General features: G+C 43.9%; 4 protein-coding genes across 6 annotated transcripts; 3 read left to right on the top strand and 1 right to left on the bottom strand.

Annotated features, from left to right (window-relative positions):
* Positions 1 to 21,119: 21,119 nt before the first annotated feature.
* LOC110487989 (tubulointerstitial nephritis antigen-like) lies at positions 21,120 to 84,877 on the top strand. 2 transcript variants are annotated; one of them, XM_036971734.2, is made up of 12 exons: positions 21,120 to 21,572; positions 29,379 to 29,689; positions 37,929 to 37,995; positions 52,184 to 52,276; positions 54,055 to 54,169; positions 58,476 to 58,602; positions 60,550 to 60,700; positions 60,878 to 61,064; positions 65,452 to 65,497; positions 72,910 to 73,033; positions 79,248 to 79,293; positions 79,410 to 84,877. In XM_036971734.2, exons 1-12 carry the CDS (start codon positions 21,466 to 21,468, stop codon positions 79,566 to 79,568), a joined length of 1,533 nt encoding a protein of 510 aa, XP_036827629.1. In that variant the 5' UTR covers positions 21,120 to 21,465; the 3' UTR covers positions 79,569 to 84,877. The 2 variants fall into 2 exon arrangements, with proteins under 2 accessions (XP_036827629.1, XP_036827630.1); XM_036971735.2 differs by having other exon boundaries at positions 21,194 to 21,572; positions 29,384 to 29,689.
* Positions 84,878 to 87,983: 3,106 nt separating this feature from the next.
* On the bottom strand, positions 87,984 to 92,147 carry LOC110487988 (lens fiber membrane intrinsic protein). Its single transcript, XM_021559923.3, has 5 exons — positions 90,653 to 92,147; positions 89,693 to 89,907; positions 89,091 to 89,240; positions 88,842 to 88,976; positions 87,984 to 88,513 (listed from the first exon to the last, which is right to left on the bottom strand). The coding sequence occupies exons 2-5, from the start codon at positions 89,865 to 89,867 to the stop codon at positions 88,449 to 88,451; spliced, it is 525 nt and encodes a 174-aa protein (XP_021415598.1). The 5' UTR covers positions 89,868 to 89,907; positions 90,653 to 92,147; the 3' UTR covers positions 87,984 to 88,448.
* On the top strand, positions 89,789 to 105,771 carry LOC110487987 (ubiquilin-4). Of its 2 annotated transcripts, none has more exons than XM_090227603.1 (11): positions 89,789 to 89,929; positions 94,114 to 94,265; positions 94,624 to 94,778; positions 94,942 to 95,204; positions 98,193 to 98,351; positions 98,539 to 98,764; positions 100,414 to 100,553; positions 102,990 to 103,073; positions 103,249 to 103,364; positions 103,637 to 103,838; positions 103,934 to 105,771. In XM_090227603.1, exons 1-11 carry the CDS (start codon positions 89,912 to 89,914, stop codon positions 104,084 to 104,086), a joined length of 1,668 nt encoding a protein of 555 aa, XP_090083729.1. In that variant the 5' UTR covers positions 89,789 to 89,911; the 3' UTR covers positions 104,087 to 105,771. The 2 variants fall into 2 exon arrangements, with proteins under 2 accessions (XP_090083729.1, XP_036826758.2); XM_036970863.2 differs by lacking the exon at positions 89,789 to 89,929 and adding an exon at positions 92,539 to 93,065.
* A 7,368-nt stretch (positions 105,772 to 113,139) lies between these two features.
* On the top strand, positions 113,140 to 116,307 carry LOC110487986 (ras-related protein Rab-25). The gene is made up of 5 exons (XM_021559920.3): positions 113,140 to 113,490; positions 114,422 to 114,617; positions 115,038 to 115,231; positions 115,577 to 115,657; positions 115,819 to 116,307. The coding sequence occupies exons 1-5, from the start codon at positions 113,457 to 113,459 to the stop codon at positions 115,944 to 115,946; spliced, it is 633 nt and encodes a 210-aa protein (XP_021415595.1). The 5' UTR covers positions 113,140 to 113,456; the 3' UTR covers positions 115,947 to 116,307.
* The last annotated feature ends 21,716 nt before the right edge of the window (positions 116,308 to 138,023 follow it).

The following is a 138,023-nucleotide window of genomic DNA, read 5'->3' as shown; positions in this document are numbered from 1 at the left end:
GACATGGTTAATCCAGTCAAACGATAAAGCAGCATATCTTCTAAGTCCAGCCCAGCTCTCACTTCATTCAGTTTTGTTTAAGGTCTCTTCATCACTTTGTCCGTCCTATTAACCATACCCCCACATTCTTGGAAGACATATAATAACCTAAAGGTAATGACACAAATGGATGTTTTTGCACTTTGAGCCCAGACCAGATTGTCTCTAGTTACAGTGGAGCGCTACAATACATAGTAGTTTAGCTACAGGTGTTATTCTCATATTGTTTTCATTGTCTGGTTGATTTGAGGTCATTTCCTGATTCCTGCTTGTTACCTATTGGGGATAGGGTGGCAGGAAAGGGTGCATGTGCGATGATGTAATTGCTGCGGAATGCAGGGAGTTGGAATGCTAAAGGCATTGTGACTTCAGCTGTGGCAAACCACAACGTGGCAAACCACAATGTAAGGCTTGTCGATGGAACGCTCTCTCGCTCTCCATTTCTCTCTGTCTCCCTCACTCTGTTTCTCAATGCTTTTCTCTCTCTGTCTCTCTGTTTCTCTCGAGCTCTCTCACTGACCACGTTTACATGCGCACAGTATTCTGGATAGATAATGTTAACTCCTGCAGAATTAGGCATTTTTTCTCGGAACAGGGGCGGAGAAATGGTATTTCTTTCTTTCAGCATCTCTTATGAAAATGCATGTGTTATCTTTGACATGCAAGCAGACAGTATTTCAACCACATAAAATATGCACCCAAGATTTTGGGCTCCAGAGTGGCGCAGCAGTCTAAGGCACAGCCTCTCAGTGCTAGAGGTGTCACTACAGACCTGGTTCAATTCCAGGCTGTATCACAACCGTCCATAATTGGGAGTCCCATAGGGCAGAGTACAATTGGCCCAGCGTCGTCCGGGTTAGTGCTTGGCCGTGGTAGGCCGTCATTGTAAATAAGAATTGGTTCTTAACTGACTTACCTAGTTAAATAAAGGTTAAATAAACTGGGAGGCTTTATCAGAATCATTTTCTCAGCTATTAATTTCCTCAAAACCAGCCAAACTGATGACATTTGGACATTTTGCACAGGACCTGTCTTTACACTGTTTTGAAGTTATTGCGTTTTTCTCCCAGGTCCCTGAACTAAACAGACAACTTTACAAGTGTTAACCAGATTACTAATGCATTAATTCTATCAACGTAAGACATTATTCTGGTGAGTTCTACTTTATTTAGTTATAAAGGAGAGAAGCTGCATAACAGAGTGGCTTACCAAATGTCAGAAATTATCATATGGCCAACCAAATGTCAGAAATTATAATATGGACTATCAAATGTCAGAAATTATAAGCAAAACGTTGTCTAAATTAGGGGTGAAAGTAACCAGTAGCCTATATGGTCCAGTATGGAGTAACAGCAACATAAATTATGGTGGATGGAACTGCACAGGTAGCTTACTTTTTGAAGTGATTTGTTTGACAATCAGATGAAAACATCATCACACAACACCCATGATATGCTAAACTGAACCTGCGCAGACTGGTAAAACAACAGTAGCCTGAATGGGATAAGATGTTTACATGCCACAGTAACCCGTCTAAGATCAGCATATCTCATAACCGGGATACAAGCCTTTTCAGGTAATTGTGAATGGGATATGATGTTTATGCGTCAACTCAAAATCAGAATACTTGAGTATCCCAAATAATAATGGCATATTGGTGTGCATGTAAAGGTGGTCACTGACTGCACAATATGATATTGTATGAACATTGAGTGTCCACTAGAGAGCAGTCTTTCCCAACCCTGTGAGACACTGAATGACATTGCATTGGCAGATTGAGGCAATGAGAGACTCAGTCAGTGGCCCTGTTCACGATACCAAATTCTAAATGTTTTCAAAACGTTTGGCAATGTACACCACAACCATTGTGCAACGTTTTTGTGCACATTTTTGAATACATTTAACAAATATTCACCTGGGATGCAGAGTAATCCCCCCAAAATGAGTGAGTATATCTGTCATATTTGCAACGGGGTGGGGGGGAACTAGCCGAGGGGTAATAACACCCTCACAGGTGTCAAAGCTAGGAATTCCTTCCGCAGGCTTTTCCTGGTGTCAGCAAGTTGTCCAAAGCAAGTGTCTGGGGCTTAAACATCTTTCTCTGAGCCCTCAGCACTATCCCGGAGTGTTCTGATATGAGGGTAAGAGGCATGATTGGTGACATGGTATTTTATTTACCAGATGGTCAACCACACTACTTTGTGGTGGCCCCAGGGTATGCATGTCAGGGTAGTTAAGCAGGTATGGACATAGATGAGGTAACATGTTTAGTTAATAATGGACCCACTGGGCACAGACCTCAAACAATGTTGATTCAACCAATGTGTGCCCAGTGGGGTGCTGTGTTCTACTTTGATGCCTAGGTTGAGCTAGACTGACGAGTCCATGGATATTTTGTGGAAGAGAGCCTTGAGGTAAACGAATGACCACAGCTACAATTCCCCCAATCTGGAAGTCAAGCTTTATGAATGGGATTAGGTGTGTAGGTGTGCCTGGTTCTGTTTAGACAGATGAGTGCTATTGTCTGCAAGGTACCGGCCAAGAGGGAAGCTTAAGAAGGCAGCTATTGATTGCGTCTCTCATCCTAAATGACATTACTTGCTACGGTGCAGTGTTGATACTCGCAGTGTTCCCATTTCCCAAATGTCAATCACCTCATTGGATTATGCCTCACTTGGCTCCAGTTTTTAACAACAGTTAACAACACTGCTCCTGCAGGTCTTTTAGGCACTCTCTAAGTGGCACAGACAGTTCTAGAGAAGTGTTCCTCAATCCTGGTCTTGGGGACACATGATGTGCACTAATACACCAGATTCAACTAATGATTTTATCATCAAGCCTTGGGTAAGTTGAACTAGGGCTGGAACCAAAGCCTGCACACCCAGATGGTCTCCACAACCAGAATAAATTACATTGTTGTAGATGGTGAAAAACCTGGGGTTGGGCTATGTCATTGGCTCATCATTAGGGACCTTTTTACTTGAAGAAACCTTTCCTTATGATGTCATCATTACTCTGTATTGATATTACATTCTGAAACCTTTCCTTATGATGTCATCATTACTCTGTATTGATATTACATTCTGAAACCTTTCCTTATGATGTCATCATTACTCTGTATTGATATTACATTCTGAAACCTTTCCTTATGATGTCATCAATACTCTGTATTGATATTACATTCTGAAACCTTTCCTTATGATGTCATAACCTTTTTAGCACCTTTTGTGTTGATCCAGAAAAATTAAAACCAGATGTGTTTTATGTTGTAAGTGTGCTATGCAATTGTGTGCATGTGGTGTTTGTGCTCACAATTCCTCAGTGCAGTTTTTTTTTTTACTTTGGCGTGTGATGATTAAAACCCACCAATGCCACCACTATTAGGGAACATCAGGAGGGACGTTATGTCTTTCTCTTGGCTCGCTCCCCTCTTTTGGTTTTCTCTCCTTGAGATAAGAGTGTCTGAAGAATCCCGGGAATTCTAGACAGAGGGACCATGCAGGAACACGCCTGAGTAGGAATCAAGAATAGCATTGGGGAGAGGTGGGACGGGTGGAGCTGCACAGGTAAGACTGAACATTTGGACTCCCTTTATTGTGTGTTAACAGTGGGACGGAACAAAAGTCTGCACACCTTCCACTGGTCTACTGAGTCTGAGACATGAGGTATCCTCATTGCTGTACTGACCAGACCTCAATGCCACTTCTTAGTTTTCTACCCATTGATAAGTTCAAACGTATCAATGGGAAGAATAGCAGGTGCTGTTGCTGAGTATTGATGGCCTCTGCAGCGATCAATGGTATTGACAGGGAGGACCTTTTAAAGGGAGTTTCAGGGGTGAGATGACTGGTGGGCCGTGGAGATTAATGAGTAGAGATGACTGGTGGGCCGTGGAGATTCATGAGTAGAGATGACTGGTGGGCCGTGGAGATTCATGAGTAGAGATGACTGGTGGGCCGTGGAGATTCATGAGTAGAGATGACTGGTGGGCCGTGGAGATTCATGAGTAGAGATGACTGGTGGGCCAGGGGGTTTCAGGAGTAGACATGACTGGTGGGCCGTGGAGATTCATGAGTAGAGATGACTGGTGGGCCGTGGAGATTCATGAGTAGAGATGACTGGTGGGCCGTGGAGATTCAGGAGTAGAGATGACTGGTGGGCCGTGGAGATTCATGAGTAGAGATGACTGGTGGGCCGTGGAGATTCATGAGTAGAGATGACTGGTGGGCCGTGGAGATTCATGAGTAGACATGACTGGTGGGCCGTGGAGATTCATGAGTAGAGATGACTGGTGGGCCGTGGAGATTCATGAGTAGAGATGACTGGTGGGCCAGGGAGATTCATGAGTAGAGATGACTGGTGGGCCGTGGAGATTCATGAGTAGAGATGACTGGTGGGCCGTGGAGATTCATGAGTAGAGATGACTGGTGGGCCGTGGAGATTCATGAGTAGAGATGACTGGTGGGCCAGGGAGATTCATGAGTAGAGATGACTGGTGGGCCAGGGGGTTTCAGGAGTAGAGATGACTGGTGGGCCGTGGAGATTCATGAGTAGAGATGACTGGTGGGCCAGGGGGTTTCAGGAGTAGCGATGACTGGTGGGCCGTGGAGATTCATGAGTAGAGATGACTGGTGGGCCAGGGGGTTTCAGGAGTAGAGATGACTGGTGGGCCAGGGAGTTTCAGGAGTAGAGATGACTGGTGGGCCAGGGAGTTTCAGGAGTAGAGATGACTGGTGGGCCAGGGAGTTTCAGGAGTAGAGATGACTGGTGGGCTGTGGAGTTTCAGGAGTAGAGATGACTGTTGGGCCAGGGGGTTTCAGGAGTAGAGATGACTGGTGGGCCGTGGAGATTCATGAGTAGACATGACTGGTGGGCCGTGGAGATTCATGAGTAGACATGACTGGTGGGCCAGGGGGTTTCAGGAGTAGAGATGACTGGTGGGCCGTGGAGATTCATGAGTAGAGATGACTGGTGGGCCAGGGGGTTTCAGGAGTAGAGATGACTGGTGGGCCGTGGAGATTCATGAGTAGACATGACTGGTGGGCCGTGGAGATTCATGAGTAGAGATGACTGGTGGGCCAGGGGGTTTCAGGAGTAGAGATGACTGGTGGGCCAGGGAGTTTCAGGAGTAGAGATGACTGGTGGGCCAGGGAGTTTCAGGAGGAGAGATGAGCCACCACATTCCACTGTTGTTGCCTTAATGCAAATGTAGTTAGACATATCCTCTCTACATTGGGAATTTGAAGATGAGGGAGGCCTACAATATTTGGGGGGATTAGGGGGATGATTATGGTTTAGCCGGGGTGCCGACATGAAGCTAGGGTAATGGGTTGGGCTATGGCTGACCCGTATGTTCAACCCTAACCCTAACCTTGTCCTTAATCCTAATCCCTAAACCTCAACCCTTTCCATAGCCTTATAATCAACCCTAACCCTAATCCTGGTTTATCATACTACTATCATACTTTTCTCTTTGGAAGTATAAGGTCCTGTAGCTCGGCTCCTCCTGCATCTTCATTTGACCCAAGGTGTAGGATCCCGCCTACAGGTAGCTCCGATTTAACCATTGCCAAGTGGAAAGCCACTTTGCGCTAGCGGAGTGATTGGTTAGATGTGTATATGTACAGTGCCTTGCGAAAGTATTCGGCCCCCTTGAACTTTGCGACCTTTTGCCACATTTCAGGCTTCAAACATAAAGATATAAAACTGTATTTTTTTTGTGAAGAATCAACAACAAGTGGGACACAATCATGAAGTGGAATGACATTTATTGGATATTTCAAACTTTTTTAACAAATCAAAAACTGAAAAATTGGGCGTGCAAAATTATTCAGCCCCCTTAAGTTAATACTTTGTAGCGCCACCTTTTGCTGCGATTACAGCTGTAAGTCGCTTGGGGTATGTCTCTATCAGTTTTGCACATCGAGAGACTGAAATTTTTTCCCATTCCTCCTTGCAAAACAGATCGAGCTCAGTGAGGTTGGATGGAGAGCATTTGTGAACAGCAGTTTTCAGTTCTTTCCACAGATTCTCGATTGGATTACGGTCTGGACTTTGACTTGGCCATTCTAACACCTGGATATGCTTATTTTTGAACCATTCCATTGTAGATTTTGCTTTATGTTTTGGATCATTGTTTTGTTGGAAGACAAATCTCCGTCCCAGTCTCAGGTCTTTTGCAGACTCCATCAGGTTTTCTTCCAGAATGGTCCTGTATTTGGCTCCATCCATCTTCCCATCAATTTTAACCATCTTCCCTGTCCCTGCTGAAGAAAAGCAGGCCCAAACCATGATGCTGCCACCACCATGTTTGACAGTGGGGATGGTGTGTTCAGCTGTGTTGCTTTTACGCCAAACATAACGTTTTACATTGTTGCCAAAAAGTCAATTTTGGTTTCATCTGACCAGAGCACTTTCTTCCACATGTTTGGTGTGTCTCCCAGGTGGCTTGTGGCAAACTTTAAACAACACTTTTTATGGATATCTTTAAGAAATGGCTTTCTTCTTGCCACTCTTCCATAAAGTCCAGATTTGTGCAATATACGACTGATTGTTGTCCTATGGACAGAGTCTCGCACCTCAGCTGTAGATCTCTGCAGTTCATCCAGAGTGATCATGGGCCTCTTGGCTGCATCTCTGATCAGAGTTCTCCTTTTATGAGCTGAAAGTTTAGAGGGACGGCCAGGTCTTGGTAGATTTGCAGTGGTCTGATACTCCTTCCATTTCAATATTATCGCTTGCACAGTGCTCCTTGGGATGTTTAAAGCTTGGGAAATCTTTTTGTATCCAAATCCGGCTTTAAACTTCTTCACAACAGTATCTCGGACCTGCCTGGTGAGTTCCTTGTTCTTCATGATGCTCTCTGCACTTTTGACGGACCTCTGAGACTATCACAGTGCAGGTGCATTTATACGGATACTTGATTACACAGGTGGATTGTATTTATCATCATTAGTCATTTAGGTCAACATTGGATCATTCAGAGATCCTCACTGAACTTCTGGAGAGAGTTTGCAGCACTGAAAGTAAAGGGGCTGAATAATTTTGCACGCCCAATTTTTCAGTTTTTGATTTGTTAAAAAAGATTGAAATATCCAATAAATGTTGTTCCACTTCATGATTGTGTCCCACTTGTTGTTGATTCTTCACAAAAAAATACAGTTTTATATCTTTATGTTTGAAGCCTGAAATGTGGCAAAAGGTCGCAAAGTTCAAGGGGGCCGAATACTTTCGCAAGGCACTGTACTTTTTGGGCTATGTATCTAAATATGTGGTCATTGTGTATGAGTGAATGTATGGCACAGCGTGCCCATGTCACTTGTTTTTCCCTGCAGCTACTTGCCTACTAATAGAGGACCACAATGGAAACAAGTCAGACGTCTTGTGTGTATAATCCTCAGCAATTTTGGTACATGTATTGGTTGCCTGGTGTGGCTTCTTTATGTATTTCAAATCAAACTCTAGTCCACACCACAGTTTAATCTCTGTCAAATGTGTGGAGGAGGAGGAAGGACATCCTCTTGCAAGGCCCAGTAGGCTGTGGTTCTCATCTAAACAGGTAGGAGAATGGGACCTTGACAGAAGAGTCATGAATTTTATTCTAAACCATGAATCTGCTTTTTTTAAGACTGTTATTCAAGATTCAGCCATTTGTTAGCAAAATGTTTTGAGGATTTAATATGTAATATATTTTAAATGTATTTCAAAGAGTGATTATAGACTGAATTTTAAAACATCTCATTTTCAACTTGTGTTAATGCCTCTAGTTCCTATTGAACTTCATTATGCGAAGACTACTGAACACAGGCTTACAGGCCTTTTAGCCTCTCAGTGACTTATTAAACCCCTGTTATACAGCCCCATCTCTTCTCAGTCACTCATTAAACCCCTTTTATCAAGAACACCTCACACTACTTTTCAGGAACATTCTGTTTGGAGCTAGTCCCCATGGCAACCTGACATGGAACATGGCAGTGGATGTTCCACAATCAAACATATTCAGCCCCAGCCTGCCAGAGTTCCTGACTGTGACACTGCTGGCCTGAAAACAAGGAATGTAGTCTACAGAGCACAACTCCAGCTGCCACCTCTTGAACCCAAATTGGAGGGGGGGAGGGGAGCGGAACACAACTCATGGACTGAACCAAGGGATCTAAGATGGGGGAAACACCTCTTGTGGATTGAACCAAGGGGTCTAAGATGGGGGTAATAAAACATCCTCAAATGACCCACTGCTTAGGAACACAAACACTAAAGAATAGTAAAGTGGTGGGTCATCAAATTCTTGGAGGAGAGAGTGTTTGTTGTCTTCTTTATTTTAACAATAAAACATATTTTGCATCTTCAAAGTAGTAGGCATGTTGTGTAAATTAAATGATACAACACCCCCCCAAAAATCTATTTTAATTCCAGGTTGTAAGGCAACGTATAGGAAAAATGCAGAGGAGGTGAATACTTTTCCAAGCCACTGTGTTGGTAAAAGGTGCCTTAGCACAAATACTGTAGCAATGTTTACGCAGTGTATTTTACTTACAATATTCATCCCGTGCCCACACACTTTTAATTCTGAAAAGTGAAAGTATACTTGTGAGGATGGTCGCCCTAGTAGTAGTTGTAGGTTTTTATACAGTACCCAAGACCAATCCATGAGTTCATTTGACCAATGGAAAAGAGCTACTGCGTAATTACTGCAATGTGGGTTTGATTGAATTAAGCCCTAAGTTATTATCCAATCTTTCCTGAGATGAAATGTAAAGTCCTCAGTCAGCAGCATCAGGCATCATAAGTTCTCAGTCAGCAGCCTCAGCCATCATAAAGTTGTCTGTCAGCAGTGTCAGGCATCATCAAGTCCTCAGTCAGCAGCCTCAAACATCATCAAGTCCTCAGTCAGCAGCCTCAAACATCATCAAGTCCTCAGTCAGCAGCCTCAAACATCATAAAGTCCTCAGTCAGCAGTGTCAGGCATCATCAAGTCCTCAGTCAGCAGCCTCAAACATCATCAAGTCCTCAGTCAGCAGCCTCAAACATCATCAAGTTCTCAGTCAGCAGCCTCAGACATATTAGAAACACTAAGATGATGATGAAAGTGCAAAGCTGGCCTCCTGAGTGGCCCAGCGGTCTAAGGAGCTGCATTGCAGTAGTCGTCTGGGTTAGGGGAGGGTTTGGCCGGGGGGCTTTCCTCCTTCGACATATTGATGCGGCTAGCTGTCAGAGGTGTTAAGAAGCAGCGAGGCTTGGTGGGTCATGTTTTGGAGGACGCATGACTCGACCTTCGCCTCTCCAGAGCCCGTTGGGGAGTTGCAGCGATGAGACACGATCGCAACTACCAATTTGGATATCACGAAATTGGGGAGGAAAAAGGGGGTAAAATCAAAAAAAAGAAAGTGAAAAGCTTGACTTTCTGATTTTTACTCATAATATTTAACTTACTTAGCCTGAGAATTTGAGACATTTTACATCACACAGTGGTGCAAGGTAAGTAACAGCCTGTGAGTTATTCAGCCTTCATGACAACATATCTGAGAAAGATTTACAAGATTGAGACATGAGGATGCTCTCAGGAGTCTAGTGGAGTGGCGCTGGATGTTTTGGGCTCCAGTGAGGGGAGGGAGGATGAGTAGATGACAGGTATTGAGCGATGGTGTGACAGACCATCAAGGCTGGGTCAGTCCCTATGGGGGTGGAGGAGTGGATGGAGGGAGGAGAGGTCTGGTGTGAGCCACCTGAGACCCACTCAACACTCATCCAAAGATGAAAGGATGACATCCTTAGGGGACAGGGTGGGTGAAGGAGGAGGAAGGAGGGGAAGGAGACTGTCTTCTTCCTTCCCTGTAGACACACTGAATCACCAGAACATACATGTATCTGGCCACTCCTCTTCTGTCATCATAAGAGTTCATTTTTGTCCCTTTCCCTCTTAAAGTTAAAACATCCCTTCTCTCCCCAAAAGGGACCAACCATCTGTCTTGGAGACTCAATGTTGTGAATTGAATTAAATTTGATTCATGTAGCTCTTTTCCCACATTCAAAGCACTGTACATTACATTAGTGTCCGCAGAAAACGTAGACCGTGTAGTTTGTATTCACTTTGGTTATTGTGGCTGAGTATTATGTTGTTGTGTAATTGCAATATTGCCAACCCCCAAGGCAGTAAGTGCTCTCCCGCTCACAGCGTCAACAAACCATTACCACACACACACATACAGCATCAACCAGTGGTGTAAAGTACTTAAGTAAAAATACTTTAGTAGATTTGTTTTCCTTTACTTTACTATTAATATTTATGACTACTTTTACTCCACTACATTCCTAAAGAAAATAATGTACTTTCTACTCAATACCCAAAAGTACTCGTTACATTTTGAATGCTTAGCAGGACAGGAAAATGGTCTAATTCCCACTCTTAAAGAGAAATTCCTGTTCATCCCTACTGCATCTTATCTGGCGGACTCACTAAACACAAATGCTTATTTGTAAATGATGTCTGAGCGTTGGAGTGTGTCCCTGGCTCTCCGTAAATTAAAAAAAACAAAAAAATCGTGCCGTTTGCTTATAAGGAATTTGAAATTATTTTTACTTTCACTTTTGATACTTATATTTTAACAATTCCATTTACTTTTGATACTTAAGTATATTTACATGTCAAACCAAATAATGTTTTACTTATACTCAAGTAGGATTTTACTGGGTGACTTGGGTAGTTTTTCCACCACTGGCATCAACAAAGCGTATTACAACAAAATGAAGGAGCTGCCTGCCATAGAGACTAAGTGTAATCAGAGACTTGACGACTGAGTGCTGTGATCAAAGATGAAGGGAATATCAAATGAGCAGCAGGTCTCTACACGCCAGACAATATATTTTCTGGTACTATAAGTCTGTATTGTACTGCTCTCACAAAACATAGGACAGGAAAATACTTTTAAACACACACAGAATGAACGAGTTCATCTCTAGCACCTATCCATTAACAGTGCTATAAGGGAAATTCAGAGTGAAAAGATGGAAAGCCTTTATATTTAGTTTGGTCACATTCTACCTTCAACAACTGATGGTTGACTGGTCTTCCAGTCACACTGGTTGAAACGTTTGGACATGTCAAAATGTAGGGATGCTGCTGTTATTGAAGTCTTGTTTGGTACGTTAGAACTATGTTCAGTGTTGCATGAGTTACTCTATACAGACAAAGAAATCTGCTTGAATGGGTCTGATTGGTATGGGAGGGAGAGGTTGGTGTAGCAGGGCAGGTGGTGTGTGTGTGTGTGTGTGTGTGTGTGTGTGGACTCCTCCCATTCCCCGTTCAGAGATGGGTGAAAGGAGAGTATGAGTCTGCTTGCACTTATATGGCCAATAGAGTCAGACAGACCCAAACATACCTTGAGGGAGTGAGTGTACAGGGCCTGTCTGCCATTGCAGTGTTGGGACAATAAACTGTCATCTTTGTTGTTATACAGTAATTACTATCTAATTCACAAGTCATATTTTTAAAGTCCCTTTAAACATATGCCAAGATAGTGTCACATTGAATCCTATAGACAGATACAGCTTAACAAGGGACATTTTCTCTTTGGCAAAGCAGAGGCAGATTCACACTCACCACTTTGCTACCTCCTCTGTCAGCAAGAAACCAATCTGTGGTTCCTCAATCAATGGAAATAATATGTCAGACATATGAGACATGTGAGAGAGGCAACGGTGACAGAGGATTGTTCTGAGAGTTTGCTGAATGTTCTGTGATCTTGTCAGGGTTAGTAGGCTTGAATGAAAGAAATCAGTAAAAGTACTGGTTTTAAACTATTAAGTTGTTCCTCCGTCTTCTGACATGTAAGAGGAAAGAGAGGAGAGCCGTGAAGTAAATATCTAACACATGTCCTATACAGCACACCTGACACCTTCACTATCTCCGACACCCTCACTATCTGCCCTTCACATGGAGACAGAGTGATAGAGGTGTTTTGTCTATGGCTCTACATCAGCCTGCTATCAAAGCAAGGTGTGATTTAATGGATAAGAAGGAGGGAGACTGAGAGATAAAAAGAGAGCGAGTTCATGTTCCTGGCATTATAAATTATGCACCAGAGGAATGGAGTGCACTATATAGAGAATATGGTGCCATTTGGGACATATAGTCTGTGCTCAAGGACTCCGACTAACCGCACAAACCGGGCTCCAGAGTGGCACAGCGGCTAAGGCACTACATCTCAGTGCTAGAGGCGTCACTACAGACCCTGGTTCGATTCCAGGCTACATCACAACCGGCCGTAATTGGGAGTCCCATAGGGTGGTGCACAATTGGCCCTGCGTCATCTGGGTTAGGGTTTGGCCGGAGTAGGCCATCATTGTAAATAAGAATTTGTTATTAACTGACTTGCCTAGTTAAATGAAGGTAAATAAAAATAAATGAATAAAACTGTACGATTAGTGATGTAAATTGAGTATATAGTATGCTTATTGGTCATAGTATGGATATGCCAAAATGTCCCAGATGTCGTACTACATTTGCCAAAATAGGAAGTATACAAGCAGTGGACACTATTTCCGTGCTTTTAGGGCCCATAATGCAATTCTTCCGAAAACGGGCGTGGCTTCACATTGTTTTCAGATTTAAAGAAAATTGAGGAAAATATGCAGAGCGGATACAAATTCATTGCTTTAACTAATTATGACAAATGTTACGAAAATGCTGAGCAATGTAATAAAGTAATGACTTTTCAAACAAGTTACCTTACACATTATGTTGGCTGACAATCCTTACGAACCACATCATTACAGCAGTATGTACCGGTATGCTAGCTAGGTATTTTAGCTAAAATGTTAGATTAAATGGCACTGAAGGATAGGGCTGCCGTGCTTCTAGCTCTTAGGAAACTTTGCAATACTTTGTTTTTTTAATGTGTTATTTCTTACATTATTAGCCCAGCAAATGTTTTGTGTTATTACATTCAGCCGGGAAAAACTTTTGGATATCAGAGCGGCGGTAACTCACCAGCATTACCAGCATTATGACCAGGAATGTGACTTTCCAGAATCGGCTCCTTTGTTCGTACCCCCCAGGGCAATTGAACTGATTCCAGAGGCTGTTCCAAAACACTGCCGGCGGAAAAGAGGTACTCCGAGTGGACTTTTAGTCCGACTCAGGATGCGTGCACACCACTTCCAAGTATATTACTCGCTAATGTTCAGTCTCTGGATAATAAAGTTGCCTAGCTCAGGGAGAGGGTTTCTTTCCAGAGAGACATCATGGATTGTAACATACTCTGTTGCTTGGAAACATGGCTCTCTAGGGATATACTGTCTGTGGCCATGCAGCCAGTTGAGTTCTCAGTTCATTGCGCAGACAGGAATAAATGTCTCTTCAGGAAGAAGGGCGGGGGTGTATGTTTCATGATTAACTACTCATGGTGTGATTGTGATAACATACAGGAAGTCAAGTTATTTTGTTCACCTGACCTAGAATACCTCACAATCAAATGCCGACCGTATTACCTCCCAAGAGAATTCTCTTTGGTTATTGCCACAGCTGTGTATATTCCTCCTCAAGCCGATGCCACGGGGGCCCTCAAAGAACTTCACTGGACTTTATACAACCTGGAAACCACATATTCCGAGGCAGCATTTATTGTAACTGGGGATTTTAACAAAGCAAATTTGAGAAAAACGTTACTGAAGTTCCATCAACACATTGACTGTAGTACACGCGCTGCTAAAACACTTGACCACTGCTACTCCAACTTCTGGGATGCCCACAAAAACCTTTCCCGCCAACCCTTCGGCAAATCTAATCACTACTCCATTATGCTCCTCCCTTTCTATAGGCAGAAACTCAAACAGGAAGTACCCGCACTAAAGACTATTCAACGCTGGTCTGACAAATCAGAATCCATGCTTCAAGATTGTTTCAATCACACAGACTGGGATATGCTCTGGGTAGCTTCCGAGAACAACATAAACTCAGTCACCATATCAGTGTATTTGTCTATCAGGAAGTGCATAGGAGATGTTGTACCCTCTGTGACTATTAAAACCTACCCTAACCAGAAACCATGGATAGATGGCGGCATCACATTTAACCATGGCAAGGTGACTGGGAATATGGTTGAATTCAAATAGTGTAGTTATTCCCTCCATAAGGCAACAAACAGGCAAAACGTCAGTATAATTTCAAAGTGGAGTTGCAATTCAACGGCTCAGACATGAGACGTATGTCACAGGGTCTACAGACAATCACGGACTACAAAGGGAAACCAGCCATGTCCGGACAAGCTAAACACCTTCTTCGCCTGCTTTGAGGAGAACACAGTGCTACCGATGCAGCCCGCTACCAAGGACTGTGGGCTCTCCTTCGCCGTGGCTGACGTGAGTAAGACATTTAAGCGTGTTAACCATTGCAAGGCTGCCAGCCCAGACGGCATCCCTAGCCGTGTCCTCAGAGCATGCGCAAACCATCTTGCTGGAGTGTTTATGGACATATTCAATCTCTCCCTATCCCAGGCTGTTGTCCCCACATGATCAAGATGTCCACCATTGTTCCTGTACCCAATATACAGTGCCTTGCGAAAGTATTCGGCCCCCTTGAACTTTGCGACCTTTTGCCACATTTCAGGCTTCAAACATAAAGATATAAAACTGTATTTTTTTTGTGAAGAATCAACAACAAGTGGGGCACAATCATGAAGTGGAACGACATTTATTGGATATTTCAAACTTTTTTAACAAATTAAAAACTGAAAAATTGGGCGTGCAAAATTATTCAGCCCCCTTAAGTTAATACTTTGTAGCGCCACCTTTTGCTGCGATTACAGCTGTAAGTCGCTTGGGGTATGTCTCTATCAGTTTTGCACATCGAGAGACTGACATTTTTTCCCATTCCTCCTTGCAAAACAGCTCGAGCTCAGTGAGGTTGGATGGAGAGCATTTGTGAACAGCAGTTTTCAGTTCTTTCCACAGATTCTCGATTGGATTCAGGTCTGGACTTTGACTTGGCCATTCTAACACCTGGATATGTTTATTTTTGAACCATTCCATTGTAGATTTTGCTTTATGTTTTGGATCATTGTCTTGTTGGAAGACAAATCTCCGTCCCAGTCTCAGGTCTTTTGCAGACTCCATCAGGTTTTCTTCCAGAATGGTCCTGTATTTGGCTCCATCCATCTTCCCATCAATGTTAACCATCTTCCCTGTCCCTGCTGAAGAAAAACAGGCCCAAACCATGATGCTGCCACCACCATGTTTGACAGTGGTGATGGTGTGTTCAGCTGTGTTGCTTTTACGCCAAACATAACGTTTTGCATTGTTGCCAAAAAGTTCAGTTTTGTTTTCATCTGACCAGAGCACCTTCTTCCACATGTTTGGTGTGTCTCCCAGGTGGCTTGTGGCAAACTTTAAACAACACTTTTTATGGATATCTTTAAGAAATGGCTTTCTTCTTGCCACTCTTCCATAAAGGCCAGATTTGTGCAATATACGACTGATTGTTGTCCTATGGACAGAGTCTCCCACCTCAGCTGTAGATCTCTGCAGTTCATCCAGAGTGATCATGGGCCTCTTGGCTGCATCTCTGATCAGTCTTCTCCTTGTATGAGCTGAAAGTTTAGAGGGACGGCCAGGTCTTGGTAGATTTGCAGTGGTCTGATACTCCTTCCATTTCAATATTATCGCTTGCACAGTGCTCCTTGGGATGTTTAAAGCTTGGGAAATCTTTTTGTATCCAAATCCGGCTTTAAACTTCTTCACAACAGTATCTCGGACCTGCCTGGTGTGTTCCTTGTTCTTCATGATGCTCTCTGCGCTTTTATCGGACCTCTGAGACTATCACAGTTCAGGTGCATTTATACGGAGACTTGATTACACACAGGTGGATTGTATTTATCCTCATTAGTCATTTAGGTTAACATTGGATCATTCAGAGATCCTCACTGAACTTCTGGAGAGAGTTTGCTGCACTGAAAGTAAAGGGGCTGAATAATTTTGCACGCACAATTTTTCAGTTTTTGATTTGTTAAAGTTTGAAATATCCAATAAATGTCGTTCCACTTCATGATTGTGTCCCACTTGTTGTTGATTCTTCACAAAAAAATACAGTTTTATATCTTTATGTTTGAAGCCTGAAATGTGGCAAAAGGTCGCAAAGTTCAAGGGGGCCGAATACTTTCGCAAGGCACTGTATATACATACACCTGTTCTGAAAGGCCCCAGAGTCTGCAAAACCACTAAGCAAGGGGCACCACCAAGCAAGCGACACCATGAAGACCAAGGAGCTCTCCAAACAGGTCAGGGACAAAGTTGTGGAGAAGTACAGATCAGGGTTGGGTTATAAAAAAAATCAGAAACTTTGAACATCCCACGGAGCACCATTAAATCCATTATTAAAAAATGGAAAGAATATGGCACTACAACAAACCTGCCAAGAGAGGGCCACCCACCAAAACTCACAGACCAGGCAAGGAGGGCATTAATCAGAGGCAACAAGGAGACCAAATATAACCCCGAAGGAGCTGCAAAGCTCCACAGCGGAGATGAGAGTATCTGTCCATCGGACCACTATAAGTCGTACACTACGCAGAGCTGTGGCCAAAAAAAGCCATTGCTTAGAGAAAAAAATAAGCAAACATGTTTAGTGTTCGCCAAAAGGCATGTAGGAGACTCCCCAAACGTGGAAGATGGAACTCTGGTCAGATGAGACTAAAATTGAGCTTTTTGGCCATCAAGGAAAACGCAATGCCTGGTGCAAGTCATCTATGTCAAGTGTCACATTTTCAACCTGTTCAATGTGTCAGTCATCAGGGGACTAGTAAATTATCCATATATCATGAGTTTTGTTTCCAGTGAACACACAGCAGAGTCTCCATCTGGGATTTCTGATCTTGGTGCGTCGAGGCCTGGGAGGTTTACTGCTGTTGGGAGCCGCTCCCATCCCGGGGGAGAAATTACAAGGATTGTTTTTGTTCAGTCGCAGTGTTGTTGGGTTGTGTTCAGACTCAGAGTGACTACGGCCCACGCCGGCTCCCGTCAACTCGGACCTTCCAGTCAGATCCATATGCTGCCAGTAGATAAACAATGGAGTGTGTGTGTGTGTGTGTGTGTGTGTGTGTGTGTGTGTGTGTGTGTGTGTGTGTGTGTGTGTGTGTGTACAGTATGTATAGACCCTCTATTGTTGCCATGGCTCTAGTGGCCATGGTTCCACTTTACTTCTGCTCCTGAGGAGAACGGACAGTCTAATGTTGAGCATCTGGAGGGCCTGGCTCAGACCTGAGTCATTATAGAACAGGCCCAGCCTCTCAACACACACACACACACACACAAACGAAAGTCTTGTGAAACATATAGCTCCCTCTTTCACAACTCGTCTTGTTTGTACATTCAGTGATTCCTCCTCGGTTCCTCTGCTGACGCATATTTTGTGAATCCCACCAGTCGTGTGACTTCCTCCTCTGATTCAGGGGCCTAATTGGGGGGAGGTTATCGGAGGCCCCTTGGGACACACCCGGGCCCTCACATGTGGCTACAATCACTCTCCTTTACTGAAAGAATGTCACTACTGTATTGTACTACATGGATGACTCACTGTGACCCCATATTATAGAGAAATGTGAAGTGTGACTGGGTATGAATCAGTGTTCACTGGAAACAAAACTCATGATATCTGGATCATTTACTAGTCCCCTGATGACTGACACATTGAACAGGTTGAAAATGTGACACTTGACATAGATGACTTTGCGTTTTCCTTGATGGCCAAAAAGCTCAATTTTAGTCTCATCTGACCAGAGTTCCATCTTCCACGTTTGGGGAGTCTCCTACATGCCTTTTGGAGAACACCAAACGTGTTTGCTTATTTTTTTCTCTAAGCAATGGCTTTTTTTTGGCCACTCTTCCATAAAGCCCAGCTCTGTGGAATGTACGACTTATAGTGGTCCTATGGACAGATACTCCAATCTCCGCTGTAGAGCTTTGCAGCTCCTTCAGGGTTATATTTGGTCTCCTTGTTGCCTCTCTAATTAATGCCCTCCTTGCCTGGTCTGTGAGTTTTGGTGGGTGTCCCTCTCTTGGCAGGTTTATTGTAGTGCCATATTCTTTCCATTTTTTTATAATGGATTTAATGGTGTTCCGGGGGATGTTCAAAGTTTCGGCTATTTTTTTATAACCCAACCCTGATCTGTACTTCTCCACAACTTCATCCATGACCTGTTTGGAGAGCTCCTTGGTCTTCATGGTGTTGCTTACTTGGTGGTGCCCCTTGCTTAGTGGTTTTGCAGACTCTGGGGCCTTTCAGAACAGGTGTATATATACTGAGATCATGTGACACTTAGATTGCACACAGGTGGACGTTAATTAACTAATTTTGTGACTTCTGGAGGTAATTGGTTGCACCAGATCTTATTTAGGGGCTTCATAGCAAAGGGGGTGAATACATATGCAAGCACTACTTTCTTTTATTTTACATTTTGAAACAATTTTTTTCATTTCACTTCACCAATTTAAACAAAATAGTCTATGTCCATTACATGAAATCCAAATAAAAATAAATTTAAATTACAGGTTGTAATGCAACAAAATAGGAAAAACGCCAAGGGGAATGAATACTTTTGCAAGGCACTGTATCAGGCAGTGTACTGTTTATTTAGGAAAGTGGGCTGGGACATTCCTTGTGTTGAAATTGCAGTTTCAACATAAATGTTTTTTATTTTATCGGTTCACCTTTCTTTGAATTCAGTTTGTGGCACTGCCTCTAATGTGTGTTAGCAGTCTATCGGGGATAGCCCTCTCCCCCTGCTGTGTGTGGTATTGAGTGTGTCTTTAACAATACTTATTGGTTACACTAGGCGGCAACTACGGAAACATCTGTGTCTGGAGATCTCTTGCTCTCTGATCCTTTGTCACTTCCAATATATACTGTCTTCACTGACAGACCTCTGCTCCACCTATCTCAAGCTGGGGACAGATTTTGGATCAGTGATGTTTTGGGGTGACGAAGCTACCTAGGAACTACTATAGAGAAGAGATGAAAAGTAAACCATTTAGTGTCAGGACCCGGTTACGAACCCGGGTCGCCGGTGAGAGAAACAGTCACTTAGCAAACTGAGCCACGAATAGTCGGCAGAACCCAGAAGATGAGGCAGACACAGCAGTACTTGAGACAGTGTTTTAATAAAGTAAAAGGAAAGTTCTTCAGGCAAAATATAAATCCACAACGTCAAAAGTCATTCCAAGAGAACAAAGGTAATCCTCCAAGTCAAAAAGGTAAATCCACAAAGTGGTAGGTACAGCAGAAAAAAGCCTCAAAAGATAAAAAATAAATAAGAACAAAATCAGAGTACCACAAGAGAGTCCAACTGGAGCATCCGGTTTGAGATTCTTCGACCCGGGCCGATAGGTGAGGATAAACTGGAATCGATTGAAGAAAAGAGACCATCGAGCTTGTCTGGAGTTCAACCGCGTCGCCTGCTGGATATACTCCAGATTTTTGTGGTCCGTAAGCATTTGAAACGGGTGAGAAGCCCCCTCGAGCCAGTGTCTCCATTCCTTCAATGCCATCTTAACCGCTAGGAGTTCACGATCCCCCACATCGTAGTTCCTCTCGGCCGGGGTAAGCCAGTGTCAGAAGAAAGCGCAAGGGTGGAGCTTCTTGTCTTCACCCCTCTGAGACAGGACAGCTCCAACACCAACCTCTGATGCGTCTACCTCCACCACAAAAGGTTCATCCGCAGTCGGTAGTGTCAGGATGGGAGCAGAGAGGATGCGCTGCTTGAGTCCTTGGAAGGCCGTCTCAGCTTCTTTTCCCCACAAAAACCTTGCGTTGCCACCCTTGGTTAAAGCTGAGAGAGGGGCTGCCACCAAGCTGAAGTTCTTGATGAACTTGCTGTAAAAGTTTGTGAAGCCCAGGAAACGCTGAACTTCCTTAACGGACTTGGGGGTGGGCCAATCCGCTTCCGCCCCTACCTTCCTGGAGTCCATTTGGACTCGACCGGGTTCCACTACAAATCCCAGGAATTGTACTCTGGATGAATGGAATTCACATTTTTCCGGCTTACGTACAAATGGCTGTCTAGGAGGCGTTTGAGTACTTGTCTGATATGCTTTGTGTGTTCTTGAAGGGAGCTCGAAAAGATGAGGATATCATCCAAGTAAACAAACACGAATATGTTAAGCATATCCCTAAGCACATCGTTTATGAGCGCTTGGAACACAGCCGGGGCGTTGGTCAGGCCGAAGGGCAGCATTCGTAATGACCAGTAGGCGTGTTGAAAGCGGTCTTCCTCTCATCACTGGGTCTGATCCGCACAAGATGGTATGCGTTCCGCAGGTCAAGCTTAGTGAAGGCAACTGCTTCCTGGAGCAGCTCAAAGGCTGTGGCCATAAGGGGTAGCGGGTAGCGGTTACGGACGGTTATGGCATTGAGTCCCCGGTAGTCGATGCAAGGACGTAATCCACCGTCTTTTTTGGCCACAAAGAAAAACCCTGCTCCCGCCGGACAGGTGGATGGACGCATGAGGCCTGCTGCCAGAGCGTCCTTGATGTAGGTATCCATAGCAGCTCGTTCGGGAGGAGATAGGGAAAAGATCCGACCCCTGGGGGGGCAGGCCTCAAAAGATAATAAAAAAGAAATAAACAAGACCAAAAACAGAGTACCACAAGAGCGTCCAACTGGGGCAACAAATGTTCACAGCATCACTGGGGCTGGGTGCCAACATTCAAACACAGAGCAAAGAACTGAGGAAAACTAAGGGTTTAAATACAATCAAGAGAAACGAGGCACAGGTGCAAATAATAACTGGGAACAAGGGAAAACAAAAGGGTCAAAAAGCACAATGGGGGCATCTAGTGACCAAAACTGGAACAACCCTGGCCAAATCCTGACAGATAGTGGACATATTGTAAAGGTGTGTTCATGTTGCCTGGCTACCCAGACTCCTTGGCTGACCAAACGCTACACCATGCCTTTGGACATTAGTTTAGCGAACGACAGAGCAGCGGAATAATTTTGTAACAGTAATGCTACTGCTTTTACTGCAGCTGTGCTAACCATGGTACAGGTGAGTCTTTTCAAACCACCCTTTGTCAAGTTTTTCTAGTGGCCACTAGGGGGTAGCGAGGTGGTCACTGTGCCAAAGGGAAACAAGTGGATGACCCTGTGGTGATGTCACAAATTAAAAAAGCTTAATCACAGGGACAAAATAGAAAGAAAGAGCTAAATGGCAGTTGCTTTTGAAAATAACTGTTCTAGGTTTATTCAAGAGAGAGAGAAAATAAGGATTAGGCTAGGAGTCAGAAGGATAGGGCAGAGAGAGAGTGTGAAGGAGGGGGAGGGAGGAGTGGTTTGTTCATACTTAGTGGCTGTACAGTATATATAACTCAGTTGTTTAGCCTGACAGTGCAGTGAATGAGAAGAGAGTGAGGGAGAAAGGGAGACAGACTTTCTCTCTGTGTATGAATTACAGAGAAAGCAGCAGAAAATCATATAATCTTTTACAGGACTGGGTTTTTCTATTGGATTACAAACAAGAAGAGAGATTTTCACAGAATACACATACAAGGTAAAATGGATTACCTCTTTCCCTCTCTCTGAGCCAGATCAGACAGGTGCAGGATTCACATAATTATCTAAAAAATGTAACAAACATTTTGGAAGTAGGTTTGATGGTAAACAACTAAATAAATAAAGCTAGTTAGATTTCCTTGGCTATGCTAGTTTTGATATAATGTGATTGTAATTAGCATTTACTGTGACTAGTTTCAGTTATGTTCAGTCTTCCTAATCAGATTCTTAGGAAAGTTTGTTTTCAGAATTTGACCAGTTGTCTAGTTAAATAAAGGGTTAATAAAAAAAGATTAAAAAAACTAGGATTTAACCCACATATAATACTACAAAATTAGACTTGATATGTGGAAAATGTCTGAAAGTGTAGTGTACATCTTATGTATTCTAGATACTAAGATTATTGTTCATTTTGTCTTTGGACTGTGTCTCCTGTTTTAAACCAAGGGAGGTTTGTGTGACACCTGTAAAATAAATGGTTGCTTTGTTTAGTGTATCCTTGAGTTGAGAATAAAAGTAAACAGAACTCAAGGACTCCATGACACACTCTTAGAACTCTCTAGAAATACCTCACTCCATTGAAATGCTTTTAGACTGATACCGACTGTGAGTGATTGAGTTATCTAGTGGGTTGTGAAACAATGTTTCAAAGTTCAGCTGATCCTATTTGTCTATATGTGAAGAGAGGTGAGAGAGAAAAGAGAGTTGGTGTGTGTGTCTATGCGTGTGCGTGTGTGTGTGTGGGTGTGTTTGCTTGCGTGCATGTGTTTGTTTGTCTGGCTGTCTCAGCACAGGTGAATGATACTGCCCAGGTGAGATGAAACCAGGGTGTGTTGTGCTTGTTCAGTGTTCTACCCTCATGACTCCATACAATATGAGGCAGACAGGCAGCCGGCAATGGACTCTGGAAGTTGTTGAGCAGCTGGTTCTAGGGCACTGCATCCCTCTGATTTGCAGTCATTATGGGTTATAATAACTGTGGAATGTCTATAAGTTGGTTGTGCGATGAGGCTTTTCTGTTTTACTGTGCTGGAGGGATCAACAGCAAGGCTACAGCTGATAACAGTACTGTGCCATTCTGTATGTCTGAGGCGCTACCGTGGAACCAAAGCAAGGCTGACTACAGTACTGTGTCATTCTGTATGTCTGAGGCGCTACAATGGAACCAAAGCAAGGCTGACTACAGTACTGTGTTATTCTGTATGACTGAGGCGCTACCATGGAACCAAAGCAAGGCTGACTACAGTACTGTGTTATTCTGTATGTCTGAGGCGCTACCATGGAACCAAAGCAAGGCTGACTACAGTACTGTGTTATTCTGTATGTCTGAGGCGCTACCATGGAACCAAAGCAAGGCTGACTACAGTACTGTGTTATTCTGTATGTCTGAGGCGCTACCATGGAACCAAAGCAAGGCTGACTACAGTACTGTGTTATTCTGTATGTCTGAGGCGCTACCATGGAACCAAAGCAAGGCTGACTACAGTACTGTGTTATTCTGTATGTCTGAGGCGCTACCATGGAACCAAAGCAAGGCTGACTACAGTACTGTGTTATTCTGTATGTCTGAGGCGCTACCATGGAACCAAAGCAAGGCTGACTACAGTACTATGTTATTCTGTATGTCTGAGGCGCTACCATGGAACCAAAGCAAGGCTGACTACAGTACTGTGTTATTCTGTATGTCTGAGGCGCTACCATGGAACCAAAGCAAGGCTGACTACAGTACTGTGTTATTCTGTATGTCTGAGGCGCTACCATGGAACCAAAGCAAGGCTGACTACAGTACTGTGTTATTCTGTATGTCTGAGGCGCTACCATGGAACCAAAGCAAGGCTGACTACAGTACTGTGTTATTCTGTATGTCTGAGGCGCTACCATGGAACCAAAGCAAGGCTGACTACAGTACTGTGTTATTCTGTATGTCTGAGGCGCTACCATGGAACCAAAGCAAGGCTGACTACAGTACTGTGTTATTCTGTATGTCTGAGGCGCTACCATGGAACCAAAGCAAGGCTGACTACAGTACTCCTGTATGTGACATGACACCATTTGCCCTTAATAAGGTAATTCTGGTCACATGTCCATTTACAGTACATAGACTTGACCTGTGATTTGGTGATGGTGTGGATGGTGTTTAGTCATGGTGTTGATGGTGGGGTTAATGGTAGTTGGTGATGGTGTTTGGTCATGGTGTTGATGGTGGGGTTAATGGTAGTTGGTGATGGTATTGATGGTGGGGTTAATGGTAGTTGGTCATGGTATTGATGGTGGGGTTAATGGTAGTTGGTCATGATGTTGATGGTGGGGTAAATGGTAGTTGGTGATGGTGTTAATGGTAGTTGGTCATGGTGTTAATGGTAGTTGGTCATGGTATTGATGGTGGTGTTAATGGTAGTTGGTCATGGTATTGATGGTGGTGTTACTGGTAGTTGGTGATGGTGTTGATGCTGGTGTTAATGGTAGTTGGTGATGGTGTTTGGTCATGGTGTTGATGGTAGTGTTGATGATACAATCACACACAATAAGATGTGGCTAGGGGCCATTGTTTGTCCGTCCCATGGCTGTGCAGAGAGTGTGAGTTCACACACCAGCCAAAAAGGTGTGGTCAAGATTCTCTCCATGTCGGAGTGGCATTGACTAAAATACAATAATATAGAATACAGTATAAACATATGAAATGAGTAAAACAGTATATTCATAAACATTATTAAAGTGACCAGGGATTCTTTGTCTATGTACAGTGCCTTTGGAAAGTATTCCGACTCCTTGACTTTTTCCACATTTTGCACATAGAGCATTATTCTAAAATTGATCAATTAAATAAAAATCCTCATCAATCTACACACAATACTCCATAATGACAAAGCAAAAACATTTTTTTTAAACATTTTTGCAAATGTATTAAAAATACAAAACAGAAATACCTTATTTTAAAAGTAAATGGAATTGATAAAATGTACTTAAGTATCACAAGTAAAAGTATAAACCATTTCAAATTGCTTATATTAAACAAACCAGAAGGCCTGATTATTATATATAGTTTTATTGATGGATAGCCAGGGACACACTGCAACACTCAGACATAAATGACAAATGAAGCATTTGTGTTTAGTGAGTTCGCCAGATGAGAGGCAGTAGGGATGACCAGTGATGTTCTCTTGATAAGTGTGTGAATTGGACCATTTTCCTGTCAAAATGTAATGAGTCCTTTTGGGTGTTAGGGAAGTAAAAGTTGGCTAAAATATAAATAGTAAAGTACAGATACCACCAAAAACTACTTAAGTAGTATTTTTTACTTAAGTACTTTACACCACTGCTCATTAGTTACACCAGTGAAGGCAGATGTGCCTGGATTTGAAATGTATCATCTGTTGTTGTCTGCTTGATGTACAGCAGTGTCTCATTAGATTTAACAGAGAAATCATTAAGGTAATGAGATCCCAGAAATGTTCCATACGCACAAAAAACACTAATTTATTTACATCTCTGTCGGTGAGCATTTCTCCTTTGCCAAGATAATCCATCCACCTGAGAGGTGTGGCATATCAAGAAGCTGATTAAACAACATGATCATTACACAGGTGCACCTTGTGCTGCGGACAACAAAAGGCCACACTAAAATGTGCAGTTATGTCACAAAACACAATGCTACAAATATCTGAAGTTTTAAGGGAGTGTGCAATTGGCATGCTGACTGCAGGAATGTCCACCAGAGCTGTTGTCATAGAACTGAATGTTCATAGTACGCAAGTATGAACACCATGGGACCATGCAGCCGTCACATTGCTCAGGAAGGAGACGCGTTCTGTCTCCTAGAGATGAACGTATTTTGGTGAGAAAAGTGCTAGTCAATCCCAGAACAACAGGAAAAAGATCTTGTGAAGATGCTTGAGGAAATGGGTACAAAAGTATCTGTATCCACAGTAAATGAGTCCTATATTGACATAACCTGAAAGGCCACTCAGTAAGAAAGAAGCCACTGCTCCAAAACTGCCATAAAAAAATCCAGACTACGGTTTGCAACTGCACATGGGGACAAAGATTGTACTTTTTGGAGAAATGTCCTCTGGTCTGTTAAAACAAAAATAGAACTGTTTGGCCATAATGACCATCGTTATGTTTGGAGTAAAAAGGGGGCGGCTTGCAAGCCGAAGAACATCATCCCAACCGTAAATCACGGGGGTGGCAGCATCATGTTGTGGGGGTGCTTTGCTGCAGGAGGGACTGGTGCACTTCACAAAATAGATGGCTACATGATGAAGGAAAATTATGTGAATATATTGAAGCAACATCTCAAGACATTAGTCAGGAAGTTAAAGCTTGGTCGCAAATGGGTCTTCCAAATGGACAATGACCCTAAGTATACTTCCAAAGTTGTGGCAAAATGTCTTAAGGACAACAAAGTCAAAGTATTGGAGTGGCCATCACAAAGCCCCGACCTCAATCCTATAGAAAATCTGTGGGCAGAACTGAAAAAGTTTGTGCGAGCAAGGAGGCCTACAGACCTGACTCAGTTACACCAGCTCTGTCAGGAGGAATGGGCCAAAATTCACCCAACTTATTGTGGGAAGCTTGTGGAAGGCTACGTTTGACCCAAGTTAAACAATTTAAAGGCAATGCTACCAAATACTAATTGAGTGTATGGGAACGTTTGACCCCATGGAAATGTGATGAAATAAATAAAAGCTGAAATAAATCATTCTCTACTATTATTCTGACATTTCACATTCTTAAAATAAAGTGGTCATCCTAACTGACCTAAGACAGGGAATTTTTACTCTGATTAAATGTCAGGAATTGTGAAAAACTGAGTTTAAATGTATTTGGCTAAGGTGTATGTAAACTTCCGACTTCAACTGTATATATAGTACATGTGTAGAACAGGAAAGAGAGAGGCGTGGTCTGTAGGACAGGATAGAGAGGTGTGGTTTGTAGGACATGATAGAGAGAGGCTTGTTTGTAGGACAGGATAGAAAGAGGCCTGGTCTGTAGGACAGGATAGAGAGGGAGGCCTGGTTTGTAGGACAGGATAGAGAGAGGTGTGGTCTGTAGGACAGGGTAGAGAGAAAGGCGTGGTTTGTAGGACAAGATAGAGAGAGAGGCCTGGTTTGTAGGACAGGATAGAGAGATGTGTGGTTTGTAGGACAGGATAGAGAGAGAGGCCTGGTTTGTAGGACAGGATAGAGAGAGAGGCCTGGTCTGTAGGACAGGATAGAGAGGCGTGGTTTTTAGGACAGGCTAGAGAGAGAAAGAGGCATGCCCTTTGGGACATTTCCTGAAGATTGACAAATTAGCTCTGACAGACAGCAGGAAGTTTGTTTCCATGATGACGTGATGGCTTTATATTCTCATGTTGATGATAATTATGTCACAACCCCCCTTTTGGACTGAGCGGTGGTGGAATGTCCCTTTTTTAATAAACAGTGAAGTATTGCATTGAGTGCTATTTTAGTGTGGCCGCATCGAACAACGTATTATGCAAAGAGACCCCAGAGAGCCATATTTATAGCAGGCTTACAGGCTTTGTCCCAAATGTAACCCTATTCTCTACATAGTGCACTACTTTTGACCAGGGCTGCACCCTATTCCCTATAAAGTGTACTACTTCCTATGGTCCCTGGTCAAAAGTAGTGCACTTTATAGGGAAAAGGGTGTCATTTGGGACAATGACACAGTCTAGTAATGTCTCAGACCTGAAACCATTGAAATACAGTAACAGTATTGGGCAGTTCAATCTTTGCAGCTTTACCTTTCTCTTCATCATAGTGAAGTATAGATTTGCACGGTTCAAATTCAAATACAGTAGAACATTCTGTGAATGCTATAGAGTTCTTTGAAGAGTAGCGTGAGGATTTGTGGAGAGGTCCCTTAAAATCTTGACCTAACCTGTTAGATGTAAACGCCCCATCTGTTTTGGAGTATGTGTAACAGTATATTTTTAGACCGTCCCCTCGCCCATACCCGGGCGCGAACCAGGGACCTTCTGCACACATCAACAGTCACCCTCGAAGCATCGCTCCACAAAAGCCGCGGCCCTTGTAGAGCAAGGGGAACTACTACTTCAAGGTCTCAGAGCAAGTGACGTCACTGATTGAAACGCTATTTAGCGCCCACGCTAACTAAGCTAGCCGTTTCACATCCGTTACACTCACCCCCCTTTTGACCTTCCTCCTTTTTCCGCAGCAACCAGTAATCCTTGTATGAGCTGAAAGTTTAGAGGGACGGCCAGGTCTTGGTAGATTTGCAGTGGTCTGATACTCCTTCCATTTCAATATTATCGCTTGCACAGTGCTCCTTGGGATGTTTAAAGCTTGGGAAATCTTTTTGTATCCAAATCCGGCTTTAAACTTCTTCACAACAGTATATCGGACCTGCCTGGTGTGTTCCTTGTTCTTCATGATGCTCTCTGCGCTTTTAACGGACCTCTGAGACTATCACAGTACGGAGACTTGATTACACACAGGTGGATTGTATTTATCATCATTAGTAATTTAGGTCAACATTGGATCATTCAGAGATCCTCACTGAACTTCTGGAGAGAGTTTGCTGCACTGAAAGTAAAGGGGCTGAATAATTTTGCACGCCCAATTTTTCAGTTTTTGATTTGTTAAAAAAGTTTGAAATATCCAATAAATGTTGTTCCACTTCATGATTGTGTCCCACTTGTTGTTGATTCTTCACAAAAAAATACAGTTTTATATCTTTATGTTTGAAGCCTGAAATGTGGCAAAAGGTCGCAAAGTTCAAGGGGGCCGAATACTTTCGCAAGGCACTGTATCTCACTTGTTGATCTCTAAGCAGGACTAGGCCTGTCATCTTATTCAAATCAAATTTATTTATATAGCCCTTCGTACATCAGCTGATATCTCAAAGTGCTGTACAGAAACCCAGCCTAAAACCCCAAACAGCAAGCAATGCAGATGTAGAAGCACGGTGGCTAGGAAAAACTCCCTAGAAAGGCCAGAACCTAGGAAGAAACCTAGAGAGGAACCAGGCTATGAGGGGTGGCCAGTCCTCTTCTGGCTGTGCCGGTTGGAGATTATAACAGAACATGGCCAAGATGTTCAAATGTTCATAAATTACCAGCATGGTCAAATAATAATAATCACAGGCAGAACAGTTGAAACTGGAGCAGCAGCACGGCCAGGTGGACTGGGGACAGCAAGGAGTCATCATGCCAGGTAGTCCTGAGGCATGGTCCTAGGGCTCAGGTCCCCCGAGATAGAGAAAGAAAGAGAGAATTAGAGAGAGCATACATAAATTCACACAGGACACCGGATAAGACAGGAGAAGTACTCCAGATATAACAAACTGACCCTATCCCCCCGACACATAAACTACTGCAGCATAAATACTGGAGGCTGAGACAGGAGGGGTCAGGAGACACTCTGGCCCCATCCGATGACACCCCCGGACAGGGCCAAACAGGAAGGATATAACCCCACCCACTTTGCCAAAGCACAGCCCCCACACCACTAGAGGGATATCTTCAACCACCAGCTTACCATCCTGAGACAAGGCCGAGTATAGCCCACAAAGATCTCCGCCACGGCACAACCCAAGGGGGGGGGGCGCCAACCCAGACAGGAAGATCACATCAGTGACTCAACCCACTCAAGTGACGCACCCCTCCTAGGAATGGCATGAAAGAGCACCAGTAAGCCAGTGACTCAGCCCCTGTAATAGAATGAATCTATTAGGATTTTGACAAATGTCTGACCTGACACTCTATCAGTGTCTACATAATTTATGACCTGCTCATAGCATCCTAACAGATGTTCTTCTTTGTCCCTTCTGTCAGGGTAGAAATGAAGCTTCTAGCGGCCATAGCAGTGGTGCTCCTCCTGGTGGTGGCGGAGAGTATGGCGGCCAGAGGCACATCCAGGAGGACCAAGAGGGAGCTGATGAGCCCGCTGCACATGGGGGGAATCAGGGACCCGTTTGGGTCGTACTGCGAGCGGAGAGGGGGCTGCTGCCCGGGCCGGGATGACCAGTGTACGGTGCCCTACCTGGACACCATCTGTTACTGTGACCTGTTCTGTAACCGAACCATCTCAGACTGCTGCCCTGACTTCTGGGGCCACTGTCTGGGCATCTCACCCCCTTTCATTGGTAAGTGAGAGGGTGTGTGTGGGGAGGAGGGTGTGTGGCGGCGGGGGGGGGGTCGTATGGTGTGTGCGTGTGTGCCTGCCACTTAAGATTCAAACAGAAAGGCCCAGTACAGTGGAGACCTGTAGAGTAGCCAAAGTATACAGGTCCCACACTGAGTGTATGGGACTACTGAATGAATGGCAACTACCAACTGCTAATCCTACGCACAGGCAAAGTTATGTTTCAACTGTCACAGTACATTAGGTAGGAGGTCCCATTGGCCTGTGAAACCTTAGCACACTGTGGTAAAATATAATATTATTTGTCACATGCTTCACAAACAACAGGTGTAGTCTAACAGGGAAGTGCTTACGGACGCTTCCCAAAAATGCAGAAAGAAAAAAAGAGAAATCTTATTTTTCTATTAACTCAAAGAATAAATACACAATGAGTAACGACTTGGCTATATACATAGAGGACCAGTTACCTAGTCGATGTGCAGGGGTACGAGGTAATTTAGGTAGATGTGTACATATAGGTAGGGATAAAGTGACTAGTTAACAGGATAGAAAATAGACAGTAGCAGCAGTGTATGTGATGAGTCAAAAGAGATTAGTGGGATCACTTTCTCTGCTTTCACAGTATAAACATGCTTCACCTACACTATAACTCTGCTAGTCGTTGTGGAGGTGTAAAATGTTCTGCTGGCAGCAGGGCCCAACCTGAGAAGAGACCAGGAACAGTAGTCTTCTTATTAGTCTGAGACAGATGGAGGGGGAGGTCGGAGGTCAGGAGAAAGAATGCACACTATGCAGAGAGAGGGAGAGATAGGCGACGGGAACGGGACAGGAAGTAGGGACAGGTCGAGGTAGGTATGTGCTCGCTAGATGACAGGGAGGTTGCGTTTCCCAAAGAGAGACATAAACACACCTTAGCCTGTGGGAGACGGGGGAAAGAGAAAGGAGTGACACCTTCATTTCTCACTCTCTCTACCTCACTTGCTCTTTCCCATCTCTCAGCTCACCTTATCAGACAAACTGTAGGATAAATTCCAAAACCATTTCATTCAAATCATACACTCACCCCACTTTTGACCTCCTCCTTTTCCACAACAACCAGTGATCCGGGTCAACAGCATCAATGTAACAGTATAGCTTCCGCCCCTCTCCTCGCCCCAACCTGGGCTCGAATCAGGGACCTTCTGCACACATCAACAACAGCCTCCCACGAAGCATCGTTACCCATCGCGCCACAAAAGCTGCGGCTCTTGCAGAGCAAGGTTAACAACTACTTCAAGGTCTCAGAGTGAGTAACGTCACCGATTGAAACGCTATTAGCGTGCACCCCGCTAACTAGCTAGCCATTTCACATCGGTTACACTAGTTCCCACTCCACAGAACCATTAGCTCAAGTTAAGGGTTAGGTTTAGGGTTAGGTTCACCTCTCCTAGTTCCCACTACACAGAACCATTAGCTCAAGTTAAGGGTTAGGGTTAGGTCATCTCTCATAGATCGCACTCCACAGAACCATTAGCTCAAGTTAAGGGTTAGGGTTAGGTCATCTCTCATAGATCGCACTCCACAGAACCATTAGCTCAAGTTAAAGGGTTAGGGTTAGGTCATCTCTCATAGATCGCACTCCACAGAACCATTAGCTCAAGTTAAAGGGTTAGGGTTAGGTCATCTCTCATAGATCGCACTCCACAGAACCATTAGCTCAAGTTAAGGGTTAGGGTTAGGTTTAGGGTTAGGTTCACCTCTCCTAGTTCCCACTCCACAGAACCATTAGCTCAAGTTAAGGGTTAGGGTTAGGTTTAGGGTTAGGTTCACCTCTCCTAGTTCCCACTCCACAGAACCATTATGGAGTAGTGATGGAGTTAAGAAGAGTTTCTCGATACACTCGTGAGTTAATATACTGTAAGAAACATAATAAAGAAATCCCCATCAAAATCCATTCAGTTTAAGCTGGAGATAGCTGCGTCTCAATCGACCACATCTGCCGATGTCGGCCCACCGTATCTGCAGCTACGACTGTGTTTGTCAGACTATGAGACATCCCGAAAATGGTTATTCTCACGAAAACGTCTGTAGTGTCATGGGACTCGTCTGAAGTCGGTAACGCTGATGTGCCAAGTGTCTGTACTGTGGCGTCTGAAACCGTGTAGGCTACAAACCAATATGTTGCTCTACGTGCCCCGGGACTCGTCTGAAGGTAACCCATACAAACCAATGTGTTGCTCTACGTGCCCCGGGACTCGTCTGAAGGTAACCCATACAAACCAATATGTTGCTCTACGTGCCCCGGGACTCGTCTGAAGGTAACCCATACAAACCAATATGTTGCTCTACGTGCCCCGGGACTCGTCTGAAGGTAACCCATACAAACCAATATGTTGCTCTACGTGCCCCGGGACTCGTCTGAAGGTAACCCATACAAACCAATATGTTGCTCTACATGCCCCCGGGACTCGTCTGAAGGTAACCCATTCAAACCAATATGTTGCTCTACGTGCCCCGGGACTCGTCTGAAGGTAACCCATACAAACCAATATGTTGCTCTACGTGCCCCGGGACTCGTCTGAAGTTAACCCATACAAACCAATATGTTGCTCTACGTGCCCCGGGACTCGTCTGAAGGTAACCCATACAAACCAATGTGTTGCTCTACGTGCCCCGGGACTCGTCTGAAGGTAACCCATACAAACCAATATGTTGCTCTACGTGCCCCGGGACTCGTCTGAAGGTAACCCATACAAACCAATATGTTGCTCTACGTGCCCCGGGACTCGTCTGAAGGTAACCCATACAAACCAATATGTTGCTCTACGTGCCCCGGGACTCGTCTGAAGGTAACCCATACAAACCAATATGTTGCTCTACGTGCCCCGGGACTCGTCTGAAGGTAACCCATACAAACCAATATGTTGCTCTACGTGCCCCGGGACTCGTCTGAAGGTAACCCATACAATCCAATATGTTGCTCTACGTGCCCCGGGACTCGTCTGAAGGTAACCCATACAAACCAATATGTTGCTCTACGTGCCCCGGGACTCGTCTGAAGGTAACCCATACAAACCAATATGTTGCTCTACGTGCCCCGGGACTCGTCTGAAGGTAACCCATACAAACCAATATGTTGCTCTACGTGCCCCGGGACTCGTCTGAAGGTAACCCATACAAACCAATATGTTGCTCTACGTGCCCCGGGACTCGTCTGAAGGTAACCCATACAAACCAATATGTTGCTCTACGTGCCCCGGGACTCGTCTGAAGGTAACCCATACAAACCAATATGTTGCTCTACGTGCCCCGGGACTCGTCTGAAGGTAACCCATACAAACCAATATGTTGCTCTACGTGCCCCCGGGACTCGTCTGAAGGTAACCCATACAAACTAATATGTTGCTCTACGTGCCCCGGGACTCGTCTGAAGGTAACCCATACAAACCAATATGTTGCTCTACGTGCCCCGGGACTTGTCTGAAGGTAACCCATACAAACCAATATGTTGCTCTACGTGCCCCGGGACTCGTCTGAAAGTAACCCATACAAACCAATATGTTGCTCTACGTGCCCCGGGACTCGTCTGAAGGTAACCCATACAAACCAATATGTTGCTCTACGTGCCCCGGGACTCGTCTGAAGGTAACCCATACAAACCAATATGTTGCTCTACGTGCCCCGGGACTCGTCTGAAGGTAACCCATACAAACCAATATGTTGCTCTACGTGCCCCGGGACTCGTCTGAAGGTAACCCATACAAACCAATATGTTGCTCTACGTGCCCCGGGACTCGTCTGAAGGTAACCCATACAAACCAATATGTTGCTCTACGTGCCCCGGGACTCGTCTGAAGGTAACCCATACAAACCAATATGTTGCTCTACGTGCCCCGGGACTCGTCTGAAGGTAACCCATACAAACCAATATGTTGCTCTACGTGCCCCGGGACTCGTCTGAAGGTAACCCATACAAACCAATGTGTTGCTCTACGTGCCCCGGGACTCGTCTGAAGGTAACCCATACAAACCAATATGTTGCTCTATGTGCCCCGGGACTCGTCTGAAGGTAACCCATACAAACCAATATGTTGCTCTACGAGCCCCGGAACTTGTCAGAAGGTAACCCATACAAACCAATATGTTGCTCTACGTGCCCCGGGACTCGTCTGAAGGTAACCCATACAAATCAATGTGTTGCTCTACGTGCCCCGGGACTCATCTGAAGTTAACCCATACAAACCAATGTGTTGCTCTACGTGCCCCGGGACTCGTCTGAAGGTAACCCATACAAACCAATATGTTGCTCTACGTGCCCCGGGACTCGTCTGAAGGTAACCCATACAAATCAATGTGTTGCTCTACGTGCCCCGGGACTTGTCTGAAGGTAACCCATACAAACCAATATGTTGCTCTACGTGCCCCGGGACTCGTCTGAAGGTAACCCATACAAACCAATATGTTGCTCTACGTGCCCCGGGACTCGTCTGAAGGTAACCCATACAAATCAATGTGTTGCTCTACGTGCCCCGGGACTTGTCTGAAGGTAACCCATACAAACCAATATGTTGCTCTACGTGCCCCGGGACTCGTCTGAAGGTAACCCATACAAACCAATATGTTGCTCTACGTGCCCCGGGACTTGTCTGAAGGTAACCCATACAAACCAATATGTTGCTCTACGTGCCCCGGGACTCGTCTGAAGGTAACCCATACAAACCAATATGTTGCTCTACGTGCCCCGGGACTTGTCTGAAGGTAACCCATACAAATCAATGGAAGTATGGAGATCGTTTTGTGCCAACAAAAATAACGGGTTAAATATGTGTCCCAAAAAAATACAATATTTTCAGAGCTTTCTTATGTCTCCTAGATATAGGACAAACACTTCAAAACCTTTTGTTAACTCTCTCACTACACGTCACAGCCAGGGTCTTACTGTTAACTCTCTCACTACACGTCACAGTCAGGGTGTTACTGTTAACTCTCTCACTACACACCTCACAGCCAGGGTGTTACTGTTAACTCTCTCACTACACACCTCACAGCCAGGGTGTTACTGTTAACTCTCTCACTACACACCTCACAGCCAGGGTCTTACTGTTAACTCTCTCACTACACACCTCACAGCCAGGGTGTTACTGTTAACTCTCTCACTACACGTCACAGTCAGGGTGTTACTGTTAACTCTCTCACTACACACCTCACAGCCAGGATGTTACTGTTAACTCTCTCACTACACACCTCACAGCCAGGGTGTTACTGTTAACTCTCTCACTACACACCTCACAGCCAGGGTCTTACTGTTAACTCTCTCACTACACCCCTCACAGCCAGGGTGTTACTGTTAACTCTCTCACTACACACTCTGTGTGTGGTGTGTGTTTGTGGACACGTGGGTGCCTGCATGGCTGGTAGCTTGGGTGCTTTCCCTCTCCTGCTGGCGTTTGAGCACGCCCGTGTGTGCCCCTCATGCCTGCGTGCCTTTGTAGTCTGTGTGTCTGTGTGTGGAGTGTGTAGTGTCGTGTTAATGATCCATGGTATCACCATCTTAAAACAATTCCATATGTTAGCTCCCTGCCACCCCAACGGCTTAGACTTTTAGAGTTAATCAGACAGACAGACAGACAGACAGACAGACAGACAGACAGACAGACAGACAGACAGACAGACAGACAGACAGACAGACAGACAGCTGAAGGAGGAGTAGCTTCTGGAGTGTTACAGTGTTACTACCATAAATCACACAGCAGTCTCCTGCAGGGCCCAACACAGCGTTGGCTTCTGACCCTCCTCCTACACAAGGGGAGTGTTAGAGGGAAGAGGTCAGCAGAGATGGTGTAGATATCTGTCCCAGCCAGTCTAGGACTTCAACTGAACATTGGAATGACCCTGTAAACCTTTGAAAATGACAAAAGACATTGGAAAGGAAATAGTGCTGAGAAAACGTGGAAAAAAGGACCATGAGGATAATACATGGATTATACGTTTTGGATTCAAACTCCACGGAATGTCTAATCCTATACTGATGAGGTCTAGATGGAATTTAAATTGACCCCATCCTCGGAGGCCACACGGGTGTGTGTGGTTTTGTCTTTGCCCAGTGAGGGGTGGGATGTGTGAGGTAGAGTGGCGCCCCTGTCCCCTGGAACCCCCTGGAGGTGGCAGGGTTTTCATTAAGTGTGTGTATAATTAAGCTTGTTAAGGCATGATGAGGACCTGTTAGCCCTGGGACACAGAGGACAGAAGCCAACAGGACATTCCAACAGAAGATTAGTGCAGCTCAGGGTTCCCCAAACCCCACACACACTACTACACACCTCACAGCCAGGGTGTTACTGTTAACTCTCTCACTACACACCTCACAGCCAGGGTGTTACTGTTAACTCTCTCACTACACACCTCACAGCCAGGGTGTTACTGTTAACTCCCTCACTACACCTCACAGCCAGGGTGTTACTGTTAACTCTCTCACTACACCTCACAGCCAGGGTGTTACTGTCAACTCTCTCACTACACACCTCACAGCCAGGGTGTTACTGTTAACTCTCTCACTACACACCTCACAGCCAGGGTGTTACTGTTAACTCTCCCACTACACCTCACAGCCAGGGTGTTACTGTTAACTCTCTCAATACACACCTGCGTGCCTTTGTGTGTCTGTAGTGTGGAGTGTGTGTCTGTGTCTGGAGTGTAGAGTGTGTGTCTGTGTCTAGAGTGTCTGTGTCTGGAGTGTGTGTCTGTGTCTGGAGTGTAGAGTGTGTGTCTGTGTCTGGGGTGTAGAGTGTGTGTCTGTATCTGGAGTGTCTGGAGTGTAGAGTGTGTCTGGAGTGTCTGTGTCTGTAGTGCGGAGTGTGTGTCTGTGTCTGTGAGTGTGGAGTGTGTATGTGTGTGTCTGTGAAAATGTATCCACTCATTACTAAAATTTAATTTTAAAAAGTGTGTGTAGTGTAGAGTGTGTGGAGTGTGTGTTTGTAGTGCGGAGTGTGTGTGTCTGTAGTGTAGAGAGTGTGTGGAGTGTGTGTTTGTAGTGCGGAGTGTGTGTGTCTGTAGTGTAGAGAGTGTGTGAAGTGTGTGTTTGCAGTGCGGAGTGTGTGTGTGTGTAGTGTAGAGTGTGTGGATGTGTGTTGTAGAGTGTGTTTGTGTGTGTAGTGTGGAATGTGTATTGTAGAGTGTGTGTAGTGTAGAGTGTGTGGATGTGTAGTGTAGAGTGTGTGGATGTGTAGTGTAGAGTGTGTGGATGCGTATTGTAGAGTGTGTGGATGCGTATTGTAGAGTGTGTGGATGTGTACTGTAGAGTGTGTGTGTGTACTGTAGAGTGTGTGTGTGTACTGTAGAGTGTGTGTGTGGAGTGTGGATTGTAGAGTGTGTGTAGTGTAGAGTGTGTGTGTAGTGTAGAGCATGTGTGTAGAGTGTGTGTAGTGTAGAGTGTGTGTAGTGTAGAGTGTGTAGTGTAGAGTGTGTATTGTAGTGTGTGTGTAGAGTGTGTGGAGTGTGTAGTGTAGAGTGTGTGTAGTGTGTAGTGTAGAGTGTGTGTAGTGTAGAGTGTGGAGTGTGTATTGTAGTGTAGAGTGTGTGTAGTGTAGAGTGTGTGTGTAGTGTAGAGCGTGTGTGTAGAGCGTGTGTGTAGAGTGTGTGTGTGTGTAGTGTGTGTGTGTGTAGTGTGGAGTGTGTATTGTAGAGTGTGTGTATTGTAGAGTGTGTGTAGTGTAGAGTGTGTGTGTAGTGTAGAGTGTGTGTGTAGTGTAGAGCGTGTGTGTAGAGTGTGTGGAGTGTGTAGTGTAGAGTGTGTGTAGTGTAGAGTGTGTATTGTAGAGTGTGTGTAGTGTAGAGTGTGTGGAGTGTGTATTGTAGAGTGTGTGTAGTGGAGTGTGTAGTGTAGAGTGTGTGGAGTGTGTATTGTAGATTGTGTGTGTATTGTAGAGTGTGTGTAGTGTAGAGAGTGTGTAGTGTAGAGTGTGTGTAGTGTAGAGTGTGTGTAGTGTAGAGAGTGTATAGTGTGTGTGTAGTGTAGAGTGTGTAGTGTGTAGAGAGTGTGTAGTGTGTGTGTAGTGTAGAGTGTGTGTGTATAGTGTATAGTGTGTAGTGTAGAGTGTGTGTGTGTGTGTATACATGGGAGCGTGGTGAGAAGATATAGTGGAGGAATCTGTATGAGTCAGCCTCTCAGATCTTCTGCCACAACTGGACTAAAAAGTTATCATTAATGTGATCCTATCGGCTGTCAGCATCTTTCTGAATTTCCTTCCTTTGTTTCCTTCCAGGCACCTGTGAAAGGAACAGCCACAAATTCCTCTCAGGACAGACATACAAAGAGAACTGCAACTTATGGTACGTGTCTCTAACCTCTTCCTCTCTTTTCTCCCTGTACAGTGCATTCAGAAAGTATTCAGGCCCCTTGATTTTTCCCACATTATGTTAGGTTACAGCCTTATTCTAAAATGGATTCAATTTTTTTAAGTCCTCAGAAATCTACATACAATACCCCATAATGACGAAGCAAAAACAGTTATTTTGTGAAATTTTGCCAAATGTATGAAAAATAAAAAACAGAAATACCTTATTTAAAATAAGTATTCAGACCCTTTGGTATGAGACTCGAAATTGAGCTCAGGTGCATCCTGTTTCCATTGATCATCCTTTCTACAACTTGATTGGAGTCCACCTGTGGTAAATTCAATTGATGTGGACATGATTTGGAAAGGTGTCTATATAAGGTCCCACAGTTGACAGTGCACGTCAGAGCAAAAACCAAGCCATGAGGTTGAAGTAATTGTCCGTAGAGCTCCGAGACAGGATTAGGTCAAAGCACAGATCTGGGGAAGGGTGAAAAAAAAAATCTGCTGCATTGAATGTCCCCAAGAACACAGTGGACCGCCTTGACAAACTGAGCAATCAGGGGAGAAGGGCCTTGGTCAGGGAGGTGACCAAGAACCTGATGGTCACTCTGACGGAGCTCTAGAGTTCCTCTGTGGAGATGGGAGAACCATCCAGAAGGACAACCATCTCTGCAGCACTCCACCAATCAGGCCTTTATGGTAGTGGCCAGAAGGAAGCCACTCCTCAGTAAAAGGCACATGACAGCCCGCTTGGAGTTTGCCAAAAGGCATCTAAAGACTCTCAGACCATGAGAAACCAGATTCTCTGGTCTGATGAAACCAAGAATGCCAAGCGTCACATCTGCAGGAAACCTGGCACCATCTCTACGGTGAAGCATGGTGGTGGCATCATGCTGTGGGGATGGTTTTCATTGACGGGGATGAAAAGAGGAATGGATCAAAGTACAGAGAGATTCTTGATGAAAACCTGCTCCAGAGCACTCAGGACCTCAGACTGGGGCGATGGTTCACCTTCAAACAGAACAACGACCCTAAGCACACGGCCAAGACAACGCAGGAGTGGCTTCGGGACAAGTCTCTGAATGTCTTTCAGTGACCCAGCCAGACCCCGGACTTGAACCCGATCGAACATCTTTGTAGAGACCTGAAAATAGCTGTGCAGCAACGCTCCCCATCCAACCTGGCAGAGCTTGAGAGGATCTGCAGAGAAGAATGGGATAAACTCCCCAAATACAGGTGTGGCAAGCTTGTAGCATCATACCCAAGAAGACTCAATGCTGTAATCGCTGCCAAAGGTGCTTCAACAAAGTACTGACTAAGGGGTCTGAATACTTATGTGATATTTAAGTTTTTTATATGTTATAAATTAGCAACAATTTCTAAAAACCTGTTTTTGCTTCGTCATTATGGGGAATTGTGTGTAGATGGAGGGGATTTTTATTTTATTTTAGAATAAGACTGTAACGTAAGAAAATGTGGAAAAGGTCCAGAGGTCTGAGTACTTTCCTAAGGCACTGCGTATCTCTGTCTCTACCTCTCCCCTCTCACTCCCTTTCTTTACGTCTCTCTGTTCAAACAGTGATCACTCCTTCAAACACTTTGATCTGATGACGTGACCTTTCTGGTTGTACCACAGACAGACCCACATTATCCATGGAGAGTTTTGGGACCACTGTCCATTCATTTGGTTTAATGTAGCTGTCGCCTTCATGAAATGAAAGAGTATTGCATCTTATCAAACAAGCAGCAGAATAAAAGCAACCGCTCGATATGGTTGCACATCACCCTGCAAAACAACACTGAGCATTTGGCAACATTGGGAAACATTGCGCAATATTGGGTAACAGTGGGCTTTTTGGGGCTAGAGACAGGGGTAGGATGGGTTACCTCTACAAGGGCTAGATGGGAACAACACATTCTTCAAATCCCCAGTGTCTGGCAACTCTCCTCCTCTTCTCCTCCTTTCCTCCATATGTTCCTCTCCCTCTGCTCTCCCAGTGTTGGGGAGTAGTGAACTACATGTAGTAATTCAGAAGCTTGGTGATAGTTATACAGATGGTAATACCGGCTAAACTACAGTAACACTCCAGCTAGGATTTAGTTAACCAGTACAGGCTAAACTACAGTAGCATCGCTGCTAGGATTTAGTTCATTAATACAGGCTAAACTACAGTAACATCCCAGTTTGGGTTTAGTTAACTAATACAGGCTAAACTACAGTAACATCCCAGGTATGATTTAGTTAACCAATATACTACACAGGCCAAGCTGAGTATGTTCATTCAGACTGGGGCTTATGTGTTTGATAGGCATTATAGACCCAATGCTGTATAAACCTTCCAGAAGATAATCACAGCTCAGCTGTGCATTACTCTAACCTAATGCTATAGCAGCACTGGTTGTGCTAAAGTTAAATCTAAACTTGGTTTCCTCTATCGAAATCGCTCCTCTTTCACCCCAGCTGCCAAACTAACCCTGATTCAGATGACCATCCTACCCATGCTAGATTATGGAGACATAATATATAGATCGGCAGGTAAGGGTGCTCTCGAGAGGCTAGACGTTCTTACCATTCGGCCATCAGATTTGCCACCAATGCTCCTTATAGGACACATCACTGCACTCCTCTGTAAACTGGTCATCTCTGTATACCCGTCGCAAGACCCACTGGTTGATGCTTATTTATAAAACCCTCTTAGGCCTCACACCCCCTATCTGAGATATCTACTGCAGCCCTCATCCTTCACATACAACACCCGTTCTGCCAGTCACATTCTGTTAAAGGTCCCCAAAGCACACACATCCCTGGGTCTCTCGTCTTTTCAGTTCGCTGCAGCTAGCGACTGGAACGAGCTGCAACAAACACTCAAACTGGACAGTTTTATCTCTTCATTCAAAGACTCAATCATGGACACTCTTACTGACAGTTGTGGCTGCTTTGTGTGATGTATTGTTGTCTCTATCTTCTTGACCTTTGTGCTGTTGTCTGTGCCCAATAATGTTTGTACCATGTTTTGTGCTGCTACCATGTTGTGTTGCTACCATGTTGTTGTTAGGTTGTGTTGCTACCCTGCTGTGTTGTCATGTGTTGCTGCCTTGCTATGTTGTTGTCTTAGGTCTCTCTTTATGTAGTGTTGTGTTGTCTCTCTTGTTGTGATGTGTGTTTTGTCCCATATTTAGATTGTATTTATTTATTTATTTTAATCCCAGGCCCCCGTCTCCGCAGGAGGCCTTTTGGTAGGCCGTCATTGTAAATAAGAATTTGTTCTTAACTGAAGGTAAAATTTAAATTAAAATTATGACTTATTCAGGGTTTTGTGCTTGTTTCTAGAAAATATATTTCTATATGCCAGAGCAGAAATGTAGTTTACCTTATTGATAAATCACTCGAAATAGATCTAAAAAGACCAGAATGAGATATTCCACTAGGTGAAATCTAGAGCATAGACCTAGTGACCTGTCTCATTCTAGTCTTTTTGCTTCTATTTTAGTACCACTATACTAGTACCTTACTACTACTACTATACTCTGTTCTATTGACAGCAGAATACCTGTAGGTTGGTCTGTGATACAGTATAAGACTGAAGACAATTTGGCTCTTGAATAGCAGCATGACATACAGTTGAAAATGTATTTGGCCCAAGCCCCATATTGTGTGTGTGTGTGTGTGTGTGTGTGTGTGTACGGATCGCGTGTGCTGGTGTTTTGTGTTGGTGTCTGTGCCAAGCTCTCCAACAGTGTCTCCACACCACCCACTGAGTAAGACGGCTGCAATTAAAGATAATTGGGACAGAAATTCCTCTAACTGCCCAAGTGTGCAGGAACTTTGATCTCCAAAATCATGTCTAGTACACGAATACACCTGAACCTCTTTCTAACACAAGAATATGTAGAACGACAATGCCAGGCTATCTCATAGACCCCTAACTCTTTGATTTGACTTATACATTGACTTCTTCTCACCTGTAGCTTTTCAATTGGACTAAATAATGGAGTGACCTTCATTCATTGTGTTACGAGATGGACTATTCAAGTCCTGATCACTTTTGTATGTATGGTATGGATGGTTTTCCTGTCTGGGGGATGTACAGTAGCTGAATATAACAGAGGAGGTAGTGGGTTGGGGTGAGTGCTCGAGGACAGTTCCATGATGAGGGGAGGTAGAATTCCTCACCTATCTGCCAAAACGGTTTCTCACAACCTCGCTATGGATTGTTTCTTAGAGAGGGTGTGTGTGTGTGTGTGTGTGTGTGCATGTGTGCGTGTGCATGCGTGTGTGTGTACTGGCGATGCAAAGGCGAGTGTCTGGTTGGCGTCTGCCACAATTCATGTATCCATATCATATTTATTTTCACACACATGCAAAGTATCCTGTGGGTTTTTCTCTAATCCAGTCTAACTCCGGTCTATTCCTACTGACTCCTGATCTGGTCCCTCCTGTAGGCTACATAGCACACCTGGGCTCAAATACTGTTACACATCTTTTAAAGACTGAGTGTTTGCTTTAGCCTGCTTGGAGTGGTGGATGGGTGTGGTGGAGACCTATGGGTCAGATAGGAGCAGAGTTAGTAAAGGGGAGCCTATAGACGTCCAGTCTAACCTAATGTGTCTCCCACTCTCTTCCTCTCCTTTGAGAGAGACATTTGGAAGTTAAATAAGCACAGCCATGGTAAAAAATAGACCCTGCTTTCAGTACAGCATGGTGCAGCATTTAAAGGAAGAGTTTTCTTTTTTTTACAAACAAATATCAATTTGTTTGGAAAATGTATGGCATGTTATAGAAGGGTCCTGATGCCTTTTTGTGATTTCATTTCTATTGGATATATTCAGATATGCTTATCCCTGTTTCGTTCCGTTTGCTTCCGTTTAAGAAACGTTTTTCATCAGAATTGGCAGAACGAATACACCCCTGATCTCACGCAAACTCAGTTCACTTTCAAAGCAGACACATACGTACTTGTGATGGTTCACATCATTATCAAGTACCATCACCCTCTAAAAATATATTTTGGTTAGTTATTTTTGCAGTATAGTTCCAATATGATATTGTGAAGTAGCATGTGCATTAATAGTAACAGTAATACCGTATATAGTGCTGTAACTGAACATACTCAGCCTGCAAATGTTTCACCCGGTCGTTGTTTCTCTCAAAAGGCACCAGGTAAATGTGTTTCATAGATACCTGGATGCCTCTCCAAAAGACACCAGGTAAATGTGTTTCATAGATACCTGGATGCCTCTCCAAAAGACACCAGGTAAATGTGTTTCATAGATACCTGGATGCCTCTCCAAAAGGCACCAGGTAAATGTGTTTCATAGATACCTGGATGCCTCTCCAAAAGGCACCAGGTAAATGTGTTTCATAGATACCTGGATGCCTCTCCAAAAGACACCAGGTAAATGTGTTTCATAGATACCTGGATGCCTCTCCAAAATGCACCAGGTAAATGTGTTTCATAGATACCTGGATGCCTCTCCAAAAGGCACCAGGTAAATGTGTTTCATAGATACCTGGATGCCTCTCCAAAAGGCACCAGGTAAATGTGTTTCATAGATACCTGGATGCCTCTCCAAAAGGCACCAGGTAAATGTGTTTCATAGATACCTGGATGACTCTCCAAAAGGCACTAGGTAAATGTGTTTCATAGATACCTGGATGCCTCTCCAAAAGACACCAGGTAAAGGTGTTTCATAGATACCTGGATGACTCTCCAAAAGGCACCAGGTAAATGTGTTTCATAGATACCTGGATGCCTCTCCAAAAGGCACCAGGTAAATGTGTTTCATAGATACCTGGATGCCTCTCCAAAATGCACCAGGTAAATGTGTTTCATAGATACCTGGATGCCTCTCCAAAAGGCACCAGGTAAATGTGTTTCATAGATACCTGGATGCCTCTCCAAAAGGCACCAGGTAAATGTGTTTCATAGATACCTGGATGCCTCTCCAAAAGGCACCAGGTAAATGTGTTTCATAGATACCTGGATGCCTCTCCAAAATGCACCAGGTAAATGTGTTTCATAGATACCTGGATGCCTCTCCAAAATGCACCAGGTAAAGGTGTTTCATAGATACCTGGATGCCTCTCCAAAAGGCGGGTGATTGTTGGCAGGCTGATGGATTCCACATTGGCAAAGGTGTCATCGTTCTCCTCAATGGCCTGCTTTCTTTCAGACAGACGTATGTCATTCCTGGCCCTCGCCATTTCCACCACTGCCCACTCCTGCTGGTCGGTCAGCACACGGCCACCACCATGGGGTCCTCTGAGGGTAGAACAATAGACTGTCAATAGATCATACAGTAAGAATAGTGTAACATGTTTTGTGAATTGACATGCATTACAATATTAATTTACTGTAAATGTAATGGTAAAGCATAGTCCATATCCTGCAGACTTAACGGTTTTCTTGGCGAAATGTCCTAAAATGTTCTAATCTGGCTGCCTCTGCCATGGTAAGGCCTCTGTTAACCACATGGTCACCGATGATGGTCCGGACTTCATTAGACACAACAGTTCCCTGCTGTCTGCCTCCCTCTCTCTGATGTCCACCTCTCTGACAGGGTCCATGCCCACCTCTCTGACCTATTTGACAGGGTCCATGCCCACCTCTCTGACCTCTTTGACAGGGTCCATGCCCACCTCTCTGACCTCTTTGACAGGGTCCATGCCCACCTCTTTGACCACTTTGACAGGGCCCATGCCCACCTCTCTGACAGGGTCCATGCCCACCTCTCTGACCTATTTGACAGGGTCCATGCCCACCTCTTTGACCTCTTTGACAGGGTCCATGCCCACCTCTTTGACCTCTTTGACAGGGTCCATGCCCACCTCTCTGACCTCTTTGACAGGGCCCATGCCCACCTCTCTGACAGGGTCCATGCCCACTTCTTTGACCTCTTTGACAGGGTCCATGCCCACCTCTTTGACAGGGCCCATGTCCACCTCTCTGACCTCTTTGACAGGGTCCATGCCCACTTCTTTGACCTCTTTGACAGGGTCCATGCCCACCTCTCTGACAGGGTCCATGCCCACTTCTTTGACCTCTTTGACAGGGTCCATGCCCACCTCTCTGACAGGGTCCATGCCCACTTCTTTGACCTCTTTGACAGGGCCCATGCCCACCTCTCTGACCTCTTTGACAGGGTCCATGCCCACCTCTCTGACCTATTTGACAGGGTCCATGCCCACCTCTTTGACAGGGCCCATGCCCACCTCTTTGACCTCTTTGACAGGGTCCATGCCCACCTCTTTGACTTCTTTGACAGGGTCCATGCCCACCTCTTTGACCTCTTTGACAGAGTCCATGCCCACCTCTCTGACCTCTTTGACAAGGTCCATGCCCACCTCTCTGACCTCTTTGACAGGGTCCATGCCCACCTCTTTGACCTCTTTGACAGGGTCCATGCCCACCTCTTTGACATCTTTGACAGGGTCCATGCCCACCTCTCTGACCTCTTTGACAGGGCCCATGCCCACCTCTCTGACCTCTTTGACAGGGCCCATCCCCACCTCTCTGACAGGGTCCATGCCCACCTCTCTGATGGGCCCCTTGTCCACTAGCTCTTTGATTTCTTTCTCCCTTGCTGTCTATCCTGCTCCATGTTGAAATAAATTACAAGTGTTCACCCCAATTGTGGTTACCACTATGTGAATCCATCAGCAATAACCTGTAGTCATTATGTATGGTTATCATGTATCATACATGTGATTAGATGTTTATAATTTACAGTAGTCATTATGTATGGTTATCATGTGTCATACATGTCATTAGATGTTTATAATTTACAGTAGTCATTATGTATGGTTATCATGTGTCATACATGTCATTAGATGTTTATAATTTACAGTAGTCATTATGTATGGTTATCATGTATCATACATGTCATTAGATGTTTATAATTTACAGTAGTCATTATGTATGGTTATCATGTGTCATACATGTCATTAGATGTTTATAATTTACAGTAGTCATTATGTATGGTTATCATGTATCATACATGTCATTAGATGTTTATAATTTACAGTAGTCATTATGTATGGTTATCATGTGTCATACATGTCATTAGATGTTTATAATTTACAGTAGTCATTATGTATGGTTATCATGTATCATACATGTCATTAGATGTTTATAATTTACAGTAGTCATTATGTATGGTTATCATGTGTCATACATGTCATTAGATGTTTATAATTTACAGTAGTCATTATGTATGGTTATCATGTATCATACATGTCATTAGATGTTTATAATTTACAGTAGTCATTATGTCATTAGATGTTTATAATTTACAGTAGTCATTATGTATGGTTATCATGTGTCATACATGTCATTAGATGTTTATAATTTACAGTAGTCATTATGTATGGTTATCATGTGTCATACATGTCATTAGATGTTTATAATTTACAGTAGTCATTATGTATGGTTATCATGTGTCATACATGTCATTAGATGTTTATAATTTACAGTAGTCATTATGTATGGTTATAATGTATCATACATGTCATTAGATGTTTATAATTTACAGTAGTCATTATGTATGGTTATCATGTATCATACATGTCATTAGATGTTTATAATTTACAGTAGTCATTATGTCATTAGATGTTTATAATTTACAGTAGTCATTATGTATGGTTATCATGTGTCATACATGTCATTAGATGTTTATAATTTACAGTAGTCATTATGTATGGTTATCATGTGTCATACATGTCATTTTAATTTACAAACACACATTTTATTCATGTAGTTCTTAAATCCATATATTGTAGACAACCCAGTTTAAAACCTATAAGTTTACCAAACGGTTTAGTGAGTAAGCGCAGTTGGATTATTTGATTGGCAAATGTATTTAAATAAATGAGAAGAGAATTATGTTACTGAAAATGTTACTGAGGGATTTTGATTGTTGAAAATGTGCTGAAAGTTTTTTTTTTAAAGAAGAAGCCTTTTTCATGATCTGTTTTCAGTTTTGTACTAAGATATTTTACCACATACTTGTGAAAATAGTTCCAAAGTGATTAAAAAAACCAGTAACACACAGGGTTTTGGGTGGAGGACAGTACTTCTGTTCCGAGATAACCAAACACTCTCCTTGTCCCTCTCCCTCAGTGTGCCCCCCTCTCCCCTCTGCTCTGGTCAGCCCCAACTGTCCTTATCTCTTCCTCCTCCCCATTGTGATCTCCTTACAACAGTAGGCGACTGTATCATAGCAGTCATGGCTAACACTACACTACTAACATGCAGTTCAACATCTGCTTGAGTTTCTGCGAAAGCTTTGTCCATGTGTAACAGTATAGCTTCCGTCCCTCTCCTCGCCCCAACCTTGGCTCGAACCAGGGACCCTCTGCACACATCAACAACTGCCTCCCACAAAGCATCGCACCACAAAAGCCACAGCCTTTGCAAAGCAAGGGGAAGAACTACTTCACGGTCTCAGAGCGAGTGACGTCACCAATTTAAATGCTATTAGCGCGCACCACCGCTAACTAGCTCGCCATTTCACATCAGTTACACGTGCATCCATTTGTTTTTCAATGTGTAGTGTGTGAAGTGTCTGTGGCACAGGTGGCTAGTGGCATCTTAACTGGGTAGGACAGGCTTATAGCAATTGTTAGAACGGAATGACTGGAATGGTAAAACCATGTGTTTGATACCACTACATTTCAGCCATTATTATGAGACGTCCTACACTCACTAGCCTCCTGTGGTCTGTGAATATCTGCATGTGTGTTTGTTAATGTTTATTTATCTATCACCATGTGTGTGAGAAGCGTTCGTGTCTGATAAGTCCAGGCTTTTGTGGTCATGATAGGATCTGCTACGGAGGCTTCTGGTAATTAACCAGTTGGCCGTGATAATAACTCCTGATTCCTCTTTGCCTAGTCGAGGCCATGTCTGTTGCTGACACCTCACTCTTTCAGTAGCTATCTCATTTATTTGGCTCTGTGGTTGTCTTCCTATTGGTCTGGATGTAGTCGTCTTCTTATTGGTCTGGCTGGGGTCGTCTTCCTATTGGTCTGGCTGTAGTCGTCTTCTTATTGGTCTGGCTGTAGTCGTCTTCTTATTGGTCTGGCAGGGGTCGTCTTCCTATTGGTCTGGCTGTAGTCGTCTTCCTATTGGTCTGGCTGTAGTCGTCGTCTTATTGGTCTGGCTGTAGTCGTCTTCTTATTGGTCTGGCTGGAGTCGTCTTCTTATTGGTCTGGCTGGGGTCGTCTTCCTATTGATCCGGCTGGGGTCATCCTCCTAATGATCTGGCTGGGGTCGTCTTCCTAATGATCTGGCTGGGGTCGTCTTCTTATTGATCTGGCTGGGGTCGTCTTCCTAATGATCTGGCTGGGGTCGTCTTCTTATCGATCTGGCTGGGGTTGTCTTCCTAATGATCTGGCTGGGGTCGTCATCCTAATGATCTGGCTGGGGTCATCTTCCTAATGATCTGTCTGGGGTCGTCTTCTTATCGATCTGGCTGGGGTCGTCTTCTTATCGATCTGGCTGGGGTCGTCTTCTTATCGATCTGGCTGGGGTCGTCTTCCTATTGATCTGGCTGGGGTCGTCTTCCTATCGATCTGGCTGGGGTCGTCTTCCTATCAATCTGGCTGGGGTCGTCTTCCTATCAATCTGGCTGGGGTCGTCTTCCTAATGATCTGGCTGGGGTCGTCTTCCTAATGATCTGGCTGGGGTCGTCTTCCTAATGATCTGGCTGGGGTCGTCTTCCTAATGATCTGGCTGGGGTCGTCTTCTTATTGATCTGGCTGGGGTCGTCTTCCTAATGATCTATCTGGGGTCGTCTTCTTATCGATCTGGCTGGGGTCGCCTTCCTATTGATCTGGCTGGGGTCGCCTTCCTATTGATCTGGCTGGGGTCGCCTTCCTATTGATCTGGCTGGGGTCGTCTTCCTATCGATCTGGCTGGGGTTGTCTTCCTAATGATCTGGCTGGGGTTGTCTTCCTAATGATCTGGCTGGGGTCGTCCTCCTAATGATCTGGCTGGGGTCGTCTTCCTAATGATCTGGCTGGGGTCGTCTTATCGATCTGGCTGGGGTCGTCTTCCTAATGATCTGGCTGGGGTCGTCTTCCTAATGATCTGGCTGGGGTCGTCTTCCTATCAATCTGGCTGGGGTCGTCTTCCTAATGATCTGGCTGGGGTCGTCTTCCTAATGATCTGGCTGGGGTCGTCTCATCGCTCTGCGTGTTTTGGTGGTAATTTTCTGTCTGACTGGGGCGTGACAGGGAGTCCCTAAAACAGGACCACCGATACAGCAGACTCTCTAGTTTGAGGTGTATAGGTAGAGCTGTGTGAGAGAGACCAGTCATTAGGGTTCATAGTATCTAAGGTTGAGGATAAGAAGTTAAGTCATCATCTTCCTTTAGATAGCACTGTATGTGACCAACCTGTGTGATTATGTCACTCATTATGAATGCATAGATTTTTATAATGAATGTTTACAACAAGTCTTCTATTGAACTATGGCTGGCAGGCCCTAAACATATTATACACAGTTGGCTTAAAGAGGTGTTACCATGACAATGTACAGCTACATCACACACTCTTCCATACAGTATGTTATACAGTAGGCCTATCAGATTATATGGCCCAAATGGCACCCTATTCCCTACATAGTGCACTACTTTTGACCAGAACTCTACGGACCAATAGTGAACTATATGGGGAATAGCGTGCCATTTGGGGCACAGCGTATTACTGTACTGTACTATGTGTCGCTGCTAGTTATTTCTGGGGGTCTTGGCACACACACACATTCCCACAGCACAACACAGACAGTAGGAATGCTCTATATCAGTGGATCTCAAACATTTTAATGTGGTCATGTTTTAATATCCACCTAACGAGTCCATTCAGACTGGTCAGTATTCACTCCCCCCTGGTTCTTCCTGACTAAAGATGGATATGTTTCAGTGCTCTGTAGCCTTAAAAGGTCTCTTGTTCCTCCCCTTCATTCCCTCTCTCTCCCTCCTTCTGCCCCCTCTCTCTCTCTCCTTCTGTCGCACCCCCCCCTCTCTCTCCCCCCCCCCTCTCTCCCTCCTTCTGCCCCCCTCTCTCTCTCTCCTTCTGTCCCCCCCTCTCTCCTTCTACCCCCATCTCTCTCTCTCCTTCTGCCCCCCTTCTCTCTCTCTCCTTCTACCCGCATCTCTCTCTCTCCTTCTGCCCCCCCTCTCTCTCTCCTTCTGCCCCCCCTCTCTCTCTCCTTCTACCCCCATCTCTCTCTCTCCTTCTACCCCATCTCTCTCTCTCCTTCTGCCCCCCCCCCTCTCTCCTTCTACCCCCATCTCTCTCTCTCCTTCTACCCCCCTCTCTTTCTCTTTCTTTTCCCATTCTCTTTGCCAAGTCTCTTGTTCCACTTGTTCAGTCTCTCTCAGGGAATTCGAGTATACAGCATAGCTTCTTATTTATTTGTTATTCTTCAAACGTTCTCTGTTGACTGTTGGCTTCCTTGTCCCTTTTGTAATTTAGAAAAATGTCTTCACAACGGTGGACAACAATCAGTAAATGACATTGATCACTTGAACTTCAGTGTGTGCAAAACATTAATACACTTCCAGTTATTATAATTAAGCCCTAAAAATGTGTCACCATTAGTCATGAATCTAAAGCAATGTTCTCAGTTCTGACCCCTGTCAATTCTAACTTTACGTCTCCTGTATCCTCCCTCTGCTGCCCTCTTATTTTATCTTCCCCCTCTTTATCTGCCCCTTTCCCTGTCCTTTTTACATTTCTCTCTCTCTGTGTCTCTCTCTCTCTCTCTCTCTGTGTCTCTCTGTGTCTCTCGCTGTGTCTCTCTCTCTCCGTGTCTCTCTGTGTCTCTCTCTGTCTCTCTGTGTGTGTCTGTGACTCTCTCTGTGTCTCTCTCTGTGTCTCTCTCTCTCTCTGTGTCTCTCTCTCTCTCTGTGTCTCTCTCTCTCTCCGTGTCTCTCTGTGTCTCTCTCTATGTCTCTATCTGTCTCTGTGTCTCTCTGTGTCTCTCTCTGTGTCTCTCTGTGTGTCTCTGTGACTCTCTCTGTGTCTCTCTCTTTGTCTCTGTCTCTCCGTGTCTCTCTCTGTGTTTCTCTCTTTGTCTCTGTCTCTCTGTGTCTCTCTCTTTGTCTCTGTCTCTCTGTGTCTCTCGTCTCTCTCTCTGTCTCTCTCTCTGTGTCTGTTTCTCTCTCTCTGTCACACCCTCTTTCTTCTTTCTGTCTATTCCATTCCCATCTCTCCTCTCTCCCCCTCAACTCCTAACTCTCTGCTCTCTCCCCCTACCCTCCTCTACCTCTCTGCTCTCTCCCCTCCCCTCCTCTACCTCTCTGCTCTCTCCCCCTCCCCTCCTCTCCTCTACCTCTCTGCTCTCTCCCCCTCCCCTCCTCTCCTCTAACTCTCTGCTCTCTCCCCCTCCCCTCCCCTCCTCTACCTCCCTGCTCTCTCCCCCTCAACTCCTCTAACTCTCTGCTCTCTCCCCCTCCCCTCCTCTACCTCTCTGCTCTCTCCCCCTCCACCCCTCTACCTCTCTGCTCTCTCCCCCTCCCCTCCTCTACCTCTCTGCTCTCTACCCCTCAACTCTTCTAACTCTCTGCTCTCTCCCCCTCCCCTCCCCTCCCCTCCCCTCCCCTCCCCTCCTCTACCTCGCTACTCTCTCCCCCTCAACTCCTCTCACTCTCTGCTCTTGCCCCCTCCCCTCCCCTCCTCTACCTCCCTGCTCTCTCCCCCTCCCCTCCTCTACCTCTCTGCTCTCTCCCCCTCCCCTCCTCTACCTCTCTGCTCTCCCCCTCAACTCCTCTAACTCTCTCCTCTCTCCCCCTCAAATGCTCTAACTCTCTGCTCTCTCCCCCTCCCCTCCTCTACCTCTGCTCTTTCTCCTCCCCTCCTCTACCTCTCTGCTCTCTCTCCCTCCTCTACCTCTCTGCTCTCTCCCCCTCCCCTCCTCTAACTCTCTGCTCTCTCTCCCCCTCCTCTACCTCTGTTCTCTCCCCCTCCTCTCCCCTCCTCTACTGCTCTGGTCTCTCCCCGTCCTCTCCTCTACCTCCCTGCTCTCTCTCCTCTACCTCTCTGCTCCCCCCCCCTCCTCTACCTCTGCTCTCTCCCCCTCCTCTCCTCTACCTCCCTGCTCTCTCTCCTCTACATCTCTGCCCCCCCTCCTCTACATCTCTGCTCTTCTCCCCCTCCCTCCTCTACCTCCTACAGTACGTGTGGAACAACTGGGCGTTGGGAGTGTGAGCAGCATGCCTGTCTGATAGAGAATGACATGATCCAGGCTGTCAACAGAGGAAATTATGGGTAAGAGCACTTAAACACACACACACGTATGCACACACACACAAACATACCCATGCGCGCTAGTGATGCACAGGTTGACTCATAACCTGCGGGCGTGTTTACGATCATGAAATATTGTGTGGATCAAGGGTGAGTGGTTGGGGGCGGGTTGAATAAAGAGTTAACTCTTGTGCAATTTATATCTATAGTCTACTGTGATGTTTTTCTTTCATTATCTGGCATTAATGCGTAAGCCTAAACTTCAGGGCCTAACTCTACGAGTGTCAAATAGTCTACACGCCAATCGCCAAATGCTTTCGGGAACAGGCAGAAAAAGTTAACATCAATCCACGGAGGTACAAAGGACAATGTCAGAGTTGAGTTCAATAAGGGAGAAGCTGCTAATTCGACATAACATAAATATAAGGAAGGCCAGAAAAGTACCTTTTTTACATTTGGAAGATGCTCTTCTCCAGAGAGACGTACTAGAGCATTTAGGGTTAAGTGCCTTGCTCAAAGGCACATCGACAGATTTTTTTCACCTAGTCAGCTCGGTGATTCAAACCAGCGACCTTTCAGTTACTGGCCAAATGCTCTTAACCGCGAGGCTACCTGCCACCCATGAGTGGTAATAGAGGATGATAGCAGGGCCGGTTATGTTGTATGTGATCAAAATCAAATGTTATTGTTCACATACACATGGTTAACAGATGTTAATGCAAGTGTAGCGAAATGCTTATGCTTCTAGTTCCAACTGTACAGTAATATCTAGAAAATGATGATTGTGAAGAGCCGTACAAGACGGGGACTTCAAACAGGCCTATGGCACATGAAGGGAACTGTAGCCTACTGTTCAGATGGGTTAAACGGAAACTGAAATCTGGACACTGACTGGAGGTCTATAACCTCTCACACAACCTTAATACTAACTCTTACAGTAAAATGATACACCAATTGTAGGCTACATTTTTACTCAGGAACAAGAGTGGAGAAACATGATTTCTTTCTTTCAGCATCTTGAGAGAATGTGAATGTGCAGTTAGTAGAGGTGTAGAGGTGCTGTCTTTATCAGCATCATAAAAGCTCATAGTATTTCAACCACAGAAAATATGCATCCAAGCAGAACTGAAATCTATCAGAAACATGTTGGGTTGTTTTCACAGCTTTCCTATCGCCTTTACAACCAGTCAAACTGATGTCGTTTGGACATTTTGCACAGGAAATCTTTCCCTTAGTTCCATTTGTTGTTGCTACATTCTTTACCCGGTCCCTAAACGTCTTTGCTCCCTGAAAGAAGCAGAGATGACAGAGAAAACTTTGCCAATGTCAACTAGATTGAAGCATTCATTCGATCAATTTATTACATTATTCTAGTGAGCAAGGATTTATTTCGGTCTTCTAGGGTAGGATACTGTATAATGACAGAAGAGAAGTTGCATGGGTCTAATTATAGACAAGTTGACTAACAAACAGCCTCTCAAAAAAATCATTCCGCTGTCTGACTGTAGGCTACTGTGCATTTTCTATATTAGCGGGTTAGTGTTGGGTGTGGGCCTCAGATTTTCACTTTAACAAACAGCTGACCCGTTCACCACTGCCTCAATACTGCCTATCAAGTCTGCGCAAGGAACTACACGTCGCGTTCCCAATTTCACGGGGCGTTCTTGTACGTAATACGTAAAAGGACACTGCAACACTCCGTTGGCGCCGTTTACGTGAACTATGTGGCTGCCTTAATGCACACACACACACGTTTCTCACACTCACTGTTTGGACTTTCCTCTCCTCTGCGTCCCTAGCTGGCGGGCAGCAAACTACAGCCAGTTCTTTGGCATGTCATTGGACGAGGGCCTGAGGTATCGCCTGGGGACACAGAGGCCCTCCAGGACTATCATGAGCATGAACGAGATGCAGGTGAGAAGACCTGTCTGCTGGGTAGGAAAAGGGTTGGGCTTGGTGATTCATGGGATACATCTCGAATGGCACACTATTTTATAACATTTTATGTAAAGATTCTGCTGGCCTGGCCTGTGTCATTACCAGCTATGGCTACCAGGTGAAGCCTGTTATTGGTCTGTTGATAATTCTTTGTCTGTCTGGATCTTGGAAGCCTACTCTCTGCTATGTGCCATCTTTAGCTTTGTTTACATCTAACCAGACAGATTATGTAAGAGCCCATCAGAGACAGGTTTAGGAGAGAGAGGATGGGGGATAGGATAGGGGTAGAGGATAGAGGTGGAGGGGGAGTCGAAGGGATAGGATAGGGGTGGAGGGAAGGATGGGGTGGATGGTGTGGAAGAGAGGGGAGGATGGGGTGGAGCCATCTCCATTTCAGACAACACAACTGACTGGCCTTCCTCTCTCCCCCCTACCCTTCCCAGCCACCATCCCCACCTCTCCCCCTACATCCTCCAGACGTAACTCCCCCACTCCTCCTCCCTTCAAATTGCTTCTCTCCAATCCCCCACTCCCCCAGCCCAACATGCCCCTACCTGTACCAGGAGCCAGATCTAAGCAGGAGAGCTTATTCATAGATCTCTCTGTCTGTTGTCTGTCTCCCAGCTCAGTCCCCACACGTCTAACAGTCATACTGGGTAATGGATAGGCCCACTCCTAACTCCCTAACTCACTCCCACTCCACTCCTAAATCCTAGGGGGTTGGAGCCACACACACACATAGATATTAGCGGAGAGGAATGTGAGGAGGACGTATCAGCCGCTGTGCTCTGTCTAAACAAAGATAGAGTTACATGCTAATGCTACACAACGGCAGTGTTAAGCATGCCTCCCACCTCCAGACCTGGCCTGTCTACGTCCCAAATTACACCATATTCCCTATACACTGTAGTGCTCTGGTGAAAAGTAGTGCACTATGTAGGAAATAGGGTTCCATTTGGGATGCAACCCTTTTAGTTAGATGACTCGTGACACATACAGCAGAACCTCTTGGACTGGTGAGGAATATGTGAGGCAGCATAGAAATTCCCCTTCATGACTTAATGTGATAAGCATTATGATAAGCTTGCTATACCAGGTATTTGTCTGAGGTATTATCATAGTGATTTAATTCTGGAGTTGGAGGCGTCTCCAATGAGTCCATTTAAGGGCGTTTAGATTAATCACATAGTTGCATATTATTTCCAGTGAGAGCAGATATTTTTCCTTCCCCGCTTTCAATGTCTTTGTCAGTCTCGTCTTGCTGTTGGTTTGTCAGTCTCGTCTTGCTGTTGGTTTGTCAGTCTCGTCTTGCTGTTGGTTTGTCAGTCTCTTGCTGTTGGTTTGTCAGTCTCCTCTTGCTGTTGGTTTGTCAGTCTCGTCTTGCTGTTGGTTTGTCAGTCTCGTCTTGCTGTTGGTTTGTCAGTCTCCTCTTGCTGTTGGTTTGTCAGTCTCCTCTTGCTGTTGGTTTGTCAGTCTCTTGCTGTTGGTTTGTCAGTTTGGTTTGTTAGCTTCCCTCAGTCAGTTCAATCAGTTCTATGTTCTTTGTTACACTGAGGCTGTTTGTTAGTGTAGCTTCCCTCAGTCAGTTCAATCAGTTCTATGTTCTATGTTACACTGAGGCTGTTTGTTAGTGTAGTTTCCCTCAGTCAGTTCAATTAGTTCTATGGTCTGGAGACAGATCAAAGTTTCTGTTTCCATTCTAACTCATTAGGCCAAATGGTACAAATTGTCTGTGAGTAAGTCCTCTATAATAGAATAACTTAACAGACACTCTGATTAGGCCATCTCACTCTATTACATTCATGAATGTTCTATTGTGGATAAATAATCAACGTTGCACGTTCCGTACAAAAGTATTATTAGGAACTTGTTGCTGTTGGTTTGTCAGTCTCCTCTTGCTGTTGGTTTGTCAGTCTCCTCTTGCTGTTGGTTTGTCAGTCTCTTGCTGTTGGTTTGTCAGTCTCCTCTTGCTGTTGGTTTGTCAGTCTCCTCTTGCTGTTGGTTTGTCAGTCTCTTGCTGTTGGTTTGTCAGTCTCCTCTTGCTGTTGGTTTGTCAGTCTCCTCTTGCTGTTGGTTTATCAGTCTCTTGCTTTGGTTTGTCAGTCTCCTCTTGCTGTTGGTTTGTCAGTCTCCTCTTGCTGTTGGTTTGTCAGTCTCGTCTTGCTGTTGGTTTGTCAGTCTCCTCTTGCTGTTGGTTTGTCAGTCTCCTCTTGCTGTTGGTTTGTCAGTCTCTTGCTGTTGGTTTGTCAGTCTCCTCTTGCTGTTGGTTTGTCAGTCTCCTCTTGCTGTTGGTTTATCAGTCTCTTGCTTTGGTTTGTCAGTCTCCTCTTGCTGTTGGTTTGTCAGTCTCCTCTTGCTGTTGGTTTGTCAGTCTCGTCTTGCTGTTGGTTTGTCAGTCTCGTCTTGCTGTTGGTTTGTCAGTCTCTTGCTGTTGGTGTGTCAGTCTCCTCTTGCTGTTGGTTTGTCAGTCTCCTCTTGCTGTTGGTTTGTCAGTCTCGTCTTGCTGTTGGTTTGTCAGTCTCTTGCTGTTGGTGTGTCAGTCTCCTCTTGCTGTTGGTTTGTCAGTCTCCTCTTGCTGTTGGTTTGTCAGTCTCGTCTTGCTGTTGGTTTGTCAGTCTCTTGCTGTTGGTTTGTCAGTCTCTTGCTGTTGGTTTGTCAGTCTCCTCTTGCAGTTGGTTTGTCAGTCTCTTGCTGTTGGTTTGTCAGTCTCGTCTTGCTGTTGGTTTGTCAGTCTCTTGCTGTTGGTTTGTCAGTCTCGTCTTGCTGTTGGTTTGTCAGTCTCGTCTTGCTGTTGGTTTGTCAGTCTCGTCTTGCTGTTGGTTTGTCAGTCTCTTGCTGTTGGTTTGTCAGTTGGTTTGTCAGTCTCTTGCTGTTGGTTTGTCAGTCTCTTGCTGTTGGTTTGTCAGTCTCTTGCTGTTGGTTTGTCAGTCTCGTCTTGCTGTTGGTTTGTCAGTCTCGTCTTGCTGTTGGTTTGTCAGTCTCTTGCTGTTGGTTTGTCAGTCTCCTCTTGCTGTTGGTTTGTCAGTCTCCTCTTGCTGTTGGTTTGTCAGTCTCGTCTTGCTGTTGGTTTGTCAGTCTCTTGCTGTTGGTTTGTCAGTCTCCTCTTGCTGTTGGTTTGTCAGTCTCTTGCTGTTGGTTTGTCAGTCTCGTCTTGCTGTTGGTTTGTCAGTCTCGTCTTGCTGTTGGTTTGTCAGTCTCTTGCTGTTGGTTTGTCAGTTGGTTTGTCAGTCTCTTGCTGTTGGTTTGTCAGTCTCGTCTTGCTGTTGGTTTGTCAGTCTCTTGCTGTTGGTTTGTCAGTCTCGTCTTGCTGTTGGTTTGTCAGTCTCGTCTTGCTGTTGGTTTGTCAGTCTCTTGCTGTTGGTTTGTCATTTGGTTTGTCAGTCTCTTGCTGTTGGTTTGTCAGTCTCCTCTTGCTGTTGGTTTGTCAGTCTCGTCTTGCTGTTGGTTTGTCAGTCTCTTGCTGTTGGTTTGTCAGTCTCCTCTTGCTGTTGGTTTGTCAGTCTCGTCTTGCTGTTTGTTTGTCAGTCTCGTCTTGCTGTTGGTTTGTCAGTCTCCTCTTGCTGTTGGTTTGTCAGTCTCCTCTTGCTGTTGGTTTGTCAGTCTCTTGCTGTTGGTTTGTCAGTTTGGTTTGTTAGCTTCCCTCGGTCAGTTCAATCAGTTCTATGTTCTTTGTTACACTGAGGTTGTTTGTTAGTGTAGCTTCCCTCAGTCAGTTCAATCAGTTCTATGTTCTATGTTACACTGAGGCTGTTTGTTAGTGTAGTTTCCCTCAGTCAGTTCAATCAGTTCTATGGTCTGGAGACAGATCAAAGTTTCTGTTTCCATTCTAACTCATTAGGCCAAATGGTACGAATTGTCTGTGAGTAAGTCCTCTATAATAGAATAACTTAACAGACACTCTGATTAGGCCATCTCACTCTATTACATTCATGAATGTTCTATTGTGGATAAATAATCAACGTTGCACGTTCCGTACAAAAGTATCATTAGGAACTTGTTGCTGTTGGTTTGTCAGTCTCCTCTTGCTGTTGGTTTGTCAGTCTCCTCTTGCTGTTGGTTTGTCAGTCTCTTGCTGTTGGTTTGTCAGTCTCCTCTTGCTGTTGGTTTGTCAGTCTCCTCTTGCTGTTGGTTTATCAGTCTCTTGCTTTGGTTTTTGGGAGTATTAGGAAATTGTATTTTACTTCCAAATAAAATATCAAGGTGGTCAAGTACATTAAAACAGGATTGAAATTGTACAGTAGTGAATTCCTGTTTTCCTCCTTCTCTCTATCCCCCTGCTCAGCTGAATATGGACCCTCAGAATGACCGTCTGCCTCAGTACTTCAACGCAGCAGAGAAGTGGCCTGGAAAGATCCACGAACCTCTGGACCAGGGCAACTGCGCTGCCTCCTGGGCCTTCTCCACTGCAGGTGAGACACTACATGGTAGTAAAATACTGGCAGAATACTGGTAAAATACAGGTATTTTTATAAAGTACTGGCATTTTGTTAAAAATCATTTTCATTCAAAATATTTTACATTTTACATTTAAGTACCAGAACGTCCCCTAATCATTTAAGTACCAGAACGTCCCCTAATCATTTAAGTACCAGAACGTCCCCTTACCATTTTACATACCAGAACGTCCCCTTACCATTTTACATACCAGAACGTCCCCTTATTATTTAAGTACCAGAACGTCCCCTTATTATTTAAGTACCAGAACGTCCCCTAATCATTTAAGTACCAGAACGTCCCCTAATCATTTACATACCAGAACGTCCCCTAATCATTTAAGTACCAGAACGTCCCCTAATCATTTAAGTACCAGAACGTCCCCTAATCATTTAAGTACCAGAACGTCCCCTAATCATTTAAGTACCAGAACGTCCCCTAATTATTTAAGTACCAGAACGTCCCCTAATCATTTAAGTACCAGAACGTCCCCTTATCATTTAAGTACCAGAACGACCCCTAATCATTTAAGTACCAGAATGTCCCCTAATCATTTACATACCAGAACGTCCCCTAATCATTTACATACCAGAACGTCCCCTTATCATTTACATACCAGAACGTCCCCTAATCATTTACATACCAGAACGTCCCCTAATCATTTACATACCAGAACGTCCCCTTATCATTTACATACCAGAACGTCCCCTAATCATTTACATACCAGAACGTCCCCTTACCATTTAAGTACCAGAACGTCCCCTAATCATTTACGTACCAGAACGTCCCCTTACCATTTAAGTACCAGAACGTCCCCTAATTATTTAAGTACCAGAACGTCCCCTAATCATTTAAGTACCAGAACGTCCCCTAATCATTTAAGTACCAGAACGTCCCCTTATCATTTAAGTACCAGAACGTCCCCTAATCATTTAAGTACCAGAATATCCCCTAATCATTTACATACCAGAACGTCCCCTAATCATTTACATACCAGAACGTCCCCTAATCATTTACATACCAGAACGTCCCCTTATCATTTACATACCAGAACGTCCCCTAATCATTTACATACCAGAACGTCCCCTAATCATTTACATACCAGAACGTCCCCTTATCATTTACATACCAGAACGTCCCCTAATCATTTACATACCAGAACGTCCCCTTACCATTTAAGTACCAGAACGTCCCCTAATCATTTACGTACCAGAACGTCCCCTAATCATTTACATACCAGAACGTCCCCTAATCATTTACATACCAGAACGTCCCCTAATCATTTACATACCAGAACGTCCCCTAATCATTTACATACCAGAACGTCCCCTTATCATTTACATACCAGAACGTCCCCTAATCATTTACATACCAGAACGTCCCCTTATCATTTACATACCAGAACGTCCCCTAATCATTTACATACCAGAACGTCCCCTTATCATTTACATACCAGAACGTCCCCTAATCATTTACATACCAGAACGTCCCCTTACCATTTAATACCAGAACGTCCCCTAATCATTTACGTACCAGAACGTCCCCTAATCATTTACATACCAGAACGTCCCCTAATCATTTACATACCAGAACGTCCCCTAATCATTTACATACCAGAACGTCCCCTAAACATTTACATACCAGAACGTCCCCTTATCATTTACATACCAGAACGTCCCCTAATCATTTACATACCAGAACGTCCCCTTATCATTTACATACCAGAACGTCCCCTAATCATTTACATACCAGAACGTCCCCTTATCATTTACATACCAGAACGTCCCCTAATCATTTACATACCAGAACGTCCCCTTATCATTTCTTTAACATCTCTTAGAACATTTCCCAGAAGTTCACTCTCTCTCTTTCCCCCTATCTCTCCATGTCTCTTTCCCTCCATCTCTATTTCCCTCGCTAAGCGGTGGCATCTGATCGAATCTCCATCCAGTCGATGGGTCACATGACCCCTCAACTGTCGCCCCAGAACTTAATTTCCTGTGATACACGCAACCAAGGGGGCTGTGCTGGAGGCCGTATCGACGGAGCCTGGTGGTACATGAGGCGCATAGGGTAGGACATATTTTATTGCAACACCAGGCACAATATTAGGAGCTTTTTAAATTATCAAATGAAGAGTGAATTTTTGGTTCTTTAGTTGTGAATTGATGATTCTCTTTACACTCTCTCTCTCTACTCTCCATCTCTCTCTACTCTCCATCTCTCTCTATCTTTCTGTCTTTCTGTCAGTGTGGTGACAGAGGAGTGCTACCCGTTCTCTGCTCCCCAGCAGACACCAGCAGAGGTGGGCCGTTGTATGATGCAGAGTCGCTCTGTGGGCAGAGGGAAGAGACAGGCTACTGCACGCTGCCCCAGCACACACACCTACCACAATGACATCTACCAGTCTACACCTCCCTACAGGCTCTCATCAAATGTATGTACACACACACACACACACACACACACACACACACACACATACCGTTTTTTATCACTTTGGTACTATTTTCCCAAGTAGGTGGTGCATTTTAAAAACTCTTAGTACAAAACTCCAAACTGGTAACAATTGTAACGCAGCCAGTCTTACATTCAAAACCTTTCATTGTGCATTAATTTTGTTTGTAGACATTTTTCACCACACAATCATTGATCCAAAATATAACTTTGCTGTGAAATATAATGAGTACATTGATTTAATCACCAAAACCCAACATAATGATGTGCTCTCAATTGACTAATTTTAACAACCAGTCAATCCAATAGCAAACATTTTTCGATACATGTTTTAAAATGTAGTATGCTACAGTACTGACAATTACAGTACATTACACTGTTTTCACATTAGGCAATACACTGGCACTACCCTCATTAAAATGTAGTATGCTACAGTACTGACAATTACAGTACATTACACTGTTTTCACATTAGGCAATACACTTGTACTACCCCCATTAAAATGTACTGATCATAAAATGTCCATAATTTCTATCCTATGTGTGATCAAAGGTGTGATAACTGAAGACATCTTTCACAATGTAATCAAATGAAAGAAATTAAAGAAACATAACGTTTAGCTGGCACTAGTTTGCATCAAACCGGTCTTGAGCATTTGGCCATAGGTTCTCATCCAAGTCGCAGTAAATATCCTCATTGTTCGTGCACCTGGGGAAAAACCTTTTGACATGGTGAATCCCAGCCTGACATACAGTCCCAGTCAAAAGTTTTTCTTTATTTTGACTATTTTCTACATTGTAGAATAATAGTGAAGAGATCAACACTGTGAAATAACACATATGGAATCATGTAGTAACCAAAAAAGTGTTAAACAAATCTAAATATATTTTATATTTGAGATTCGTCAAAGTAGGCACCCTTTGCCTTGATGACAGCTTTGCACAGACAGCCTATTCCCTCTCAGGAGACTGAAAAAATACTGCCTTGCAAGTTCAATGTATTAGTAGCCAACTAACGTGAGGTAACTAGCTAACATACCGGTACATACTGCTGTAATGCTATGCTGTAATGCTATGCGGTACTAATACATTGAACTTGCAAGGCAGTATTTTTTCAGTCTCCTGAGAGGGAATAGGCTGTCTGTGCAAAGCTGTCATCAAGGCAAGGATAGCGTAGCTAACAAACTTTTAGCCAACATAACGTGTAACTTATTTGAAAAGGCATTACTTTACTACATTTTTCAACATTTTCTTAACATTTGTCATAATTAGTTAAAGCAATGAATTTGTATCCGCTCTCGTCGGACTTTGGCTGCATATTTTCCGCAATTTTCATCAAATCTGAAAGGTTATGAAGCCACGCCCATTTTCTGAAGAATTGCATTATGTGCCCTAAAAGCACGGGAATATTGTCCACTGCTTGCATACATCGAATTTTGACGAATTTAGTACGTAATCCGGGAACTTTTGGTATACTAACTATATCCATACTATGACCAATAAGCATACTATATACTCAATTCACATCACAAATAGTACAGTTAGTATGAGTATTTGAACACAGCTAGGGTTTGGTTCTGCCCCCCCCCGGGTGCATGTTTTGGTTTTTGTCCTAGCACTACACTACTGATTCAAATGACCAACTAGTCATCAAGCTTTGATTATTTGAATCAGCTGTCTAGAGCTAGGGAAGAAACTAAACATGTACCAAGGGGGGGGGGTCCCAGGACCGAGTTTGGGAAACCCTGATCTAAGACACAAGAAGGGGTAACAGTAGAGAATGTTATAACTCCTTCTCTGAAGTAAGCTACAGTAGATCAACTGGAAAGCCTGTAGCTATTACATTAAGGCGGTGTCCCAAATGGCACCCTATTCTCTACAAAGTACACTACTTTTGACCAGAGCCCTAGTCAAACTAGTGCCCTATTTAGGGGGCCATTTGGGACTCCGCCAGAGGCCATATTTCCAGAGGCCATGAGCAGTAACAGAATCCACATGCATCCACTTGTTTCATATCCTAATCAAAGTATACCCACCGAGTTACAGCGTAGGCTTTATTACCTCTTATTATCAAGCATTCTAAATGATGCTTAATGTTGGAAATCATTACAGCATGTTTATCTTCCTCTTTTTTAGTTTTTTATTTAACCTTTATTTAACCAGGAAGGGCTCAATGAGATTAAAATCTCTTTTTCAAGAGCGCCCTGGCCAAGTTAGGCAGCACCAAGTCATTACAAAAAAAATACAGACAGACAACATGAAAAACTACAAGTAATATAGTAAAAACCATTGAATATACAAGAGTATAAAACAGCAAATTAAAAACATTGACAGGTCAGGGAATCAGCCTCAAAATCCTTCATCAGTGATTTAAAAACACCAATCGGGACAGGTTCCTCCAGTTTAAAAGTATTTTGTAAGGCGTTCCAAGACGATGGCGCAGAGTACATAAAAGCCCTTTTACCAAATTCAGTTTGGACATTTGGAACAGTTAGCAGGATAAAGTCCAGTGAACGAAGAGAGTACCCACCACATTTCTGAACAATAGAAATGCACAAATAAAAAGGTAGTAAACTCAAAATGGCTTTGTAAATAAAAGTATACCAGTGACTGAGCCTACGAGTGACGAGAGAAGGCCAGCCAACACTGGTATACAAAGTGCAGTGGTGCGTAAGGGTTTTGCAGTTTAAAATAAATCTCAAATTGCCATGGTAAAGAGTGTCAATTAATCTCAAACACTGAGTGGAAGCATTCATATATAAAATATCCCCATAGTATAGTAAAGGCATAAATGTAGCTGATACTAGCCTCCTTCTGGCTTCAAAAGACAAACAGGCCTTATTCCTAAAATAAAATCCCAATTTCAGCTTCAAGGCCATCATCAATTAAAATTCCAAGATATTCATATGAGGTTACAACCTCAATCCCCTTGCCCTGACAGGTAATAATAGGTGAACGGTTCAGAGGTCTATTTCTTGCATTAGAAAACACCATTAGTTTAGTTTTGTCAGTATTGAGGATAAGCTTCAATTGACACAAGGTATGTTGAATAGTATAAATAGCAGTTTGCATGTTCTGGAAAGCTTTTGTAAGAGACGAGGCACAACAGTAAATAACAGTATAATCAGCATAAAAATGAAGTTGTGCATTTTGGACATTTTTGTCTAAATCATTTACATAAATAGTGAATAAGAGAGGACCAAGTACAGAGCCTTGGGGCACACCATTCAAGACAGACAATTTAACAGACATAAGCCCATCAAATTGAGTGCACTGAGTTCTATCAGACAGATAGTTAGCCAACCATGCAACTGCATGCTCCGAAAGACCTACACTCAACAATCTCTGCCTTAGTATAGCATGATCAACTGTATCAAAAGCCTTAGAGAGATCAATAAAAAGTGAGACACAGTGCTGTCTTCTGTCAATGGCTTCAGTGATATAATTTACAACCTTCATGTCTGCTGTAATTGTGCTATGCTTCTTCCTGAAGCCCGATTGGTACATTGATAAAATATAGTTAGTAAATAAAAACTATTTTAGCTGTTCACTTTCAAGGGTTTCAAGTATTTTCACCAGGGGTGACAGTTTTGAGATTGGCCTGTAATTATTTAAAAGAGTTGGATCTCCCCCTTTTAAAAGTGGCAGGACGAATGCTGATTTCCAGATCTTTGGAATTTCATTACATTCCAGGGTTAGATTGAACAGAGATGTAAGTGGTTTAGCTATGAAATCAGCTGCCAGATTTAGAAAGCAGGGATCCAAAAGATCAGGACCTGCAGGCTTTCTCTGATCTAAGGATTTCAGGGCTTTATGGACCACCTGCACTGAGAATGGCAAAAAGCTAAAAGTTTGACCAGCTCTCACTGGTTCATCCACACAGGGTTGTACAGACCTCTCAAGTCACCAAGCTATGCATCTAGAGATGTGGAGCTGTTCTACATGGTCAAACAATTTATGTTGCTATCCCCTCCACTTTCTCTGTCCTTTTATTTAATTACATATCTGTCCATCTCTTTCCTTTCATCTAATCACAGTTCTGTCCATCTCTTTCCTTTCATCTAATCACAGTTCTGTCCATCTCTTTCCTTTCATCTAATCACAGTTCTGTCCATCTCTTTCCTTTCATCTAATCACAGTTCTGTCCATCTCTTTCCTTTCATCTAATCACAGTTCTGTCCATCTCTTTCCTTTCATCTAATCACAGTTCTGTCCATCTCTTTCCTTTCATCTAATCACAGTTCTGTCCATCTCTTTCCTTTCATCTAATCACAGTTCTGTCCATCTCTTTCCTTTCATCTAATCACAGTTCTGTCCATCTTTTTCCTTTCATCTAATCACAGTTCTATACATTTTGTTTCTTCACAGGAGAAGGAGATCATGAAGGAGATTATGGATAACGGCCCAGTGCAAGGTAGGATGATTTAGAAGGTGTGTGTGTGTGTGTGTGTGTGTGTGTAGGTGTGTGTAGGTGTGTTATTGCCATTAGCAGCTATAAAAGAATGAGCTACTGGAACCATGTGTGTTTGCTGTAGCGTTCAGAGCAATCTCTTGGTTTTAGGAATGAATTCAGAAGGGCAACAAAGCCTTGGGTTTTGCTTAAAGAGCAGGATTGGGTATGAGAGATCCTTTGTCAGTGATTAGGCAGAGGATCGGAGTCAGGCTATTATTAGGTTGGATACAGGATGTGTTTGTTTTTATAATATAGTGTAATTAAATTAAGCAATAATGCCAGAGGAGGTATGGTCATTAAACCACGGCTAAGGGCTGTTCTTATGCACAACGCAACGCGGAGCCCTTCGCTTTGGCATATTGGCCATATACCACAAACCCAGAGGTGCCTTAATTGCTATTATAAATTGTCTACCAACTTAATTAGCACAGTACAAAGCAATGTTTTGTCATACCTGTGGTATACAGTCTGATATTATTATAATTTTTTTTACCTTTATTTAACTAGGCAAGTCAGTTAAGAACAAATTCTTATTTTCAATGACGGCCTAGGAACAGTGGGTTAACTGCCTGTTCAGGGGCAGAACAGATTTGAACCTTGTCAGCTCGGGGATTCGAACTTTCAACCTTTCGGTTACTAGTCCAACGCTCTAACCACTGCCACCATATCCCACAGGTGTCAGCCAGTCAGCATTCAGGTCTCAAACCACCCAGGTTATAATATTATATATAGTATGATATATATATATATTAAATGTATTATATTTAGTATTGCACTGTGGTCAGTGTTGGGGAGTAGTGAACTACATGTAGTTCAACTAGCAAAGGCCAACATCCCGGAGTCACCTCTTTACTGTTGACTTTGTGACTGGTGTTTTGAGGGTAGTATTTAATGTAGCTGCCAGTTGAGGACTTTACGACAGGCTCTGTCGTAAACGGCCACGACCGGGAGGTCCGTGGGGCGACGCACAATTGGCCTAGCGTCTTAAGGGTTAGGGAGGGGTTGGCCGGGAGGGAAATCCTTGTCTCATTGCGCACCAGCGACTCCTGTGGCGGGCCGGGCGCAGTGCGCGCTAACCAAGGTTGCCAGGTGCACGGTGTTTCCTCCGACACATTGGTGCGGCTGGCTCCCGGGTTGGATGCGCGCTGTGTTAAGAAGCAGTGCGGCTTGGTTGGGTTTTGTATCGGAGACTTTCAACCTTCGTATCTCCCGAGCCCGTACGGCAGTTGTAGCGATTAGACAAGATAGTAGCTACTGGGGCCTCCCGGGTGGCGCAGTGGTTAAGGGCGCTGTACTGCAGCGCCAGCTGTGCCATCAGAGTACCTGGGTTCGCACCCAGGCTCTGTCGTAACCGGCCGCGACCGGGAGGTCCGTGGGGCGACGCACAATTGGCCTAGCGTCATCCGGGTTAGGGAGGGATTGGTCGGTAGGGATCTCCTTGTCTCATCGCGCACCAGCGACTCCTGTGGCGGGCCGGGCGCAGTGCGCGCTAACCAAGGTTGCCAGGTGCACGGTGTAGCCTCTGACACATTGGCTGGCTTCCAGGTTGGATGCGCGCTGTGGTCGCTCCAGGTTGGATGCAGGTTGGATGCGCGCTGTGTTAAGAAGCAGTACGGCTGGTTGGGTTGTGTATCAGAGGACGCATGACATTCAACCTTCGTCTCTCCCGAGCCCGTACGGGAGTTGCTACTCACTGCAATTGGATACCACGAAATTGGGGAGAAAAAGGGGTAAAAAAAAAAGAAAAAAGATAGTAGCTACTAAAAACAATTGGATACCATGAAATTGGGGAAAAAACAGGTAAATATTTTTAAATAAAAAAATGTGTCACCTGGAAAACACCTGGCTAAAGAAAGGTTAATGAATGGTTAGCGTCAGCAAGTATCAGCAAGTATCTGCTCTTATGTAAGGGATAGTATTAAAAAACTAAATAAATCTGAACTACCTCTCCCTTTCTAGAATGCAAAGCCGTTCTAAACACAGGCTTCACGTTGTCTTCTAAACACAGGCTTCAAGTTGTCTTCATAACACGGGCTTCACGTTGTCTTCATAACACGGGCTTCACGTTGTCTTCATAACACGGGCTTCACGTTGTCTTCTAAACACAGGCTTCACGTTGTCTTCATAACACGGGCTTCACGTTGTCTTCATATCACGGGCTTCACGTTGTCTTCTAAACACAGGCTTCAAGTTGTCTTCATAACACGGGTGTCACATTTGTCTTCTAAACACAGGCTTCACGTTGTCTTCTAAACACGGGCTTCACGTTGTCTTCATAACACGGGCTTCACGTTGTCTTCATAACACGGGCTTCACGTTGTCTTCATAACACGGGCTTCACGTTGTCTTCTAAACATGGGCTTCACGTTGTCTTCTAAACACGGGCTTCTAGTTGTCTTCTAAACGATTTTCATCTCCTCCTCATGGACTGCACCAGATTTGCCGGTTCTTGCTGTGAGATGTTACCCCACTCTTCCACCAAGGCACCTGCAAGTTCCCAGACATTTCTGGGGGGAATGGCCCTAGCCCACAGACTCCGATCCAACAGGTCCCAGACGTGCTCAATGGGATTGAGATCTGGGCTCTTCGCTGGCCATGGCAGAACACTGACATTCCTGTCTTGCAGGAAATCACGCACAGAACGAGCAGTATGGCTGGTGGCATTGTCATGCTGGAGGGTCATGTCAGGATGAGCCTGCAGAAAGAGTACCACATGAGGGAGGAGGGTGTCTTCCCTGTAACGCACAGCATTGAGACTGTCTGCAATGACAACAAGCTCAGTCCGATGATGCTGTGACACACCCCCCAGACCATGACGGACCCTCCACCTCCAAATCGATCCCTCCACCTCCAAAGTACAGGCCTCGGTGTAAGGCTCATTCCTTCGACGATAAACACAAATCCGACCATCACCTCTGGTGAGACAAAACCACGACTCGTCAGTGAAGAGCCCTTTTTGCCCGTCCTGTCTCGTCCAGCGACGGTGGGTTTGTGCCCATTGGTGACGTTCTTGCCGGTGGGGTCTGGTGATGATCTGCCTTACAACAGGCCTACAAGCTCTCATTGAGGACAGTCTAAGCACTGATGGAGGGATTGTGCATTCCTACTGTAACTCGGGCAGTTGTTGTTGCCATCCTGTACCTGTCCCGCAAGTGTGATATTTGGATGTACCAATCCTGTGCAGGTGTTGTTACACGTGGTCTGCCACTGCGAGGACGATCAGCTGTCCGTTCTGTCTCCCTGTAGCGCTGTCTTAGGCATCTCACAGTACGGACATTGCAATTTATTGCCCTGGCCACATTTGAAGTCCTCATGCCTCCTTACAGCATGCCTAAAGCACATTCACGCAGATGAGCAGGGACCCTGGGCATCTTTCTTTTGGTGTTTTTCAGAGTCAGTAGAAAGGCCTCTTTAGTGTCCTAAATTTGTGTGCCCTTAATTGCCTGAGGATGTATTTCAAAGATAATGCGGGATGAAAAAGGGATGTTACTTTTTTTGCTGAGTTTTACTGAAAGCAGACCAATACCTTAAATCTACTTTGGATCATTTAAATGATTTAAATGATCCCTCCAAATTTTGGCTATTGAAAGCTTTGGAGTGCAAAAAAGATACACAAACAATTGTTGGTAGACACACAGATTGTAGCTGAGAGAACCTCTATTCTGAAAGCCTTAAATCATAATTTTCTAGATGCAGGCATTTTATTTGAAAAGGTTAAAGGTATAAAAGCCCTGAAAGAAATTGATAGAAAGGAAATCCTGATGATCTAGACCTCCGCCTCCTACACCTAGCTGCAGACATCATTGCTCCCCCTTAACATGTTTTTTTTTTGTTTTTTTTCCCCAATTTCGTGGTATCCAATTGTTTAGTAGCTACTATCTTGTCTCGTCGCTACAACTCCCGTACGGGCTCGGGAGAGACGAAGGTTGAAAGTCATGCGTCCTCCGATACACAACCCAACCAAGCCGCACTGCTTCTTAACACAGTGCCATCCAACCCGGAAGCCAGCCGCACCAATGTGTCGGAGGAAACACCGTGCACCTGGCAACCTTGGTTAGCGCGCACTGTGCCCGGCCAACCACAGGAGTCGCTGGTGTGCGATGAGACAAGCATTTCCCTACCGGCCAAACCCTCCCTAACCCGGACGACGCTAGGCCAATTGTGCGTCGCCCCACGGACCTCCCGGTCGCGGCCGGTTACGACAGAGCCTGGGCGCAAGTCTCTGGTGGCACAGCTGGCACTGCAGTACAGCGCCCTTAACCACTGCGCACCCGGAAGGCCCTCTTAACATGTTTTTTTTTACCTCACACTTGACGTTTAGGAGCTCCCTGAAGTTATGGAAATCTGCTTTTGTACTGCCTCTCCTGGAAAGTGGAGATCCTTCGCTACTTGACAACTATCGACCCATATCAAAATTGTCTGTACTGTCTAAGGTACTGGAGTCCTTTGTTAGTAGGCAGCTGAAGGCCTACCTCCAAGAAACAACATCTTAAATGGAATGCAATCAGGTTTTAGGTCTGGCCACAGCACTGTTTCAGCAACATTGAAGGTTTTAAATGACATCCACTGGGCTCTTGACAAGAAGTTACATTGTGCGTCTGTCTTTATTGATTTGTCGAAGGCATTTGACGTGGACCATGCTGTGTTAGTGCAAAGGTTAAAATGTTGTGGAATTGTTGGTCATGCTCTAGATTGGTTTATAAATTACCTTTCAAATCGTACACAATGGGTAATAGCAGATGGTTGTAAATCTGAGTCCATAGAGTTGTGCTCAGGTGTTCCGCAAGGTTTTATTTTGGGCCCACTGTTGTTCATTTTGTATATCAACAACATTGGGGATCATATTAAAACAGCGGATGTTCATTTTAATGCAGATGATGCTGTTCTTTATTCAAGTGGTAGTAGTTTATCTTTTTTTTATTTAGTATTTTTTTTTTACCCCTTTTTCTCCCCAATTTCGTGGTATCCAATTGTTGTAGTAGCTGCTATCTTGTCTCATCGCTACAACTCCCGTACGGGCTCGGGAGAGACGAAGGTTGAAAGTCATGCGTCCTCCGATACACAACCCAACCAGCCGCACTGCTTCTTAACACAGCGCGCCTCCAACCCGGAAGCCAGCCGCACCAATGTGTCGGTTACCTGGTTCTGAATTCAGGTAAAACAAAGCGCATGGTATTTTCAAATGCCAGGCATGTTACTAATCTTTTCATTGCTATATTGGATGGACATACTATAGAGCAAGTCAAAGTGTACAAATATTTGGGAGTGTGGGTGGATGACAAGCTGAGCTTCACTGTTCATATGGAGAGCTCAAGCTGAGAATAGGTTTTTACTATCGGCATAAGTCTTGTTTTTCTCTGGAGGCCAGGAAGGAGCTGGTACGATGTACATTACTGGCGGCTTTAGATTTTAGTGATGTTATATATATGCAGGCCTCAACCACCACCCCGAGAGCACTTGATTCAGTATATCATGTGGCCCTCAGGTTGTGATCTCTACAGCACCGTTTGCTGGTTGTCATTGACCTTGCATAGGCTTAAACACTGGTATACACTGATTTATAAGGCCCTATTGGGTAAAATGCCACTATCTCTGTTCTTTTTTAATCAGGTCAGTAAATAAATATAATTTACGGTCCCATTCTCATTTGCTTTTAACAGTACCAAGAATTAAAACAGGTCATGGTAGAAAGAGTTTTAGTTACTCAGCGCCGTGGTCCTGGAATTCTCTCCTGAACATTTTAAATTGTATGATCTAGTCACGTTGGTGGATTTTTTTACACTTGGTTGATGTAAATATCATAGAACAGTATAATTGCCTTTAGGACAGCTGTTTTTAGTTATGACATTTGTGTTTCTTTACGTAATATGTCATTGTTGTACTGTATGTGTGTTTATAGTTTTGTTCAATATTGTGTATGTAAGTTGTTTTGTTTCATCTCAATGAGAAAAACCTTTATAAATAAAGATTAAATCAAATAAAACATATTTGTGTGTGTACGTGTGGTTGTGCAGAGATAGTCTGTGAGCCTGTGCCAGCCTTGTTGTATTGTTCCAAACAGCAGGACTGAAACATTGGCCTTTTGTCACGTTTTCCTCTTTTCTTCTCCCCTGAATTTCTGTCGTTACCTTTGCCAGAGAGCAGTGTGTGTCCTTGTTTGTCCGTAGGAGACAAAGAGAACGGTAGCCCAGTAAGAACAGGTAGTCCTTCCAAATGTGGAAATGACTCAGTGAGCGTTCCAGATTGTTTATCCCAGGTGGATTACTAATGAGAAAGTCACAGGGAGTTCAGAGTTTATAATGCACCGGTTCAAAGTGGCACAACACCACAGCTGCACTCTGATTTTTGGATGTTTTCTTCTCAGGGGGAAATGGGAAACCGTGCTCGGAAAAAGTAAAGAAATTAGGAAATTGAATTAGCTTTTGAGTTTGTTTTTTCCTAGTGGTGTATTAATTTCAGTTTAGTGCAAGAAGGAACTTATATGGCTGAACTCTCTTTGCTATCAGTCAAGCATAGAAACTATATGCCTGATGTACAAAGTTGGAGTCTAAATTGGTTACCTTCAAACTACAGCTATGCTTTATGGGCCCTATTCAGACTTGATATAAGTAGACTTAACATGTTTTACTTAAGTACATGTTGAGTCTCCTTATCTCAAGTCTGAATTAGGCCCTACCTGACTAGGATTAATGGTCAAGTTGATTCTATCTATGTTTTTCAACAATATTGAGGCATTGGCATACTGCCTTTGGTTGGTCCTTTTATAACCACCTGCAAAGCTATAGATTGGTTTGGTTTGGCTGTAAAAAGTGTGTGTATCTGTGTGTCAAGTTAATCTATAATCTGTTTTTATTCTTGTGTATCCAGTCCATTGATAATGTGTTTTTATTCTTGTGTATCCAGTCCATTGATAATGTGTTTTTATTCTTGTGTATCCAGTCCATTGATAATGTGTTTTTCTTCTTGTGTATCCAGTCCATTGATAATGTGTTTTTCTTCTTGTGTATCCAGTCCATCGATAATGTGTTTTTCATCTTGTGTATCCAGTCCATTGATAATGTGTTTTTCTTCTTGTGTATCCAGTCCATTGATAATGTGTTTTTCATCTTGTGCATCCAGTCCATCGATAATGTGTTTTTCTTCTTGTGTATCCAGTCCATCGAAAATGTGTTTTTCTTCTTGTGTATCCAGTCCATCGATAATGTGTTTTTCTTCTTGTGTATCCAGTCCATTGATAATGTGTTTTTCTTCTTGTGTATCCAGTCCATCGATAATGTGTTTTTCTTCTTGTGTATCCAGTCCATCGAAAATGTGTTTTTCTTCTTGTGTATCCAGTCCATTGATAGTGTTTTTTCCCCCTGTGTATCCTGCAGCCATCCTGGAGGTCCATGAGGACTTCTTCGTCTATAAGAGTGGAATCTACAAACACACAGACGTCAGCTTCACCAAACCACCACACTACCGCAAACACAACACACACTCCGTCAGAATCACAGGGTAAGGCTGTCAATCATCTCCCATCTGCTAGAGCTTTTATCCATTGTACAGTATGGTAGAGGCAGCACTTATAGGAAAATGAACGTATTACTTTTGATCTCATGGATTCAGTGTTAACCTTTCTAAATTCTGGAATAAATCTATGCATTCATATTTTATTATATTTAAAAAATGTTAGATTATCAATATCTAAGTCTAGTATTTGTTTACATATACCAAATGATCAAATAAAAAAACATCAACCCGTCGACATTCCCAGACCTGCATACTACCACAGGTGTGTTGTGTTCAGTGTGAGTAAGAGATTCCCTCTCTGTCGGTCGCTCTGAGTCTCTGAGACACACCTTGGCTTCAGTCCTCTGTAACGCAGACAGACCGCGGAGACCACAAAAATGTAGGCTGGCAGACACTACACACCTGGATTGCCTAGCTACCCACCCCTCTCCTGCCCTATTTCCCCACCCCAATTATTCTGGCTCACCATCCCCACCCCCAATCCTTATATTTCCTCACCCCCACTCCAAATCTTCTGTCTCCCTAGAAGGAGAATGAAGTTGTCCCTAGACGATGATGAAGGGTCAGTTTAGATGTTTAGAGGTCAATATATGTGAGGGTAGGTTTTGGGGAGGGTAAGCTGATCTTAGATATGTGCCAAAGGGCAATTTCTATGAGGGGCACCCACTTCCTCACAGACAGTGTTCTCTCCATCTTCATTCATCACTTTTCCCTCTTCCCAGATCCTGCGGCCTCGCCCCCATCGCTGACTCCCAACCCCTCTGACTCCCAACCGCTAACCCCCTTCCCTCTCTGACTCCCAACCCCCAACACTCCTTCCCTCTCTGACTCCCAACCCCCCATCTCTCTCTGACTCCCAACCCCCAACACTCCTTCCCTCTCTGACACCCAACACCCAACACTTCATCCCTCTCTAACTCCCAACACCCCATCCCTCTCTCTCCCAACCCTCAACCTCCAACACCCCATCCCTCTGACTCCCAACCCTCAACCTCCAACACCCCATCCCTCTGACTCCCAACCCTCAACCCCAACACCCCATCCCTCTCTCTCCCAACCCCCAACACCTCGTCCCTCTCTAAATCCCAACCCCCAACACACCGTCCCGGCCAAATACTCTATTGTTTAGTCTACTCTGAGTCATCAGGTATTCGTTGAGTACTGTCTGACTGGGCTGTCTATTCTAGACATGAAAACATGTGTGACTAGGATTAGGAATGATAAGGTTTATGAACACACCTTCCCCTTGTAAAGGCAGCAGGTAGCCTAGCGGTTAGAGCATTGGGCCAGTAACCCAGAAGGTCAGTGGTTTGAATACAGGAGCTTGTATGTTCCTAAGTGGCCTGGTTACAGTTTAAACTTAAATCGGCTTGAAAATCTATGGAAAGACCTGCAAATGGCTATCTAGTAATGATTTGACAGAGCTTGAAGATTTTTTTAAATAATAACTTGCGAATATTGTACAATCGAGGTGTACAAAGCTCTTAGTGACTTACCAATTCTAACATGTATTGACTGAGGGATGTGAGTACTTGTGTAAATTATTTTCAATACATTTGAAAAGATTCAAAAAACATGTTTTCACTTTGTCATTAATTGTTAATGGTGGGTCATGGGTCGCGACGTAAATGTATAATTATTTCATTAATTACTGAAATTGATTTGACCAAGTGCAACTGCGCTCTCGGTTCAGTGCGCTCTCTGCTCAGTTTGGCTGCTGCGCGAGTGGCAGAGGCAAAGGTAGAGGGAGATGCCGGTGTGCTTCGCGGTTTACCGGATCTTTTTTCTGAAGTTTTGTTGATGATCACTCCACGACCCACACGCTGCAGCGCTGTCGTTCAAGGCACTGCCTTGTTATTCCCACTCGCCATCATGAAATGGACTCATGCTAGCCACAAATTCTGACTGAGCTCAATCGTCATGAAACGCAAATACAGTGATTACTTTTTGTCTCTTCAATACAAACTTTGAGAAATAACGAGGAGCGCCCACAATGTGTTTTGTGTGGGGAAGTGCTTAGTAATGAGTCTCTCAAAACGAACAAATTAATAAAACGACACGTCCTAACCAAACATCCAGACACAACATGACGGTAAACCCAGGGAGTTCTTTCAGAACAGGGCAGAACGCTTCAGGAAACTGCTTCGAAAGTAAGTCAACTAGAAGACATTGTTGTCATTTTATAACAGGTGATGGATGATATGCAGAAATAAGGGAGTACTATCTCTCATAGTAGTAGATGTGAAAGAGAAACTCAAACAATCCCCTGGCCTTGTAACGATACACAGCTAATATCTAACGTTAGCCAAAGCAAGCTAAGTACAGATGAAGATGAAAAATGATCAGGCCTACTGTACATTTTACTGTAGAAATTATTGTTAAAAACAAGTCTAGGTTGGAACTGTTGCTGTTAAAATACAAGTAATAATTTTTATTCTGAACTGGAATAAACTGATTGAAGCAAGATGCTTTTTGAGGCAAACACTCACAGTTATGGGTTGCTTATCTGCAGCAGGAAGCAGTCTCCTGCTCGGATCCAGTTTGGCACCACATACATGCTTGTTGTATACTTCAACCAGCCACACACCTCTCATTAGGACTGTGTGTATGTGTGTGTTTTCTGGTCTACATCTGTGTGGTGTGATCAATCAGTTTTTATTCCAGTTTAGAATAAAAAAAAGGTGTATTAAAACAGCAACAGTTCCAACCTAGACTTTCTATCAACAATCATTTCTACAGTAAGATGTACAGTAGGCCTGAATGTTTTATCTGTACTGTTACTTAGGGTTGCACAATCAAAAAGCCTGTGTGTGTGTGTGTGTGTGTGCTTTTATTTGTGTGGTGTGATCAATCTGTTTATTCCAGTTAAGAATTAAATGATTTATTGTATTTTAACAGCAACAGTTCCAACCTAGACAGGTATGTAAGAGTGTTTTTAATGGGAAAAAATAAACATGAAAAGATATTTATGGGTATTTCATTGTTATTTGTTTTTGTCTATATTGCATTTTTCTTTAGGCATAAAGGCAATGAAATGTACCGATATTTCCGTATAGTTGCATTTTTTCCTAAGCTTGTGTCCCAGGAAAACACAGAATTTCTAATTTGGATCCCAGGTTGAAAAAGTTTAAGAACCCCTGGTCTAGGGTCTTGGTATATCGATGCCAATTGCATAAGGCTGAGTCCCAAATAGTACCAAATTCCCTTTATATGGTTCGGCGCAAAAGTAGTGCACTATATACACAGTCCTGGCACGCTGCTGGTGTCTGGTCGGTCCTGGCACGCTGCTGGTGTCTGGTCTGTCCTGGCACACTGCTGGTGTCTGGTCTGTCCTGGCACACTGCTGGTGTCTGGTCGGTCCTGGCACACTGCTGGTGTCTGGTCGGTCCTGGCACACTGCTAGTGTCTGGTCGGTCCTGGCACACTGCTAGTGTCTGGTCGGTCCTGGCACACTGCTAGTGTCTGGTCGGTCCTGGCACACTGCTAGTGTCTGGTCGGTCCTGGCACACTGCTGGTGTCTGGTCGGTCCTGGCACGCTGCTGATATCTGGTTTGAGCAGCATGCTTCACTGATGATGATGACGGTTGAAGCTAGTCTCCCCCCTCCTCCGCTGACACTGCGGTTCTTTCGCTGGTTTGGGCTGCGAACGTGAGGCTCGGGGGAACCAAGGGTATGGATTTAGGGATGGGCTGGGGGAAAGAAAGGAGGGCCAGGGTGCGTAGAGCCTGACCATCACACCAATCACTGTTTTTACAGCCGAAATCCCGCTGCAGTGCATTCTATTAAGCCAGGGGCCTGGGAAAGTTTGTGTTTAGCGCATAGAGGTCCAATCTGGTGGAAAAAGCATTGTCTGGGGCGTTGATCCCAACTGTACGGGACAGAGAGAGGATCAGGCCCATGGAGGAGGTCAGGGGTAGGGGAGGGGAGGACTGGTATGTCCCTCATTGTCCTGGAGGAACAATGCTAACTGAGGGAGATAAGGGCTCCGTTGTGGTCCATTTCTGTCTGGCTCTCTGGCTTTGCCTGTATATACACACATACACACACACGCACATAAGCACCCACACCCACAAGTAGGTGCATGCATGTCCACACACACACACACACACACAGACACACACAGCCCCAAATCCTTGACCCCCAGTGTGTACAGCTGTTTGTATTTGCCTATTCAGAGCATGATGACCCTTGAACTCTTGTCTCCGAACCAGACTCGACTATTAAAGAAACTTGCTGATTGAAGGTTGGCATTATTCACCAATGTTTTGGAAACGACTGAAAATATCACATCTCTTTCCCAGCATTCCTTTTCTCTTATAAAATGAGAAAGTCTCCCTTGGAGGCTCCTAGAGGCCCTAGGAGGGCCAAAACATCCAAAACAGGATGGGAATAGAACTGGAGCGAGGAAGGGGGAGGGAAGGTCGGTCTGGGACGCTGGGACGCCTCCGACTGGGGGCAACTGCCAGATAGGACCAGAAGCTAAGGATGATGTGAATGTATGGGCCTTGGACTTCTTGAGATCAAAGCATGCTGGTTAGGGAAGGAGCGAGAAAGACAGGGAGAGAGTAAGAGATTCCTCTGCAGGGGTAAGGTTTATTTATGAGAGCCTCGCTCGACCTTCAGCAATGTTGTTGTCTGTGAGATGACAGGAGTCGGGCGGTGACCACTTCCTCCCTGGCAGTCCCTCTCCTTCCTGTTTCCTGTGCTGCGAGGGGGAAGTGGCAGAGGGGGGAATTCCATGTGCTGCTGAGGAATCTGAATGATGTAGGATGCAGGGGAGACGTGTACATGTGTGTGGGTAATATAACTGCTCTGGTGTTCCTTAGCCATGGTCATAAATAACCTCTTGTTTTCAGGATACTATTTAAGAGATGAAATATGTTTTGTACCCAGTACATCAGCTCTACTTGGCTCTTCCTAGAATTCACCATCAGTTGTGTCAAAAGCTCTCAGGTTTAACATTCCTATGGGGTGGGATATATTTAAAAAGTAAAAATACACAACATTTTAACTATATATGTAAAAAAAAAAAAAAAATAGCATGATTTGAAAATTCAGTGGATGGGTCGTTCCATGAAATTAGTGCCTTTTGAGTCCCTTCCATATTTAAGTAGAAATTGTGCACATATGACATTTCATATAAAATTAGTTCCCTTTTAATATTGACCATATGAAAAATGTATATGTCCGTCTCTGCATCCCCTGTGTCTTCTACACTCTTAGAAACAAAGTGCTATCTAGAACCTAAAAGGGTTCATTGGCTGTCCCATTTCCACAGAGGGTTCTACATTGGAACCCAAAAGGGTTCTACCTGGAATCAAGAACGGTTCTCCTATGGAACAGCCAAAGAACCTTTTGGAACCCTTTTTTTCTAAGAGTGTAGAAAGATTTGAACCCTCTTAACCCCAACATTTCTCCAAGTTTTCACCATCATTGTGAAGCCCTACTTATTTTGATGCTTTGACAAAGTAATTTCTAAAGATTCATGTTTATTTAATCTGATTAGTGATTCATTTTAAGGGTAATAACCTGTCCCTTCATTTTAAGATCAGCCCCTTTACTTGAACTGAACTCAAATTCTTATAAAGTGAAACTATGCCTTTTTAAATACATTTTTCAAAAGAAACATTGAACATCTAATAGTAAAATCATATTGTAAATGCAGGTGAGCTGATTCTACTCTTTCTGACAATTTTCAGGTATTTTGTGGCGAAAAACTGAGCGGGTCAAACATAACATGGCAACCCTGTTACCCATAGATAGGCTAGAAATGTTTTCACAATTAATTTTTTTTTGTGAAGCTTGTATTCAATTTCCCCTCCCTGTTCACACAAGAAACTTCCATCCCCCCTGTCACGGGGATTTATGGCGGATCTAAGATTCATTCATCAACACCTTTACGGTCATTTTTTATTTAACCTCTTGAGATGGAAAACTGTTTTTTAATGAAGTTAAACATGTGCTCTATATGACAATGTTCAAATTATGTGAAATAAAAAATGTAACATTACACTATTCAAAGGGCACCTAATTGGTGCAACAACCTGCATGCATATTATGAAGATCAAAGATAATATTTTTTCGTCCCCTTGTGTATTTGTGTTCTCACACATCTTCATTGTCCGATAGTTCTTAGTTCCAGTTTGTGCCCTTTAGTGGAAAACAATCATGTAATCCATCTCGGTGTGTTCTGTTCCAGGTGGGGAGAGGAGAGGAACTATGATGGGACAACAAAGAAGTTCTGGGTAAGAAAGGATTCCTAACTAATCACATATTCTCTCTCTTGTCTATTATGTATCAACTATATCTACAGTACATTCTAACCCATGCCACTCTTCCTAATAACGCTTGACTTTTCCAGATCGCTGCCAACTCGTGGGGGAAGAACTGGGGGGAGAACGGCTACTTCCGTATCGCTCGTGGTGAGAACGAGTGTGAGATTGAGGCGTTCGTGATCGGTGCGTGGGGTAGGGTCACTATGGAAGACATGCAGAGCCACCATCACCGCCGACTCAAGTAGAGACATGCACTCCAGGAACTCAGCACCCTCTTCCCCTACCCTGAGGGAGCAACTCAACTAGCCCCAGAGTGTCTACCCTTCAGCCCATACCCTCTTCCCCTCCCTACCCTGGGGGAGCAACCCAACCAGCCCCTGAGGCCCTGCTCTTACTCCCTTACCCCCACGCCAAAATTTGGGGGAACAACTCAACCAGTTTCCACTCTGACCTTTGGGGGAACCAACAACAACCACCCCAAGAACTTCAACTCTTAACCCCTTACCCCCTTGCACCCACCTCCCCTTACGGCAGCCTAGGGGTTTTGATACCCCAACCGCCCCCCCCAACCCAACTCAAGGTTGATGGCACCAAAACAAGCTCCAGGCCTGCAGGCTGAGAGAGGCTTCTCCATACAGCCTCCTCTGGCTTCAGGACACAGCAATAAGCACCTCAGGACTCATTATTCCAAAGACCATCCTTCCCAGACTCCTCGGCTTCAGCCTGGCATAGACTGTCTACTTCCTACTTCTGTTCTTAAGTCTTCACTTCCACTGCTATAATGATGAAAGAACTGTCTTGATCTGAACTCTCTCACTCTCCTCTTTCTCATTGTGTAGCTCTTCATTTGGCTGCCATGACAGATGGCTATCCATTTGGCTGCCATGACCGGTGGCTATCCATTTGGCTGCCATGACCTGTGGCTATCCATTTGGCTGCCATGACCGGTGGCTATCCATTTGGCTGCCGTGACCGGTGGCTATCCATTTAGCTGCCATGACAGGTGGCTATCCATTTGGCTGCCATGTCTATCTCTGGTCCTGGTTAACCCTCTCTCTGTGTTTCTCTGTTGTTGTGTATTTTGAAAGCCAACCCCTTAGGGACAGATTGGGATGGGGAGAACCAGAGTGATAGAGGGGTAGATGATACAGGCACCAGACTGGGCAGTTCCCACAACAAGAGACGATAGAAACTAACAATCTACTACAGTTTAGTTTAACGTTATCACTAACTCTTAGTCTAGCTACTTACATCGCTGATTAATGTATTCCTATTACTGTCAGCAGATCTAGTGCAGTTGCAGTAGCCATGCATATCTTCACATGTTCCAAAAATGCAGAATCTTACACTGGAAAGGGTGTTGGGCTAGAGGTAGGTGGGGTTGAGGGTTTAGTGAGCTGTCCATTTGACCAATAATTCATTTAATTAATTCATTTACCAAAGATTGCTGTTTTCTTTTTAGGTTAATTGCACAGTACAGTATTGAGTTTAAGCAAGCTCTGGAAGTGAAACTCAATGCCAAATTTCTCTTGAGTTTTCAGTACCACATAATCTATCTGTTTATGGAAGAGATGGTGTCAATCTTCCAATGATATCAAATCAACTTCGATCTCATGACCATGACAGCTCTTGACTGAAACCAACTGCTTGAACACAACTTTTCATTAGAAATAATATTAGTGGATCAGCCGTTTTATAAATCTCCCTTATTACTATTTATAAAGTATGTATAAAAGCAGAGATGAAGCTTGTTTAATATGTGTGGATGTGATTGTAGCAAGCGAGGAGCTTAAACAGCCTTTGAAAAACACATTCCATTTATTAAATCAACTGGTTGATAAAATCATATCTTGGAAAAATATGAGATCGATTGAAATAACAGTGTTGTCCTTTTGGTTTGAAGAAGGTGAAATGGTCACCACCAGATGATGCCAGAGACAGAAGAGAAAGAGAGACACTTGACTCCCTAATTCTTTTCTGATCGGGGTGGAGCCACTTTGGGCTACTTATTGGCCCGTCTCACTTTTTCTGGTTTGGTGGGTGGGACGAGCAAGAGTGGACACTAAGTAGACCAGAGCCAGCTCTTCCCTCTCTCATTTGAGCATGCCAGACATTATGGAGAAGCTGTGAGCTCACACAGGAAAGCATGTTCACGCAAGAGAGGGAATCGTGACAAATTTTTTTCAATGGTAAACAGCCTGAGGAAACCATCTAAGTTATCTACTATCTTTGATGATCCTTCAACGTGACAACTTTGTGGGTTATCAAATGCCTTAATGAAATAAGTGCAGTTTTTTTGGGAGCCTCTGGTTGAAAGATTAGACCCATTGTGTATTATAGTCTTAATCTATTTCATTCTGTGCATTTACATTTTAGTCATTTAGCAGAGGCTCTTATCCAGAGCAACTTACAGGAGCAATTAGGAGTAAGTACCTTGCTCAAGGGCACACCGGCAGGTTTTCCCCCCACTTTCGTCGTGCCGGGGATTCGAACCAGCAACCTTTCGGGTTACTGCCCAATGCTCTTAACCACTAGGCTACCTGTACACAGTGTTATGGTTATGCTGAAAATATTCTTATTGTTGCTGTTGTGTATTAGTTGCTTTGAGATATGTTTGTCTCCCACACAAACTCCCCCCTCCCCTGACCAGTTGCTTTAAAGCAGGGGTGTCAAACTGCTTCCATAAGAGGCCATACTGTCTGCTGGTTTTATATTTCAGTAAAGACCTAGATGACCAGTTGCTTTAAAGCAGGGTGTCAAACCCATTCCGTAAGAGGCCATACTGTCTGCTGGTTTTATATTTCAGTAAAGACCTAGATGACCAGTTGCTTTAAAGCAGGGTGTCAAACCCATTCCGTAAGAGGCCATACTGTCTGCTGGTTTTATATTTCAATAAAGACCTAGATGACCAGGTGAGGGGAGTTCCTTACTAATTAGTGAACTTAATTAATCACTCAAGTACAAGGGAGGAGTGAAAACCCGCAGACAATCAGCCCTCCGTGGAATGAGTTTGGCACATGTGCTTTAAAGGGTGCTCAGGAGGTGCATATTCTTCTGCAAAAACACACACAAATCAAAAGGTGAGGAGGTCGCCACACTCAGCTGCCAAAGTCTGTTCAGTGCTGTTTCATTGTAGTTTTTTTGTCAGTTTGATGGTATAAGCCTAATATCTCAGACACAACATGCCACTAACACTTCAGTATTTACCAATAGGCATGTGTAGGCATATACAACAGACTCATTGTGACGTTTCAAAGGTTGTGCATCTCCCCAAAATGTTTAAGTAGGTAGCTCAAGCCTCAACTGAAGCCAGTCAACACACAGATTCTGATATACTGATTTAACTTGATATTACCTTATGTAATGTTGCCCCAGGTGCTCTTTTTATATTGTCTCTCTAATTTTGCTCAAATTTGAAATATAGTTTTGTCATTAGTTTTTAATGTATCAGATTCCAGAGGTGCCAACTGTCCTTTCAGAGACAACATCATATAGTCTCACTCCACAATAAACTGCTTGGCTTCCCAGAAGTGATGTATTTTCAACTGTGACACCTTTCCAATATGGCTTCCAGTTGTCACGTTGTTACTGTAACTCAGCCAAGGCTCCTATAAGCCTACACCATTTCATACATTTCAAGTAGGCCTTTAGTTTTAAACCCCCATTACAACCATCACCTCTGAGAAAAGGACAGAGGCGCAAGAAAACAGACATGTGGATGGACAAGCAATGTTCAATGTGGAGGAAGGTTAGGCTATAGGAGGTAGGGCAGACATAGCCGCATGTTGTGTGAACCATGTGGTCTACAGAATATTTACTTTCACTTCAAACGGAGCGAGAGAGGATGATGGGGGGATGGTGAGGTGCATCATGGGTTCACGAGGCATGACAGTGCAGAAAGAATGGAGAACAGAAGGGAGGTGGGGGTTGAGGGGGGGACTGGGGAGGGAGTCAACAGAGCTGAAAACGGATACGATGACATCGTGTTGTTTAGAAAAGAGTACACCAGAATACTTTACCACTATTTAGGGCTTTGTTAAGCCAGTATCGCTGAAGCGTTATAGAACGCTCGATTTTCTGCAATATGTATTGAATAGAGCCCTCAGTTGTGTTCTTCACTTGACTTTTAATCCTTTATAGGTTCTAACCCCTGATGCTTCAATAGTCACATGATGGACGGACTCATGCCAAACATAGCCACAGTTCACAGGAGGTTGGTGGCAACTTAGTTGGGGAGTACGGGCTTGTGGTAATGACTGAAGCGGAATCAGTGGAATGTTATCAAATACATCAACCACTTGGAAACCAAGTGTTTGATGCCATTCCATGTGCGCCGTTCCTGACATTATTATGAGCCGTTCTCCCCTCAGTGTAGCCTTCACTGCCATAGCTATGCAACAAATCAACAAGTGACAGCTGATGTGCAACATCATTTAGTTTTTTGGTAGACATTACATAATTTTATTGCATTCATAAAATGTCATGCTTTTTGGTTTAATAAAAACAAATCAATTGTTAAAATTGTGAGTTCTAAAAGCAATATGAAAGGAATCCGCTAATGCGTTGCTAGGCAATAAAGAAGGCTACATGTCATTGTGTCATTTCTTACATTTTGCAAGATATTAACAAGTAGAATTGGGAGGTGTTTCCGCATGATTAATTTATTCTAGATTTTACATTACCGTTATAAGCTACCATAACTGTTCATAGACCTAGTAGTTTATTGGTGCAAGTCAAATCAGTTTTATCCTTTAAAATAATGTTATAGTACTATCCCATTAGTCTATGAGATACAGCCCCTAGCCAATGAAAAACCCCAGGGCTCTGTCCCAAATGAAACCCTATTCCATATACAGTAGTGCACTACTTTGACCAGTGCCCTGGGACACAGCTAGGCCTACTGTATAAGGTTATTGTCAATATGTTGGCTAACCAGATGGATCCTCATTCCCATGCAGTCATCCAGATAGTTATGTCCTTATAGGGATAAACCAGTGATAGACAGATAAGCCTGTCTGGATCAATGGGACGAGAGGAGAAGGCGATTGGATCCAAGTCATGCGGAGGAAAGGAATTTGGCCAAAGCTGGATCCAAGTTGGTCTGACTGTTCTTTTTTAGTTTGAGTGAATCATGAGTGTGATTCACTGGGTTCCATCTTTAGTCTGCCTATTCAAGGTGCCCAGATCTGTAGAAGACACTCTCTCGAGTCGATTAAAAATGAGATCTTTGTCAGTCTTAAAAAACTATTTGAATGGTATTCAGGGGTTAAAGTTACTCTGACATTAAAGAGCTACTCACTCAACAAAACATGTATCTTATACTATAGGACTCCTTCAAAACCACAGAACCCCAGTCAGAAGTTGGGTATTCAAAGTCAAAGACCCACTTCATATTCATTGATACATAGACTTTATTTATGACAAGATGTATAAATGATATATTTTATTTTCTGTGCAATGTTTATTATTATGATCTGTCTCTTGTATTGTGTGCACTAAATGAAACCCCCCTATAGTTTTTACCTGTGTGGCACAATAAAGTCTCTTAAAACAACCATCCCTGTCTGACTCATTGTCTAATAATGGAAGACAATACCGTGATAATACAAAGTTAAGGGGGGTGGGGGTATCGACACCGAGTGGCTCATGGGACGGGCGAGGGTGGGATGAGGACAGTTTGAGTAGGACAGTGCTGTAGCAGTTCTTTCCACCTCTGAGAGTCATAACTCAGACAAACAGACAGGAAGGCCAAGGAACAGGGAACGAGGGTGAGTTAATTTGCATACACTACCAGTCAAAAGTTTTAGAACACCTACTCATTCAAGGGTTTTTCTTTATTTTTACTATTTTGTACATTGTAGAATAATAGTGAAGACATCAAACTATGAAATAACATGATGGAACCATGTAGTAACCAAAGAAAGTGTTAAACAAATATTTGAGATTCTTCAAGTAGCCCCCCTTTGCCTTGATGACAGCTTTGCACACTCTCATCCAGCTTCATGAGGCAGTCACCTGGAATTCATTTCAATTAACAGCTGTGCTTTGTTAAAAGTTAATTTGTGGAATTTATTTCCTTCTTAATGCATTTGAGCAAATCAGTTGTGTTGTGACAAGGGGGTGGGGGTAAAAGACCAAGTCCATATTATGGCAAGAACAGCTCAAATAAACAAAGAGAAACGACAGTCCATCTTTACTTTAATACATGTCAGTCAATATGGAACATTTCAAGAACTTTGAAAGTTTCTTCAAGTGCAGTCGTAAAAACCATCAAGCGCGATGATGAAACTGGCTCTCATGAGGACCGCCACAGGAATGGAAGACCCAGTGTTACCTCTGCATGCAGAGGATAAGTTCATTAGAGTTACCAGTCTCAGAAATTGCAGCCCAAATAAATGCTTCATGGAGTTCAAGTAACAGATACATCTCAACATCAACTGTTCAGAGACTGTGTGAATCAGGTCTTCATGGTCAAATTGCTGCAAAGAAACCACTACTAAAGGACACCAATAATAAGAAGAGACTTGCTTGGGGCATGAAACACAAGCAATGGATATTAGACTTGTGGAAATTGGAGTCCAAATTTGAGATTTTTGGTTCCAAACGCTGTGTTTTTGTGAGATGTAGTGGAGGTGAACGGATGATCTCTGCATGTGTGGTTTCCACCATAAAGCATGGAGGAGGAGGTGTTATGGTGACACTGTCTGTAATTGATTTAGAATTCAAGACACACTTAACCAGCATGGCTACCACAACATTCCGCAGCAATACACCATCCCATCTGTTTTGGGCTTAGTGGGACTATCATTTGTTTTTCAACAGGACAATGACCCAATACACCTCCAGGCTGTGTAAGGGCTATTTGACAAAGAAGGAGAGGGATGGAGTGCTGCATCAGATGACCTGGGCTTCAGAATCCCCCGAATCCCACAAAACCCAATTGAGATGGTTTGGGATGAGTCGGACCACATATTGAAGAAAAAGCAGCCAACAAGTGCTCAGCATATGTGAGAACTCCTTCGAGACTGTTGGAAAAGCATTCCAGGTGAATCTGGTTGAGAGAATGTCAAGAGTGTGCAAAGCTTTCATCAAGGCAAATGGTGTCTACTGTGAATAATCTCAAATATAAAATATATTTGGATTTGTTTAACACTTTTTTTGGTTACTACATGATTCCATATGTGTTATTTCATGGTTGATGTCTTCACTATTATTCTACAATGTAGAAAATAGTCTAAATAAAGAAAAACCCTTGAATGAGTAGGTGTGTCCAAACTTTTAACTGATAGTGTATATTTGTTTGTTTTGTTTCTTATATGTAGCTAGGGAACTGACTGTTATTGGTGATATGAAGACCTTCACGCTGAGATGGCTGTTAAGCCAAAACAACAGATATGCTATCCATGATGCATTGAAATTAATTTAATAAAAGTAAGATTTATGTAATGTATTTTTCAGTGCAGACACATTACATTTGGGGGCCAAGTAAGGAAATGTGGACAGAGGCATGCATTCGATAACAACATATTTAAATTTCTCCCATTGTTCCTGGTTCAGGAATAGCCCAATCACCCATTACCTCAACGCCTAGTGTTTCTTTAACCTTCCAGATTATGACCATTGCCAAATATCTCAATCGAGGTGCAAGCTGTGACTGTGGACATAGGCATTGCAACAAACACATCGCCACCCCACCCTAGTGGTCCAGGAATTATCCATCACATTCTGTCCAATTCTTCTCTCATTGTCTACAGGGTGTTCTAGAACCCTCCATGGGTTCCTTCAGTAGTTATGTGAAACCTAGAGTATTCTTGAAGATGTCAACAACTGTAAAGGACAATAGACGTTTCCACAGGATGAGGGTTGGGGTTCGAGGGAAGCCTTTTCTCACAAAAAACTAAGTTGTGAAATAAAGGAGACTGGTTTCCCTTAACGTGTGGGATTCTTATCTCCTATTAGTGTTGACATCATGCCAGTTAAGGTAGCCCTAGGGAATTGTTTTCCACTTGGTTGTGCAGTAGTTTCTTCATTACAAACGATACATAACAATGCAAAAACATGTCATGGAGGTCTCATGTATTAGCTTGTGACTGGGGCCACCTTGGGTCCACTTCTTAGCTCTTTGCCTTGGGGAAAGTAAAACATGTCCTGGAGGTCTCATGTATTAGCTTGTGACTGGGGCCACCTTGGGTCCACTTCTTAGCTCTTTGCCTTGGGGAAAGTAAAACATGTCCTGAAGGTCTCATGTATTAGCTTGTGACTGGGGCCACCTTGGGTCCACTTCTTAGCTCTTTGCCTTGGGGAAAGTAAAACATGATTAATTGTGGTAGATATTGAACAGGGAAAATCTGCATAATACCAGTCAATCTTACAGAAAATGTATGACAAATCTTTACCTTTTGCAAGATGTGGCCCTCTCAGCTTCAGGCAGTTGCTTTGGCTTTGTGATTTGCCTGGCAACATAAGCATCCCAGGCAATGGAAGCAACTTGTCTAGCAGTATGTGCAAAGAAGCCCTGCTAATGAAAGCTGGTTTAGGGCCGCCATCTTGTGGTAAAACTTTGTGTGCATCATGTATAAGACAGCCATCACTAACACAACCATCACTAAATACACCCTAAAAAGGTGGACTGTGCACTAAGTATCAACATAGAGACAACAGAGCATTTAGAGAGGAACTTTATTGGAAAATATGAGAACTTGCCTAGTCAGCATGGCTCCACCTGCCCATATTCCTAACCAAAACTACAATAGGCTACATTTGCATGTCCAAAATGCCTGTTCTCATCTCACATATATGCTTGAAAAGGGCACTAAGGAGATACCATAACCATTGCAGTGCTAGCCATTTTGAAACATATTTTCCTGTTTACTGTACATAGATAAAGAAACTAGTGGAATTGTCTTTCTAAATAAAGTTGTTATCATTCTTCTTTTCATGTGAATGGCAGAAAGCTGTTGTATATTTTTCTATCAAGTCTTTATTTATCCAGGAAATCCATTGGAAGCATCAGGGGATGGAGGCCCATGTAGGCATGAAGGCTTTCTGTCATATGTTAAGGTCATTCATTCAGTGTTAAATGTTGTTTTTTTAAACAGTTTGTGCGATTTGCTGTGTCTTTCTCTCTAGCGTGTAGGGCCGCCTCCTCTCCTACATTCATGCATTCTGTAGGCACACATGTAAAATATCCCTGGAACACACAGAGCACACACAGGTTAATGGACAATGGACATTAGAAACCAGCTGTACACACCCAAAAAACCACAAGCCTCCCGTCAGCACCTACACTATCTATCAGGTCTGAAGGTTCAGCACTATGATGGAGCAAGGCCCCTCTAACCCATTGGAAGGCTAGGGGAAATCATCACCATATTGCTTTCATCAGACTCTTCAGATCTGCTCATGCTGGGGGACTCAGGGCTTGTGTGTTGTTTTTGGACCGGGCAATAGAAATATTGGGCATGTTGGTATGGAGCCAGTTTTGAGTACTGTGATTGACCCTGTATGTCAGTTCTTACCTGCAAAGAAGGTCATGAGCAGTGCCACCCAGCCCAATATGTAGGACCAAGAGAAACGCCAGTCACCGAAACGCTTGCCCAGAAAGTTCACTGTCACACCCGTGTAGATGGCCATTGCCAGAAGAACAAATAAGGCTGGGAGAAGGCAGGGGAATATATAAGGTAAATATGCTGTACTAAACATGTGTGTGTGTGCATGTGTGCATGTGTGTGCGCGTATGTGTGCGGGTGTGCAAGTGTGAGACTCACTGGAGACGAAAAACATGATCCCTGCCGCAAAGGAGCGGTTGAACCTCTCGAAGGCGGAGAAGTGGGCGAAGGAGAGGATGCCTGCGATGATGCCCGCAAAGCACGACATCCCTGACAGGATCATAAAGGCCCGGGTGGCATTCCAATATGCTAGAAGGGGACAGACAGAGTAGTGAGCAGGAAGACAACAACAGAGCCCCAGCATCCCTCCTTCAGGCAGTTTGACAACTAAACCTAGTACCATTCTCAGCCTCTAGATGGCGCCGTATTTCTTCTCATGTGCAACATTACATTCCAGGAACGGGTTTGTGACAACAGGATTGTAACATGAAACAAAGCAGCCATTGATGAGATGTCTCTGACAAATTACTTCAACTAGACTAGGAGGAAGCCTCTATTAACTACTGAGATGCTGCAGGTAGCCTATTCTCTTGGGCCATGTACAGGAGTGGTAAACATAGTTTTAATTACTATTGCTCTCTTAGTCTGTGTCCCCCAAATGGTACCCTATTCCCTATATAGTGCCATACTTTAGACCAGAGCCCTATGGGCATAGGGAATAGGGTGCCATTTGGGAGGTTTTGCTTGATGTGTGTTCTCACCGATGCTGTCCGTCTGCATGTAACACTTTCCCGACATGCAGTACCTCCACAGGCCCTGGTGGGCGAAGCTGCCCGACAGACGGTACTGCATCCAGTAGTCTGTTGCTGTGGAGACCACCAGCAGGATGTTCCCCACCATGGCACAGAACAGGCCCCCTCCCATGAAGCTGTACATCCTAAGAGAAGCTGCTGTGGCCACTGTGTGGTACCTGATACTGCATGGGAAGACGAAGGAGGGTGGGTAAACACACCTGGATTATACAATGTTTTGTATGACACACACTCAGTTTGCTCTGGCCACTTCGTAGTTCTTCCTACTGGGGAGGGAGATGATGAAGCTAGACAGACACACCTGTACCTATCTGGTATGATCTACGTATGTAGAACACACTCAATTTTAATAATTATTATTCCATACTGGAAAGAATGTAATAGAAACAGAAATAAGTTCAGTATGATTCTTGACACAGGAAATAACTGTTACATGGACAACAATATTTGAAAGCCAAAGTACAAATTGCTGAATCACAGTAGTCTCAAAATACTGGTAATTTTGGGATCATATATATTACAGAGTTTATAATTATTATCAGTTGAGCTCACTCATAAGCACTACTTCATATGATTCTATGGCACAGACAATAAGTCAGATACAATCTAAGCTTTGTACGACACCTGTTAACATATATGAACATTTACTCCATATAGCATAAACAAACACGCATGCGGTTTTTACATTGTCATAGAATGCACGTTTACAACTAGTACCCTTAAACAGCTCTTTTGCCAAGTAAGTTCTGCCAAGCACTTAATTGAGTTTGATCAGTGTTTATTCAACCACTAGTTCACTATTGTCTTCTTTTCAGACTTCAGTTTATGAGTAACTGTGTCTTTGGCACAACTATACATTTTTATCAAGGGAACATTATATAGATATAATGTATTTAGGATGCCCCTTACCTTGTTTCTTCAGTAAAAACACCCTCTTAATCGTTTACCTTTCTGGGGAGAAAGGGAGAGAGGGATAGAGGGAAAGAGAGAGAGACGTTGCAAGCCTAGGAGAGATAGGAGAGTGGAAGAGAACTCCACTGGGCTATCCCCTCTGTTGATGGAAGCAAAATTCTTAAACAATCAGTCCCCATGTAACGGATGCAATTGAACAAGCCATCGCTAGTGGCACGGGATCATGTGACCCCCACAGCCCTTTCAGTGTAGGCGGCTGGGAGGGGGTCAGGGGGTTAGAGTAGGGGCTTTGGCTGGTTTGTATTTGGTATGTTCTAGAATTGTGGATGTGCATAGGTATGCAGTACTGTCAATGCAACATGCTGAAGCCAACATTTTTTCTTTCAATGGATGTGTGGCTATGGCGGCATGGATAGACTGTTAGACACACATACAGTATAGGGATGGAAAGCCCCTCTGTCTATCTGGTTGTCCTCTCTCTAATATATAGAATACATCTGTAATATGTTGCTCATCTGCTTCCTCATAATACTGTTTTTAAATACATTGTAAATTGAATACTCTGCGATCATAGTTTTCCATTACAGTATTTATACAGTGAATTTTTTAGACACACACACACACGCTCACAAACTGCCATCTAAAGACAGATACAGACAGTCTGTGAGGTCTGATTAAGGGATAGGCCATCTTTCAGTGACAGAAATGTCATACCCTTCTTCAAAAGCCAACATCAATGTGTGATTTAACGGAATCAGTGGATCAAAACATAGCAATTATGACTGCCATTTAATTTCCCAATACATCAGTATTAGCATTTATGTCCAGAGGATGCAGACGCCACACATGCAGATAAGGTTCTGTTTATGACTGCTTCATTATGCAAGGTGAGTGGTGGGGATCATTTAAAGAGGATGCAGACGCCACACATGCAGATAAGGTTCTGTTTATGACTGCTTCATTATGCAAGGTGAGTGGTGGGGATAATCTAAAGAGGATGCAGATGCCACACATGCAGATAAGGTTCTGTTTATGACTGCTTCATTATGCAAGGTGAGTGGTGGGGATAATCTAAAGAGGATGCAGACGCCACACATGCAGATAAGGTTCTGTTTATGACTGCTTCATTATGCAAGGTGAGTGGTGGGGATAATCTAAAGAGGATGCAGACGCCACACATGCAGATAAGGTTCTGTTTATGACTGCTTCATTATGCAAGGTGAGTGGTGGGGATCATTTAAAGAGGATGCAGACGCCACACATGCAGATAAGGTTCTGTTTATGACTGCTTCATTATGCAAGGTGAGTGGTGGGGATAATCTAAAGAGGATGCAGACGCCACACATGCAGATAAGGTTCTGTTTATGACTGCTTCATTATGCAAGGTGAGTGGTGGGGATAATCTAAAGAGGATGCAGACGCCACACATGCAGATAAGGTTCTGTTTATGACTGCTTCATTATGCAAGGTGAGTGGTGGGGATCATTTAAAGTAAAAGTGCTGGTTGACAATTTCAGGGCATGTTTTGACGGTTTTTTTTAAAGGCTGTGCATATGGAGGTACATATGCTATCTGCTTGGTATTTTTCTTTAAAAAATTAGGCTACAACAGCTTTTTCAAACTGGAACTCCAAATCACACTTGGTTTGTGTGGTATGCTACAGACACCATAGTCTTCTTGTTTGCTAGACAGACTCATGACGCTTCTCCAGGGGCACTTGTTGTGTCAGCAGCTGTGGGAAGAGATTAACACAATAATACATGTTTATATTATAACAGTTATATATTGATTATATTGACATATACAACTTAAAAATATTGATTTGAATAAGTTTGGAACACAAAGAACTTTGCCAGTCAAATCAACATGTAAGATAGTCATCAGGACCAGGTACAGCCTTGTGGAGTGAAATAGCTATTACATTAGTGCTTTGTCATTCAGTCCGGTGCATTTAGGTAGCCTTTGCACGGTATACATCATTGCTGTGAACCTGCAATTGTATATTTTTGTTTGAGGATGGCTTACCCCCTGTTGCCAAGTGTAGTGTATATATTAAATGTTGTGCATTGGAATATTTCACTAGCCTACCATAGACGACAATGCTAAGGCAGCGGCTTTATCGTCCCTGTGCAAAGGCATGTACTGCGGTCTGTGTTTGGTTCAAATGATCCGTCATCATGAGGCAAATTTTCTGGAAAGGAAGTGGTGACCTATGTTGACCCGGAATTGGAAGCCAAATCCGAGCGATTCTATCGGAGGAGTAAACATGGAGGACAACGGCGGTGAAGATCCTGTTAATAACAACAATGATACAACGGTATCTTCGGAGGGATCTATTATTAAGGTTACAGTCAAAACCCCGAAAGATAAGGAAGAAATCGCCATATCGGAAGATGCCTCGGTCACTCAGGTTCGTTTATTTTGTTAATCCGTAGCTTGCTAGCGAGCGGCCACAAACGTTAGCTGCTATGCTACATCATCATCATCATGCCCACTGGTGGGTGGGTGTGTGTGTAGTTAAGTGTAGTGTAGTTAGTTAGCGAGCTAACATTTCAGAATTGGACGGTGTAGCGATATTTATAGCTATTTCCTTAGCAAACTATTCACTAACTTTGTTATAATACCACTCTCAACTACTCTAGTCCTCCATATTGTTAGGTGTTTAGTTGCTTTATGTAGCCTAGCTAACCGGCTTTCCAACTCAACAAATGACAGCTGATTCCCTGCACAGTCAAGGCAATGTGTCGTGTGACTTCTGTATATTAGTTATTAAAATAAACAATATTTTAACTAAGTAGTTAGCTAACTAGGTAAATTATTAGCTAACGTTGGATAAATGTTGTTAGCTAAATGCTAGCTATCTAGTTTCTTAGCTGTTTCTCCAGAAACGACTGTGCTGGCCTTGGTACTCTATAAACAGTCTTCTTCAGAATGTAACGGAACCTCATTGTTCTGAATATCAGTTACTGGACTTTAGATTTCTGTCCGTGGGAATCATCTCTCCCATACACAAGTCCCCCTGTTACATTCAAGCTGATGTGTTATTAATCTGTCAGCTAATGACTCTTTTCTTCCTGTCACTCCAGTCCTGATTTGATATCCTGAACAGCTAAATGACCTACAGCTTATTTTTTTACTCCTGTTTAATGTGCCTCTCATATGTGTAGTATTCTTGTGCTCACTGGAGGCACAACACTAAGAGTGATTTGGTATTTGTGATCAGGTAGTATGATTCTTGTAATAGGATAAGCAGTGAGCATTTACCCAGAGATAAGCAATGAGGATTTACCCAGAGATAAGCAATGAGGATTTACCCAGAAACAAGGCTTTAGAATTAAAATCAGTTCATTTAGAATTGTTTGACTATGTCACTTTGTTTCCCTTTCTTCCCTCCTCTTCCGCCCTCTTTCTCTTGCTGTCCATCCCTCCTCTCTCTATATATCTTCCTCCTTTCCCAGTTTAAGGAGGAGATCTCGCGGAGGTTCAAAGCCAAGCAGGATCAGTTGGTTCTGATCTTTGCAGGGAAGATCCTGAAAGACGGGGACTCGCTCAACCAACACGGCATCAAGGACGGCCTGACAGTCCACCTGGTCATAAAGACGGCACACAAGTAAGATGATGCAAAATGGATATTGTGTTTTAGTTGGATACTGTCGTCTTCTTCGGACATTTGGCAGAAAGGGACAATTGGAATTGGAAAAGGAATTGCTTGGTCAACTTTTGAATAGGTAAATAGGCTATATGTAGTGTCTCCACTTGCATCGCCGAATAGCTTTCGGTAACGCAACTGGTTAGTATGTATTAAAGTGGGCGGTCACGTGTTTTACAGAATAGTATTGCTAGTTTGAGCTGACAGATCTATAACTGACATTTATGTGTGAATTTGGTCAGGTCGCCAAATTCATATTGCATATTGTAGCTTTAATGTGAATTTGGAAAAATAACTGATCAGTGCATTGTCCCTCCAGGGCAGGAGATGGTGCTAGTTCCTCCACCTCCTGCACCTCCCAGGTAGGCAGCAGTAGTGGCAGCTCCTCGGGCCCCAGTTCTGCAGCCCACTCCTCCACAGTAGGGTCCACTGGAGGCCCTGCCTCGGCACCCCCACAGACCCCCAACATACTGAGTGAGTTTACAAAGCTAAATAAGTACACACTTCTAATCTTATCTATCCACCCCCTCACACACCCCCAACAGTTTATACTGAAAAAGACATCCGACAACAATTTCCAAAGATCATTACTATCACCATCACGCCCTCTGACCATGCCCCTCTCCCTCCCTCCTAGCCGGGTTCGGTGACCTGTCCAGCCTGAGCAGTATGGGCATGGGCTCAGCTAACTTCATGGAGCTGCAGCAGCAGATGCAGAGCCAGCTGATGTCCAACCCAGAGATGCTGTCTCAGATCATGGAGAACCCCCTGGTGCAGAACATGATGTCCAACCCAGACCTGATGAGGCAGATGATCGTGGCCAACCCCCAGATGCAGCAGCTGATGGAGCGCAACCCCGAGATCTCCCACATGCTCAACAACCCCGAGCTTATGAGACAGGTGAGGGACCTTACAGTGAAATGCTTACTTACGAGCCCCTAACCACCAATGCAGTTTAAAAAAAATATGGATAGTAAAAAGAGATAAAAGTAACAAGTCATTAAAGAGCAGCATTAAAATAACAATAGCAATACTATATACAGGGGGTTACCGGTACAGAGTCAATGTGCTGGGGCACCAGTTAGTTGAGGTAGTATGTACATGTAGGTAGAGTTATTAAAGTGACATTGCATAGATGATAACAACAGATTAGCAGCCGTGTAAAAGAGGTGTGGGGGGGGGGGGGGAATGCAAATAGTCTGGGTAGCCATTGAATTAATGTTCAGGGGTCATGGCCTGGAGGTAGAAGCTGTTTAGAAGCTTCTTGGACCTAGACTTGACGCTCCGGTACCGCTTGCAGTGCGGTAGCAGAGAGAACAGTCTGACTAGAGTGGCTGGAGTCCTTGACAATGTTTAGGGCCTTTTTCTGACACTGCCTGGTATAGAGGTCCTGGATGACAGGAAGCTTGGCCCCAGTGATGCACTGGGCCGTTCGCACTACCCTCTGTAGTGCCTTGCGGTTGGAGGTCGAGCAGTATCCATACCAGGCAGTGATGTGTACCAGTCAGGATGCTCTCGATGGTGCATCTGTAGAACCTTTTGAGGATCTGAGGACCCATGCCAAATCTTTTCAGTCTCCTGAGGGGGAATAGGTTTTGTTGTGCCCTCTTCACGACTGTCTTGGTGTGCTTGGACCATGTTAGTTTGTTGGTGATGTGGACACCAAAGAACGTGAAGCTCTCAACCTGCTCTACTGCTGCCCCGTCAATGAGAATGAGGGTGTGCTCGGTCCTCTTTTTCCTGTTATCCACAATCATCTCCTTTGTCTTGATCACATTGAGGGAGAGGATGTTGGCCTGGCACCACACGGCCAGGTCTCTGACCTCCTCCCTATAGGCTGTCTCGTCGGCCTACCACTGTTGTGTCATCGGCAAACTTAATGATGGTATTGGAGTCGTGCCTGGCCGTGCAGTCATGAGTGAACAGGGAGTACAGAAGGGGACTGAGCACTAACCCCTGAGGGGCCCCCGTGTTGAGGATCAGCGTGGTGGATGTGTTGTTACCTACCCTTACCCCGTGGCGGTGGCCGTCAGGAAGTCCAGGATCCAGTTGCAGAGGGAGGTGTTTAGTCCCAGAGTCCTTAGCTTATTGATGAGCTTTCAGGGCACTAAGGTGTTGAACGCTGAGCTGTGGTCAATGTATAGAATTTTCACATAGGTGTTCCTTTTGTCCAGGTGGGAAAGGGCAGGGTGGAGTGTAATAGAGATTAGAGTTTGACAAATTAATCTGCATGGCAGATTGATTAGGGCCGATTTCAAGTTTTCATAACGATCGGTAATCAGCTTTTTTGGACGACGATTACATTGCAATCCACAAGCAGATTGCGTGGCAGGCTGGAGTGTACTGTGGCTGGAGTGTACTGTGTAACATCCAGATTGGGATTTGCTAGAGTGTACTGTGTTTATGACAGGTTGCGATTGGCGTTGGGATTGGCTGAAGTGTACTGCGTTACTACAGGTTGGGATTGGCTGGAGTGTACTGGATCACTGACAGGTTGTGATTTTCTGGTGTGTACTGTGTTACTGACAGGTTGGGATTGGCTGGAGTGTACTGTGTTAATGACAGGTTGCGATTGGCTGGAGTGTACTGGATCACTGACAGGTTGTGATTGGCTGGAGTGTACTGTGTTACTGACGGGTTGGGATTGGCTGGAGTGTACTGTGTTACTGACAGGTTGCGATTGGCTGGAGTGTACTGGATCACTGACAGGTTGTGATTTTCTGGTGTGTACTGTGTTACTGACAGGTTGGGATTGGCTGGAGTGTACTGTGTTAATGACAGGTTGCGATTGGCTGGAGTGTACTGGATCACTGACAGGTTGTGATTGGCTGGAGTGTACTGTGTTACTGACGGGTTGGGATTGGCTGGAGTGTACTGTGTCACTGACAGGTTGTGATTGGCTGGAGTGTACTGTGTTACTGACACGTTGGGATTGGCTGGAATGTACTGTGTTAATGACGGGTTGGATTTGGCTGGAGTGTACTGTGTTAATGATGGGTTGGATTTGGCTGGAGTGTACTGTGTTAATGATGGGTTGGATTTGGCTGGAGTGTACTGTGTTAATGATGGGTTGGATTTGGCTGGAGTGTACTGTGTTAATGACGGGTTGGATTTGGCTGGAGTGTACTGTGTTAATGACGGGTTGGATTTGGCTGGAGTGTACTGTGTTAATGATGGGTTGGATTTGGCTGGAGTGTACTGTGTTAATGATGGGTTGGATTTGGCTGGAGTGTACTGTGTTAATGATGGGTTGGATTTGGCTGGAGTGTACTGTGTTAATGATGGGTTGGATTTGGCTGGAGTGTACTGTGTTACTGACACGTTGGGATTGGCTGGAATGTACTGTGTTAATGACGGGTTGGATTTGGCTGGAGTGTACTGTGTCACTGACGGGTTGGGATTGGCTGGAGTGTACTGTGTCACTGACAGGTTGTGATTGGCTGGAGTGTACTGTGTTACTGACACGTTGGGATTGGCTGGAATGTACTGTGTTAATGACGGGTTGGATTTGGCTGGAGTGTACTGTGTTAATGACGATTTGGGATGCCTGGAGTGTACAAAGAAGTTAGATTTGGCCAATAATGTAGCAGCTGCTGTTTTTTTTTTTTCATTTATTTTTTAACTGTTGTAAGTCGACTGCTTTTTGAGAGGAATCTTTACATTTAGCTGCATTCTAAATTATTTAAAGGTATAGGTTTCTCAGACACAGATTAAGTTTAGTCCTGGACTAAAAAGAAAGCTCAAATTATTTTTGTCCAGAATAAGGCTTAGCCTTATCTGTGTCTGGGAATGGTGTTTGGGTCTACCTTACCCCTCTAGTCCCTGTACCCCAGAACCCAGCCTAGCTGAAAAAATCCTGTCCACCCCTTCCTGTTCCCTTCTCCTCAGACCATGGAGCTGGCCAGGAACCCTGCTATGATGCAGGAGATGATGCGTAACCAGGATCGGGCGCTTAGCAACCTGGAGAGCATACCGGGGGGCTACAATGCCCTGCGAAGGATGTACACAGACATCCAGGAACCCATGTTCAGCGCCGCACGAGACCAGGTACCCACTGATGACAATGATTTAAAATCAGTTGACATCACAACTAAGTTAAAATTCAAACCAGGGATTCACCCAAGGTTTTTCAGCCTCAGAAACAAACTCTACGCTATCCCGTGGAGAGTGCTGAACATAAACTCCATTGGTATTCAAGAAGTTGATAATTACTTATTTCTCTCCTTTCTCCCAGTTTGGAAACAACCCTTTCTCAGCCCTGGGGGGCAACTCTGATGGGGGGGTGCAGCCATCGAGGACAGAGAACCGGGAACCACTGCCCAACCCATGGGGCCCCCCCAGCTCCACCAACCCCTCTGAGGGTGGAGGGGGCACGGGCACCACAGGCTCCTCTACCACTGGCAGCACCAACCCCAGTGTCTCCAACCCTCTGGGTGTCAACTCTGCCAGTCTGGGAAATGGTACGGTAATACATAGACTGACTTCCGGTTGAAGTAACAGCATTCAGTTGATATACTACAGCTTCACATACTGCAATATCACATAGATGTGAATTCCTAAATGCATACTTATCAATTCGTGACACCCATACATACAGTGCATTCAGAAAGTATTCAGACCCCTTGAGTTTTTCCACATTTTGTTACGTAACAGCCTTGTTCTAAAATGGATTAAATATATTTTTCCTCAATACCCCATAATGACAAATACCCCACAATGACAAAGACAAAAGTCCAAGTGTAGACATTTTTGAAAATGTATTAAAATTTAAAAACAGAAATATCACATTTACGTAAGTATTCAGACCCTCTGTACTTTGTTATAGCACCTTTGGCAGCGATTACAGCCTCAAGTCTTCAAGCTTTGCACACCTGTATTTGGGGAGTTTCTCCCATTCTTCTCTGCAGATCCTCTCAAGCCCTGTCAGGTTCGATGGGGAGCATCACTGCACTATTTTCAGGTCTCCAGAGATGTTCCATCAGGTTCATGTCCAGGCTCTGGCTGGGCCACTCAAGGACATTCAGAGACTGAAGCCACTCCTGCGTTGTTTTGGCTGTGTGCTTAGGGTCGTTGTCCTGTTGGAAGGTGAATCTTCGCCCCTGTCTGAGGTCTTCAGCGCTCTGGAGCAGGTTTTCATCAAGGATCTCTCTCTACTTTGCTCAGTTATCTTTCCCTTGATCCTGACTCGTCTCCCAGTCCCTGCCTCTGGAAAAAAAAATCCCCACAACATGATGCTGCCATCACCATGCTTCACCGTAAGGTTGGGGCCAGGTTTCCTCTAGATGTGACGTTCAAGAGTTCAATCTTGGTTTTATCCGACCTGAGAATCTGGTTTCTCATGGTCTAAGAGTCCTTTAGTTGCCTTTTAGCAAACTCCAAGCGGGCTGTCATGTGCCTTTTACCTCCGTCTGGCCACTCTACCATAAAGGCCTGATTGGTGGAGTGTTGCAGAGATGATTGTCCTTCTGGATGGTTCTCCCATCTCTACAGAGGAACTCTGGAGCTCTGTCAGAGTGACCATCGGGTTCTTGGCCACCTCCCTGACCAAGGCCCTTCCCCCCCGATTGCTCAGTTTGTCAGGGCGGACAGATCTAGGAAGAGTCTTGGTGGCTCCAAACTTCTTCCATTTAAGAATGATGGATGCCAATGTGTTCTTGGTGACCTTCAATGCTGAAGAAATTGGTTGTGTGCCTTTCCAAATCAGGTCCAATCAATTTAACTTACCACAGGTGGACTCCAATCAAGTTGTAGAAACATCTCAAGGATGATCAATGGAAACAGGATGCACCCAAGCTCAATTTTGAGTCTCATAGCAAAGGGTCTCAATACTTATTCAATAAGGTATTTCTGTTTTATTTTTAATACATTTGCTAAAATGTCTAAACCTGTTTTCGCTTTGTCATTATGGGGTATTGTGTGTAGATGAGGATTTTTTTATTTAATAAATTTTAGAATAAGGCTGTATCCTAACAGATTTTTGGAAAAAGTCAAGGGGTCTGCATACTTTCCAAATGCGCTGTATGTCAGTTTGGGGATTGTAAGCACATGCACACACAACGGCACTTACCCACCCTCCATCAACCTCCCTCTGTGTATGTGTGTCTCCCAGGCATGTTCAGCAGTCCAGGCATGCAGAGTCTGATGCAGCAGATTTCAGAGAACCCCCAGCTGATGCAGAACATGCTGTCTGCTCCCTACATGCGCAGTATGATGCAGTCTCTGGCCCAGAACCCAGACATGGCCTCCCAGGTCTGTAGCAACAGAGTAGTGGGGGTTATCATGGTTCATAAAGTCACTTTAAGTGTGTCATACGGCACCCTATTCCCTTTATAGTGCACCCATAGGGGCCATGGTTAAAAGTAGTGCACTATAAAGGGAATAGGGTGACATCTGGGACACAAATAATCTGAACGCAGGGGGATCCATAGGAATCGATGGGAATGGGTTGTCTGTAATTCATTGGCAGCTGTACAGAACAGGTCCAGCTGGCAGTGCTTTACCTCAAGGTATCTAGAATGGGTCCAGCTGGCAGTGCTTTACCTCGAGGTATCTAGAACAGGTCCAGCTGGCAGTGCTTTACCTCAAGGTATCTAGAACAGGTCCAGCTGGCAGTGCTGTACCTCAAGGTATCTAGAACAGGTCCAGCTGGCAGTGCTGTACCTCAAGGTATCTAGAACAGGTCCAGCTGGCAGTGCTTTACCTCGAGGTATCTAGAACAGGTCCAGCTGGCAGTGCTTTACCTCGAGGTATCTAGAACAGGTCCAGCTGGCAGTGCTGTACCTCGAGGTATCTAGAACAGGTCCAGCTGGCAGTGCTGTACCTCGAGGTATCTAGAACAGGTCCAGTTGGCAGTGCTGTACCTCGAGGTATCTAGAACAGGTCCAGCTGGCAGTGCTTTACCTCGAGGTATCTAGAACAGGTCCAGCTGGCAGTGCTTTGCCTCGAGGTATCTAGAACAGGTCCAGCTGGCAGTGCTTTACCTCGAGGTATCTAGAACAGGTCCAGCTGGCAGTGCTTTGCCTCGAGGTATCTAGAACAGGTCCAGCTGGCAGTGCTTTACCCCGAGGTATCTAGAACAGTTCCAGCTGGCAGTGCTTTACCTCGAGGTATCTAGAACAGGTCCAGCTGGCAGTGCTGTACCTCGAGGTATCTAGAACAGGTCCAGCTGGCAGTGCTGTACCTCGAGGTTTCTAGAACAGGTCCAGCTGACAGTGATGTACCTCGAGGTATCTAGAACAGGTCCAGCTGGCAGTGCTTTACCTCGAGGTATCTTGAACAGGTCCAGCTGGCAGTGCTTTACCTCAAGGTATCTAGAACAGGTCCAGCTGGCAGTGCTTTACCTCGAGGTATCTAGAACAGGTCCAGCTGGCAGTGCTTTACCTCAAGGTATCTAGAACAGGTCCAGCTGGCAGTGCTTTACCTCGAGGTATCTAGAACAGGTCCAGCTGGCAGTGCTGTACCTCGAGGTATCTAGAACAGGTCCAGCTGGCAGTGCTTTACCTCGAGGTATCTAGAACAGGTCCAGCTGGCAGTGCTTTACCTCGAGGTATCTAGAACAGGTCCAGCTGGCAGTGCTTTACCTCAAGGTATCTAGAACAGGTCCAGCTGGCAGTGCTTTACCTCGAGTTATCTAGAACAGGTCCAGCTGGCAGTGCTTTACCTCGAGGTATCTAGAACAGGTCCAGCTGGCAGTGCTGTACCTCGAGGTATCTAGAAGAGGTCCAGCTGGCAGTGCTGTACCTCGAGGTATCTAGAACAGGTCCAGCTGGCAGTGCTTTACCTCGAGGTATCTAGAACCGGTCCAGCTGGCAGTGCTTTACCTCGAGGTATCTAGAACAGGTCCAGCTGGCAGTGCTTTACCTCGAGGTATCTAGAACAGGTCCAGCTGGCAGTGCTTTACCTCGAGGTATCTAGAACAGGTCCAGCTGGCAGTGCTTTACCTCGAGGTATCTAGAACAGGTCCAGCTGGCAGTGCTTTACCTCGAGTTATTTAGAAAGGGTCCAGCTGGCTGGCAGTGCTGTTCCTCGAGGTATCTAGAAAGGGTCCAGCTGGCTGGCAGGGCTGTACCTCAAGGTATCTAGAACGGGTCCAGCTGGCTGGCAGTGCTGTACCTCGAGGTATCTAGAACGGGTCCAGCTGGTTGGCAGTGCTGTACCTCGAGGTATCTAGAACGGGTCCAGCTGGTTGGCAGTGCTGTACCTCGAGGTATCTAGAACGGGTCCAGCTGGCAGTGCTTTACCTTGAGGTAAAGTGCTGTACCTCAAGGTATCTAGAACAGGTCCAGCTGGCTGGCAGTGCTGTACCTTGAGGTATCTAGAACAGGTCCAGCTGGCTGCCAGTGTTGTACCTCGAGGTATCTAGAACAGGTCCAGCTGGCTGGCAGTGCTGTACCTCGAGGTATCTAGAACAGGTCCAGCTGGCTGGCAGTGCTGTACCTCGAGGTATCTAGAACGGGTCCAGCTGGCAGTGCTGTACCTCGAGGTATCTAGAACGGGTCCAGCTGGCTGGCAGTGCTGTACCTCGAGGTATCTAGAACAGGTCCAGCTGGCGGTGCTGTACCTATCTCCATATAGATAGACAGATGTGAGGAAGAGGGTGAACAACCTCCCCACTGGGGAAGCAGCAGGTTGCAGCTGGCGAACGACAGGACCCTGATCTTCTCTCACCTTCTGTATCTCCCGCAGGTGTTGATGAATAATCCCCTTTTTGCTGGAAACCCCCAACTGCAGGAACAGTTCAGGAGCCAGCTTCCTGTCTTCCTGCAGCAGGTATATACACACACACACACAGACACACACACACACATATACACACATACATACATATCAAACAGAGAGCTGAACCTGTCCCAAGGACTCTGTTTGAATTGAGTCTGGACTGGAAGATTTGTTTCAGAATGTTAATTGATTCATTGTTAGTTTGATTGTGACTGATGTTGTTTAGATGCAGAACCCAGAGGCGCTCTCTGTCATGACCAACCCCCGAGCCATGCAGGCTCTCCTCCAGATACAACAGGGTCTACAGACGCTGCAGACAGAAGCACCGGGACTCATGCCCAGGTACACACACACTGATATATATATATACACACACACCCCACAGGAGGTCGGTGGCACCTTAATTGGGGAGGATGGGCTTGTGGTAATGGCTGGAGCAGAATGGTATCAAATACAGCAAACGCTCTTTTCCAGCCATTATTGTGAGCCGTCCTCCCCTCAGCAGCCTCTGCTGACACACTGACACACACACTGAGACACTTTGGGTAGTAGCCTAAATCCTCTGTTAGGCAATATGTTCTCTGAGTCTGTACTAACACCTTTGTGTCTCCCAGTTTGGCACCGGGTGGGCTGCCAGGTGGTCTACCAGGGGGGCTAGTAGGTGGATTACCAGGTGGAATACCCACAACCCCCCTGTCCGTAGGAGGGGGTGTGGCTCCAGAGAACCCCGCCTCTTCGCCGAGCGCCGGAACAAACCCCGCCCAGCAGCTGATGATGCAGCAGATGCTCCAAATGTTCGCAGGAGGGAATGCCTCGGTATGTACCACACACATTCTCTTTTACTGTTTGATTGATTAGTTGATGATTGGTTGACTGATTTGATTGAGTGATTGTGACTGGCCTCCCTACAGAGCCAGACCCCGGAGGTGCAGTTCCAGCAGCAGCTGGAGCAGCTGGGTGCTATGGGCTTCATCAACCGAGAGGCCAACCTGCAGGCCCTGATCGCTACAGGAGGAGATGTCAACGCTGCCATCGAGAGACTGCTGGGCTCTCAGCCCTCATAAAGACACACTCGCACACACACAGTTACGTATATAAGCATACGTCGATACAGACACACGCATACACACTATCCAGCTCTGGGTAGCAAGGGATAAACACACACACATACTGTCTACAGAGAACCAAGAAGTGAAATGAACGTCCCAAACCGACACAGATGAGACCCGGTCAGGATATGTACCATTCTAAACATCTCCTGTCAGATCATGCCCCCCCCCACACACCCATATCCCCTGTTCTTAGCCTCATCCACAGAGCTCTGCCCAGCAGAACCAGACTGACCAGACCTCCTCAACAGAGGGGTGCGAAAGGGAAGGGGGCGAAAGGTACCCTCTCTTAAACAGAGATGCTTTACCCGACAAGATTCATTCATCCATCTTCCTCTCTAATAAATCTGAGGGGTTTATTCAATGAGATGAGAGTTCAGAGTGCGGCAGATAGAAATGCATTCACTGCATTGCATAGAGCTGTTATGACGCATTTGTTTCCTGTCTATATGTTGCATTTCTGTCTACAGTGATGTGAACAATCCACCATTTTGACCAAACCCCTGATCTGCAGGGTATATGGAGAGGGGAGGAAGAGAGAAATACAAAATAGTTTTGTCAATCTCACACGGATATCAGGCTCCAATCACTTCCCCCTCTTTCCACTACTTTAACCGTCCACAACCCTTTCTATTTATTGCTAGTGCTGAAAAGAAAAGATCCCCCACACTTCCACATCCCCCACACTTCAAATCAAATGAGTCTGCCGGTGCTGGTGTAGATTGACTTCACACAGGCGGTGCCACAAGATTGAGACCTTTGATAAGATTGAGAAATGTCATGATAATCGTTAATGAAGGAAGAAAGGTGTGGTTCTGAGGAAGACAGACGAGACAGACAGATTTCCTTTTCATTTTAATCTGATTCATTATGTATTTTAATTTGAGGTGTAAGTCATACCTACCTATAGATAATCTGTTTTGTCTCATTAAACAAAACTCTTCCTGGAAAATGTATGAATAAAATATTATGAAAAAAGGCTTTACATTTTTGGTATGGTGTGGCACCATACGTTGTTGTAAATTTAGGTTCTGGCTTTTTGCTTTTATTTTAGCATTGTAGTTGTGGTAACCTTGGCAATGGCTTCCATAGCTGTGATTTGTCTGTTGTCCTCAGCTAAAAATCCATACCCAATTCAACATGTTTGAACTAACTTTTAACAGTACTGTACTACAAAATACAACTAGGTTGGTCAATAAGAACCCTATTTCAAATTGTGACCATCCTGACTTGTAGTATGAAGAACAGAATTATACTGTGCGTTCCATTCAGCAGTCCACTCCACTTATAAATCACTTATTCTGGAAGTCGTGAAACAGTTTCATTTAAGTTGAATGAATAATAAATTTTCCTGGTAGCCTGGAGGCTCCTCGATGTTATACTGTTGTCTACTGTAGTATCTACCTGTCAAGTGAGGATTTGTCACGGTGCATTGGAAGACGGTGCATTGAAACTGTCATTTCGTTTAGTGCACCTCTGTAGTCAGGGCCGTGCACAGACCTTTCAGTGGGCAGGTGCTCAAAATGAAAAATGGGCACCCCCCCCCTCCCCGCTTGATAATTATTTTCATAATATCTCGAAATTCATAACATACCAAATGCCTCTGTAGTGAAAATAAAAAATAAAAAAACTACAAATAACATAGGCCTATTTATTTCTGCAACAACACACTAATCATCACATTGTAAGCAAGCTATTTACTTAGTGCCCCCTAAAGACATGACTCACCTCGGGGAAAAGAGTGTGGGCTGTCAGCTGATCGTTGTTGATTGATTCACATGCTCTTTTACTAATTGTGAATTAACTCTGTCTTTTTGCATCTCTCTGCTGTGGATATCAGCCAACCAGACCAAATATTGATGATGTAGGCTAAATCAAATGTTAAACAAATGTCATGCTGCTGTGGCAGTACAGTTGATATTTACTAGTTAGCTAGCAACACACACTCGACTTGTGACCGCAAAGCTCAAGCCATGCAAGTTTGGATACCGGGCGCATGTGAGCTCCATACAGGGTGGCCAAGCAGGAGAAACCAGAGCCATATACACAACATGGCCAAAAGTAGTTAACCACTACATGGTCAAATGAGTGGCTTTGGCCATTTCAGCCACACCTGTTGCTGACAGGTGGATAAAAATTGACCACACAGCCATGCAATCTCCATAGACAGACATTGGCTTAACTGAAGAGCTCAGGGACTTTCAACGTGGCACCTTTTTATAGGATGCCACCTTCCCAACAAGTCAGTTCAATTACTTTTTGCCCGGTCAACTGTAAATGCTGTTATTTTGAAGTGGAAACCTAAGAACAACGGCGGCAAAGTGGTAGACCACACAAGCTCAGAACGGGACCGCCGAGTGCTGAAGCGCGTAGCTTGTAAAAATCATCTGTCCTGGGTTGCAACACCCACGACAGAGTTCCAAACTGCCTCTGGAAGCATCGTCAGGACATTAACTATTAGTGGGAGCTTCATGAAATGGGATCGCCAAGCGCCAGCTGGAGAGGTGTTAAACTCGCTGCCATTGGACTCTGGAGCAGTGGAAACGTGTTCTCTGGAGTGATGAATCACGCTTCACTATCTGGCAGTCCGACGGATGAATCTGGGTTTGGTGGATGCCAGGAGAACGCTACATGCCCCAGTAAAATAGTGCCAACTGTAACGTTTGGTGTAGGAGGAATTATGTTCTGAGGCTGTTTTTCATGGTTCGGGTTAGGCCCTCTTAGTTCCAGTGAAAGGAAATCTTAACACTACAGCATACAATGACATTCTAGATGATTCTGTGCTTCCAACTTTGTGGCAACAGTATGGGGAAGGCCCTTTCCTGTTTTTGCATGACAATGCCCGCGTGTAGAAAGTGAGGTCCATACAGAAATGGTTTGTCGAGATCGGTGTGGAAGAACTTGACTGGTCTGTACCGAGCCTTGACCTCAACCCTATCAAACACAGTTGAGATGAATTGGAACCACGACTGCAAGCCAGGCCTCATCCCCCAACATAAGTGCCCGACCTCACTAATGCTCTTCTGGCATAGATATTATAAACAGTACCAGTCAAAAGTTTGGACACACCTACTCAAATGTGTTTTTTCCCCTCATCAAGCTACACACAATAGCCCAAAATGACAAAGCAAAAAATGTAAAACTGAAAAAATAAATGTACATAAGTTTTCAGACCCTTTACTCAGTACTTTGTTGAAGCACCTTTGGCAGTTATTACAGCATCGAGTCTTCTTGGGTATGACGCTATAAGCTTGGCACACCTGTATTTGGGGAGTTTCTCACATTCATCTCTGCAGATCCTCTCAAGATCTGTCAGGTTGGATGGGGAGCGTTGCTGCACAGCTATTTTCAGGTCTCTCCAGAGATGTTCAATCGGGTTCTAATCAAGGGTCTCTCTACTTTGCTCCGTTCATCTTTCCCCTGATCCTGACTAGTCTCCCAGTCCCTGCCGCTGAAAACATCCCCACATCATGATGCTGCCACCACCATGCTTCACCGTAGGGATGGTGCCAGGTTTCCTCAAAACGTGACGCTTGGCATTCAGGCCAAAGAGTTCAATCTTGGTTTCATCAGACCAGAGAATCTTGTTTCTCATGGTCTGAGTCTTTAGGTGCCTTTTGACAAACTCCAAGCAGGCTGTCATGTGCCTTTTACTGAGTAGTGACTTCGTCTGGACACTACCATAAAGGCTTGATTGGTGGAGTGCTGCAGAGATGGTTGTCCTTCTGGAAGGTTCTCCCATCTCCAGAGTGACCATCAGGTTCTTGGGGACTTTTAATGCTGCAGAAAATGTTTGATATCCTTCCCCAGATCTGTGCCTCGACACAATCCTGTCTCTGAGCTCTACAGACAATTCCTTCGACCTCATGGCTTGATTTTTGCTCTGACATACACTGTCAACAGTGGGACCTTATATAGACAGGTGTGTGCCTTTCCAAATCATGTCCCATCAATTGAATTTACCACAGGTCGACTTCAATCAAGTTGTAGAAACATCTCAAGGATGATCAATGGAAACAGGATGCATCTGAGCTCAAATTTGAGTCTTAGTAAAGGGGCAGAATACTTACGTAAATAAGTGATTTCAGTTTCTTTTTTATATATAAATGCAAATTTCTCAGCCTATTTTTGCTTTGTCATTATGGGTTATTGTGTGTAGATTGCTGAGGAATTGTTTTATTTAATCCATTTTAGAATAACGTAACAAAATGTGGAATAAGTCACGGGGTCTGAATACTTTCCGAATTCACTGTACATTGAGTGATCAACAGTATGGAAAGCCTTTGTCAGGTCTATGAAGAGGGCAACAAAATGTTGCCTTTTATCCATACAGTTAACCACATCATTTATAACTAAGGATGCAGCAGTGCTATGACCTGGTCTAAATCCCGACTGATGTACATTTAGAACACATTTCAAAGGTAAGAAAGATCTTAGCTGAGAATGAATCAAGGATTCAAATATTTTAGCTAGGCAAGAAAGTTTAAAAATAGGCCGATTTAATTATTTAGGTCACAAAGGTCACCACCTTTGTGAAGGGGGAGCACACAGTCTTTCAAATCTTGGGGAAAGCACCAGATATAATCGTCAGGTTAAAAATATGAGTTAATGATTCAGCTATCGGGGGGGCAGAGAGCTGCAGCAAAAATGGATGAATCATATCAGTGCCAGTGGATATGGATACACAGTATTGCAAATGCTGAGCAATAAAATGTCTGTCTAGTAAATTGTTGAAATATAAACAAAAGATTGACTTGAAGTTGACGGGTTATCTGTGGAGTCAGCTAGAGGCTGGCAGAGAAAAGAGCAGTTGATTGACTGACCAGGGTCAACTACACCACCGTTTCTCTCAAATAAAAATCCTGCCGAGATAAAAACGATGATTAAAAGCATAACTTATCCCATTCATCTCAGTTATGATGCCAGAGTCAGACAGAACTTGCTTAGGCAGGGAAGATGAGGAATTTGTACGCTTCAGTGCATTTACTGTTTTCCAACATTTTGAAGGTTCACCAGCAGAGTCAGAGAGAGAGCTTAAAAAGTAGCTTGATTTAGCTTTTATAATCGAGATAGTACATCTGTCTCTCAATTGTCTGAAAGATTGCCAGTCCACTACGGAGACAGTTTTCCCTTGCTTTGTCCCAGGCCTGATTTCTCATCTGAATGAGCTCAGATAACTTTGAAGAAAACCAAGGCTTCGATCTATCTCTGACTGTTAATTGTTTAAAAGGGCCGTGCTTATCTGCCAGAGAAATAAATATGGATTATACATTTTTAAAAACCCTTGAGCAGAAAAACATTTAAAAAATGTATTTTCTTAAACGTAGATAAGTGTTTTGGTGTTTTGTAACTCTAATGCCCTCAAACTCAACTCTGGACCTCAAAACCGTATTTTTTTTTATTGTGCCCCTCTAATCAGGTACTGAGTTAGACCTGGGATGCCAGGTGTTTGCAATTCATTATCAGGTAGAACAGAAAACCAGCAGGCTCCGGATCTCGTAGGGTAAGAGTTGAGTACACCAGCTCTAACACATACTATGGGACAATGATCACTGAGATCATATGCAAGTACTCCACTAGACAAATATTAGATTTTTTAAATAATTAAATTAATAATGAAGAGAGAATAGGGCTTTCAGATCACTTGAGTCAGATTCAAATGAATGCATATACTTTTAAATTGATCTGAGGCCAGAGATAGCCAATCCAGAGTCAAATCCCCTAAAATGACCAACTTTGAGGACAGAAAATGTGTTAAACACTCCGATATAGCACCAATAGCATCCACCATGGCAGCAGGGGGGCAGTTAATCCCAGCAACAAATAAATGTGTATTCTGATTTATGGACACATCTACAACCAGGAGCTGACATTTCTAAGGCTCAGAAATATTTAAAGATTGAGATGCCATGAAATTAGATTTTACATATATGGCCACTCATTCCCCCTTCCTGTAATCTGTCACATCTAAATACATGACAATAATTTACTTCAATGTCTTTGTCAGAGTCAGAACCATCTAACCATGTTTCCAAGAGAACCAGAATGTCAGGATATAAGTCCTGTACCCAAATGTCAATTGTGTCCATTTTTTAAATCATACTTCACACATTTAGGTGCATTAGTCCAAGCCCCCTGTGATATTTAAAGTCAGAGGGGGTTTTCAGACCATTCCCATAAGAGCTAACAGGCAAATGGTCATCTGCAGCTATTTGTTGAGTGAGCTGAGACTTTGCCATGGTCCCTGGCCTTGGCAACCAACGGACCCTGTGTGGAATGGCAAACTTGACAACTTGTGTGCAGTGGGTTCTGAACAACACGAGGCAGGTTTCCATTGACCCAGGTTTATTTGATAAAATCAATGTTGTGACATGTGTAATGGAAACAGCAGATAGGTCAATAGGAGAAATGTTATTAACAATATTTTCATCCGTTCGACGGGTATATTTTTCTTCTGTCTAACTAACTTTCTTTCTTGCGACAAATGATGGAAACTGTGTTTTTCGAATAAATTATTATTGACAAATCATTTTGATGGGTAGGCCTATGCGGGGCATGTGATGTCACCCGCGTAACCATTAAGCTTGACTCCACAATTCATTCTAAATGCCTACCTCTTGCAAAATACATTTTTTCAACTATAAAAATAATCTTTCTTTGCAGTACAGGGATTGTCCTGATTTTCAAGAATGGCAGAATTGCTTCGCCTTCCTTTTCTGGTTGGTTGGTAAGTTTCACCATCCAATTATTTCAGATCTACAGGAGTGCAAGTTTCACCACCACACAGACCGTGGCGATACTTTGACACAATAGAATTAGAATATGTCAAATATTAGTCAATTCTTGCATTCTATCCATGCTGGCTTTCGCGGGCTACCTGAGACATGAAACTGATAGGTGGGAGGGCATACAGGCTGTCGCCAATTTATCAAGGAGAAATTTTCCTAAATGGATCATGGAAAAACTTCAACCACTTAAAATGTACTTTTTTTTGGTGTGACATCATTACATCCAGCTGTTTTCATGGGAAAAAATGGTGTTTGACCAGATACAATGATATTTTACATTAAACAAATTGACAAGACTTTCAGCACACTTATATGGAAGTACATTCAACAAGCACAGCACTTACACAAATGACTGATGATTGGCTGAGAGAAATGTATGATAAAAATATTGTGGGGGACTAAAGCAGTCTGTTTTGCTTGACTTCATTGCAGCTTTTGACATTATCGATCATAGTCTGCTGCTGGAAAAACGTATGTGTTATGCCTTTACAACCCCTGCTATATTGTGTATGAAGAGTTAACTGTCTAACAGAACACAAAGTGTTCTTCTTCCAACATACACCAGGTAGAATCAGGAATTCCCCACGGCAGCTGTCTAGGCCACTTACTTTTTTCAATATTTACTAACAACATGCTACTGGCTTTGGGTGTGTTTATGTATGCGGATGACTCAACACTATACACGTCAGCTACTACAGCGACTAAAATGACTCCAACAATCAGAATGGGTGGCAAGGAATAAGTTAGTCCTAAATATTTAAAAAAAACATTGTATTTGGGACAAATCATTCACTAAACCCTAAACCTAAACTAAATCTTGTAATAAATCATTTGGAAATTTAGCAAATTGAGGTGACTAAATTGCTTTCAGTAACCCTGGATTGTAAACTGTCATGGTCAAAACATATTGATACAGTAGCTAAGATGGGGACAAGTCTGTCCACAATAAAGCGCTGCTCTACCTTCAACAATGCAGGTCCTACAGGCTCTAGTTTTGTTGCACCTGGACTACTGTTCAGTCACGTGGTCAGGTGCCACAAAGAGGGACTTGCCATTGTTCAGAACAGGGCAGCACGGCTGTCCCTTGGATGTACACATAGAGCAAACATTAGTAATATGCATGGCTCAAAGTGGAGGAGAGATTGACTTCATCACTACTTGTATTTGTGAGAGGTGACATGTTGAAAGCACCTAGCTGTCTGTTTAAACGACAAGTACACAGCTCAGACACCCATGTATACCTCACAAGACATGCCATCAGAGGTCTATTCACAGTCCCCAAGTCTAGAACAGACTACGGGAGGTGCACAGTACTACATAGAGCAATGACTACATGGAACTCTATTCCACATCAAGTAAATGATGCAAGCAGTAGAATCAGAGTTTTTAAAAACTGATAAAAGTATACCTTGTGGAACAGTGGGTACTGTGAAGCAACACAAACATAAGCACAGACACATGCATACACACACACACATGATAACATACGCACTATACACACACATACACATGGATTTAGTGTTGTAGATATGTGCTAGTGGAGTAGGGGCCTGAGGGCACACACTTAATGTGTTGTGAAATCTGTTGTGAATGTATTGTAATGTTTTTAAAATTGTATAACTACCTTAATTTTGCTGGACCCCAGGAAGAGTAGCTAATGGGGATCCACAATAAATACAAATACAAGATACAGTAGTTAAATGGAAACGCACCCTAGCAGGCAAATGTCATGTATTTTCAATGCAACTTTCTAAATGTCAACAGCAACAAAAATGACTAGACAAGTTAATGGAAACACAGTTAATGAAAAATGTATACATTTTGGAGGAAATTATACCACCACCCAAAAGGACACTTTAGAGAGTGGAAAGGCAAAGGGGCAGAGCCCTATCTGTGCACGTGCATGTCTGTAGTAACAACCCGAGGTAAGAGTTGCCCTTAGGGTCAGCTGATCTAGGACCCAATTACCCTCTACAAATCATAACCTGAGGAGGAAACCATAAATGATCTTAGATCAGTGTCTAAGGACACGTTTGTCCTATTCACCAAAGCACTGCTTCACCTGCCATACACTGAAGATGCACCTGTCAGACGAGATAGACAGACTAGATGGGGAGGGAGTGTGGAGTCTATTCTCTTGTGATAACTGTACATACTAGTGGTTATACCTGTTACACCTGCTCTGACATCAACTTTCCTCCCCCCGCCTCTGCCTCTCCCATGTGTCAGCTGAGCCACAGGAGGAATCGGCAGCAGGGATCGTCTCTCTGTCTGTCCATAGACAAACTGCCCCCATCTACAGATAAAGAAAGAGGAGTGTCAGTGTTAGACTAGCCCTAACCTGTTCTCTCTCTTTCTCCTTCATTTTCACCTCTGTTACACTGTCTCACTACATTGGCGCCTTGGGAGACAAGAGAGAGGCTTGTCTCTGCTGTTCTCTCTCTTTTTCTCTCGTTCTCCCTCTCCTGGGACCTAATGCAGTAGCGCCCCTATACCAGGCGGAGGAGGAACCCGCTAGGGCTCAACAACGGCACAGTATGGGTGACGAAAGCTACAACTTTGTCTTCAAAGGTGAGCCTTGTTTGTCAAAGAAGCTGATTCTGTATGTAAACAAATCCCCTGGGATGTCCTTTGGGTGGTGGACCATTCTTGGAACCATTCTTGAAACACACGGGAAAGTGTGTGAAAAATCCTGCAGCATTCCAGTTCTTGACACAAACTGGTGCACCTGGCACCTACTTCCATACCCCGTTCAAAGGCACTTAAATATGTTGTCTTGCCCATTCACCCTCTGAATGGCACACATACACAATCCATACTTATAAATCCTTCTTTAACCTTTCTCCCCCCGTTCATCTACACTGATTGAAGTGGATTTAAGTGACATCAATAAGGGATCATAGCTTTCACCTAGATTCACCTGGTCAGTCTACGTCATGGAACGAGCAGGTGTTCTTAATGTTTTCTAAATTCAGTGTAGATGGTACTGTTGTACCTGAAACATCTAACATTGCACCCAAGAAACGTAATGATGATACAAGTAACTGACTAAATAAAGGAAACAGCAACAAGATTCTACATGTTTCTGGAACTCTATTGGATGGATACGACACCATTCTTCCACAAGAAATTCCATCATTTGGTGTTTTGTTGATGGAGATAGAAAACGGTTTCTCAGGCACCGCTCAAGAATCTCCCATAGGTGTTCATTTGGGTTGAGATCTGGTGACTGACACGGCCATGGCATATGACTTACATCGTTTCATGCTCATTAAACCATTAAGTGAACATTCGTGCCCGGTGGATGGGGGCATTGCCATGGTAGCCAAAATAATGGCTAAAATAATGGCCTGCCCAGCATTTTTATATATGACCCTAAGCATGATGGGATGTAAATTGCTTAATTAACACAGGAACCACACTTGTATGGCAGCACTTGCTTTCAAAATACTTTGTATCCCTCATTTACTCAAGTGTTTGCATGATATCTGTCATCCTTTAGTGGTTCTGATTGGTGAGTCTGGTGTTGGGAAAAGCAACCTGCTGTCTCGCTTCACCAAGAATGAGTTTAACCACGACAGCCGCACCACCATCGGAGTGGAGTTCAGCACCCGCACTGTTCAGCTGGATACCTTCGCCATCAAGGCTCAGATCTGGGACACGGCAGGGTTGGAGAGATACAGAGCCAACACCTCCGCGTGGGTACACACATCAGGACACACACGTGCACTCAACACACACCAGAATGTGAATGTGCACCATATGTGCACACACCAGAACGCATGCACGGACATACACACACACTCCTTGTACACAACAAATACATTAGAGCGCTAGAGAGCCAATCACCTCAGTGTGGATAGATACACACACTTAAAATGCGTTCGGAAAGTATTCAGATCACCTGACTTTTTCCACATTTTGTTACGTTACAGCCTTATTCTAGAATTTATTAAAGTATTTTTTCCCTAATTAATCTACACAGAATACCTCATAATGACAAAGCGAAAACAGGCTTTTAGGTTTTGCAAATGTATAATAAAAAACCCAGAAATAACTTATTTACATAACTCTCTCTCTCTCTCTCTCTCTCCGTTTCTCTCACTTTCTCTCTCCAGGTACTACAGAGGGGCGGTGGGGGCTCTGCTGGTGTATGACATCACCAAGCACCTAACCTATGAGAGTGTGGAGCGTTGGTTGAAGGAGCTGTACGACCACACCGACCCCCACATGGTGGTCATGCTGGTGGGCAACAAGAGTGATCTGGATACCCTGAGGACCGTGCCCACCGAGGAGGCCAAGGACTTCACAGGTGATAATTTACTTACCAGTTAGTTAAACGTTACTAGTTACTTACTATTTATTTACCAGTTATGAGTTACTTAGCTACTAGTTAGTTAATAGTTATGTACCAGTTACTTACCAGTTACCTGTAACTTAGTTACTAGTTACACAAGTGTGCAATATGCAGTCAATGACAGAAAGTGGCAGAATATTGCAAAATGTTTCATATAGCTTTTCCATGGAATAGCACGGTAATGTAAAATAAATGACCAACTTTGCATCAATGAAAAGGAATTCTATGGTTGGTTCTTAGCTTGATTGAGTATGATGTATGTAAGAATATAGTCAACAAGGGGTATTCCTTCTCATGCAGAAAAGAATGGCCTCTTGTTTATGGAGACGTCAGCTCTGGATTCTACCAACGTTGAAGCTGCTTTCCAGGAAGTTCTCACAGGTTCTTATGTTGCTCTTCTACTTCATACCTTTATCTAGAAAACGTTAGACAACACCATGTCATGGTGTGTGTGGGTGTGTGTGCGTGCGTGCGTGAGTACAAGTAAGTAAGTAAGTAAAAGACCAGATTCTTTTTGACGTGATGATATCTGTTACCCCCAGCGATCCACAAGAAGGTGGCCAGTCGAGAGGTGCCCCGCGTGTCCATCACTGCCTTGACCCTGTCCAGTACTATTGGAACAGCTAGCGACGCCCAGGAGAAACGCAGTACCTGCTGCAAGAACCTCTGACTGGTTCTGACCAGGTTTGACCTGTTCTATCTGATTATCTTCAGTTCTACACAGAATCTTCCTACTCTGCCCTCAATCAGGTTAAAGGGAATAGTGTATAGGACTGTCCAAACCAAACCAGGCAAGTCAAATCAAGTCACATTTAATTTACAGTGCATTTCACAATTCTCAACAAGACAGATTTAAGAGACATGCTACATTTATGTACAGTTGATCAATGTTGATACTATTGGTGCTACTGCTTGGCTAAATGTTGCTGACCACAACATATTTGGGTGGATTTTTTCTTCTTCTGTATGCTCGTTTTTAAACTTTAGCAGTTATTATACAGCAAATAAATCTTGATTTGGTATATTCGAAAGGAGGAACTACATTATTTTGGTATATATATCATGTCAGGTTGACCACATAAAAAAAATTTGCAAATGCGGAACAGCGGTATGATTTGCGTGATATTCGAGTGACAATGTAGCTTACACACACACACACACACACACACACACACACACACACACACACACACACACACACACACACACACACACACACACACACACACACACACACACACACACACACACAAATCTCCCTCTCGCTGCACTAAAAGAGCTAATTGAATAGCATGTAGCATAGTCTTTTGTCTCGCGCAAAATTTGGTGATGCAGAAACGTGAGACCACTTTTGTGGCTGTTTTATGAAAATCTGCAAATACTTGTTGGTCTCAGGGAATGTAAAACAGCTAGGATGGGAGACTTAAAACCTCTCTGGGATAGGGGGCAGCATTTTCACTTTTGGATAAATAGCGTGCCCAATTTCAACTTCCTGCTACTCATGCCAAGAATATAAGATATGCATATTATTAGTATGAGTATAACAGAACTTATGTAGCAGGCAAAACCCTGAGGACTAACCATTCAGATATATATTTTTTGAGGTCACTGTCTATTCAATGAATTTTCATTGGGAAACAAGATTTCTAAGGCACTTGTTTGCAGTTCCTACCATGTCACCAGTCTTTTGAAATTGGTTGAGGTTATTCCTTTGTGTAATGAAGAAGTACGGCCATCTTGAATTTGGGTCATTTGAAGTGGACTTTTTGAGAAGGCGCAAGACTGGAAAAGTAGCATGAGTTTGTTGTCTTCCTGTATTGAACACAGATTGTCCCGTCTACAATTTGATCGATTATTAACGTTTAAAAATACCTGAAGTTCTATTACAAAAGTAGTTTGAAATGTTTTGGCAAAGTTTACAGGTAACTTTTGAGATATTTTGTAGTGACGTTGCGCAAATTGGAAGATGTTTTTTTCTGGATCAAACGCGCCAAATAAATTGACATTTTGGATATATATTGACGGAATTAATCGAACAAAAGGACCATTTGTGATGTTTATGGGACATATTGGAGTGCCAACAAAAGAAGCTCGTCAAAGGTAAGGCATGATTTATATTTTATTTCTGCGTTTTGTGTGGTGCCTGCAGGGTTGAAATATGCTACTCTCTCTTTGTTTACTGTTGTGCTATCATCAGATAATAGCTTCTTATGCTTTCGCTTTTTGAAATCTGACATGTTGGCTGGATTCACAACGAGTGTAGCTTTAATTTGGTATCTTACATGTGTGATTTAATGAAAGTTAGAATTTTATAGTAGTTTTTTTAAATTTGGCGCTCTGCATTTTCCCTGGCTATTGGCCAGGTGGGACATTTGCGTCCCGCCTATCCCAGAGAGGTTCAAACGGGATTGAGTGAAGTAGCAGCAAATATCTTGAATGAGCAACTAATGAGCATCACAAGTTTGAAGAAATTAGCTCAGCCTATTTTGGCTAAAACTTGTTTTGCGCTGTGCAGAATATCAGATCTCAACAACGATTGGAGAAGTGTTTAGCATCACCAGTCGGTTTAGGCTACCAGTAAAAGAGACAGGTTGGAATCAATTCGCATCAAATTAATAGGACATCCGAGTGAAATACAGGACAAATCTATCTTTAGTAAATTAGTGGGGTTTTAATATGTTGATAAAATGTGGGACATGATTGTTTGCGGGAAGTGGGACAAAAGGCCAAAATTTGGGACCGTTCCGCACAATCTGGGACACGTGTCAACAATTATGCGCATGTGTGGTTTGTCACCAAGATGAAAAAACGGTATGAGGTTTTGCGTTGACAAAATGGGAACACTTGTAAAGGTTAAATTAATGACAAGTATGTTTGGCTCGGAGACTTGGTGAAGACCAAGTAGAAAGATTCATGAATTTCAAATATTGAAGTTTGATATTGCAGTAACTATGCACTGTATGTAACATTTTGTAATAGACATGTATTTTACAACCAACTTGTCATGACTCTTTTTAATTGAAGATTTCTTACACGCTGACTAGACCCGGCGCCGCCTGCGTCCGCACACATGTGGATTTTGTCCCCCCACACCAAACCCAATCAGGACATGGAGGTTGAAATATCAAAATGAACTCTGAACCAACTATATTAATTTGGGAGACAGGTCAAAAAGTATTAAACATTTATGGAAATTTAGCTAGCTAGCTTACTGTTGCTAGCTAATTTGTCCTGGGATATAAACATTGGGTTGTTATTTTACCTGAAATGCACAAGGTCCTCTACTCTGACAATTAATCCACACATAAAAGGGTCAACTGAGTTCATTTCCAGAAATCTCTCCTCCTTCAGCCTTCTTCTTTGGACTTTATATGGTGCTTGGCAATCAACTTTAAGGTGCATTACTACCCCCAGCTGGACTGGAGTGTGGACCTCAATTAATCTTTCAATCACCCACGTTGGTATATGCTCCAAAAAAACAATGAGGAGATGGGAGACTTGCAGTGCCTCAAGCTTCACTAATAAAACCACGTTCTATCTTAGTGCCTAGCTATGCAGACACTCGTTGATGCGAGCGAGCAGTGTGTGTGCAACGATTGAATAACATGTATGTGTACATTTATTTTGCGACACAGGCTGTGTGGTCTGCATGTGAGAGATTGCTGAGTACTCTGTCATTCACTCTCACTATTATCCTCCAGAGGGCAGTGCTGTTTAAAATACATCTACGGTGGTGCGAGGACTCAACAAAGTGGTGTCTCCATAGGTCTACATTTGATATGTAATTCCTTATCACACATATTTCCTTCAGTATTTTATGAATAAATAAACATCATAAACACAGATAAATGTTTGATCGGTCTTATTATGGGACTTTGACCTCATCTACATTTCGATTGAGTCAGTCTGAGCGTGGTGTCTAGGTAAGTGTTTGTGTTGGTCAAGGCCCATGTCATTGTCTCATAACACCCACTTACTGTGTCGTTCTCTGTCAAACACACCTGTTTAATGGTACCTGGTTAGAGAGGACAGCAGTGTCAATGGAGGGAGCGATTCATTCTCACAAACAATACTAGTCAAAAGTTTGGACACACCTACTCATTCAAAGTTTTTTCTTTATTTTACTATTTTCTACATTGTAGAATAATAGTGAAGACATCAATACTATGAAATAACAAATATGGAATCATGTAGTAACCACAAAATTGTTAAATCAAAATATAGTTTATATTTGAGATTCTTCAAAGTAGCCAGCCTTTGCCTTCATGACAGCTTTGCACACGCATGGCATTCTCTCAACCATCTTCACCTGAATGCTATTCCAACAGTCTTGAAGGAGTTCTCACATATGCTGAGCATTTGTTGGCTGCTTTTCCTTCACTCTGCGGTCCAATTCATCACAAACCATTGGGTGATTGTGGAGGCCAGGTCATCTGATGCAGCAATGCATCATTCTCCTTCTTGGTCAAATAGTCCTTACACAGCCTGGAGGTGTGTAGGGTCATTGTCCTGTTGAAAAACAAATGATAGTCCCACTAAGCGCAAACCAGATGGGATAGTGTATCCCTGCAGAATGCTGTGGTAGCCATGCTGGTGCCTTGAATTCTAAATAAATCACTGACAGTGTCACCAGCAAAGCACCATCACACCTCCTACTTCCTACTTCACGGTGGGAACCACACGTGGAGATCATCTGTTCACCTACTCTGCGTCTCACAAAGACACAGCGGTTGGAACTAAAAATATCACATTTGGACTCATCAGAACAAAGGACAGATTTCCACTAGTCTAATGTCCACTGCTTGTGTTTCTTGGCCCAAGCAAGTCTCTTCTTATTATTGGTGTCCTTTAGTTGTGGTTTCTTTGCAGCAATTTGAAGGCCTGATTCACACAGTATCCTCAGAAAAATTGATGTTGAGATGTGTCTGTTACTTGAACTCTGTGAAGCATTTATTTGGGCTGCAATCTGTTTTGCATTTAACTCTAATGAACTTGTCCTCTGCAGCAGAGGTAACTCTGGGTCTTCCTTTCCTGTGGCGGTCCTCATGTGAGCCAGTTTCATCATAGCGCTTGATGGTTTTTGTGACTGCATTTGAAGAAACTTCAAAAGTTCTTGACATTTTCCGGATTGACTGGCCTTCCTGTGTGATGGCACGGAAGGGGAGTGCTGCCGTCTTATCGGCTCTTAACCAACCACGCTTTTGTTTGTTTTTTCATGTTGTCCGTAACTTGTTTTGTACATAATGTTGCTGCTATGTCTCTGGACATTTGAACTGCAGTTGCTCAACTCAAACTGGACGAAGAGTTTTTCTTCAATGAGTCGGACGGGAAGGATTTACTACCACAGACACCCGACCAGGCCCAGATCCCCATGATTCGCCGGAGAAGGAAACAGATATTTTGCGGAAAAAGATCAGGGTGCCTTGCGAGGATCAGACGACGAGTGGCTAATCTGCCCTTGCCTTCCGTCCTGCTAATCGCTGGGAAATGAATGGGACGAGCTGAAAGCACGTATATCCTACCAACGGGACATTAAAAACTGTAATATCTTATGTTTCACAGAGTCGTGGCTGAACGACTAAATTAAGAACATGCAGCTGGTGGTTTAAACACTCCAACGGCAGGACAGAACAGCAGCCTCTGGTAAAACACGGGCGGGGGCCTATACATATATGTGAACAACTTCCGGTGTACGATATCTAAGGAAGTCTTGAGGTTTTCCTCGCCTGAGTTAGAGTATCTCATGATAAGCTGTAGACCACACTACTAGAGAGTTTTCATCTGTATTTTTCGTAGCTGTCTACATACCACCACAGACACTAAAACTAAAACCGCCATAAGCAAACAGGAAACAGGTCATCCAGAGGCAGCGCTCCTAGCAGCCGGGGACTTTAATGCAGGGAAAATGAAATCAGTTTTACCTAATTTCTATCAGCATGTTCAATGTGCAACCAGAGGAAGAAAAAAAATCCAGACCACCTTTACAACACACACTGATTCCTGCTTACAATAAGAAATTAAAGCAGGAAGTACCAGTGACTCACTCTATAATAAAGTGGTCAGATGAAGCAGATGCCAAACTACAGGACTGCTTTGCTAGCACAGACTGGAATATGTTCTGGGATTCTTCCGATTGCATTGAGGAGTACACCACATCAGTCACTGGCTTTATCAATAAGTGCATTGAGGACGTTGTCCCCACAGTGGCTGTACGTACATACCCCAACCAGAAGCCATGGATTACAGGCAACATTTGCACTGAGCTGAAGGGTAGAGCTGCCGCTTTCAAGGAGCGGGACTCTAACCTGGAAGCTTATAAGAAATCCCGCTCTGACGAACCATCAAACAGGCAAATCGTCAATACAGGACTAAGATCGAATCGTACTACACCAGCTCTGACTCTCGTCGGATGTGGCAGGGCTCGCAAACTATTACAGAGTACAAAGGGAAGCACAGCTGAGAGCTGCCCAGTGACACAAGCCTACCAGACGAGCTAAATAACTTCTATACTCGTTTCTAGGCAAGAAATACTGAAACATACATGAGAGCATCAGCCGTTCCGGGTGACTGCGTGATCACGCTCTCCGCAGCCGATGTGAGTAAGACCTTCAAACAGGGGCCAGACGGATTACCAGGATGTGTACTCCGACCATGTGCTGACCAACTGGCAAGTGTGTTCACTGACATTTTCAACCTCTCTCTGTCTGAGTCTATAATACCAACATGTTTCAAGCAGATCACCATAGTCCATGTGCCCAAGAACACTAAGGTAACCTGCCTAAATGACTACCGACCGATAGCACTGTAGCCATGAAATGCTTTGAAAGGCTGGTCATGGCTCACATCAACACCATTATCCCAGAAACCCTAGACCCACTCCAATTTGCATACCACACCGACAGATCCATAGATGATGCAATCTCTATTGAACTCCCCACTGCCCTTTCCTACTTGGACAAAAGTAACACCTATGTGAGAATGCTGTTCATTGACTGCAGCTCAGCGTTCAACATCATAGTGCCCCCAAAGCTCATCACTAAGCTAAGGACCCTGGAACTAAACACTTCCCTCTGCAACTGGATCCTGGACTTCCTGACCGGCTGCCCCCAGGTGGTAAGGGTAGGTAACAACACATCCGCAACGCTGATCCTCTACATGGGGGCCCCTCAGGGGTGCGTGCTCAGCTCCCTCCTGTACTCCCTGTTCATTCATGACTGCATGGCCAGGCATAACTCCAACACCATCATGAGGTTTGCCGATGACACAACAGTGGTAGTCCTGATCACCGACAATGATGAGACCGCCTATAGGGAGGAGGTCAGAGACCCGACCATGTGGTGCAAGGACAACAACCTCTCCCTCAACATAATCAAGACAAAGGAGATGATTGTGAACTACAGGAAAAGGAGGACTGAGCATGCGCCCATTCTCTTCGATGGGGCTGTAGTTGAGCAAGTTTAGAGCTTCAAGTTCCTTGGCGTCCACATCACCAACAAACTAACATGGTCCAAGCACACCAAGACAGTCGTGAAGAGGGCACGACAAAACCTATTCCACCTCAGGAGACTGAGAAAATTTGGCATCATTCCCCAGATCCTCAGTTCCTCAAAAGGTTCTACAGCTGCACCATCAAGAGCATCGCTGCCTGGTATGGCAAGTGCTCGACCTCCGACGGTAAGGCACTACAGAGGGTAGTGCGAATGGCCCAGTACATCACCAGGGCCAAGCTTCCTGCCATCCAGGACCTCTATACCAGGTGGTGTCAGAGGAAGGCCCTAAAAATTGTCAAACCGTAGTCGTAGACTGTTCTCCTTGCTACCGCACGGCAAGCGGTACTAGAGCGCCAAGTCTAGGTCTAAGAGGCTCCTAAATATCTTCTACCCCCAAGCCATAAGACTCCTGAAGAGCTAATAAAATGTCTACCCAGACTTTTTGCATTGCCATCCCCTCTGAAACGCTGCTGCTACTCTCTGTTATTATCTATGCATAGTCACTTTTATAACTATAAAATATTACCTTAGCCTGTTTTGTGTTGGGTTTTGTGGGTGGTTGTTTCCTGTCTTTGTGTTTGTTGCACCAGATAGGGCTGTTTCGGGTTTTCCACGTTTATTGTTTTGTATTATGTTCAGTTTTCTTATTAAAAAACATGAACTTCAACCACGCTGCATTTTGGTCCACCTCTCCTTCCCAGGAAGAATCCCATAACACTGGGACTGAGTAGCAGGCAGTTTACTCTGGGCACGCTTTTCATCCAAACGTGAAAATGCTGCCCCCTATCCCAAACAGGTTAAGGGCTTGTAAGTAAGCAACACACACACACACACACACACACACACACACACACACACACACACACACACACACACACACACACACACACACACACACACACACACACACACACACACACACACACACACACACACACACACACACACACACACACACACACACACACACACAAACAAAGGTAACCTGTTGTGTTCGGCGCATGTGACAAATACTATTTTATTTTATTTGATAAAGTAATGATGGACTGTCATTTCTCTTTGCTTATTTGAGCTGTTCTTGCCATAATATGGACAAGGCCTTTTACCAAATTGGTATTTCTTCTGTATACGACCCCTACCTTGACACAACACAACTGATTGGCTCAAACACAGGAAAGAAGGAAAGAAATTCCACAAATAAAATGAAAAAGGCACGCATGTTAATTGAAATGTATTCCAGGTGACTAACTCACAAAGCTGATTGAGAGAATGTCAAGAGTGTGCAAAGCTGTCATCAAGGCAAAGAGTGGCTACTTTGAAGAATCTCAACTTTAACATATATTTTGATTTGTTTAACACTTTTTTGGTTACTACATGATTCCATATGTGTTATTTCATAGGTTTGATGTCTTCACTATTATTCTACAATGTTGAAAATAGTAAAAATAAAGAAAAACCCTAGAATGAGTAGGGTGAGTACCGACCAATCCCTCCCTAACCCGGACGACGCTAGGCCAATTGTGCGTCGCCCCACGGACCTCCCGGTCGCGGCCGGTTACGAGCCTGGGCGCGAACCCAGGGACTCTGATGGCACAGCTGATAACCACTGCGCCACCCGGGAGGCCTGCCATAAGCTATCTCTACAGCCCCTCTAGCAGTGTATACTATAAGGTTAATTGTGAAGTGATGTGTGCATTAGCTGTGTTTATGGTTCATCTGGTGTTAGGGTTCAGCCTAGGGACATACCATTGTGGCTCCTGAGGTTTGACAGGGAGTTTGAGCTACCCTGCTCAGCTCTAACTCTGAATCTCCATGTCACAGGCAAGAATACTTACTCATGGTTCAAACCACAGGGAGCTTCATTCTATTCCGTCCTCCCCTCCATACACTCCTGCATGTGTATGGAGAGCTGACTGGTTGTGCTAGCTTTAATCACACGTACGGTGCCATCAACTATAAACACCCTTTGACTTAGGAGTTAATGTTTTAAGTTAAAATGTTACCCTAATTTCAACCTTTACAACACTGGTTGAAATGAGATGAAAACCGTAATGGTTGATTTCTTTTTTCAAATAGTGGATTTTCCATGCTGATTCCAAATCACAGTACGTTGACAAATGACATTGAAACAATGTTGATTCCACCAGTTTGTGCCCACTGGAAAGGAGGTCTACAGATTTCCCAGTGTGTGTGACTCTGTTCTTCCTAAAATAGTTTGTCTTGTTCTGCCAGAGGCTGTCTCTGCACATTTACCCTACACACAGGAGAGGAAACACACACACACACTCTGTCAACGATTTGTGTATAGGTGGCAGGGAAGTCAAAATGTAGTGTAATGGAGTCTTTTAATAAATGTCCACGTAAGCTGCTGCTGAGATGTACAGGATATTGGATACCATGAGCTGCTGCTGAGATGTACAGGAGATTGGATACCATGAGCTGCTGCTGAGATGTACAGGAGATTGGATACCATGAGCTGCTGCTGAGATGTACAGGAGATTGGATACCATGAGCTGCTGCTGAGATGTACAGGAGATTGGATACCATGAGCTGCTGCTGAGATGTACAGGAGATTGGATACCATGAGCTGCTGCTCAGATGGAGACATTACTATACACCTTCCACTACATACAATATGCCTACTGACAGCTACATGTGTAAGAAACATCAAATGTTATCACTCTGTGTTGGACAGTGTAATTTACAACATACATTATATAGCCTACTGTGTGTGTTAGCTGTGTCTACTGTGTGTATTCTCATTTAGCAGTCATCTGATGCAGAATCCCATTCCAAGTTCCCATTCCAAGTTCCCCAGCAGAAGATTTACCATTGGAATGTCTCCAATGTCTGTGTTTGTTGGAAAACCTATTGCACATTTCTTTGACTAATGTCATCACATAAACACATTATCTAATGATCTGCGGATCACCATGGTGATGATGTTGTGGTGACCAATCAGGTGGGCTGAATGATTGTTGAAGTAACATTTCAATCCTCTCAAACAGGAGATCTAGAGTGAGTCTGGAGTACTGTAGGAAGTACACTATACAGTGCCTTGCGAAAGTATTCGGCCCCCTTGAACTTTGCGACCTTTTGTCACATTTCAGGCTTCAAACATACATAACATAACATACATACATACATTCAAACATAAAGATATAAAACTGTATTTTTTTGTGAAGAATCAACAACAAGTGGGACACAATCATGAAGTGGAATGACATTTATTGGATATTTCAAACTTTTTTAACAAATCAAAAACTGAAAAATTGGGCGTGCAAAATTATTCAGCCCCTTTACTTTCAGTGCAGCAAACTCTCTCCAGAAGTTCAGTGAGGATCTCTGAATGATCCAATGTTGACCTAAATAACTAATGATGATAAATACAATCCACCTGTGTGTAATCAAGTCTCCGCATAAATGCACCTGCACTGTGATAGTCTCAGAGGTCCGTTAAAAGCGCAGAGAGCATCATGAAGAACAAGGAACACACCAGGCAGGTCCGAGATACTGTTGTGAAGAAGTTTAAAGCCGGATTTGGATACAAAAAGATTTCCCAAGCTTTAAACATCCCAAGGAGCACTGTGCAAGCGATAATATTGAAATGGAAGGAGTATCAGACCACTGCAAATCTACCAAGACCTGGCTGTCCCTCTAAACTCTAAACATACAAGGAGAAGACTGATCAGAGATGCAGCCAAGAGGCCCATGATCACTCTGGATGAACTGCAGAGATCTACAGCTGAGGTGGGAGACTCTGTCCATAGGACAACAATCAGTCGTATATTGCACAAATCTGGCCTTTATGGAAGAGTGGCAAGAAGAAAGCCATTTCTTAAAGATATCCATAAAAAGTGTCGTTTAAAGTTTGCCACAAGCCACCTGGGAGACACACCAAACATGTGGAAGAAGGTGCTCTGGTCAGATGAAACCAAAATTGAACTTTTTGGCAACAATGCAAAACGTTATGTTTGGCGTAAAAGCAACACAGCTCATCACCCTGAACACACCATCCCCACTGTCAAACATGGTGGTGGCAGCATCATGGTTTGGGCCTGCTTTTCTTCAGCAGGGACAGGAAAGATGGTTAAAATTGATGGGAAGATGGATGGAGCCAAATACAGGACCATTCTGGAAGAAAACCTGATGGAGTCTGCAAAAGACCTGAGACTGGGACGGAGATTTGTCTTCCAACAAGACAATGATCCAAAACATAAAGCAAAATCTACAATGGAATGGTTCAAAAATAAACATATCCATGTGTTAGAATGGCCAAGTCAAAGTCCAGACCTGAATCCAATCGAGAATCTGTGGAAAGAACTGAAAACTGCTGTTCACAAATGCTCTCCATCCAACCTCACTGAGCTCGAGCTGTTTTGCAAGGAGGAATGGGAAAAAATGTCAGTCTCTCGATGTGCAAAACTGATAGAGACATACCCCAAGCGACTTACAGCTGTAATCGCAGCAAAAGGTGGCGCTACAAAGTATTAACTTAAGGGGGCTGAATAATTTTGCACGCCCAATTTTTCAGTTTTTGATTTGTTAAAAAAGTTTGAAATATCCAATAAATGTCGTTCCACTTCATGATTGTGTACCACTTGTTGTTGATTCTTCACAAAAAAATACAGTTTTATATCTTTATGTTTGAAGCCTGAAATGTGGCAAAAGGTCGCAAAGTTCAAGGGGGCCGAATACTTTCGCAAGGCACTGTATATAGAAAAGTATGTGGACACCCCATCAAATTAGTGGATTGGGCTATTTCAGCCACATCCATTGCTGACAGTTGTATAAAATCGAGCACACCGCCATGCAATCTCCATAGACAAACATTGGTAGTAGAATGGCCTTACTGAAGAGCTCAGTGACTTTCAACGTGGCACCGTCATTGGATGCCACCTTTCCAACAAGTCCGTTCGTGAAATTTCTTCCCTGCTCGATCTGCCCTGTCAACTGTAAGTGCTGTTATTGTGAAGTGGAAACGTCTAGAAGCAACAATGTCTCAGTAGTGAAGTGGTAGGCCACACAATATCACAGAACGGGACAGCCGAATGCTGAAGCACGTAGCATGTAAAAATCGCCTGACCTTGTTTGCAACACTCACTACCGAGTTCCAAACTGCCTCTGGAAGCAACGTCAGCACAAGAACTGTTTGTCGGGAGCACGCTACCTGCCCAAATGCATAGTACCAATTGTAAAGTTTGGTAGAGGAGGAATAATGGTCTGGGGCTGTTTTTCATGGTTCGGGCTAGGCCCCTTAGTTCCAGTGAAGGGAAATCTTAACACTACAGCATACAATGACATTCTAGACCATTCTGTGCTTCCAACTTTGTGGCAACCGTTTGGAGAAGGCCCATTCCCTGTCCATACAGAAATGGTTTGTTGAGATCAGTGTGGAAGAACTTGACTGGCCTGCACAGAGCCCTGACCTCAACCCCATCGAACACCTTTGGGATAAATTGGAACGCCGACTGTGAGCCAGGCCTAATCGGCCAACAGCAGTACCCGACCTCACTAATGCTTGTGGAAACAAGTCGCCTCAGCAATGTTCAAACATCTAGTGGAAGGTCTACCCGGAAGAGTGGAAGCTCTTATAGCAACAAAAGTGGGACCAACTCCATATTCATGCCCATGATTTTGGAATGAGATGTTCGATGAGCAGGTGTCCACATACTTTTGGTCATGTAGTGTATACAGTATATGGATGGAGCCTGGAAGTGACCACTTTAGAACATTCAATCTCAACTCTGGATCTCAAATCCAGTTCCACTGCATTTAACTGTTCCCCTCTAATCAAGGACTGATTTATACCTGGGACACCAGGTGTGTACAATTAATTATCAAGTAGAACAGAAAACCAGGAGGCGCCAGACCTCGAAGGGTAAGAGTTGAATACCCCTAATTTAGAGCAAGTATTGGAAGACTTCTAGAAATATGTTGTTATTTTGAATGCCTAGTTGATTGCAATGTGAAATAATATATATAGGCAGTGTTTGTATTTGTGTGCATATGTGCGTGAGTGTGTGTGCATGTGCATGCATCAGAGTTTCTGTTAGCCTAATAAAGCCAATAAATAAAATTTGCACCGGCAAATCGTCCTGGTGAAGAAAAAAAATTCCATTGCGATATACCAATTTTTTGCCTATTCATTGATGGGAACACCAGTTGATATAAATACATTTGATCCGTTATGCATATTGTCTATGGGTTAATTTGCGTAATTTAGTGGCATTAAATTGGGCTGGTGTATATTCGTTAAGTATCTTATTTTTCACAGGCGCACAGCATACAGCTTTTGTGTGTTAAAAATAGTTTTTTGGCCATGATTAAAAATGGCTACTCCTTTTATTTCTCAACTGGTAATTGAAGAGCACATCCCATTTGCAATTCAAATGCTTAGGTAACAGTAGGCAGGCATTTTTAGTAGAATGGCCTTACTGAAGAGCTCAGTGACTTTCAACATGGCACCATCATAGGATGCCACCTTTTCAACAAGTCAATTCGTGAAATTTCTGCCCTGCCCCGGGGAACTGTAAGTGCTGTTATTGTGAAGTGGAAACGTCTAGGAGCAACAATGGCTCAGCCGTGAAGTGATAGGCCACACAATATCACAGAACGATCCCGCTGAGTGCTGAAGTTCGTAGCGCGCAAAAAATAGTCTGTACTCTGTTGCAACACTCACCCCCGAGTTCCAAACTGCCTTTGAAAGCAACATCATCACAAGAACAGGGAGTGAATGCACAATGCCAACTGTAAAGTTTGGTGGAGAAGGAATAATTGTCTGGGGCTGTTTTTCATGTTTCAGGCTAGGTTCAGTAGTTCAAATGAAGAGAAATATTAAGGCTACAGTATACAATGACATCCTATTTTTTTTTAATTGAACCTTTATTTAACCAGGTAAGACCCATTTAGGTAAAAACTATTTTGCAAGGGCAACCTGGCAAGAAGGAAGGCAAAACAGGGAAATAGCAGCATGTACATAAAATATTACTACAAAATACACACAAAATACAAAGTGTTACAAGTTACAGATACATTTGAAGACTAGAAACAACTGCAGCTATCACAAACGGTGTCGTTGATCAGAGTCTTAAAAACTCCACTAACTTTATTATCTTTCGAAGCATGTTCCAGGATGAAGGGGCATTATGGGAAAAAGATTGTTTCCCCATCTCAGTTCTAGCCTTAGGAACAGACAAGGTCAGCAGCGACTGTGAACGAAGACTGTATTGAGTGACTGATCTGGTCAGTAAGGAACAGAGATACAATCAATGCCTTATCAATGCTTTGTACACAAAAGTGTACCAGTGCTTTAGCCTCCTGGTGGAAAGAGAGGTCCATTGCACCATAGCATACAGATCACAGTGATGGGTGAGTGATCTAGTATTGGTAATACATCTTAAAGCACCATGATACACTGTGTCCAGAGTTTAAGGTACTTGCTGAGGCCTGCATATAGACAATATCGCCGTAATCCAGCACTGATAACAAAGTGCTTTGAATAATATCCTTTCTGACTGACATTGAAAAGCAAGATTTGTTCCAAAAATAGAAACCCAATTTCAACTTCAGTTTCTTGGTCAAGTTATTAATGTGCTGTTTAAAACATCTAACCAAATCCCAAGATACTTATAGGAGGTGACCCTATACATTTTTGGACCTTTTAGAGTTAAAATCGGCAAGTGACTCCATCTGTCTACTTTTAGAGAAGAGAAAACCACAGATGAATCTTTGCTTCCAGCTTTGTGGCAACAGTTTGGGGAAGGTCCTTTCCTGTTTCAGCATGACAATGCCCCATGCACAAAGCAAGGTCCATACAGAAATGGTTTGTCAAGATCGGTGTGGAAAAACTTGACTGGCCTACACAGAGCCCTGACCTCAACTCCATCCAAAACCTTTTGGTGAACCAGGCCTAAACACCAAACATCAGTGCCCGACCTCACTAATGCTCGAGGCTGAATGGAAGCAAGTTCCCGCAGCAATGTTCCAACATCTAGCGAAAAGCCAAAGAGTAGAGAGTATAGCAGCAAAGGGGGGACCAACTTCATATTAATGCCCATGATTTTGGAATGAGATGTTTAAAGAGCAGGTATCCACATACTGTTGGTCATGTAGTGTAGCTACTTAATTGTTTGGAACAGTGGTTCCCAAACTTTTTATAGTCCCGTACCCCTTCACACATTTAACCTCCACCTGCGTAACCCCTCTAGCACCAGGGTCAGCGCACTCTCAAATGTAGTTTTTTGCCATCATTGTAAGCCTGCCACACACACATTATATGATACCTTTATTAAACATAAGCATGAGTAGGAGTTTGTCACAACGCAGCTCGTGGGAAGTGAAAAATAACTCTTATAGGACCAGGGCACAAATAATAATCAATAATTACATATACAACTTTATTTGTTCATCAAAAATGGTGATTAACTCATCACAGGTTAATGAGAAGGGTGTGCTTGAAAAGATGCCCATAACTCTGCAATGTTGGGTTGTAAATCAGTTTCCACACACTGTGCCTGTATTTAGTTGTCATGCTAGTGAGGGCCGAGAATCCACTCTCCCATAGGTACGTGGTTGCAAAGGACATCAGTGACTTAACAGCACGATCTGCTGAGGCAGGATACTCTTGAGCGCAGCCCAATCCAGAAATCTGGCAGTGGATTCTGATTCAATTATATTTTCACTGAACTGCTTGTTGCAATTTCGATGAGGCTCTCTTGTTCAGATACCAGTGGACTGGAGGCAGGGCATGAAAGGGATAAGGAATCCAGTTGTTTGTGTCATCCGTTTGGGGAAAGTACCTGCGTAATTGCGCACCCAACTCACTCAAGTGCTTCGCTATATCACATTTGACATTGTCCGTAAGCTTGAGTTCATTTGCACACAAAAAATAATTAAATGCTGGAAGACCTGTGTGTTGTCCTTGTTTATGCAGACAGAGAAGATCTCCAACTTCTTAATCATAGCCTCAATTTTGTCCCGCACACTGAATATAGTTGCGGAGAGTCCCTGTAATCTTAGATTCAGATCACTGAGGCGAGAAAAAACATCACCCACATAGGCCAGTCAGAAAATTGGGCTACCGAGTGACAAAGCCGTCTAAAGGCACTGCATCTCAGTGCTAGAGGCGTCACTACAGACCCTGGTTCGATCCCGGGCTGTATCGCAACCGGCTGTGAAAGGGGGTCCCATAGGGCGGCACACAATTGGCCCAGCGTCGTCTGGGTTAGGGGAGGGTTTGGCCGGGGTAGGGGAGGGTTTGGCCGGGGGAGGGGAGGGTTTGGCCGGGGTAGGGGAGGGTTTGGCCGGGGTAGGGGAGGGTTTGGCCGGGGTAGACCGTCATTGAAAAATAAGAATTTGTTCTTTAACTGACTTACGTAGTTACATAAAGGCTAAAAAGAGACAGGAACATTATACAGAGCTGGATTTATCTTCCCATATTCACACAAGGGGCAATTGAGGTCAACACCTCTCTCTGTCTAGCAATTAGCAACAGGCCAGACACAAACTATGGGAGCAGCACATAGTTCCCCTTCCATTTACCATACATCAGTTGCCATGGCAGCCAGAGTGTTTATTGCTGTATCTGTGACACTAAATGGTCTCTGGTGTAAAGGGATGGATCTAGTATCTCGAGGCGAGAGCTCCCAAACTATAAAGTGATGGATCTGAATATCTGGATGTGATAGCCCTCAACCCATAAAGTGATGGATCTGAATATCTCATGGTGATAGCCCCCCAACCCATAAAGGAATGGATTTAGTATCTCGAGGTGATAGCTCCCAACCCCTAAAGTAATGGACCGAGTATCTCGAGGGGATATCCCCCAACCCATAAAGTGATGGACCCAGTATCTCGAGGTGATATCCCCCAGCCCATAAACACAAGGCAGATAGTGATGTGAAATAGGATTTTAACATCTGGATGGTTTGGCCCTTGCCTGGCTACCCAAACTCCTTGCTCCGGCCTAACGCTACGCCCACGGACGTTTGTTCATTCTTCTAAATGAGTCTGGATCAGAGTACCTCTCTGACGATTTCTAGAATGGAAACACATGCTAACCATTCTGATTGGTCCCAGAAACCGATTGGTTGAGCCAGAGACAGAACACACATGGGTAAAGCGGCTTTGATACTCTGATTGGTTAGAGATGATCCAATCGCTGATGACTTTGTGTACAACACCCCTCATTTTGACGGCACCACAGACGACGTCAACGATGGCAGTCTCAGACTGAAGTACTGTATGTAGCAAACATAATGCAGTGGAAGAATTCAAATTGAGTCGTCAGGCAAGTTTGGACCAGGGATGTCATTAACATTATTACTAGCCTTAACCCAGCAATGCAACCTAGAGCTTGTGGTTGTCTCAAAGCAGATCTAATATGTACCAATTTTCACACCAGCCTGCTAATGGTGAATTTAATTTCTATCTCAGTTCTGCTCTTAGGCAGAGGAGCCAAGAGAAACACCTGTGGATTCTGACTAAGACTAGCCTGGACCCAGTCTGTATGTGCTTTACCCAACATACATGTAGCCCATTTGTAGTTTTTTTTAAACTAGGCAAGTCAGTTAAGAACAAATGTATTTTTTACAATGACGGCCTACTCCGGCTAAACCTGGATGATGCTGGGCCAATTTTGCGCCGCCCTATGGGACTCCCAATTACGTCCGGTTGTGATATAGCCTGGAATCGAACCAGGGTGTCTGTAGTGACGCCTCTAGCACTGAGACGCAGTGCCTTAGACTGCTTCGTCACTCGGTAGCCCATGCCATGCCCAAGGAACTGGCTAAAGTACCTACAGGTCTGAGACCAGCTCCAGGCTACAGTAAGACTGCTACACTCAAACTTTCCCAACCCAAGTCTGAAACAAAGCTTAGTCCTGAGACTAGAGAATTGGGAAACGTTTTGACTTCATTCTCGAGGGAGAAAAAAATGAATAATACCATCAAGACTTAAAGCATTCTGTTATTTTCCGAGAACAGAGAGTGTCTGGTCTGGCATAACAGTAAGTGACAAAGGAGCGTTACATTTAGTTTATGAGCAGATATTTCCATCTGTGTACTTTTCTTCTTCTCTCTCTGCTGTTGTTCCATGGAGCTGGACAGAAACACGCTAAATAACTCAGGTCAGTGGGAGATACTCTGGGAGGATGCTGGATGTTGAGCTGTTACTGTTACTAAGGACTTCCTTATATTTGTGTGAAGTGTGAATGATTTATCATGTGATGCTAAGTAGATTAATTTCTTAATTAAAAGGATGTTTAAACCAAAACACTGCATTGTGTTATGTGGCAGATCCAAGACACCATTCCATTTAAATGCCACTAATTCTGATGAATCTACCCCAGGTGCCATAGATTGTGAGAAAACATGTTATTGTCCTCCTCGCAAAAACTGGAGGGGAGATTGGAGCAGACAGGCCAAAACGAATTTATATTCTCTGACTGTGAGTGCACAGTGCCTTCAGAAAGTATTCACACCCCTTCACTTTTTCCACATTTTCTTGTGTTACAGCCTGAATTAAAAATGGATTACATTTCATTGTTTTGTCACTTGCCTACACACAATAGCCCCTAATGTCAAAGTGGAATTTTGTTTTTTCAAAAAAATGTTAGTCAATAAGTATTCAAGCCCTTTGTTATGGCAAGCCTAAATAAGTTCAGGAGTAAACAATTACTTAACAAGTCACATAAGTTGCATGGACTCACTTTGTGTGCAATAATAGTGTTTAACATGATTTTTGAATGAATATCTCATCTCTGTACCCCGCACATACAATTATCTGTAAGGTCCCTCAGTCAAGCGGTGAATTTCAAACACAGATTCAACCACAAAGACCAGGGAGGTTTTCCAATGCTTTGCAAAGAAGAGCACCTATTAGTAGATGTGTAATAATTAAAATAGCAGTCACTGAATATCCCTTTGAGCAAGGTGAAGTTATTAATTACACTTTGGATGGTGTATCAATACATGGTGTATCAATACACTACAAAGATACAGGTGCCCTTCCTAATTTCACCATGAGGCCAATGGTGACTTTAGTTACAGAGTTTAATGGCTGTGATAGGAGAACACTGAGGACAGATCAACAACATTGCAGTTACTCCACAATACTAACCTAATTGAGAGAGTGAAATAAAGGAAGCCTGTACAGAATAAAAATATTCCAAAACATGCATTCTGTTTGCATCAAGGCACTAAGTAGTACTGCAAAAAAAGTGGCAAATCTATTCCCTTTCTGTCCTGAATACAAAGTGTTATGTTTGGGGCAAATCTAACACAACACATTACTGAGTACCACTCTCCATAGTTTCAAACATAGTGGTGGCTGCATCATGTTAAGGGTATGCTTGTAATCATTAAGGACTAGAAAGTTTTACAGGATAAAAAATAAATGGAATAGAGCTAAGCACAGACAAACTTCTAGTGGAAAACCTGGTTCAGTCTGCTTTCCACCAGAGACTGGGAGATGTTCACCTTTCAGCAGGACAATAACCTAAAACACAAGTCCAAATCTACACTGGAGTTGCTTACCAAGAAGACAGTGAATGTTCCTGAGTGGCCGAGTTACAGCTTTAACCTAAATCTACTTGAAAACCTATGGCAAGACCTGAAAATGGTTGTCTAACAATGATCAACAACGAATTTGACAGAACTTGAAGAATTGTAAAAAGAATGGGCAAAAGTTGCACAATCCAGGTGTGGAAGCTCTTACACCGAACCCAAACCGGATGCGCGCATGCGCCATCGTGCATACAGTGGGGCAAAAAAGTATTTAGTCAGCCACCAATTGTGCAAGTTCTCCCACTTAAAAAGATGAGAGAGCCCTGTAATTTTCATCATAGGTACACTTCAACTATGACAGACAAAATGTAGGATTTTTTATGAATTTATTTGCAAATTATGGTGGAAAATAAATATTTGGTCAATAACAAAAGTTTATCTCAATACTTTGTTATATACCCTTTGTTGGCAATGACAGAGGTCAAACATTTTCTTTATATTGCGATTGGCAACTTTCATAAATAAGGTGCATTACCACTACCGACCTCTTTCATCTTTCAGTCACCCACGTGGGTATAACCAATGAGGAGATGGCAAGTGGGTACCTGTTTCTATAAACAAATGAGGAGATGGGAGAGGCAGGACTTGCTGCACGATATGCGTCAGAAATAGAACTGATTTCTATTTTAGCTCTTGGCAACGCAGACGCTCATTGGCATGCGCGAGCAGTGTGGGTGCAATAATTGAATAACATGTATGTCTTCATTTATTTTGCAACGCTCGCGCTCACGCTTGCGCACGCGAGCGGTGTAGTCAGCCTGTTAGAAACTTACCCAGAAAGATTCACAGCTGTAATCGTGAGTGGTGCTTCTACAAAATATTGACTCAAGGGTGTGAATACTTATGTAAATGAGATATTCCTGTATTTTATTTTCAATAAATTTGCAAACATTTCTAAAAACATGTTTTCACTTTGTCATTATCGGGTATTATGTGTAGATGGGTGAGAGAAAATCAAATCTATTTAATCCATTTTGAATGAATTCAGGCTGTATAACACAACAAACTGTGGAATAAGTCAAGGGGTATGAGCACTTTTTGATGAGAAGAGTGTATTTAAGAGCCATGCTTGAGCCAGCCTGCGTGTGCGTGTGTGTGTGGACATCTTTAACTATACTTGTGGTTTACTACCACGAGAGTACATTTTGTTTTGTCCCCACAAGGTGAAATGTTATTTCTAGGGGCTTTAGGTTTAAGGTCAGAATTAGTGTTAGGGTTAGAATTAGGGTTAGGAGCTAGGGATCGTTTTAGGGTTAGGAGGTAGGGTTAGGTTTAGGGGTTAGGAGGTAGGTTTAGGGTTAGGAGGTAGGGTTAGGTTTAGGGGTTAGGAGGTAGGGTTAGGTTTAGGGGTTAGGAGGTAGGGTTAGGTTTAGGGGTTAGGAGGTAGGGTTAGGTTTAGGGTTTAGGAGGTAGGGTTAGGTTTAGGGGTTAGGAGGTAAGGTTAGGTTTAGGGTTAGGAGATAGGGTTAGGTTTAGGGTTAGGAGGTAGGGTTAGGTTTAGGGTTAGGAGGTAGGGTTAGGTTTAGGGGTTAGGAGGTAGGGTTAGGTTTAGGGGTTAGGAGGTAGGGTTAGGTTTAGGGGTTAGGAGGTAGGGTTAGGTTTAGGGGTTAGGAGGTAGGGTTAGGTTTAGGGGTTAGGAGGTAGGGTGAGGTTTAGGGGTTAGGGAAAATAGGATTTTGAATTGGATGAATTGTGTCCCCACAAGTTTAGTTCTACAATACTGTGTGTGTGTGTGTGTGTGTGTGTGTGTGTGTGTGTGTGTGTGTGTGTGTGTGTGTGTGTGTGTGTGTGTGTGTGGTGTGAGAGAGAGAGAGAGTCTATGCATGTGCACATGTGATGATGATGGTGATGATGATAGCACCTAGTGTGATGTTATGTGTGTGGGACATACGGTGCATTCAGAAAGTATTCAGACCACTTGACTTTTTCTACATTTTGTAACGTTACAGCCTCGTTCTAAAATTGATTAAATTGCTTTTTCCACTCATCAATCTACACAAAATACATCATAATGAAAAAGAAAAACAGATTTTTATACATTTTTGCTCATTTATAAAAAGAAAACAACTGAAATGTCATATTTACATAACTATTCAGAACCTTTACACAGTACATTGTTGAAGCACATTTGACAGTGATTACAGCCTCAAGTCTTCTTGGGTATGATTCTACAAGCTTGGCATACCTGTATTTGGGAGTTTCTCCCATTCTTCTCTGCAGATCAAGATCTGTCAGGTCTCTCCAGAGATGTTCAATCGGGTTCCAGTCTGGACTCTGGCTGGGCCACTGAAAGACGTTCAGAGACTTGTCCCGAAATCACTCCTGTGGTGTCTTGGCTGTGTACTTAGGGTTGTTGTCCTGTTGGAAGGTGAACCTTCACCCCAGTCTGAGGTCCTGATCGCTCTGGAGCATGTTTTTATCAAGGATCTCTCTGTACTTTGCTCCGTTCATCTTTCCCTCGATCCTGACTAGTCTCCCAGGCCCAGCCGCTGGAAAACATCCCCACAGCATGATGCGGCTACAACCATGCTTCACCGTAGGGATGATGCCAGGTTTCCTCCAGAAGTGACACTTGCCATTCAGGCCAAAGAGTTCAATCTTGGTTTTTACTGCATTTTACTGAGGAGTGGCTTCCGTCTGGCCGCTCTACCATAAAGGCCTGATTAGTGGAGTACTACAGAGATGGTTGTC

The sequence above is a fragment of the Oncorhynchus mykiss genome, chromosome 30, assembly GCF_057628025.1.
Source record: "Oncorhynchus mykiss isolate SJ-2025 chromosome 30, ASM5762802v1, whole genome shotgun sequence".
NCBI lineage: Eukaryota > Metazoa > Chordata > Actinopteri > Salmoniformes > Salmonidae > Oncorhynchus > Oncorhynchus mykiss.
Note: the sequence above shows the minus strand (reverse complement) of the source record. Positions and strands in the feature narration are given on the sequence as shown.

Bases quoted from the DNA above. Each gene is read 5' to 3' on its own strand.
- LOC110487987 (XM_036970863.2), top strand. From the start codon at position 92,868: ATGTTGACCCGGAATTGGAAGCCAAATCCGAGCGATTCTATCGGAGGA. The intron at 98,765-100,413 runs GTACGGTAATAC...TGTGTCTCCCAG, and splicing joins CTCTGCCAGTCTGGGAAATG to GCATGTTCAGCAGTCCAGGC. The intron at 103,365-103,636 runs GTACACACACAC...TGTGTCTCCCAG, and splicing joins GCACCGGGACTCATGCCCAG to TTTGGCACCGGGTGGGCTGC.
- LOC110487989 (XM_036971734.2), top strand. From the start codon at position 21,466: ATGAATTACAGAGAAAGCAGCAGAAAATCATATAATCTTTTACAGGAC. The intron at 21,573-29,378 runs GTAAAATGGATT...CCCTTCTGTCAG, and splicing joins TCACAGAATACACATACAAG to GGTAGAAATGAAGCTTCTAG. The intron at 58,603-60,549 runs GTGAGACACTAC...TCCCTCGCTAAG, and splicing joins CTGGGCCTTCTCCACTGCAG to CGGTGGCATCTGATCGAATC.
- LOC110487986 (XM_021559920.3), top strand. From the start codon at position 113,457: ATGGGTGACGAAAGCTACAACTTTGTCTTCAAAG. The intron at 115,232-115,576 runs GTGATAATTTAC...CTTCTCATGCAG, and splicing joins GGAGGCCAAGGACTTCACAG to AAAAGAATGGCCTCTTGTTT. The intron at 115,658-115,818 runs GTTCTTATGTTG...TGTTACCCCCAG, and splicing joins TTTCCAGGAAGTTCTCACAG to CGATCCACAAGAAGGTGGCC.
- LOC110487988 (XM_021559923.3), bottom strand. From the start codon at position 89,867: ATGTACAGCTTCATGGGAGGGGGCCTGTTCTGTGCCATGGTGGGGAAC. The intron at 88,977-89,090 runs GTGAGTCTCACA...GCCTTCTCCCAG, and splicing joins GATCATGTTTTTCGTCTCCA to CCTTATTTGTTCTTCTGGCA. The intron at 88,514-88,841 runs GTAAGAACTGAC...TGTGTGTTCCAG, and splicing joins GCTCATGACCTTCTTTGCAG to GGATATTTTACATGTGTGCC.